A 135,571-nucleotide genomic window follows, 5' to 3' on the forward strand; every position below is an offset into this window, starting at 1 on the left:
AAAAGCATGGATAGGACACTCATGTTCCATAAGGTTTGAGGAGGACTAAGATTCCTTAAAGTAAAATAAAATCCTTTTTCTTCATGCAGAGATGCTGTATTGCAATGACACCGAGGACTTATTCTGAATAGAGATTTGCTTACACGAACACATTCTGTCGCCCTAGAAGCTCCTTTCATCTTCTTGACTGAGAAATTTGGTTGCGCTTCTGTGATTACAGAGTTTTCTGTGTCTGGTAGAGTCCCACTGTAATTGTGGAGGGCATTTTGTCCTCACTGTGGGATGAGGGCCTGGCAAGGACCTGAGGTGTGTCTGTCGGGTATCACACACTGGGCAGTTGCTTGTCCTGGTTGCCTGCTGCCTCAGGCTAATAGTCCATAGAGCCTGATGTCCTCCTATGGCACATGTCCTGGGGATGGCCCTGACTCCTGCTTCTGTCCCAGCTGCCCTTGGTGTCACTCCCAGACCTCATTTGCTTCTGGTTGGATGTATGCACAGCCTGTGTGTTTGTCACTGTGTGCTGTGTCAGGATGTAGGGGCAAAAAAGGATCCAAGGCATGGGGACATGCCTTGTTAAGTTCTTGTTAAGGTTTGCTTTCTTTAAGATAGCAGTAGAATCCAGCTATTGCTGACCTTGGAAGAGCGACATCCTTCTTTTCTGATGCATGGGCTGGTGTTTGGGGATCAATGGGCAATGCTGAAGGAGGTAAAAAGGCAAAGCAGACAGGCTAACTTGACAGAGTGCAGTGACATGTCACATAGGGAGTTTGTAACACCTGACAGCACATTCTCCCTGCTGTAAAAATGATGCCTAGGAAAGCTTAGAAGTCCTTTGGGGGAGTTGAGAGCAATAGGATCAGCCAGTTCTGCTCTTTAATCGTATGTTTATAATGAAAAAAACCAACCCAAACAACACAAACACATTCAGAACAACAAAGCATAAAGGCAAACCTCAGGAGGGTAAAATGCTGATGTCACCTGAAAACATGGCAACATTCTGACTTGAAAAACAATGGCCTGATTTTAACATAATTACCAGTGGAAATACAGGCCTATAATATCGGACCGGGAAAGGAAACTGCATGAGGGAATGTAATGAAAATGGAAATAAAAAAGGAAGCGTCGCAAGGAAAATAAACAACCAAAACATTTACATAATTGGGAAGCTAGGCATAAAATATAACCTTGTTGGTAAACATATTACGAGTGCAAATAGTGCCTCACTGCCTGGGGCAGTCCAGACCTGTATAAAAGCCAGTCCAGGATCAGGCTCCTTCATCCACTTCTCTTGCCTTCTCCTCCTTGGTGAACAAGGTGAGCTGCAGTGATCTTTGCCTTACTCTCTTCTTTCTCTGCTTCTCCTCTTGCTCTCCTGGCTTCCACTGTTTGTTGTCTCTGTGCAGACTTTGGTGTGAGCCTTGCTCCTGGATGCTGCTCCCACCTGCTCTGTTCTGCTTGCCAATGTGGGGGGAGGTGGGAGAAGGCGATGGGCTATCTCTGCTGAGGATCTGGGGGATCAAAACCCTTTCTGTACCCACGCTGCCTGTCCCTGCACCACAGCCTGTGCCTCCTCTCTGGGCAAGTCCACCCAGCTGCAGCTCACCTGTGTTTTGCTGCCCTCTCTCCAGGTCCACCTCCATCCCACAGCCATGTCCTGCTACGATCTGTGCCGTCCCTGTGGCCCGACCCCCCTGGCCAACAGCTGCAACGAGCCCTGTGTGCGCCAGTGCCAGGACTCCCGCGTGGTGATCCAGCCCTCTCCCGTGGTGGTGACCCTGCCAGGACCAATCCTCAGCTCCTTCCCCCAGAACACCGCTGTGGGCTCCAGCACCTCCGCTGCTGTTGGCAGCATCCTGAGTGAGGAGGGAGTGCCCATCTCCTCTGGTGGCTTTGGCATCTCCAGCCTGGGCAGCCGCTTCTCTAGCAGGAGATACCTGCCCTGCTAAGGATGAGGTGGAATCCCTTGAGCCCATTGCCCAGGATGCCCAAAGTCAGGCACTGAACTGAGGACAGAGCTGCTGACCAGCATTTCCAGATGGGCTGAGCACCTTTCCCAGCTATTACAGTCAGGGAATATGACCAGCAGATGTCTTCTTCTTCTGCTTTCTTCTCAACATCACAAGATCATCTTGTATCCTGCTGTCCTATGCCTTGGGTTCATCCTGAAGCAAGTGGAGATGGCCCTGCTTCTTCTCCCTCTCACAGTGTGAGGGAGGAAGACCTGCATCCCATTCTGGTGGAAATGTGTCTGAGTACCAGCTGCTCCCATAGCAGCCTGGACCAGATCCCTTCCATCACGCATTGCTTCTTTTCTACCTTTAGGCTCAATAAAGTTTATGCTGCATTGTAATCTCAGTCTTTTTGTGTTCCTTCCTTGTTGGGGCACCCAACCATCATCTTCAATGGGAAATGGGATGTCTTGGTGTATAAATGGAGATCAGTTCATGGAATCACAGAAACAAAACAATGGGGTTGTATGAGACCTCAGGGGACCATCTAGTCCAACTCCCCTGCTAAAGCATGTTCCCTGGAATAGTCAGCACAGAACACATCCCAGTGGGTCTGGAATATGTTCAGTAAAGCACAGACCATCAGCTGTATGTGCAGCTCTTCACAGTGCTCTGCCAGTCCCACTTCAGTGGTTGTTCTGCTCCCACATCTTCCCTCTATGCCTACAGCTCGATGCCTGAAATACTGAGGAATATGAGAGCTCTGCAGAGCCACTGCTTGTATGTGCACAGATCCAACTTGCTGCAGACATGGAGGTTCCTGACTTCCATTCTCTTCATCTTCCTAAGTGAGACATTTGGTTGTGACTCCATGATTAGAGAGTTGCCTGTGCCTGGTGGAGTCCCAGCATAATAGTGGAGGGCATTTTGTCACTGCTGTGGGATGTGGCCTGGCTGGAGCCTGAGGTGTGTCTGTCAGGTATTGCCTGCTGGGCAGTCATTGCCCCTGGGTGCCTGCTGCCTCAGGCCAACGCTGCATAGAGCTTGATGTCCTCCTTTGACACATGGGTTTGGAACAACCTTGATTGCTGCTGCTGTTCCAGCTGCCCATGCTGACATGTCCAGATCTCACTCGTTTATAGTTGGGTGTGTTTGCAGCCTGGAAATGTTGTTATGTGTTTGTTGGTGTGTGCTGTTGTGTCAGGATGTAAGGGCAAAGCAGGATGCAACACATGGACATGGGGGTGGTGGAGAGCTGCTAAGTTTTTGCACCGTTTTTGTGTTGGATTGTGGCATGCACTGGAATTCATGATGAGCTGTCAAGTAATGCTTGGTTATGAGAGAGCAACTTCCTTTCCTCTTAAACATGTCTTTTCTGATATCAGGGGTCCTCTCGCAGCTGCAGACAAAGGAGAGAGGAACAGCAATGAGCCTTAGGTCTCCTGAGAGCAGTGCTTGAAGTTGTAGAACTGCTAGAGCCAGAATGCAGAGCAGCCATCTGTGGATTGCTCACAACTGAAGCAGCCTGAGCACGTAGATGGGTGAAGTGAAGGGCATGATGGTCTTTGCATATGAGCCTTGCCATGAGTTTGGCATTTAAGGCCATGTTTGTAAGGAAGTAATACCTAAAGCATTAGGGCAAAGCATTAAAGCAAGTGGCAGGGAAATGAGAGACTGTCACCAGCTGAGAGCGTTGGCCATTTCCACCCCCTTGCCTTCATCTTCTCCCTGTGCTATTGAGTTCCTTCCTCAGAAATATTTAGGCCTCTAATTCTGTCACTTGAAAAGAGTTTGTGTGGCAAATTGGGCATGTCATGAACGGGGAAATGGAGACAGAGCGTTGTAGGGAAGAGAAAAAAGGCATCAATTTCTATAATTGTGTTGTTTTGTTTACAAATGGGCTTGCCTAATACATATGCATGGGTTGCCTCTGGGCTTGGGGCGGTCCAGATCAGTATAAAAGCCAGTCCAGCACCAGGCTCCTTCATTCACTTCCCTTGCCTTCTCCTCCTTGGTGAACAAGGTGAGCTGCAGTGGATTTCTCCTCTCTCTTCTCTTTCTCTCTTTGTCCTCTTCCTCTTTGTGCCTCCATCGAGGTTTTGCCTCTTTGCAGACCTTGGTGTGGGCTTTGCTCCTGGATGCTGCTCCCACCAGCTCTATTCTGCTTGCCAGTGTGGGAGGTGGTGGAAGAAGGTTTTGGGCTGACTCTGCCGGTGATCTTGGGGATCTGGGCTGCTAAGATTCTCTTTGTCCCTGCACTGCCTGTCCCTTCTCCACAGCCTGTGCCTCTTCTCTAGGCAAGCAGTCTACCATGTCACTGCTCACGCTGCCTGTGTTTTGCTGTCCTCTCTCCAGGTCCACCTCCATCCCACAGCCATGTCCTGCTACGATCTGTGCCGTCCCTGTGGCCCGACCCCTCTGGCCAACAGCTGCAACGAGCCCTGTGTGCGCCAGTGCCAGGACTCCCGCGTGGTGATCCAGCCCTCTCCCGTGGTGGTGACCCTGCCAGGACCCATCCTCAGCTCCTTCCCCCAGAACACCGCTGTGGGCTCCAGCACCTCCGCTGCTGTTGGCAGCATCCTGAGTGAGGAGGGAGTGCCCATCTCCTCTGGTGGCTTTGGCATCTCTAGCCTGGGCAGCCGCTTCTCTAGCAGGAGGTGCCTGCCCTACTAAGGATGAGATGTTCATCCCATGAACGCATCCTTTAGGAAACCCAAAGCTTGGTGCTGGACTGTGGACAGAGTTGCTGGCCAGGATGCACTGAGCACCCTGCTGCTCTCCTTCAAAGTAAATAGGGAAATCAAGGTGCCAGCCTGTGCTGTTTGTCAACGGACCCAGCAGATGTTTTCTTCTTTTCCTGCTTTCTTCTCATCATCAGTGGTCCTTGTTGCCTCCTGCTGTCCTGTGCCATGGGTTCATCCTGAAGGAAGTGGAGATGGCCCCGCTTCTTCTTCCACTTGCCTTGTGATGGGGAAGGCATGCATCCCATCTTCCTCTAGTTTTCCTCCTTGTGGCCAATATGTTTGTCAGCTGTATTTGTAGCAGCCTTTAACTTTTCACTGTTTTGATTCCTTCTTTTAGCGCAATAAAATGTATGCTGCATTGTAATCTCAGTCTCCTCATGTTTCTTCCCTTGCTTTCATTCTATGTTTGGATACTCAGCTCATCTGCCCAGGGTGAGAAGCTTTAAACTGGAATGGAGATTTGTGTAATATCCTCCTAGTGTGAGCTTTCTTGATCCCCTAAAGTGTTGAATTCCCTCAAAACCCCTTATAATTGGAAGAGATATTTGTAGCTGGATGGGTGTATAGTAGGAGTGTAGCTTTACACTAGTGTTTATAAGCACCCTCAAGTGACATATCAGCAATGAGCAAAGTCGAATGTTTTCCAACTTCCAGATGCTAAGACAAGACATTGGATTGCCAGAAGGCATTTCTGTACCTGCCAGTGCTCAGCTGATTGAATCTGTGTTTGGATTTTACCGCTCTACATTTGTCTTTTCATCCATTCTTCAAGCACATTTGCCAAACCTAAATTGGAGAGGGTTCCAAAGGAGTCAAAGTTAACTGGTGGCAGCTGGGACAACAGTGTGAATTGAGATCTGAGCCCTCCCTAGTGGAATAGTTAATCTGAGAGATAATGTCTAAAACCCAAGAGCAGAGGTGCCCTGCCTAGTAAGGCAATGCTTAACAAAGCTGGAATGGCTTGGTGTTCATGGATGACACTAAGTTTAGGGAATACACCAAGCTGTGATGTATTTGATACTCTGGTGGATAGGGATTCCATTAAGAGAGACTCAGACAGATGTGATGACTGGGTCTATGTGAACCTCATGAAGTTCAACAAAGACAAGTGCAAGGTCCTGCCTCTGTGCTGGAGAAAATCCCAGCTTCAGTTCAGGCTGGGAAATGAATTTAGACAACTGAGATCAGCCTTCCAGAGGAGGGGTTGGGCATAGTGGTTGATTAATAACCATATCTGAGTTGACATTGTGTGCTTGGTGTCCAGAACCCAATCATATCTTGGGTTGCATGAGAAGTGTGGCCAGAAGGTCAAGGAAAGTGATTCTCCCCATCTACTCTGCTTACGTAAGACTCTCCCTGGTGGTGCTGCATTCATCTCTGAGTCCCCAATACAAGGAAGATATGGAGCTGTTAGAGCAGGTCCAGACGAGGCCACAAAGACAATCAGAGGTCTGGAGCAGCACTCCAGTGAAGAAAGGCTGATAGAGTTGGTGTTGTTGAGCCTGAAGAAGAGAAGACTCCATGGAAATGTTAGTGCAGCCTTTCAGTATATAAAGGTGGCATATAGGAAAGATGGAGAGAATATATACCAGGTACAGCAGTGACAAGACAAGGGGAACCAGTTTTAATGTGAAAGAGGGTAGAGTTAGATGGGTTTATTAGACACTAGTACAGGTTGTACAGAGAAGTTGTGAATGCCCCAGCACTGGGAACATTCAAAGTAAGGTTAGATGGATTATGAATAACCAGATCTACTGGAATATGTCCCAGCTCATGGAAGGAGTTTGGAATAGATGATATTTAAAGGCGCTTTCCAAACTATGTCATTTTAAAATACAAGTTTTAACATAGCATCAGGGAGAGCAGTTGATGATGCTGGACTTCCCATGTGGAAGTTCAGGTGAAGCTTCAGGGTTAGGAGGAAACCTGCTCCAGGATGAGTGTGTTGAAGCAAAGCCCAAGGGGTAGGAGGCTGTTCTTCCCTCCTGAGGTTACCCACTGCTCATCACTGTCTTGCATCACCAGCTTGTGCTGACGTGTCACGTCTCCAAGAAGTATTTTGGCCTCTAATTCTGCCACTTGAAAGGAGAATTAGTGGTGGAAGGGGCATGTCACAAACAGGGAAATGAAAAGGGAGCATTGCAAGGAACAGGAAAAAAAAAGACGCTGTTTTCATTAATTGTCGTGTTTTGCATGCAAGATGAGGTTGTTGATACACACAGTGTAGGTACAAAGGGTGCCTCTGGACCAGTGGGAGGTCCTGACCAGTATAAAAGCCGGTCCAGCACCAGGCTCCCTCATCCACTTCTCTTGCCTTCTGCTCCTTGGTGAACAAGGTAAGCTGCAGCAGCCTTCCCCATGCTGCTCCCACCATCTCTCTTCTGCTTGCCAATGTGGGGGGAGGTGGGAGAAGACTTTGGGCTGACTCTGCTGGGGCTCTTGGGTATCTGGATTGCTATGAGCCTCTCTGTCCCTGCACTGCCTGTCCCTTCTCCACAGCCTGTGCTTCCTCCCTTGGTGAGGAGGCTGCCAGGCTGCAGCTCACACTGCCTGTGTTTTGCTGCCCTCTCTCCAGGTCCACCTCCATCCCACAGCCATGTCCTGCTACGATCTGTGCCGTCCCTGTGGCCCGACCCCTCTGGCCAACAGCTGCAACGAGCCCTGTGTGCGCCAGTGCCAGGACTCCCGCGTGGTGATCCAGCCCTCTCCTGTGGTGGTGACCCTGCCAGGACCCATCCTCAGCTCCTTCCCCCAGAACACCGCTGTGGGCTCCAGCACCTCCGCTGCTGTTGGCAGCATCCTGAGCCAGGAGGGAGTTCCTATCTCCTCTGGTGGCTTTGGCATCTCTAGCCTGGGCAGCCGCTTCTCTAGCAGGAGGTGCCTGCCCTGCTAAGGATAATGTGAATGTCCCATGAGCCCATTGCCCAGGAAGCCTGAAGCTGGATGCTAGAATGAGGACAAAGCTGCTGGCCCACATTTCCAGATGGGCTGAGCATCTTTGTGACCTTCTGCAAAGCAGAGAGGAATGCCAGGTTGCCAGCCTCCACTGTCTGGAAACATGGCCAGCAGATGTCTTCTTCTCCTGCTTTCTTCTCATCATCACAAGTCCTTGTTGTCTCCTGCTGTCCTGTGCTGCGGGTTTATCCTGAAGCAAGTTGAGATGGCCTTGCTTCTTTCCCCTCTTGCCTTGTGAGGGCGGAAGATGTGCATCTCATTTTGATCAAGTTCGCCAGCAAATCGCCAGTCTGGTGTTCAACTGCCCTTGTAGCAGCTTTAAACTATGCACTGCTTTGTTTCTGTCTTTAGACTCAATAAAATTCATGATGCATTGTAATCTCAGTCTCGTCATTTTTCTTTCCACTTGGTATTCATAGGAAAGCAATTAAAGGGGGAAATATTTTGTCTTGGAGCCTGAGTGTTGCATAACATGCTGATATTTACCTTCTTCTTGCTCATGAGATTTGAGCAGTCTCAAGGGAGATGGTATGTGTGAGAGGGACAGGGATGTGTGGGGTAGGCAGTATTGGTCAGCTCATTCATACATGAGGGTCCAGAACCTCCCTCAAATGGGAAAAAGCACAATGAAATACATTAGAAATAGCTTTTAATTTGATGAGACAGGATAATTTGGACAGCTAGATACAGGAGTTAGACTTATCTATCTTTATGGACCCCTTCCAACTCAGGATACTTAATATTCTATGACAAAGGAAGAGATTGGATTGCCAGAAGGCATTACTATGTTCATTGCTTCAAAGGCATTCTTCTGCCCATCCCTCCTCCAAGAACATCTGCCAAACCCTCAAAGTGGAGAGAATCCCAAAGAAGTCAAAGTGAGGCCAACACTGCTGAGTTCTGAGCCCTACTTTGACCTGTTACTACATGTATGTGTTGAGCATGCCTGGGTATAATGGTTATGAGTGGAAACTGGAAACACAGAGCCAATATCCTCTCATCTGAGGAGCTGGGCAGCATCTGTGATTTCTCCTGAAGACATTGAAGAGTGCAGGAATGGAGGAGGAAGGGAATGGTCTCCCCTCATGGAGCAATCCTGTGGTTAAAAGCATGATGTATTGTGGAGTCCTTACATGCACATCACTGTGTCCTAAAGGGAAGTGGGTCTGGAGCATCCCCACAGGGCTCCTCCAAAGTCTAGCTGCTGAGTAGACTGTGCCTGGGGAGGTGCCAAACCAGGGTTCATTTTGTCCCTCCACACTGGCCCCAAGCTGGACAGACTGAAGGAGTGATTCACCATCAACTTTGATCTTAGTCCTTCTTCCCACTCTCTTGTCCTCCACAGCCCCTGCTTTGCTCCTGCCACTCTGATCCTGCCTCCAGTGGTACCGGGGGAACCTCAGGTGCCATTGATCATCCATCTGTCTTTGCAAACACTTGCAGAGCTCCTGAATGGGATAGGGTGACTGATGAAAATCCTACCAAGTATTTGGTTGAACCCACTGGGCTGTCAGTCTGGATGGCCAAAGCACCAGTTGTGTCAAAGACATGGGCAGGTGGAGGGACGTGTAGCAATTGCCTTCATTTGCTTTTGTCATTGGGATTCCTCCTCGTTTACCAAATGTCACCAGCAAGGAGTCATTGGAGAGTAATGGCCTTTATTGCTTATATTGCGATACTTAAGGGAGGGAGGCATGAAGTAGAGAAACAAGATTGCAAAAGAAGAGCCAGGCCCATTTCTTCCAAGAACAATCATTAATTTGAGAGAGATTCTAAAATCCAGAAGTGCCCTGTCTGGAAAGGTGATTTTTAACAGAATATGAGTAAGCACAGTGTTATGGATGTTTACTGATGTGGCCTCTCCTTGCCTATAGATGTCCAGCCTGAAGCTTCAAGGTTAGGAGAAGAAAAGCCCCAATCATCAGGACAAATATTAGTGCAGTGCCCCAGAGAGTAAATGGCAGACATCCCCAGGAGTGCTAGGACATAATTCATCCCTGGCTGCATCATTCTTGTGATGACGTGTCCTTACCTCTGGTAATACTTTGGCCTCTAATGCCGGCACTTGAAAGCAGTCTGCACAGTCGAATAGTATGTGCAGAACAGGAAAATAAAAGGAAGCATTACGAGGAAAATAAGCAAGACAGTAGTTTTTGTAATTGTGCTGATTTGCATGCAAGATGAGCTTTTGGTAAACACATTACTTTTGCAAAGGGTGCTGCTCTAAGCCTGGGGCAGACTAGACCAGTATAAAAGCTCATCCAGCACCAGGCTCCCTCATCCACTCCTCTTGCCTTCTCCTCCTTGGTGAACAAGGTGAGTTGCAGTGATCTTTTCACTATTCTCTTTCTATGATTCTTCTCTTGCTTTTCTGGCATCCACCGAGCCTTTGCCTCTTTGCAGACCTTGATGTGAGCTTTGCTCCTTGATGGTGCTCCCACCTGCTCTGTTCTGCTTGCCAATGTGTGGGGGAGGTGGGAGAAGGCAATGGGCTGACTCTGCAGGGGCACTTGCGGATCTGGATTGCTATGAGTCTCTCTATCCCTTCACTGCCTGTCCCTTCTCCACAGCCTGTGCTTCCTCCTTTGGTGAGGAGGCTGCCAGGCTGCAGCTCACCTGTGTTTTGCTGTCCTCTCTCCAGGTCCACCTCCATCCCACAGCCATGTCCTGCTACGATCTGTGCCGTCCCTGTGGCCCGACCCCTCTGGCCAACAGCTGCAACGAGCCCTGTGTGCGCCAGTGCCAGGACTCCCGCGTGGTGATCCAGCCCTCTCCCGTGGTGGTGACCCTGCCAGGACCCATCCTCAGCTCCTTCCCCCAGAACACCGCTGTGGGCTCCAGCACCTCCGCTGCTGTTGGCAGCATCCTGAGTGAGGAGGGAGTTCCTATCTCCTCTGGTGGCTTTGGCATCTCCAGCCTGGGCAGCCGCTTCTCTAGCAGGAGGTGCCTGCCCTATTAAGGATGAGGTGGGCATCCCACAAATGCATCCCCCAGGAAGCCCAAAGCTTGGAGCTGGAATGAAGTTGGAGCTGCTGGCCTGCGTTTCCAGATGGGCTGAGCACTCTTATGCCCTCCTGCAAAGCAGAGGGGAATGCCAGGTTGCCAGCCTCCACTATCTGGAAACACAGCCAACAGATCTCTTCTTCTTCACCTAATTTCTTGTCATCATCACACATCCTTGTTGTTTCCTGCTGTCCTGTGCCTTGGGTTCATCCTGAAAGAAGTGGAGATGGCTCTGCTTCTTCTCCCTCTCACATTGTGAGGGAGGAAGACCTGCATCCCATTACGTTGAAGGTCTATCAGAGTTCCAGCTGCCCTAGTAGCAACTTGGACCGGATCCCTTCTGCCATGCAATTCTTTGTTTCTATCTTCAAACTCAATAAATTTTACGTTGCATTGAAATCTCAGTCTCTTTTTGTTCCTTACTTGTTGAGATGCCCCATGACATTCCTCAAACAAATATCTTGGGATGTGAAGATTAGTTTGACTCCCAGAACCTCATTTGTTTTTGTCGGACCCTTGGCCAACATCTCTGAATTAAAGGCATTTCACACCTCATTGACTGACCCATGTGAACACAAGGAAGAAACAAATTCTCCTGGTGGCAGGCATTGAGACATATGACCTATAGGCCCAGATATGCAAGAACACCAGCATCAGAGAGGGACACAAGGTGGCTTGTGTGTGGAATGGCCTGTGCTATTTTGCCCTACTCCACCACATGTGATGATTGTTCTTGTCACAAGGAGTGCAGGAGAAAGGAAGGTACAGAGCTCTACTTCCCATATGCTCTACATCACCTTACATGAGGCTTTTGTGTGTGCCTCTTAGTGCAATGCCTTAACCTATTGTGAAACCACTGTGAGCTGAGAGTAGGATTAAAATGCACATAAAACTGGGAGGGAAGACAACCAGTGCAGCACATGGACAGAGGGGGCCAGGATGCTGTAGGACACCAGAGATATTTGGGCAGACCCTGAGAAACAAGGACGTATTTTTTCACTCTGGAAATTAATGAAAGTTTCCTTTGAGGACAAAGGAAATCCACCCTTCCTTTTCTGTGTCAGACAAAGATGGAGTCCAGCATCCCAGGTGCACAGATGTCTTCTTAAGGAAAATCAGTGCTCTGAGAGCTGCCAGAAGCCCATGGGTGCTCCTCACACACACCTGGGGTCTCCCAGCACACCCACTGACTCAGGCCCATTAACTTAAAGACAGCAGTCTGGTTCTGTTATTCTGGGGCAGGTTGGTTTATGCACCACCATGGTCCCCTTGGTCTGGATGCACAGTGCTTTCCCAGCTCAGCCTTGGGTCTGAGTGTATTATTCTAGCTCTGATGGTTGAGCTGGTCTCTGGTGGACCTGCCTGGCATTTCTGAATCACCCTTGCTCAGGTAACATGCAATGAGGCCCTTTGGTGGTGTGGCTCCTGCCTTCCTTTCTCTTCATCTTCCTAAATGAGACATTTAGTTGTCTCCGTGATTAGAGAGTTGCCTGTGCCTGGTGGAGTCCCAGCATATTTGTGGAGGGCATTTTGTCACTGCTGTGGGATGTGGCCAGGCTGGAGCCTGGGATGTGTCTGTTGGGTATTGCCTGCTGGGCAGGCATTGCCCCTGGGTGCCTGCTGCATCAAGCCAACGCTGCATAGAGTTTGATGTCCTCCTTTGGCACATGTCCTCAGAAGGCCCTGATTGCTAATGTTGTCCCAGTTGCTCTTGCTGGCACTCCCAGATCTCGCTTGTTTCTGGGCAAGTGTGTTTGCAGCCTGGAAATGTTGTTGTGTGTTTGTTGGTGTGTGCTGTTGTGTCAGGATGTAAAGGCAAAGCATGAAGCAAGGCATGGACATAGAGGTGGTGGAGAGCTGCTCAATTTTTGCCCAGTCTTTGTGTTTGATTGTAGCAGGCATAGCAGTTTAGGATGAGTGGTCCAGTAATGCTTGGTTGCAAGAGGGCAAAGACTTTTCCTGTGAAACATGCCATTTCTGGTGTCAGGACTTCCATCAGCTGTTGACAGAGGGGAGAACAACAACATTGAGGCTTAGGTCCACTGAGAGCAGCCCTTGATGTTGTAGAACTGCTAGAGCCAGAAAGCAGAGCAGCCATCAGTGGAGTGTTCACAGCTGAGGCAGCCTGAGCACGTAGCAAAGGGTGTGCTGGTCTTTGCATATGAGTCTTCTTGTAAGTTTGATCTTTAAAGCCATGTTTGTAAGGAAATGAGGCCCTGCACTTTAAAGCAAATCATTAAAGGATGTTTCAGGGGAATGAGAGACTGTCACCAGCTGAGAGCTTTGGCCATCTTCATCCCCTTGCCTTCATCTTCTCCCTGTGCTTTTGAGTCCTTTCTAGAGAAATGCTTAGGCCTCTAATTCTGTCACTTGAAAGGAGCTTGTGTGGCAAAATGGGCATGTCATGAACGGGGAAATGAAAAGGGAGCGTTGCAGGGAAGAGAAATAAGGCATCAATTTCTATAATTGTGTTGTTTTGTTTACAAATGGGCTTGCCTTAATACAGCTACATACGCATGGGTTGCCTCTGGGCCTGGGGCAGTCCAGATCAGTATAAAAGCCAGTCCAACACCAGGCTCCTTCATCCACTTCTCTTGCCTTCTCTTCCTTGGTGAACAAGGTGAGCTGCAGCAGTGCTTGTTTCACTTCTCTCTTTCTCAGCTTCTCCTCTTGTTTCTCTCACCTCCATCAAGTCTTTGCCTCTTTGCAGACCATGGTGTGGGCTTTGCTCCTTAATGGTGCTCCTACAAGATCTGTTCTGCTTGCCAGTGTGGGGTTGGTGGCCTTAGGCTGACTCTGCTGAGGCTCCTGGGTATTTGGATTGCTATGAGTCTCTTCGTCCCTGCACTGCCTGTCCCTGCTCCACAGCCTGTGCTTCCTCCTTTGGTGAGGAGGCTGCCAGGCTGTAGCTCACGCTGCCTGTGTTTTGCTGCCCTCTCTCCAGGTCCACCTCCATCCCACAGCCATGTCCTGCTACGATCTGTGCCGTCCCTGTGGCCCAACCCCTCTGGCCAACAGCTGCAATGAGCCCTGTGTGCGCCAGTGCCAGGACTCCCGCGTGGTGATCCAGCCCTCTCCCGTGGTGGTGACCCTGCCAGGACCCATCCTCAGCTCCTTCCCCCAGAACACCGCTGTGGGATCTTCAGCATCTGCAGCTGTTGGCAGCATCCTGAGTGAGGAGGGAGTGCCCATCTCCTCTGGCGGTTTTGGCATCTCTGGGCTGGGCAGCCGCTTCTCTAGCAGAAGATGCCTGCCCTATTAAAGGCAACACCGATTTCTGGTGAGCTTATCCCTGAGGAAGCCTAAAGTCAGGCTCCAGATTGAGGATGGAGCTGCTGGCCAATGTTTCCTGCTGGGCTGAGCACCCTTATGCCCTCCTGCAAAGCAGAGATGGAAGATGCCATCCTGTTCTGATTGGAATAATGATGGATATCTCATTTTCCAAATTTTTCTCGTGATTAATTTTTTCGTGCATTTTAATGTTGGTTTCTGATTGGATTTATTTAATGCTCTGCTTATAAATTATCAGCTTAGGGTTCTTAGTTCATGTGTTAGGAAATCAATCTCGCTTTCTGTTCTTCATTTTGAATGACTTAAATGGTTTCCTTCCTTTGTGTAAACATACATTTTGCTTTTTATTGTAGAGCACTTCGTAACTTTTTCATTAAACTGATGTTGCATCTTAATTTGTTTCATGTTTGTTTTTTTTCTTAGTCCTTTTCCCCATTCTTTAAGGTGGAATAGACCATTATGTGAAAAGAAATCATCTCTGCATTAATCAAGCTGTAAATTCTTGCTTGTATTGGGGAATTGACTGATCAGGAACAATCACACTGAGTAGGATGGATACTTGAATCTATGGAGCAGTTCCTTATCGTATGCCTTTAAGTCTATTTATTAACGCTAGTTGATTTTAAATAAATATATCTCCTGGAACGAATCCACCTTTGGATATTATGGCCCTAAGGAGTGCTTATACAAAACGTTAAAGCCTTTATTAAACATTTCATTAGAGACGTCCTGAAGAATGTGAATGTCAGCTTGAAATCCACGTCCCCTTTGCACGTTAAGACTGGAGAAATGGATGCAATAAGTAAGATTATAGACTTTTATAAACTTCTCAGCCTATTTGGGACTAGTGAGGCATCCTCAATTGCTTGATCCAATTAGTTCTCATGTCTGTTTTTGCAAACTGAATCTTTTCTTGATCATGACATTATTCTGCTTTTAGTTTTCCAGTCTACGTTTCTCCTGGCATTGCGTGAGAAACACACTCTACCCATTTAAAACCCTTTCATCTTCACAGGTTTTGGGTTCTTTTTATTTCTGATACTTCCATTAGTGTCAGTATGAAATGAGTCAAAGCCCAGTCTAATGAAGCGTTCTTTCCTGCTTCTCAGCAATTTGTTAGCTTGCAGGTGCCTTGGAAGTACAATCTAAGACTGGATCCAAGACATTTATTAAAGCTCTTTATGTGAGGTTCTCTGTCTGACCTAGTTAAGTACAATTGCCATCTAATTTGTTCACCATTCTTTAAAATATATATATATATAATTTCAAGACAGGCTCCAATCCTCTTGGATGATTTCTTAGAGCCAACCAGACCAGTCTGGAGTCAGTTCACCACCAGAAGACAATTCAAGAGTCTTTTTGAAAGCACTGCTGTGATCTTTTGAGTTGAGTTTTGAAATGAGGTAGCACACAAACCAAAAGCTCTCGTATGAATAAAATGAAGCTGAACAGAAGGGTTGAAAACAACATCTGTGGACATCGTTGCATGTTTTACAGGAAAATTGACTATCCAGGTTGCCAATAAATCTCGACTGCTGCAAATGGAGGATGAGAGTGTTCAGACTGCAATGAACTTGCACCAGTCTGGAGTATAATCACTGCTACACTGAAGTCTGCCACAAGGGGAATAAATGTGAGGGCAAACAGGTAATTGTTGTGTTGCTTTCCCCACAATGACTCCACAGTAAAAACTGGTGTGAGGTTAATACTACAAAATCGTTTAAAATTCATACGTGTTCTCAAGATGATTTGGGAAATGCTATTCATAGTTGTGGTCTGAGATGATATGCAAGGGAGTTATAGGCTCTCTTTGTGAAAGACCTGAGAGATCAGGTTCAAAACTGGTCTGCATGTGTCTCAGGGTGATAGCAGCTGCGCCTCAAACTGAGATACTGAAGTGGAAGAGTGTGATAATAGCTCGATTAGATGACACCACTCCTAACTTTTGTGCTTCATCCATGATGAAGAAGCAAAACTCATGTACAGATTGGAATCTGTACTAAAGAATGTGAATTACCCCCAGTTCACACTGGGAATGCTTTCTGCCGGCATACTTCATCATACTGCTTCACATGACAATACTTTCCTCTGAATTTCACAATATCAGAGTCATCGGTATTGGAAGGGACATCTGGAGATGCAGTCCAGCCCCAACTGCCAATGCAGATTCCCCAGTGTAGGTTCACACAGGGATCTGATTCTTTCTCATTGGATTCAGTGGGATTTCGTTACTGTTGTGCCTTTTTGGGTAGCCTTGAGAAGACACATAAGTTCAATCTTGATTGTTTTTATGCATAGCTGGAGTTGGAGCTTTGTAAACATTGGTGGAGACCAGAATTTAAGGACCTGGTACGTTGAGTTGGTTCATGAAGTCCTTTTATGTGTACAAGTCTTTCCTGCAGGCACCACAGACTGCAGATGCGAAGCGAATCACATAATGGTTAATAAAATAGAGAACTGAATTATTAGGTGCAACTTCTACCGACGCTGTAGTTCAGCTCAGGCAGAACATTGCGTGTAAGAACTGATAATTCAAAGCAAGCTTATTAGCCGCATTTGTATCTAAGCTGGTGTGAAGATTGCTGCGACTTAGCAGGGTTTCATGTAGTAATAATGCTGATTCTTCAGATGAAACACTGCGCAGATATCACACTGAAAATGAGAGGCAGTTTGTAAACATCCCTAAATAATAAGGTCAAGTCACAGCCTTTTTTACATTAGGTTGTTGTTGTTAGAGTCAGCTGCGTCCATACAGACTGAAAGTAAAATGCAGGTCAGAAATTGTTTTATTATCTCTGGTCAGCAATTCTCGCTGGTCTTAATTATCTTCACCTCTTGTAGTACTTATGGAAATCTGGTGCTTCTCAGCTGTCTGGGATTGAAATAGCGCAGAAATGCAAAATTTGGGAATATTTATTATGCATCTCGTCTTGTGGTCAGACTGAGCCCTTGATATGGAAATACTGAATATGAACTGAATGCAGGCTCCCACCTCAGAGCTTAATGATTATTCACCTAAAGGAGTGAAGTCCTGAATAAGGACTATGCATCCCATACGTTTCCCTTAAGCAGCGTTTTGATGACTACAGTGAAACATAAAATGCACACTGGCCCTAGGAAACAATATAATTATTGCTGAAATTGAAATGAATCACCACAGTCTTCCAAGGATGGGTGCACATTGGTGAAGATGAAAGCTTTGCCTGTACTGGAATGTGAACATAATAAGGGGAGGGGAAAAGTAGAGAAATACCAGAAGAGATTTTTTTTGGGGGGAAAAATAAAGAGTTAATCTATCTGGAGGATTTTGCATGCCAAAGTATGGATCATTAAACAATTTCATGCATAGCATAGGTCTTAGGTCTGCAGGCAATCTGGAACGCAGTATAAAAGCCAATAGAACACAAGGCTCTTCCATCCACTTCTCTTGCCCTATTCGCCAGGTGAACAGGTAAGTCTGAATCTACCCAAAGTCTTTTTAAATGCTAAATGTTACTTTGATGCCTACTTTTTGTTGTTCTTAGTTCTTTGTAAATATTGCTTGGCTCTTTTTTTCTCTTCTTTCCTTTTGGAGAGGAAAATTAGAAAGGCATACTTAGGTCAAATAGAAAGGTTTTCTTTATTTGTGAAGCAGGGTGTAACAAGGCAAGACTTGGATACTGGAAATACCCTCAGAACATGCATTTCCATGCTCCATTTTAGAGGCTGGTACTAAGGGAGTAGCACCAAAGTAGTAGTACTAAAGGACCTGGCTGGGAATATGCAGTCTTGTCTTAAGATACTGAAACCAGTAGCTCTGCCAACCTTGAGAAGAAGAGAATTCTCTATGTCATGTTCAGACTTCTCACTGTGGGTTTTGATCTAAGAAATAATGTCCCATTTAGCCTCTTTGTCTCATTGCTTTCACATCTGTCAACCCCATGTCTGAGGTTTATACATTCAACACAGTGCTTCTATTGCATGTGCTTTCTGGTCCTGCATTTCAGACTACTCCCCATCCTGCAGACATGTCCTCGAACGACCTGTGCACTCCCAACCCCTGCGGCCCGACCCCATTGGCCAACAGCTGCAACGAGCCCTGTGCCCAGCAGTGCCAGGAGTCCACCTACACCATCCAACCACCTGCTGTGATGGTGATCCTGCCAGGACCCATCCTCAGCTCCTTCCCCCAGAACACCGCTGTGGGATCCTCCACCTCCGCTGCTGTGGGCAGCACCCTCAGCTCCGAGGGAGTCCCCATCTCCTCCGGCAGCTCCTTGGGATTTGGGAGCTTTGCTTATCCCAGCTTGGGCAGCAGGTACAGCCAGCCCTACCGCCGCTACAACACCTACCGCAGCAGCTTCAATGGGCCATGCTAAAGCACAAGGAGCAGGCATGATGAGATGACCAGAAATACTGAAGCATGACCCAATGTGGGAGAGAGCTCCTGGCCATGGTTACATGATGTTGGACTCTGCCTCAAGTTAATGGAGCTGTGAGAGCTTGGCATCACCTAAAATCAGGCCTTTGTTTGTCTTATATTTTGCATTCTTCATATTTCTAATGAACCTTTTTTCCCCCCTATATCTGAGACTTTACTGTTTCAGTACATGGTAGCACTAAGAAATGAAACCTAAGATGAAAAGACACATCAGCTGTTGTCTTCCTGAATCCTTGACGTGCTTTGTACTTTTTTATTCCACTTCTTGCTCATTAAAGTCGTGTTGCATCACACAAGTCTCCTGGTGCTTGTTGGCTGTTTTATGCCCATGAATTACAATATTATATATATATATATATATATAATTAGAATTACACTATTAGAATGAAAACCTCAAACTTTTGTCATTTTAACATTCTTTATAGCAATATCTGAATAACATTAACAAGGAAAACATCCATCTATGAAATAGGTATGAACTCTTGAGGACCGTATATATCTACTTATATCTGAACGCCTCTGCCTTCGGGGGCAGCACAAGTTGAAATGGTGAAGCTCCCATTGCAGGCTCTGCCTATACCCAATGACAGCCCAAATTAAACACACAGTGCATATTATTCATCCACCTGCTTCAAACAACACATGGCCTCATTGGGAAGCAATAGATGCAGCAATGCATTGCAGAGGTACCCAGTCTGACTGAACAAACGGACCTTAACATATAAATACATCTTATGTTGTAAGCACTAAGACAGCAATTGCTGGCACCGTGAGGGTATTAGCAGAATTCACTGCCAATGGCCTGGAACCAGGTGCCCTAAATTGCTGTGTGAGCTTCAAGTGCTGGTGCAGACTGTTGATCGTGCTGTCAATCAACATTAGTATTAGCACAGCTGGCTAAGATTGAGGTTAAAAGAGAGAGCAATCAAACCCATTGTGGATAGTGGGATAAGGTGGTGGGTTTTGTGCTATAAGGAGTGCTGCAGATCTGTTCAGCTGCTTGGAGTCTCTGAGGCAATCCCTTTCTTTTGAACAAGGTAATTAATTACAACTTGAATGTTATTGCAACTCTTCCCATCAGGGAACCTGCTTTGTTTGCCATGTGTCTGTGTCTCTGTGTGCAGATTTCGGGTCACTTTTGTGTCTGGAGCCATTCCATAAGGATTACTGTGAGTAAGATTCCAGTTCCCTTTTGATGAAGGGCTTCTCCTCAGCCATTTAGTCTCTCATGGGTGTCTCAGGAAGATGTTCTCACATTATGCAAAAACTGGTAATTATAATATGAATATACAGACCTGTCCTTGAATCACATAAAAACAGCTGTGAACTTCTGATTCACTCACTTTAATTCAGCCCAAAGATCAGGAGATGAAGTCATTCTGACTGTGCAGTACATCGGTTGGTCTCAGAGCACCAATTACTGTAATCACTCTCAAGGAAGGTCACAGACATCTCTATAAACATCTCTAGGTCCTTTTCTAAACTTTGATATTGAAAGAATTCTTTGTTTCCAAGCAGAAGTTGGAAGAAGGAATAAAATAACTTCTCAATCATCTGAGGATGCTGTTATGTAAATCCATTCCCCAAATGAGTGCTAGATACCAGAGGAATCTCTTTAAAAAACATTGCTGTTCCTTTAGGATACAGAGAAGTCCTGAGGATTGGCCATAGCTGGTGAAGCCAAGAAAGGTGAGAGTCATTTCTTTGGGGATCTCTTTGGAATATGAGATGGTTTGACACCAACCTTGAGCTATTTTTAATTAAAAGCCATCAATCCTGCCACCAGGACCATACATTTTAGAGGCCCATGACTGATCTATACTTCCAAATCTTGATAATAGATGATTATAGGAGAGATATGAAAATTCATACACGGGTCACATATCTTAAGCTTCACATAACGTGATGCTTTGCATTGCATGACTGGAGTTTTAATAAAAGTTTCTGATAAACTTTGAAGTTCTCAGGAAAGTCTGACCAAGCCAAACAAGTTTCTGTTCCCAGGGGATCCTCCAAAGACACTTATAATTTAGAGATGATTTACATGTCTCAGTAACTGAAGTGCTAGGAGAGCAAAGACCTGAGTGCTGATTTCTGTGCCAAGGATTGTTTATGTATTTTTACCCCTTTACTATTTATCCTGCAAGTTTTTCCTATAGAAGAAGCTCAATTTCTTTGCAAAGTCCAGAAAAACTGACAAGTGTAGAAGTTTGCTGAGGTTTCATGTATTTCTGACACCTCTCCAGTTGGCTGCCACTGGTCTAACACCACACACCAGGCTCTGCAGGGGCAGCAGAAATCAGTGCGGTGTTATGGAAGGAAAAAGCATTATGTGTGACTGTTTCTGCAACCTGAGTTTTGCGAAGCCTTACCTTTTGCAGGGCTCTTCCTTGAGAACAAATGGCAACATGTTCACCCATATGGAAGTTAATCTAAAAGCAGTTGGGGACGTGATGAGGTCTGAGATAAGAATTGAGGTGTATCTATGGACTCTTTGGATATAAAGCTCTTAAGAGCCCGGAACTGGAGACAGACAAGGAAGATCCTGTATAAGATTTTTTCCTTCTGAGCCTTCCATAGAAACTCAATAGCTTGATAATATCTCATAGGACAGGAGTTTTTGTATTCTTCTTGTGCACTTCTTCCATGTCAAAGAACCAGCAACTTAAATGCTTATCTGTCCATTTGGCCTTTGTAGAAAGTTAAAACTCTTTTTAATCCCTCCCAGCTCTCACTGAGCTTTTCACAGCCCTTCCCTTTGCACTATTCATGGTTCCTTCTCTCATTTGGGGGCCTGAGTTGTGTTCACTTTCCTTGCTGCTTTCTCTAAGACTCTCTTATTTTCTCCCTTAGAGCATCTGGAATCTCCCAACTACAGCTGCTCATGGACCGGCTTCCCACTCACAAATGCTGAGATCCATCATGATTTGCAACAGCATTTACCTTGCAGAGGAGGGCTTGTCCACGGTGCTACGTTATGCAAATTCAGCTTAATGTACTTTAATGACACCAGGCAGATCCCATAGGCTTTTCAAGGCCGGATAAATTCTGAATTAATTATTCTAATGTTACCAGAAATTAACTCGGCCCAGAATATTTTAAGATGAAAGGAACCTGTGGTCAGATATACATGCCACAAGATAAGGAAGCAAAGCAGTAATAAGCACAAATACTGAGGCAAAAAACCATGTAATCAGTACCAGCTCATAAATAATTTCATGCACAAAGAACGTCCCAAGTTGTTGGGCAACTTGGGATGAGGTATAAAAACCTGAGCAACCCATGGTCCTTCCAACCATTTCTCTTCCCTTCTTTGCCTTGGTCAGTAGGGTAAGTCTGAACTCATTTACTCTCTTTCTGTGCATTGAACTCTTGCCTGGATGATGTTGTACCATTGGCATACATTCAGCTTATTCTTTTCTCTGAGAGAGGAAGCTGAGAGGGGCTTTCATAGGAAAGAGGGAGTTTTCTGTTGGTGATCTGTTATAAAAATCATGGAATGGGGGAATCAGGCCCAAATTAGTGGGAAATTTGTGGTCAAGATGTTAAGAGCAACAAACAGGGGCCCAATACTGCATTTTATCCTTTGCAGTCCTGGGTTGCCAGCTTTTCACGTAGGAAGCCTCATATATGTCTTTGAAACTCACCTCATAGCAATTCTGCAGGCTAAGAGTGCCCATGAACCAGCTCCTCCCCATGCACCAAACACCTGCAAAGAGATTTCCACGGTAACTTCTAGGATCTGCTGCTGATTTTTTACATTAATAGCAAGGCATAAAGTAGAAAGGTTCCTGAACTCAGCAGCCCGCCCTGCCAGTTCCTGTCAAGCAATTTCAAGCAGTCAGCTTGTATTCTCCAGTTTGTTCATACTGGGAGAAGGAACCTTGGAGATGGGACTTGCATGAAAGGAAGGGATATGAAGGAAAAATCATCTGCTGTTTGAGCGCTGGGTAGGATGCTTGTCATCCCTGGCTGTTTAGCAAATATATAAGCTTTGAATCATCAGTGACAGACCAGGTCTCACCTGGTCCAGTTGAGAACCTTCATCTGGAGGCTCTATTTCTCTAGGACACGCATACCTTTCCTATGTGCAACCACAGCTGCATAGGAGGGAGGTGTTGAAAGTTCCCTTTTTCCAGGGTAGCATTATGGCCATGTGGTTAGGGCATTCTCTGCAAAGGGAACGTCGAGGTTTTCAGCAGCACCACATGCCCCGGTTCCTGGGTGAGTTTACTAACCACGGAGGCTTCAGGGTAAGTGACAGAGCAAGATGCATTAGTGCTACCTCCCCTAGCAGTCTCCTTAAAGGAAACCCAAACTCAACCCTGTTTTCAAAGTACTCTGGAGCAAAAATATCATCTTGCTCCCCATGCAATCTCTTTCTAGTTTGCTCTTATTCGAGAAAGGTTTAATCCACTTCTTGTATTGCATTTGTTTCTGTCCCTGTGTTTCAGATTTACCTCCGCCCCAGAGAAATGTCCTGCTATGACCTGTGTGCTCCCACCCCCTGCGGCCCGACCCCACTGGCCAACAGCTGCAACGAGCCCTGCGTGCGCCAGTGCCAGGACTCCACAGTGGTGATCCAGCCCTCTCCTGTGGTGGTGACCCTGCCAGGACCCATCCTCAGCTCCTTCCCCCAGAACACCACTGTGGGATCCTCAGCATCTGCAGCTGTTGGGAGCGCTCTCAGTGCAGGGGGAGTCCCCATCTCCTCCGGCAGCTCCTTGGGATTTGGGAGCTTTGCTTATCCCAGCTTGGGCAGCGGGTACAGCCGGCCCTACCGCCGCTACAACACCTACCGCAGCAGCTTCAATGGGCCGTGCTAAAGCACGAGGAGCAGGCGTGATGAGATGACCAGAGATGCTGAAGCATGACCCAATGTGGGAGAGAGCTCCTGGCCATGGTTACGTGATGTTGGACACCCATGACTCTGCCAGAAGTTAGTGGAGCTGTGGGAGCTTGGCATCCCCTAAAATCAAGCCTTTGCTTGTCTTTTGTTATGCTTTACTTTACAGTTCTGATCATATCTTGTTCTCTTTTTATTTGGCAATGATTAGGTGAAATATGTAATTATTAGGAGTTGTTCTGCATGGCTGAAGTAGTGCACTCCATTTAAATCATAAAGAAGGAAGATCTCATTGTGCTGAATATATCATTGCAAGAGGGATGAGTGGGTGCTGTCCTTACCGGACTCTGGAAATATATTCCTTACATTTTACATTGCTTCCTTCTATGCCTCAGCCTCATTAAATTGGTGCTGCATTATACTGCGAGTCTGCCTGAATTTCTTTCTAATCCCAGCCCATTTTCCAACCTGTCTGTGGTGAAACAGGTCTGTTTGCGACTCCTCTGTGCCAGAAACCACTGCGTAAATAACTCCAAGTCAGTTGCTTAAGGAGGATGATTCGCATTTCAGTTGTGGATGGAGTTTTGCTTTTGTACTTATACAGTAAGTCTAGCCCAAGAAAATATTTTCAGAGGCTAGAAATAAAGAGTTCCCTTGCAATGTGTATGCCTTCTAGTGTAGCAGAAGCAGGAAGTGTTGTAAGTGAGCTGAGAGTAATGAGGGGCCCTTTAAAAGAAAGGAGTGCTTATGCCGTCCTTGGGAGCATCTGGGCTTGCTAAGGGGGGAGGTGGGATGGTGTTCCCCTCTGAGCAACCCAGAGCCTCCTGCAGAGGACAGGAAGTGTTGGAGGTGAGGGTGGGGAGGTGATGTGGTGTTCCTGCAAAGGAATTGGCCACTGATGTTTGCTGGCCTGGGAAACACGTCTGGAAGAAGCCAATGAAAGGATTACAAGCTCCAGCTCTTTCTGATTGTACCTTTAGGTATCGCTGTTTGTTGTGCCTTGTAGATCCGAAACGTGTCTGGCTTTGCTTTGTTCCAGCAAGGTTGTCTGAGTTGTAATAAATGTGGTCTTTGGACATCTGGAGCTTTGTTCCCAGAGGGAATATGAGCCTGAAAAGCTCTACCTGAGGGTTCTGGATGATTCAGTGTCCTGTTTCCCCACACAGTCTGTCTGTGAGGTCTGATGCTGAACTCTAATTAAGGCCAGAGAAAGATGTTGACAAAGTTATATTGACTACAGTCATTACTGGAGCTAAATTAAAGGAGGTACATCAGTCCCATGAAAGAATCTATAATTCCAAGGAGCAGGTTTTCTTAATAATTAAACAACAGAGGAGAATGGAAATTGAGCAGTTTGATATTATAATACAGCAGAAGTTTGGTGGGAATTAAATGTGCAATATGATTTCAGTTTTTTGCTTAACCAAAATGGATGCATCCCAAAGAAGTTACCCTTCATCTGTAGCTGCAGCAAAGCAACTTAACTTACAGAGGTCAATCTGCCTATCCAAACCCATGGATAGGTTATGGTTGCACTGTATCCAAGTGGTTGGGAAGGATCCTGATTGAGGTGCTATGAAGTATCTCTGCCCTATCCAACTGGTCAAGCAATATCATTTCTTCACCCCAAAATACATTCTCCTACAGCTATAATCCCCTTCTGCAGCTCTCTGTTATACTTTCATCTCACTGACTCCCAGAAAATGTCATCCCACTTTAGACTGGGATCTGTGTAATCAAGCAGCATGTGTGCAGTGACACACAGTACCAAGCAATACAGTAGCAGCTTGAAAACCAGTGCATGGCCAAACAAAACACAACTGTTCCTCCTAGATTTAGAAACCCGTGTCTATTCATGTGCCATAGAACAACTGGAAGGATTTCTTCCCATAGAAGGAAACAGGACGCTGTCTTTGCTATCGCTGTCAGGGAAGTTGTATTTTGATGCAGGGTGAAATTAAAGGCAAATCTGCAGTATCTCTGTGCCTACAGGGATAAGATGTAGAAACGTTCATAAAGGCAGAGTTTCCATTGGTTTCTCAGGCTCCCTGGAGGACCCGGGATGTTTTTGCATCTTTATTAACCAGTCCTGCCTTGACTTTAAATTAATTTATTCTTCTTCCTTTTTGCATATGGCTGCATTCCCACCAGTGAAATTGTCCTGTTTATTGTTTATATTTATTGCTCGCCGTAGATGAAAACCACCATCTGTGGTGTCTCATCTTTATGGTTTGCATCCTTTGAATACGCCTGGCTCCATTACACCCAACCCCACCTTCTTGAGGTGTGGATGAGTCAAAAATTCAGTTTGGCTTGGAATTTCGTCTGCTCTTCACGTGGCTTCATGGCAAGTGCAGTCACAGCAAGAAATATTAATTGGAGACCACGGTGTGCAATTTCATCCCTGATCAGCGACAGCGAGGTTTAGGTTTGCTTTGTAATATTCCAATTAGCAATATCCCAAAGCTTTCAGCTCCTTGGGATGAGTAGATTGAACCAGAGAGGCCTATTTGATACATGATCGCCATCAGGAGAGAAGCCGTGACTCTTTCATCATCCCTATACCTGTTTTTCAGAAATACTTGCTTCTTTTATGGTCAATAGGTAGTTGTTGTTACAGAGGAGTGTGTATTTTAACGTTGCATTGGGCAAAAACCCGATGAGCCTCAAGAGACAGAGGAGCTGCAGGCAGTAGTGTCACTAATGGGGCCAGTATGGGTAGCATCATCTCACACTGATGGACATCCAGTGGCTGATGGGTTGGAATGAGGTTTTGAAGCCTGTGGTTTTTTGAGGCAAAGACTTCTTCAAAGGTTAAGGAAGAGATGGGCTGACTTCAGCTTCAGAAGCCACAGAATGTGATGCAGTTTGGGAGAACCATCAGCCACACTGGCCATAGATTTCAAACACTGCTGATGTTCAAACGATGTCGTGCACCTTCAAATGTCCTGCTAATGTTCCATTTGAGTGTCTGAGCCATTGATGGAAATCTGTTGCGAGCTCTGAAGACCTTTGTTCTTCAAAACTGTGCAATCAGCATTTATTTCCCAGGAGATTTTCATGGAGATACAGTTTAGACACAATTTACATGTCTCTGGAGCGGAGAGATTGCAGTAATTGCATTGCGTGCAATTAGTTTTTAATCCAGAAATTGTCTTTGAAAAAGAAATTGAAATGTTGCACGTCGCGATGCTCTCCAAGACCGTGCAAAATGAAGACAAAGTTATTTGCTTTCAAGGGAGGAAGAAAGAATATTACACACTTCTGTAGGTAGCGACCATTCATTTGGACTATAATTCTGTGTAATACTGCAAGACACAATAAGGGCAGAGAATACTATATCAGCAAATGTAAAACTGGTGATTTAATGACTGCAGAGTTAAGTTGTGCAGAACTTTTAGCACCAAAAACCCACATACACCCTCAATTTGACCTGAGTCTGACACAGGAATAAAGCTAAAATTGCCGACTCCTGAGATGAAGGACTTTTGACAGTCTCCAAATTGAAGACCAGCGTCTCAAATCCCTTAATGGAAATGCAGTAGTTTAATATGAAACGAACAGGTCAAACTGCTGATGCTCTTTCATCCTGAGTCAAGGAAGTAAAGCAACATTTTCCCTTGGATCAGCTGTTTCCCAGGAAGCACCTTTGAGTCTGGCTAAGCACAGTCTGCTCTGCCAAATGCTTTCTGTAGAAACAGTATCTACTGGATAATGGACGTTACCTTCTTTGTGCAGCTGCTGGAGTGGAAATTGGTTTGTTTCAGAGTCATAGCTGTAGATGGCCCAGTAACTTATGGACTTCATGAAGTGGAAGGAAGGGATTCATAGGGTGGTTATCACATGCATCTCTCCTGATATATGTATTCATCAGTGTCAAAAGATGTACGCTGCACAGATTGTGTTTAGGATGCAAAATTTTTTCCTTAGTAGCTGAGATGAATCAGTTCGTCTGGCCAGGAATTAACAGAGCTCGTAAGGTTTTAAGATAAAAGAAACTTCTATAGTGGAACACATAATTTATGAATTTAAAACAAGGCAACAGTGAGGAAGAAGTACATCATCAGCTGGGAATGGTTTGCATACAAGACATCTTCAGCAATTGGCTGCTAAGTGGCTTCATGCACAAAGTACATCTCAGGTCCTCAGACGCTTGGGATGCAGTATAAAAACAGCGCTGTGCAAGTCACTGCCATCCACTTTTTCTCTTTTATTCTCCTCGGTGAAAAGGTAAGTCTGAATCCACTGCCTTTCTCTGTCCTGAATTGTTGCATTTGTGTTATTTTCTTTTTCTTCATTGGCTTGTACATAGCTGTCTAACATTTATCCTCTTCATCCCTTCCAGTAACTAAGGGGAGGCTACAAACAGGAGGGGAGTCAGCTCTTGATAAGGGTAGATAACAGAAAGACAAGGGGAAATGGTTTGAAGTTGAAGGAAGGAAGATTTAGGTCGGATATCAGGAGAAGTTCTTTACTAAGGGAGCGCTGAGGTGCTGGAACAGCAGCCCAGGGAGTCTGTGGATATCCCAACCCCAGAGGTGTTCAAGGCCAGGTTGGATGGGGCCCTGGGCAACCTGGTCTGGCATTAGGTACAGAGGTTGGTGGTCCAGCCTGTGGCAGGAGGGTTGGAGCTTGATGATCCTTGAGGTTCCTTCCAACCCAAACCACTTTATGATTCTATGATCCCTGAATGGAGGGGAGCTGAGGGCAACTTTCTATAGAAGAGATCAGGTTTGAGGGGTTGCATTTGCTGGGCACATTTTTCAACGGGTCAGTGGTACATTCTGGTCCAAGACATTAAAATCTGTGTATGTAAATAACTCAGAAAATAGAAGTGGTTGTGGAGAATCTCCAGGCTTTCCAGGACAGGAGGGTCGTAAAGGTGGTCCCTTCTTCCTACCTCCTACAGGCATCCTGAAGGGTGCTGAGAGAAACGAGATCCTAGACTGCTCTGGATAGGTGGAGGTGCCCCTCATGCTCCCTTTTGTAGGGCAGAGGAATTTGGGCCTCACTGTGGTCTTCTTTTAACCTAAGAATGCATCACTTTGTTCCCCAGAGTCTCTAGTGAGATTCTGGTATTCTCCGCCATCTCAGCAGCTCAGTTGTGTGATTGTAATTACAGCTTTTTTTATTAATGCCTTCTCTGTATTTCAGATTTCCCTCCGCCCCAGAGAAATGTCCTGCTATGACCCGTGTGCCCCCACAACCTGTGGACCAACTCCACTGGCCAACAGCTGCACCGAGCCCTGCGTGCGCCAGTGCCAGGACTCCACCTACATCATCCAGCCCTCTCCCGTGGTAGTGACCCTGCCAGGATCCATCCTCAGCTCCTTCCCCCAGAACACCACTGTGGGATCCTCAGCCTCTGCAGCTGTTGGGGATGTCCTGAGTGCAGCGGGGGTCCCCATCTCCTCTGGCAGCTCCCCAGGGCTTGGGAGCCTTGGCTATTTGGGTCTGGGGGGGTTTTATGGGAGGTCCTACCGCCGCTATAACCGCCGTGGGAGCTGCGGGCCATATTAAAGCCCCATGCACAAAGCACAGATGGAATAACAACAAGAAGTTTGAAAGCTTGATCCAGACTCAGGGCTGAATTCATGACCACAGCCCTCTGCTTGCTGACCACCCTCAGCTTTGCCCTGAGCTCATGGGACTGCAGGAGCTTGGCATTTCTGATCCAATGCCTTTCTCTGAGATGAAAAACGTAACCTATAGTTGCACTAGGAGTTGGGTATCCGGATGTAAAGCATCACCTTGAATTAGGAGATTTACTTTAATCCACACGGAAAACTATTGCTTTCTTATGCTGTTCAGTTGTTTTTAGCTGTTGTTCTACTTCTTGCTTATTAAACTCATGGTGCATCATAAACAACACATTCCTATGATGTTTTTTTTCTCCCTCCTTCATTCTCTATCTTTCTCTGGAAGAAATTTATCAGTGTTTCAAGTTGTCAGTGCCAAGTAGATCTTCATATGGATCAGGCCATACCAGTTAGCAAGGATACTGAAGACAGAAGTAATGAGTAACCCCCCACCCCTTTTTTGATGGGGTGTTTTCCCTGCCCACATTTCTTTCAGTATGATATTACATATTCATTCCTGGCTAACAGACAGTAGGGAAAAAACCAATCCTGTCTTGCAAGCAGCATCACCTTTCATCTCCTGCTCTTTTGTGGAGTGCATAAAACACCAGCAATCCCCGCTGTTATTGTTCTGACTCATCTCTCACACTGTGACAGACAATTTGCAGTGAAGAAACATCCGTAAATAAAAAAATAAAACCATTAGATAAAGGAAGATGAGAGGGAGAATAGTACGATTCTGCCTTTGTTTGCTCAGGAATGCTGTAATTAGGGGGCGGTGGGTTTCTAAATCAAGTGGTGATTAGGGGGGCCTTTGAGGTGACAGGAAATCCCCAGAGCAATAACAATTACGCTTCCCATTCTAAACCTTGGGGAAGATAATGACTTCTAAATTGCTAAGCAAATATTCATTAGCATTGTGGCTGCCTAAAGGATCCCAATTAAACTCTCATTCCACAGACTGAAGGGCCATGGAGGAGGGCAGATGCTGTGATCACTTAACCCTGCACGCTAGAGAGTGCTGCTCACACAGGATGCAGAGGGAGGAAGGGAAAAAAAGAGAGGCTGATATGCAACACCAAAGGGCTTTATTGGGACACAAGAACATAGCAGGCAATTACAGAAACTCCAGGTGATCCGAGGGAAGATGGACAAAGCAGGGACTGCTCTGGGGGTACAGTGCTCCATTTAGGACCCAGGAGACAGTGGAGGTGGCAGGAAGATGCAGGGGACACCAAAGCTGCAGCCAGAGCACATGGTAGCACAGGCAAGTGGGCCACTGGGCACACAGCATCCTCCTGTCCCCATGCTGGGGCAGCTGATGGGTGCCGCCGGTCCCCTCAGCTCCTGCTCCATGTCCACCTGCTGCAGTCCTTGCTTCAGGGCTGTCGCTGGCTCTGGCCATGATGGCAGTGGCTTTAGAAAGCTCCGCAGCTCCCGCGGCGGGATCTGCTCCAACGCTGGGCACCAGGGAAGGAGAAGCCAGAGCCGCAGGAGGAGAGGCCAGAGCTGTAGGACCTGCCACAACTGCCAAAGCCACTGGAGCCATACTGGCCCCCATAGCCCAGGGCACCCCCGTAGCTCATGTCATCTCCATAACCCAGGCAGCTCCCATAGCCCTGGGAGCCTCCATAGCCCCCCGAGCCAAAGGAGCCCCCATAGCCCCGGGATCCCCCATAGCCCCCCAAACCAAAGGAGCTCCTGTAGCCCCGGGATCCTCCATAGCCCCCCAAGCCAAAGGAGCCCCCATAGCCCAGGGAGCTTCCATAGCCCCGGGAACCCCCAAAGCCAAAGGAGCTCCCATAACCTCGAGACCCTCCCAGACCAAAGGAGCCCCCAGAGCTTTGGGAGCTGAAGGAGCCCCCCAGCCCAGCTGGGCCTGATGATCCCACAATGCTCTCCTGAGGAAAAGAGGTGAGCACGGGGCCGGGGACTGTCACCACCACCGGTGGGGGCAAGATGACTGCTCTGGAGTCAGGGCACTGCTGCACACATGGCTCGTTGTAGCTCTCGGCAATGGGCTGAGGGCAGCTCACCCCGTAGGGTCTGCAGGACTCCATGCAGCCAGACATCCTTCTTGGGGTGGTCGTTGAGTCTGCAATGCAGAGCATGAAGTGGTTTTAAGGTGAATTGAGAAGTATTAAAACTGCTCTGGGATAAGAATAATCAAGGTTTTAAGTCTGCAGTTACCCATGCAGGAATCACCTCCATGATAAAAGCTTTGCTCAAACAAACGCTAATTGCAGTAGAAACACAAGAGTGAAGCCACACTTACCTTGTTCACTGCAGGGAATGAGGCGAGAGAAGTGGATAGAAGGGCTGCAGATGGCTGGAGCTTTTATATGCTTCCCCAGATGTTGTCTTTAAGCCACCCTTTGTGCCTCTGGTCCTGATTTGTTACAAAACAAACACGATGGTGGGAGTTTTCATAGTGCCATGTCAGCACAGTCCCTCCCAAGAAGTTACCCTGGGTGTGTGATACCACGCTGATGACAACTATTTATCAGTGATTTTAATGTTAGAGGACTTAGGGAACTCACAGCCCAAAGGGTGAGATGCAGTCACCCACTGGAAATCAGAGCACAAACTATGTGTCACGTTAGTCCCACGGTCACGTTCAGGATACATACACAGCAGGAGGCCCTTGTGGTGCCACGTGCAAGAAGCAGCTGAAGGTCACCCATCATCAGTTCCAATCCTCTGCTGTGTTCAGGGTCACCAACCAGCAGCCCAGAGCCACATCCAGCCTGACCTTGAATGCCTGCAGGAATGGGGCATACACAGCCTTCTTGGGCAACCTGTTCCAGTGCATCACCACCCTATAGGGGAAAAAGCCCTGATCAAAACTGTGAATGGGGTTCTCAACCTCAAGCCCATATCTTTAACATTCCACTTGGATTCTTGAGTCCTAGAAGTTATTTTAGGAATATGTTTTAAAGCAAACCTCACTTTCTTATTCATTCCCCCTCCTAGAAGTGCTGATGGCTTGAGAAAAAGTCAGGAGTCCTAACGTATCTCTTTCAATACTATTTTATTAATTGAAGCATTATGTGGCATCATGCAATTACTCGCAAGTCTGTTGTTTTCTAATTTAATGATGTTTCAAAAGATGGGCTATTAATTACCCCTAAATTGTTAAATAGTTGTGCCTTTGAAGTGTCATCAGGATTCACTGATAATAATACCTGGAAGATAATGACTTTAAGCTGCTCCACAAGCACTCATTAATACTTAATGCTTGCAATTTCTGCTATTATCATACGAAATGAAGAAGGGCAGGATTTAGAAGTTCCCTTGTTATGAAACAGCCTGTTTCTAAAATATGCCAAGTGATGTCAATTGGTTTCTTCCCCAGTAAGGCCATGATATTTAAGTTGGACAAGGATTTGGTTTGTATTTACGAAGTCGAGTACTTTATTTATTAAACGTTAATATATTGGGTTGGATTTTAGGAGAAGGTTTTCACCCAGAGGGTGGTGATGCACTGGAACAGGTTGCCCAAGGAGGATGTGGATACCCCATCCCTGCAGGCAATCAAGGCCAGGCTGGATGTGGCTCTGGGCAGCCTGGGCAGGAGGTTGGAGCTGATGAGCATTGGGGTCCTTTTCAACCCAGGCCAATCTGTGATTCCATGATCACATCATCCCAACGTCTCTGAATTATTGCTCTTGCACAACATTTTGACCACACGGTAGTTAATTTACATTACAGAAACCCTGAAGTACAATTTAAATAGCAGATGCCCCAGTGCTGGTGCTGGGCACTAGGTGACTGAAAGATGCCATCATTCATCAATCTAATGCCCACTGACATTGTCTCACACCTGTTTCTAAAGCTGGGGAGTGGCAGTGCAAAGCAAGCAAAATTAAATCCCTCTGTATCAAGGGTTGTTTCGTGACTGTGTAAGACCTGGAGCACGGAGGGTGTTTCATATCCTGTGAGCAGCTGGAGAGATGTATAAAAGCTCACTCTGCTCCTGACCTCTCCATCAGCTTCTCCTGTCTCGTTCCCCTTGGTGAACAGGGTAAGTTCTATTCAATTCAGCTTCTCTCCTTGTCGAGCTTTCTTTTTTCAGTTAATGCTAAACTATATGTGATGCTCTAGAATGGCAAGTTGGAGATCTGCTAGAGTTGCAAGGTCTTTGAACAAAACTGGGAGGTTTTGATGCCGTATTGACTATCAGTTGCCCAAGCATGTTAGTTACAAACTGGTAGCTACATGCAGTATGAAATGTAGAAATGGCAGGTGGAGCATCGTATCTACCTCCTTGTTGCAGAGGTAATATTCCCATTTGGAAGTTGGGTGCTACTATGGGAATGACTGGATCTATTCAATAGTTCTTGTCATAACTTGATGTAAATAGACTACCAAAATACAGTCTGTTTAAGTTGGTCGTATAAGTTAGATTAGTTATGACTGAAGCAAGAGCAGTGATATTGTGTGTAGGATTTACTACATGCGATGTTCAATCTAAACAAGGCACTAAGGATTTCCTGACAGTAAATAGAGTCTGGGATGAGGTTGACATGACTACATGTAGGCTTGCTTTAGAAGAAGAACAATTCTAGGGAGTGATGACATCCATTAACCATAAAGCAAGCACAGCCATCTAGAATTAAATCCACTTTGTGCTCTACATTGCAGACTCAACGACCACCCAAAGAAGGATGTCTGGCTGCATGGAGTCCTGCAGACCCTACGGGGTGAGCTGCCCTCAGCCCATTGCCGAGAGCTACAACGAGCCATGTGTGCAGCAGTGCCCTGACTCCAGAGCAGTCATCTTGCCCCCACCGGTGGTGGTGACAGTCCCCGGCCCCGTGCTCACCTCTTTTCCTCAGGAGAGCATTGTGGGATCATCAGGACCAGCTGGGCTGGGGGGCTCCTTCAGCTCCCAAAGCTCTGGGGGCTCCTTTGGTCTGGGAGGGTCTCGAGGTTATGGGAGCTCCTTTGGCTTTGGGGGTTCCCGGGGCTATGGAAGCTCCCTGGGCTTTGGGGGCTCCTTTGGCTTGGGGGGCTATGGAGGATACCGGGGCTACAGAAGCTCCTTTGGTTTGGGGGGCTATGGGGGATCCCGGGGCTATGGGGGCTCCTTTGGCTCAGGGGGCTATGGAGGCTCCCAGGGCTATGGGAGCTGCCTGGGTTATGGAGATGACATGAGCTACGGGGGTGCCCTGGGCTATGGGGGCCAGTATGGCTCCAGTGGCTTTGGCAGTTGTGGCAGGTCCTACAGCTCTGGCCTCTCCTCCTGCGGCTCTGGCTTCTCCTTCCCTGGTGCCCAGCGTTGGAGCAGATCCCGCCGTGGGAGCTGCGGAGCTTTCTAAAGCCACTGCCATCATGGCCAGAGCCAGCGACAGCCCTGAAGCAAGGACTGCAGCAGGTGGACATGGAGCAGGAGCTGAGGGGACCGGCGGCACCCATCAGCTGCCCCAGCATGGGGACAGGAGGATGCTGTGTGCCCAGTGGCCCACTTGCCTGTGCTACCATGTGCTCTGGCTGCAGCTTTGGTGTCCCCGGCATCTTCCTGCCACCTCCACTGTCTCCTGGGTCCTAAATGGAGCATTGTACCCCCAGCTCAGTCCCTGCTTTGTCCATCTCCCCTCGGATCACCTGGAGTTTCTGTAATTGCCTGCTATGTACTCGTGTCCCAATAAAGCCCTTTGGTGTTGCATTTGAGCCTCACTGCTTTTCCTTTGTCCCTTGCCCTCCTGTGGTTCTCCAGGCACAGGAGGTGAATTATTGTGATCTGTAGTTCATCCAGTGTCTAAATCTGACTTCCTTGCCTAAGTTAACCACTATATCTACTATCAGAACACGTTGTCTGTCATGACTCTTTGTCTAATCAACAAACTCTCAGCCACATGTAAGATCTCCACTTCCTCTCTCCACTTGATATCTCTACCTGAGCTTAATAACACAGTCATTTAAATGCTCTTGTAATTTTAAAATGCCTTTTGGGGCTTCCCGTGGGAACAAACAATTACTGCAGCTTTTCTCAAGCTCGTCAGTTCCAAAGGATATCAAAGCAGTTTAGAAACACTGACTAATGGTTTATGCAAGTGAGCTGTTTTGTTATAATGCAATGCACATGCTTAAGCTGTGTGCAATAGCATTAGGCTGAACAGGGAGGCTTATCACTCCTCTAATCAGAGGCAGGTTCGTAGCCTCAGGGCTGGTCAGCCCTATCCATGTCCTGCATTCCCTTTTGTCTCAGCCAGGTAGTCTACCCCATTCCCAATAAGTCTACTGATGTCTTCATTTAACACAGAAGAGATTTAATAATAATAATGAAATAAAGCAGAATACAAGAAAAGAAGAGAGTGACAAGAAGAATTATGAGAGAAGGGTATCATTTCTATGGTAGCATAAAACTCAAGTGTAGATATATACAGATTGAAACACAAAGCTGAAGTAAAAAACGTAGACTACCTAAAAGATTAATAGATCTACAACATGTAATAAAGGCCAATTACAGGAACAAGGTGATGAAAGAGGAATTAAATACAAATACGCAGAAAGGAAGACAAAACATATCAGAAAATAAATTCAAGGGAAGCATTGAATTTGAACACTCCGAATAAGCATGGATTGTGTCAGGTACAAGAGCAATGGGGATGGGTTTAGCAAGGCCCGCAGGTGTTCCAGAGCTTCCTGCTGTAGCGGGGCAAGGGGCAGGGGCTGCAGGCAGAAGTGTAGGGTCTGCCAAAGGTGCAGAGGCCCCCCGAGCCCTGAGTGGCCCCGGCGCCGTAGAGGCCCCCCAGCCCCAGGGAGCCCCCAAAGGCGGGTGCTCCGGAGGAGCCCACCACGGCTTGCTGGGGGAAGGAGCTGAGGATGGGGCCGGGGAAGGTGACGACGACGGGCGGTGGCTGGATGAAGGCCGTCGAGTCGGGGCACTGGCGCGCGCACAGCTCGTTGCAGCTCTCAGCGATGGGCTGGGGCACGGCCACGCTGGTTTTGGGTGGGCACAGGTCGTAGCAAGACATCTTGGGCTGAGAGAGATGAGCCTGCAGTGCAAAGACAGAAAGCGTAGAGCTGGGAGTGAGGAGATGCCCAGGCAGAGGTAAGCCCGTGACCAGACACTACAATGCATACAGCACGACTGGAGCCTCTGTCACTTCTGTAAGGCCCAAGCTACTCCCAGTATCCGGCTCTCCTGTCTGGGAGCCCCACAGCAGCTCCTGCCAGAGGAGACCCAGCCACTCACCTTTTTCCCAAGCGGAGCCAGGAAGCAGTGCTGGATGCTGGTGCTCACCCAGGGCACTGCTTTTATGGGGACTGGAGAGCATGGGGAGGAGCTGGCCGTGATGGGGGCACGTGGCTCTCAGCAGCCAAACCCCAATCTGCCCTGTGCATACCATGGGGCTGTTCTGCTGATGCTGTTTCCTTGGCAGCCCCCACCCGCTGTCTCAGCCCCAGCAATTACCCTGCTCAGATGCTGGCCAGCCCACTGATAATGGGCAAATTAGGCTTGCTGCCCTCTCATTGTAAGCCTGTGTAAGAGGGAAGAGAGCATGAGAAATGCTTAGTTGCTGTTCCTTGCATGACACAGTGTTCCCCCACCAGCTTGGTTTTGCTGTGTCCTCATGCCAGCTATGCCAAGCACCAGGGAGTAGCAGGTGACAGCACTGGGCAAGTGGAAGGTTTGTCCCAGGCATCCTGCACAGCAGCGTCTGAGTGACAAACACACTGCAGTTGTTATCTGTAGATCGGTGAGATGATGTAATGCCAAATCAAAGAAGCTCCACTCCATCATTGCTTACTCAGCACCACTCATTTGGACTATGGAGCAGAAATAAGAGCGAAGGTGGAATAGTGGCCACTGCTGGTCCAACCATGGGCTGCTGACTCAGGGAGGGCAGGGGCAGACCAGCCTGAGCTCAGCATCTGGGAGTGCAGCCTCTGCCCATTGGCCCAGCGGGTGATGAGCTGTGGGACAGCCTGCATAAAAGCTGGGTCTGCACTGAGCTCTGCCAAGCACTGCTCTGGCCTCCTCCTCCTTGGGAACAGGGTAAGTCTGAGAGCACTTCTCCTGCTGCTCCTGACCCAGGCCAGCTTCAGGCTCCTGTGCCTGGGCTGCTGCCATCGGCTGCTCTCTTACACTCCCTGCCCTGTTGCAGAGCTCCATCCCATCAGCCCAAGATGTCTTGCTACGACCTGTGCCCACCCAAAACCAGCGTGGCCGTGCCCCAGCCCATCGCTGAGAGCTGCAACGAGCTGTGCGCGCGCCAGTGCCCCGACTCGACGGCCTTCATCCAGCCACCGCCCGTCGTCGTCACCTTCCCCGGCCCCATCCTCAGCTCCTTCCCCCAGCAAGCCGTGGTGGGCTCCTCCGGAGCACCCGCCTTTGGGGGCTCCCTGGGGCTGGGGGGCCTCTACGGCGCTGGGGCCACTCAGGGCTCAGGGGGCCTCTGCACCTTTGGCAGACCCTACACTTCTGCCTGCAGCCCCTGCCCCTTGCCCCGCTACAGCAGGAAGCTCTGGGACACCTGCGGGCCCTGCTAAACTCAGGCTCAGTCCACAGTCAGCACCACCAGCATCACCTCATGCCTGAACTACTGGGCACGGGGTGCTGAGGAGTGCTGAGCATCTCCTGCTGTATCCGAGGCCTGAGCAGCTGGCAGTGCTGGCACCTTTGCATGCTTTGCCTGGTTCTTCTGCCCATTCCTCTTCGTCCATGGACTACAACCTGAACCTGGCCTGACTTCTTCGCTTTACCCCATTCTCCCGATGATCTTTGAACAATAAAGTTTTCCTGCATTCACTAATGCCTTCTCCCTCTCTTCGTTGGTGTTGTTTCAAAACAGTAAGAGGTGGTTTTGTGACAGCTGGGGTTGGGCAAATCCTGCTGATGAGAGTCCAAGGTTCCCCTTAGAATGCTGGGTGTGTTTGGAGTCGACATGGCAGAGAGGGTCTTTTGGAGGGGCCGTGGAAGGGACGGAGAGCAGGATGGTGCTGACCTCACTCCCTTGCCCATCCTCCTCAGCTCTGTAGTGGGACCAGCTCTGCCAAGTCTTGCTCTGCCATGATGTAGAAGCACCACAAGAGCTCTGGAGCAAAGCAGAGGGGAGGCTGGAGAGTGGCTGGTGGAAAATACTGCCTTTGATTAATGCACTGCCAGCTCCTGGCTGGAAAACAGCCTTACAGAAACAGAAATGGGCAGGGGCCATAAAAATGGAGCATGAGCCTCAAACACGCACTGAGGTTGTGATCACTGGGAATGTGGATGGCATCAGCCATAACCTGGAAGTGAGATGGACATGGGTCACTTGTCTCCCTCTATCTGCTATCAGGTTGTGCTGACACCCGTTCATAAGTCAGTCTGAAGGTCACATGTGGATTAAACTCATCAGTGGTGTCCCAGTAGAGATGCTGGGACTGCAGGATAGATGGTGTACACTTGTGCATGAATGGGGTGAATCACTGCCTCCAAAGCTTATCAGCACTGAGGCCTTTGGGGGCTGAGTGGCACGAAGCTCTGACACCAGTGAGGTCAGTGATGTCTCTGGGTCATCTTTTTTCCTCAGAGGACTGAGTGAGTCACTTGTTCAGGAAGTGTATGCACCTGTAGTGTCAAGTGCTGAAGCCTGTATCTCCAGAATGGATTTCATTCTAATACACGGCACCCAATGATTGTCTGTATGGGCTGTTGGCAGCACAACTTGAACATACATTGGGAGACGATGATTTCTACTAGTTCTCTCACAGCTCAGCCTGATCCTTCATATGGGGCATGGAAGTGATACTGGTTAGGCCATGGGAGAAGGGAAAGATCCTCAGCAGAGAGGATGGCGGTTCTCAGATGCCCTGTGGCTGCAGTTTGTGCTGATCAGAGAGAAGCATACATTCAGACAGGGCACAATAACTCATCATGATGAGCAGCAGCACAGTGTGAGCCAGAGCTGCCATGGCCAGAAGCTTTGACCCATGGAAACACTGCCTGGATCAGCAAAGGGCTGAGATCCTTTTCTGGGCCAGGTGAGGGGACCATGTGTGGGAGAAGGGAGTCCTGGTGCAGCCAGGGTGCCCAGGAAGAAAAGAGCAAAATTCAAACATTGGATGCAGATTCATTTTATTGTAAAGACTGGAATGGACACAATGTCAAAGATGTACTTCAATCCAAGGCAGGATGGAGGTGCCTGCAGCTGCAGCTGAAGTATTTCTTGAGGCATCTTCAAGGCAGTGGGCCAGCATAATGCACAGCTCAGGGCCAAGACAAAGCAGGAATGACAGATCAGCACACAGGGTGAGGAAGGAAGAGGAGAGGAGCCTTGTGCCTGAGTTTAGCAGGGCCCGCAGGTGTCCCAGAGCTTCCTGCTGTAGCGGGGCAAGGGGCAGGGGCTGCAGGCAGAAGTGTAGGGTCTGCCAAAGGTGCAGAGGCCCCCTGAGCCCTGAGTGGCCCCGGCGCCGTAGAGGCCCCCCAGCCCCAGGGAGCCCCCAAAGGCGGGTGCTCCAGAGGAGCCCACCACGGCTTGCTGGGGGAAGGAGCTGAGGATGGGGCCGGGGAAGGTGACGACGACGGGCGGTGGCTGGATGAAGGCCGTCGAGTCGGGGCACTGGCGCGCGCACAGCTCGTTGCAGCTCTCAGCGATGGGCTGGGGCACGGCCACGCTGGTTTTGGGTGGGCACAGGTCGTAGCAAGACATCTTGGGCTGATGGGATGGAGCTCTGCAACAGGGCAGGGAGTGTAAGAGAGCAGCCGATGGCAGCAGCCCAGGCACAGGAGCCTGAAGCTGGCCTGGGTCAGGAGCAGCAGGAAAAGTGCTCTCAGACTTACCCTGTTCCCAAGGAGGAGGAGGCCAGAGCAGTGCTTGGCAGAGCTCAGTGCAGACCCAGCTTTTATGCAGGCTGTCCCACAGCTCATCACCCGCTGGGCCAATGGGCAGAGGCTGCAGTCCCAGATGCTGAGGTCAGGCTGGTCTGCCCCTGCCCTCCCTGAGTCAGCAGCCCCTGGCTGGACAGGCACAGGCCCCTTCACTGCCTTCCATTCTCTTCCTGCTTCATGGACATAATGTGTGGTGCTGAGCAGGCAGTGACTGAGAGATTTGCCTTTGATTTGGTGTTTCATCACCTCGTTCCTTTGCAGATAACAACTGCAGTGTGTTTGTCACTCAGACGCTGGCGTGGAAGAGACATGGGACAAACCTTCCACCTGCCCAGTGCTGTCACCTGCTCCTCCCTGGTGTTGTGCACAGCTGGCATGAGGACACAGCAAAACCAGGCCCTTGGGGAAGTGCTGTGGTATGCAAGGAACTGCTACCAAGCATGTGTCATGTTCTCTTCCCTCTTACACAGGCTGAGGATGAGAGGGCAGCAGTCCTAATTTGCCCATTATCAGAGGGCTGGACAGTGTCCAAGAAGGGTAATTGCTGGGGCTGAGGCAGCAGGTGGGGGCTGCCAAGGAAACAGCATCAGCAGAACAGCCCCATGGTATGCACAGGGCAGATTGGGGTTTGGCTGCTGAGAGCCAGGCGCCCCCATCACAGCAAGCTCCTCCCTTTCCTCTTCAGTCCCCATAAAAGCAGTGCCCTGGGTGAGCACCAGCATCCAGCACTGCTTCCTGGCTCAGCTTGGGAGAAAGGTGAGTGGCTGGGCCTCCTCTGGCAGGAGCTGCTGTGGGGCTCCCAGGCAGGAGAGCAGGATACTGGGGGTAGCTTGGGCCTTACAGAAGTGACAGAGGCTCCAGTCGTGCTGTATGCATGGTAGCGCCTGTTCATGGGCTTAGCTCTGCCTGGGCATCTCCTCACTCCCAGCTCTACGCTTTCTGTCTTTGCACTGCAGGCTCATCTCTCTCAGCCCAAGATGTCTTGCTACGACCTGTGCCCACCCAGAACCAGCGTGGCCGTGCCCCAGCCCATCGCTGAGAGCTGCAACGAGCTGTGCGCGCGCCAGTGCCCCGACTCGACGGCCTTCATCCAGCCACCGCCCGTCATCGTCACCTTCCCCGGCCCCATCCTCAGCTCCTTCCCCCAGCAAGCCGTGGTGGGCTCCTCTGGAGCACCCGCCTTTGGGGGCTCCCTGGGGCTGGGGGGCCTCTACGGCGCCGGGGCCACTCAGGGCTCGGGGGGCCTCTGCACCTTTGGCAGACCCTACACTTCTGCCTGCAGCCCCTGCCCCTTGCCCCGCTACAGCAGGAAGCTCTGGAACACTTGCGGGCCCTGCTAAACTCAGGCCCTGCACATAGCCTGCTCCATCATTATCCCCTGTAATCTTTGCTTCACAGGACACTGAGCATCTCCAGCTCCAGCTGTGACCTGTGTTGCAATGCTGTCTGCTTCACGTCTCCACTTCTCTTCTTTCACACGCTGCCCCTCCACAGCCAGAGCCTGTTGCCTGGCCTTTCCTTGTTCTCTTTCCTTGCTGTGCACAATAAAGATTTTCTGAATGCAGTTCTGTCTATTCCATCTCTGTTGTGCTTCAGGAAACCCCACCTGCGTTGTTCAGTCACTGGGGAAGTAGAAATCCTTGTCATGGGATGCACTACTATGCTTGGCTGATATGAGGAGCAGGCAGTGCAGAGGTGCCGTTTAATGGGGCTGGGGGGGTTAAAAAGCGACACAGAGCAAGAGGGTGCTTCTTGTTGCTATTCCACCAGCAGAACAGTCGTAGTTAAAACTGAATGTTCTGATTCTATGTTACCATTTTGGGCACGTTGTGTTCCTAGAGGGGAGGGGCAGTGGGAGGGTTCGACACGTACTTTGTGTGCTCTCGTCTCGCTCGTTTTGTTTCATTTGGTTACATTTAGTCAATTCCCGTTCCTCCTCGGATCGCTGCCGTTGTGTTTGCTCTTAGTTAAGACGATCTGCTCGCTCTCTGCCCTCTCCCCTGAGCACCAGCTTTATTCCTGGGGCCAGTGCAGCCCTGACATGGACTGATATCCAGGGATAATCCCGTGACAAGTAATTAAAATGAATCTACGCTTTCAGAGGTCACCTCCCAACCCAGACAGTCCCTTCAGATGGGCACAGAGGGGGTTTCATTAATGGCTCTTGGGAGACAGCCTTCCCAGAATAGAACCTCCACGCCTGCAGATGTGATGGGGCTGCAGGTCCTGGCAGCTGTGAGCCCCCCCCTGCATCCTGACAGGACCCCTCCAGACTGAATATAGCACTGTGTGAACCAGAGCTGGCACGGCTGGGGGTCTTTGCCCCAAGATATAGCATAGCTTGGCTCAGCATGGGGCTGAGAGCCTGTCCTGGCCAAGTGATGAAGCTGTGTGCACAAAAAGGCAGCCCTGCAGCTCCAAAAAGAAAAGCCCGAGATTCAAACACTGGATGCAAGCTTAGTTTATTGTAAAGACAGCAAAGGACAAACAGATGTGTACGAGGTCCAAGCAGGCAGCAGAAGCCTGGAGCATCAGAAGTGCTTCTTCAGGCTTCTCCAAGACAACAGCCAGCAAAAGGCCCAGAAAGGACAATGAAGGACAATGTAGACATCATGGGGAGGGGGTGCTGGGGGGTCCCTTCCAACCCAACTTGTGCTAAGAAGAAAAGCTTGTGTGCATCAAAGGGAGACCTGAGGTGGGACCTGCTTATGCAGCTGCCCTCAGTGACATCACAGCTAGTGGGCTTCAGTGTGGCAGAGCCCCATTGGGCTCAGAGCTTTTGGGATTGCAGTGCTGAGAGGACGTGCTGCTTCCAGGGCTCACCTAGTGCTGAGATGGCGAGGAGAAAGGCTCCGAGAAGAAGGCGCCTGAATATATCTGTCTCCTCGGGGAGCCAGGCTGTTGGCGAGGGCCGTCAGGTCCCCGCAGAGGAGATGGCAGCAGTGGGTCAAAGGTATGAGATGGGGGGAACCTGCTGGGGACATCGGGCTCCTGCCTCCCTTTGGCTCACACAACCAGGCTCTTTCCTCCCACAGAAGCCTCCGAATGCCAGCAGGATTGAAGAGGCTTTTAACTGGACCGGCTCTTGCCTCTGTGGGCCAACTCTTCTTGACGTGGCTTAAAACAGCCACAGGGTTGGCAAGAACTCTGCCCACTGCTGCTGCAGGGCACAAGAGGACAGTCTTAAAACTGTCCTTCCTAGTTCTCCTGTTCACTCTTGGTAAGTGCAGATGAGCAAACGTGCTGCAACCACCATAGGGTTGTGCTGGCTGCTGTCAGTGTGAGCAGAGGCCCCCAGTATGGCTCCTTCTGCCTTCCTATCCCAACCTCTTGGTCGCTGCAGAGCTGCTCACCACCAATGGGTCCCACTGTACTTATACCCTTCTCTCTGCCATGTGATTTGCAGCCATGGTGAATTCCTACTTCTTTATTACTTGGTGGACGCTCAGGAGGACACATAAGGACAGCATGGTGCAGGTCAGTGACTGTGGGCTCAGACATCCTTCCTCCATCCTGGCCTCTTGTACCCACCAGCACGGAGCTCACAGCCCTCTGGACGTGGCTTGCCTTGCATGTCAGAGCTCTGGGTGCTGGCAGGTCGTATCCTGACATCGATGCTTGTCTTTCCCAGGAGATTGAGAGACTCCAGCAGGCTGTGTCCGAGCAGAGAGAGCAGCTGGACTGCTATCAGACTCCAGACTGGGCACTGAAAAGCTTTGGTGAGGACATAGGCAGGCGAGCCCTGCTCCCCCTGTGCTGCTCCACGTCTGTGGCCTCTTGCACTCATCTCCTCCCTCCTCATTACAGGCGCCTCCATCGACCTGCAGAGAACATCTCCCACCTACACATTCAAGTGTTGGGTTTGCAGGCTCCGCTGGTTCTGGCGCACCATGAACCCTCCCGATACCATATTGCAGGTATCTTAGCAGTGCTGGTTGCACCCCTCACTCCCCCTCGCCCCTCAGCCACCACCTTCCCCTTTTCATTGCCATTGAGAGCCCATTTGTAGGGCAGGGAATTAAGGCCCTGTGTTTCTGCCTGGCTCCTCACACGTAAGCCACTCTCAAGCACAAGTATGAGCCCCAGACGGTCACTCACTTTGCCTTTAGCTGAAGCAGGAGTGCTGTGACCCCCAGTGCTCTCTCCTACTTCTCTGCCCTCCCATTCTGTTTGCAGCCGGGTGTTTCACTGGGAGAATGCTGGCCCATGGAAGGACAGCGGGGCCAGGTCGTCATCCGGTTGCGAGCCGAAATCCTGCCTACTTGTGTCACTCTGGAGCACATCATGCCTGAAATGACTCCAACCGGCACAGCCGTCAGCGCTCCCAGAGACGTCGCTGTCTTTTTAAGTCCCTACTGGGCTCTACTGTAGATGTGGCCATAGCACAGTGTTGGAGCAGGGACTTGCTTTTGGGCATCCTCTTGAGTCCCAGGCTGAGCACTGCAGTGCCCCACGGGGATGTTTCCTATGTTGGAGAGGTGGAATCCCTCTTAAGCCTTGCTTTGCCAAGTGTCTTGGGGTCCTTGAGCTCCACCAGAAGCAATGCTGGGCTACTGGGCAGCCACGTGAAGCCTGAATGACCCTCCTTGTGCTTTGCTTGCAAGGGACTGGATGTGGGCAGTGAGGAGGAGGTTCCCCTTGGATCATTCACCTTCCACATGGGGAAAGAGCCTACACAGACCTTCCTGCTTAAGGTACATGCGCCGTGCATGGAGGCCTCCCTGCATCCCCAATGGTTGCACAGCCACACTCTGCTGCTTTCTGGAGCTCCTTAGCAACACGTGGGGAGCTTGCTGAGTTTACCATGGGAATTTACACCCCCGTTTGGTTTTTTCCTCCCCATTTTCTTTACAGAATCATCATTCCAGAGCATTTCACCATATCAAGGTTCTGGTAAAGAGCAACTGGGGACATCCAGATTACACCTGCATTTACCGAGCGCAGGTGCATGGAAAGGGGGTGAAAAGCAAAGATCTGTAATTGGGTTTGTTGTAAAAATAATCATCGTAATAAAGAAACGACCAACTTGCTGAACTGTGTCTGGGTTGAGATGGGGCAGCTCAGCATTCATCTCCTCCTGTGAGAGGCAATCAGCCTCAGACAGGATATGTCTGGCAGTCAGAGGGAGTGACTGACACAGGCATAGCAACAGTCTCTCCCGTTCCGGTACCGCTTCCCTCTCTCCGGCCCGGTTCCGGGTTCTGGACCCGGCTCCAACATGTCCGCCTCGGAGGAGACACGTGAAGCAGCTGCCGCACCACGTGACCAACTAAACATGGCCGCCGTGCGAGCGCTTCCCGCCTTCGAGCGTGGGGGCGTGGTTTGGTCGGAAGCCTTCCTGCTATTGGCTGGAGGTTGCGGGTTTATATGAAACCGTACTGCTATTGGTCGGGAGGTGTGACCGTCTTTCTATTCCTTTGCTCGATTGGCTGAGTGGACCGGATGTGTCTGCGTGCACACAGGGTCATTGGGGGTGTGTGCCATGGACGGGGTCTCCTCTATGAAGCATCTCGGCCTGGCTCAGCTTGCTGCTGAGAGCCATAATAGAGCCAGTTGGGCGGCTAATTGCAGGGAAGGGAGCTCTAGAGATCCCATGTGTGCTATGAAATGAAAGCCTGAGAGTCAAGAATGGGATGCAAGCTGATTTTATTGTGAAGGGAGGAAAGGAAACAACAACAGAGACATGGACCAGGTGAAGGCAGATAGGAGGCAAATGGGGCTTCAGGAGAGGAGTTCTGTCAGGTAGGGCCATCACAGGGCCCAGAAAGGATCCTGCAGAACAATGTTGGCGTCATATAATGATCCACAGGATGAGGACAGAGGAAGAGAGATCAGGGCCTGAGTTTAGCAAGGCCCGCAGGTGTCCCAGAGCTTCCTGCTGTAGCGGGGCAAGGGGCAGGGGCTGCAGGCAGAAGTGTAGGGTCTGCCAAAGGTGCAGAGGCCCCCCGAGCCCTGAGTGGCCCCGGCGCCGTAGAGGCCCCCCAGCCCCAGGGAGCCCCCAAAGGCGGGTGCTCCGGAGGAGCCCACCACGGCTTGCTGGGGGAAGGAGCTGAGGATGGGGCCGGGGAAGGTGACGACGACGGGCGGTGGCTGGATGAAGGCCGTCGAGTCGGGGCACTGGCGCGCGCACAGCTCGTTGCAGCTCTCAGCGATGGGCTGGGGCACGGCCACGCTGGTTCTGGGTGGGCACAGGTCGTAGCAAGACATCTTGGGCTGAGAGAGATGAGCCTGCAGTGCAAAGACAGAAAGCGTAGAGCTGAGAGTGAGGAGATGCCCAGGCAGAGCTTAGCCCATGACCAGGGGTTACCATGCATACAGCACAGCTGCAGCCGCTGTCACTGCTGTAAGGCCAAAGCCACCCCCTGTATCCTGCTCTCCTGCCTGGGAGCCCCACAGCAGCTCCTGCCAGAGGAGACCCAGCCACTCACCTTTTTCCCAAGCTGAGCCAGGAAGCAGTGCTGGATGCTGGTGCTCACCCAGGGCACTGCTTTTATGGGGACTGGAGAGCATGGGGAGGAGCTTACTATGATGGGGGCACGTGGATCTCAGCAGCCAAACCCGAATCTGCCCTGTGCATACCATGGGGCTGTTCTGCTGATGCTGTTTCCTTGACAGCTCCCACCTGCTGTCTCAGCCCCTGCAATTACCCTGCTCGGACACTGGCCAGCCCTCTGATAATGGGCAAATTAGGCCTGCTGCCCTCTCATTGTAAGCCTGTGTAAGAGGGAAGAGTACATGACACATGCTTGGTAGCAGTTCCTTGCATACCACAGCACTTCCCCAAGGGCCTGGTTTTGCTGTGTCCTCATGCCAGCTGTGCACAACACCAGGGAGGAGCAGGTGACAGCACTGGGCAAGTGGAAGGTTAGTCCCAAGTCTCTTCCACGCCAGCGTCTGAGTGACAAACACACTGCAGTTGTTATCTGCAAAGGAACGAGGTGATGAAACACCAAATCAAAGGCAAATCTCTCAGTCACTGCCTGCTCAGCACCACACATTATGTCCATGAAGCAGGAAGAGAATGGAAGGCAGTGAAGGGGCCTGTGCCTGTCCAGCCATGGGCTGCTGACTCAGGGAGGGCAGGGGCAGACCAGCCTGACCTCAGCATCTGGGAGTGCAGCCTCTGCCCATTGGCCCAGCGGGTGATGAGCTGTGGGACAGCCTGCATAAAAGCTGGGTCTGCACTGAGCTCTGCCAAGCACTGCTCTGGCCTCCTCCTCCTTGGGAACAGGGTAAGTCTGAGAGCACTTCTCCTGCTGCTCCTGACCCAGGCCAGCTTCAGGCTCCTGTGCCTGGGCTGCTGCCATCGGCTGCTCTCTTACACTCCCTGCCCTGTTGCAGAGCTCCATCCCATCAGCCCAAGATGTCTTGCTACGACCTGTGCCCACCCAGAACCAGCGTGGCCGTGCCCCAGCCCATCGCTGAGAGCTGCAACGAGCTGTGCGCGCGCCAGTGCCCCGACTCGACGGCCTTCATCCAGCCACCGCCCGTCGTCGTCACCTTCCCCGGCCCCATCCTCAGCTCCTTCCCCCAGCAAGCCGTGGTGGGCTCCTCCGGAGCACCCGCCTTTGGGGGCTCCCTGGGGCTGGGGGGCCTCTATGGCGCCGGGGCCACTCAGGGCTCGGGGGGCCTCTGCACCTTTGGCAGACCCTACACTTCTGCCTGCAGCCCCTGCCCCTTGCCCCGCTACAGCAGGAAGCTCTGGGACACCTGCGGGCCCTGCTAAACTCAGGCACAAGACTCCTCTCCTCTTCCTTCCTCACCCTGTGTGCTGATCTGTCATTCCTGCTTTGTCTTGGCCCTGAGCTGTGCATTATGCTGGCCCACTGCCTTGAAGATGCCTGAAGAAATACTTCAGCTGCAGCTGCAGGCACCTCCATCCTGCCTTGGAGTGAAGTACATCTTTGACATTGTGTCCATTCCAGTCTTTACAATAAAATGAATCTGCATCCAATGTTTGAATTTTGCTCTTTTCTTCCTTGGCACCCTGGCTGCACCAGGACTCCCTTCTCCCACACATGGTCCCCACACCTGGCCCAGAAAAGGCTCTCAGCCCTATGCTGATTCAGGCAGTGTTTCCATGGGTCAAAGCTTCTGGCCATGGCAGCCCAGGCTCACACTGTGCTGCTGCCCATCTGATGAGCCCTGTCTGAATGTAGGCTGCTCCCTGATCAGCACAAACTGCAGCCACAGGTCATCTGAGAACCGCCATCCTCTCTGCTGAGGATCTTTCCCTTCTCCCATGGCCTAACCAGTATCACTTCCATGCCCCATATGAAGGATCAGCCTGAGCTGTGAGAGAACTAGTAGAAATCATCGTCTCCCAATGTATGTTCAAGTTGTGCTGCCAACAGCCCATACAGACAATCATTGGGTGCCTTGAATTAGAATGAACTCCATCCTGGAGATACAGGCTTCAGCACTTGACACTACAGGTGCATACACTTCCTGAACAAGTGACTCACTCATTCCTCTGAGGAGAAAAGATGACCCAAAGAAATCACTGACCTCACTGGTGTCAGAGCTTCGTGCCACTCAGCCCCCAAAGGCCTCACTGCTGATAAGTTTTGGAGGCAGTGATTCACCCCATTCAGGAACAAGTGTTCACCATCTATCCTGCAGTCCCAGCACTTCCACTTGGACACCACTGATGAGTTTAATCCACATGTGACCGTCAGACTGACTTATGAACGGGTGTCAGCACAACCTGATAGCAGATAGAGGGAGACATGTGACCCATGCCCATCTCACATCCAGGTTATGGCTGATGCCATCCACTTTCCCAGTGATCACAACCTCAGGGCATGTTTGAGGCTCATGCTCCATTTTTATGGCCCCTGCCCATTTCTGTTTCTGTAAGGCTGTTTTCCAGCCAGGAGCTGGCAGTGCATTAATCAAAGGCAGTATTTTCCACCAACCACACTCCAGCCTCCCCTCTGCTTTGCTCCAGAGCTCTTGTGGTGCTTCTACATCATGGCAGAGCAAGACTTGGCAGAGCTGGTCCCACTACAGAGCTGAGGAGGATGGGCAAGGGAGTGAGGTCAGCACCATCCTGCTCTCCGTCCCTTCCACGGCCCCTCCAAAAGACCCTCTCTGCCATGTCGACTCCAAACACACCCAGCATTCTAAGGGGAACCTTGGACTCTCATCAGCAGGATTTGCCCAACCCCAGCTGTCACAAAACCATCTCTTACTGTTTTGAAACAACACCAACAAAGAGAGGGAGAAGGCATTAGTGAATGCAGGAAAACTTTATTGTTCAAAGATCATCGGGAGAATGGGGTAAAGCGAAGAAGTCAGGCCAGGTTCAGGTTGTAGTCCATGGACGAAGAGGAATGGGCAGAAGAACCAGGCAAAGCATGCAAAGGTGCCAGCACTGCCAGGTGCTCAGGCCTCGGATACAGCAGGAGATGCTCAGCACTCCTCAGCACCCCGTGCCCAGTAGTTCAGGCATGCGGTGATGCTGGTGGTGCTGACTGTGGACAGAGCCTGGGCTTAGCAAGGCCCGCAGGTGTCCCAGAGCTTCCTGCTGTAGCGGGGCAAGGGGCAGGGGCTGCAGGCAGAAGTGTAGGGTCTGCCAAAGGTGCAGAGGCCCCCCGAGCCCTGAGTGGCCCCGGCGCCGTAGAGGCCCCCCAGCCCCAGGGAGCCCCCAAAGGCGGGTGCTCCGGAGGAGCCCACCACGGCTTGCTGGGGGAAGGAGCTGAGGATGGGGCCGGGGAAGGTGACGACGACGGGCGGTGGCTGGATGAAGGCCGTCGAGTCGGGGCACTGGCGCGCGCACAGCTCGTTGCAGCTCTCAGCGATGGGCTGGGGCACGGCCACGCTGGTTTTGGGTGGACACAGGTCGTAGCAAGACATCTTGGGCTGATGGGATGGAGCTCTGCAACAGAGCAGGGAGTGTAAGAGAGCAGCCGATGGCAGCAACCCAGGCACAGGAGCCTGAAGCTGGCCTGGGTCAGGAGCAGCAGGAGAAGTGCTCTCAGACTTACCCTGTTCCCAAGGAGGAGGAGGCCAGAGCAGTGCTTGGCAGAGCTCAGTGCAGACCCAGCTTTTATGCAGGCTGTCCCACAGCTCATCACCCGCTGGGCCAATGGGCAGAGGCTGCACTCCCAGATGCTGAGGTCAGGCTGGTCTGCCCCTGCCCTCCCTGAGTCAGCAGCCCATGGCTGGACCAGTATGGGCCCCTCTGCTGCCTTCCTTCTTCTTTCTGCTTCATGGAAAAAAAGAGATGCTGAGCAGGCAGTGCCAAAGAGAAGAGCTTTGATTTGGCATTACATCATCTCACCCATCTACAGATAACAACTGCTGTGGGTTTGTAATTCAAATGTTGGAATTCAGAACGCCTGAGACAAACTTCCACTTGCCCAGTGCTGCCATCCTGCTCCTCCCTGATGCTCTGCACAGCTGGCATGAGGATAGAGCAAAACCAAGCCCTTGGGGAAGTGCTGTGGCATGCAGTGCAATACCACTCAGCAACTGTCATGCACCCTGAACTCTTACAAAGCAAAAGCTGAATTGGCATAGGAGCTAATTTGCCCATTATCAGTGGGCTAGCCAGCGTCCAAGCAGGGTAATTGCTGGGGCTGAGACATTGGGTGGGAGCTGTCAAGGAAACAGCATCAGCAGAACAGCCCCATGGTATGCACAGGGCAGATTGGGGTTTGGCTGCTGAGAGCCACGTGCCCCCATCACGGCCAGCTCCTCCCCATCCTCTCCAGTCCCCATAAAAGCAGTGCCCTGGGTGAGCACCAGCATCCAGCACTGCTTCCTGGCTCAGCTTGGGAGAAAGGTGAGTGACTGGGCCTCCTCTGGCTGGTCCTTGTGTGGATCACCCTGGCAGGAGAGCAGGGTGCTGTGGGGTGACTATGGCCATGCATCAGTGGCAGAGGCTATGGTCCTGCTGTGTGTAGATAAGTCCCTGTTCATGGGCTTAGCTCTGCCTGGGCATCTCCTCACTCCCAGCTCTACGCTTTCTGTCTTTGCACTGCAGGCTCATCTCTCTCAGCCCAAGATGTCTTGCTACGACCTGTGCCCACCCAGAACCAGCGTGGCCGTGCCCCAGCCCATCGCTGAGAGCTGCAACGAGCTGTGCGCGCGCCAGTGCCCCGACTCGACGGCCTTCATCCAGCCACCGCCCGTCGTCGTCACCTTCCCCGGCCCCATCCTCAGCTCCTTCCCCCAGCAAGCCGTGGTGGGCTCCTCCGGAGCACCCGCCTTTGGGGGCTCCCTGGGGCTGGGGGGCCTCTACGGCGCCGGGGCCACTCAGGGCTCGGGGGGCCTCTGCACCTTTGGCAGACCCTACACTTCTGTCTGCAGCCCCTGCCCCTTGCCCCGCTACAGCAGGAAGCTCTGGAACACCTGCGGGCCTTGCTAAGCCAGGCCTTGATCTCCTCTCCTCCTCCTTCTTCCTTCTGTGCATTGATGTGTGATGCCGACATTGTCCTGCAGGATCCTTTCTGGGCCCTGTGATGGCCGCTGCCTGGAGCCTGCCTGACAAAACTCGTCTCCTGAAGGCCCAGGCACCTCCTATCTGCCTTCACCTGGTACATGTCTCTGTTTTGTCCTTTTCTCCATTTACAATAAAATCAACTTGCATCCGATTCTTGACTCTCAGGCTTTACTTCCTCGCCAAACACAGGAGTTCTAGAGCTCCCTTCCCCTGCACATGCAAACCCAGCTGGATTTGGGCAGGCTACCAGCATCATACTGAGCCAGGTTATGCTGCATCATAGGAATGACCCTGGCCATGGCAGCTCTGTTTCACATGTCTCCAGGTACCCTGTCTGATCGCAGGCTGCTCCCAGCCTTCATGACATGCAACTGCAAGGCAGGTTCAGTCCTCCAGCTCCCATCACCAATTTCTTCCCAAGGCTCAACCAAAATCTCATTGCAGCCCTATCTGAAACGTCTGGCTTATACTTGTGAGGCAACATCTAGAAGTTATCTCCTCCTGCCCCCATCTTCAGCTGGGCCACCTACAGTCACTTCATCGGAGCATTGGATAACCTGAATCAGATATAACATGGTAGCTTGAGGACTGGAGATGCAGATACAGATTCTAGTGTAGATCCCAGCATTAATCTTTATCTCTGTCCAAAGCACATCCAGTCTGTTCTGTGTCTGAGTAGTTTCTCAGTGCTTTTCCCAAAGAGCCAAACTAAACATTTCCCATTAGGCAGCAGGGATTCAGGAGCCATTCCCTCACACCCCAGCACTTTACACAGCTCACTGTTATATTCCATTTCTAACAATCAGGAATACTCACAGTCCACAGAAATCTCTCCTAATTAGTGCTGCATTCCCAATATCCAGATTTCTTGTTGTACCAAGAAAATTGATTCAAATGGACACCTTGCATGTTACATCACATTCTCATTAACCAGCACTGCATGCAAAAATAATTACCTAGACTCATTACAGAGAAGATCACAAGTGACGTGCTCAGGACATGGAAGAAATCAACACTGAACCAGGCATGTTTTACCAAGGACAAATCAGGATTCCCAGACCTGGTGCTGAGATAATGAGGAGCAGCACGACTTGGCACAGCTGGTCCCACTCACAGTGTGAGATGGACAGGCAAAGGACTGCAGGCAGTGACCTCCCACTCTGCCCCTTTTCCAGCTTGCCATACCCCAGTAGAAAACCCCTCTGTCATATCCACCTCCATCATCCACCTGGCCGAGGGAGACACCTGAGCATCTCAGCACCAGCATTTGCCCTTCCCCAGCTATCTTGAAACCACCCAGGAGAACAGCTGAATCACAACAAACAGGGGAGAAGACAGGAATGGATGCAGAAAAAATTTATTGTTCCCAATGGGGCAGAAGGGGAAAAGAGAGCAAATATCAGGCTGGGCAGGGAATCCTGGCCATGGACTATGAGAAGCAACTAAGAATGCAGAGACTGTGAAGGTGCCAACAGTGCCAGCTCCACAGGTCCCAGCCGCAGCCACAAATGCTCAGCACTCTGCAGCACACCATGCCCAGAAATTCAGGCATGGGGATACTGGTGGTGCTGGCTGTGGACAGAGCCTGAGTTTAGCAGGGCCCGCAGGTGTCCCAGAGCTTCCTGCTGTAGCGGGGCAAGGGGCAGGGGCTGCAGGCAGGAGAAGTGTAGGGTCTGCCAAAGGTGCAGAGGCCCCCCGAGCCCTGAGTGGCCCCGGCGCCGTAGAGGCCCCCCAGCCCCAGGGAGCCCCCAAAGGCGGGTGCTCCGGAGGAGCCCACCACGGCTTGCTGGGGGAAGGAGCTGAGGATGGGGCCGGGGAAGGTGACGACGACGGGCGGTGGCTGGATGAAGGCCGTCGAGTCGGGGCACTGGCGCGCGCACAGCTCGTTGCAGCTCTCAGCGATGGGCTGGGGCACGGCCACGCTGGTTTTGGGTGGGCACAGGTCGTAGCAAGACATCTTGGGCTGAGAGAGATGAGCCTGCAGTGCAAAGACAGAAAGCGTAGAGCTGGGAGTGAGGAGATGCCCAGGCAGAGCTAAGCCCGTGAACACGGACTTCTCTACACACAGCAGGACCACAGCCTCTGCCACTGCTGCATGGCCATAGTCACCCCACAGCACCCTGCTCTCCTGCCAGGGAGATCCATACAAGGACCAGCCAGAGGAGGCCCAGCCACTCACCTTTCTCCCAAGCTGAGCCAGGAAGGAGTGCTGGATGCTGGTGCTCACCCAGGGCACTGCTTTTATGGGGACTGGAGAGGATGGGGAGGAGCTGGCCATGATGGGGGCACGTGGCTCTCAGCAGCCAAACCCCAATCTGCCATGTACATACCATGGGGCTGTTCTGCTGATACCATTTCTCTGGCAGCCCCTACCCGCTGTCTCAGCCCCTGCAATTACCCTGCTCGGATACTGTCCAGCCCTCTGATAATTGGCAAATTAGGTCTGCTGCCCTCTCATTGTCAGTCTGTGTAAGAGGGAAGAGAGCATGACAAATGCTGAGTGGTGTTTGCATGCATGCCACAGCACTTCCCCAAGGGCTTGGTTTTGCTGTGGCATCTTGCCAGTTGTATGGAGTACCAGGAACTTGGCTGTGGCACTGGGCAGGGAGGAGGACTTTCCCAGGCTTCCTGAACGCCACTGTCTGAATGATGAACACACTGCAGTTGTTATCTCTAGTCAGTCATGGTGATGAAACGCCAAATCAAAGGTTCTTCTCTTGGACGCTGCCTGCTCAGCACCATGCATTTGACCAACAAAGCATTAATTTGATGCAAGGTGGAATAGGGGCCACTGCTGGACCAGCCATGGGCTGCTGACTCAGGGAGGGCAGGGGCAGACCAGCCTGACCTCAGCATCTGGGAGTGCAGCCTCTGCCCATTGGCCCAGCGGGTGATGAGCTGTGGGACAGCCTGCATAAAAGCTGGGTCTGCACTGAGCTCTGCCAAGCACTGCTCTGGCCTCCTCCTCCTTGGGAACAGGGTAAGTCTGAGAGCACTTCTCCTGTTGCTCCTGACCCAGGCCAGCTTCAGGCCTCTGTGCCTGGGCTGCTGCCATCGGCTGCTCTCTTACACTCCCTGCCCTGTTGCAGAGCTCCATCCCATCAGCCCAAGATGTCTTGCTACGACCTGTGCCCACCCAAAACCAGCGTGGCCGTGCCCCAGCCCATCGCTGAGAGCTGCAACGAGCTGTGCGCGCGCCAGTGCCCCGACTCGACGGCCTTCATCCAGCCACCGCCCGTCGTCGTCACCTTCCCCGGCCCCATCCTCAGCTCCTTCCCCCAGCAAGCCGTGGTGGGCTCCTCCGGAGCACCCGCCTTTGGGGGCTCCCTGGGGCTGGGGGGCCTCTACGGCGCCGGGGCCACTCAGGGCTCGGGGGGCCTCTGCACCTTTGGCAGACCCTACACTTCTGTCTGCAGCCCCTGCCCCTTGCCCCGCTACAGCAGGAAGCTCTGGGACACCTGCGGGCCCTGCTAAACTCAGGCACAAGGCTCCTCTCCTCTTCCTTCCTCATCCTGTGTGCTGATCTGTAATTCCTACTTTGTCTTTCTTGGTCCTGAGCTTGACCCTGTGCTGGCTACTGCCTTGAAGATGCCTCAAGAAACACTTATGCTGGAGCCCCAGGCATCTCCAATCCTGCCTAGGACTGTAGTACATTTTGCTGTTGTGTTCTTTCCTGTCTTTACAATAAAATGAATCTGCATCCAAAGTTTGACTCTTGGACTTTTCTTCCTGGGCACAGTCTGTGCTCCAGGACTCCCTTCTCTCACACAGGGTCCCCATACTCAGCCCACAACAGGCTTTCAACCCCCAGCTGAACCTGGCAGTGTTTTCATGGGTCAAAGTCACAGGCCATGGCAGTTCTGGCTTTCATTATGTTGCTGCCCATCTTGATGAGCCCTATTTGAATGTAGGCTGCTCTGTGACCAGCAGGAAATGTACCAGCAGGGCATCTGCAATCCAACATCCCACCTCCTCAGGGTCTTCCCCAACTCCCATGCCCTCAGAAATATCCCCTCCGTGCCCAGTCTGTAGGCACAGATTGAGTTGAGAGGGAACTTCCAGAACACCATCCACTCCATTTGTGTCCTCAAGCTGTGCCACTCCAGCCCCTACAGACAATCAGTGGGTATCATGAATTAGAAGGGAATCCATCGTGAAGATAAAGTCTCCAACACGTGGCACCACTTTCATCCCGAATGCTCACCTGGAGAGCATCTGTGCTTGTCCACCCTCTCATTGGAGAGATTTTTCTTAAGTACACAGATAGTTAAAAATCCCCTCATGAAGCATTAAGCCATTCCAACATCCCACATCCCACCACCTGGCACAGCAAAACATTGAACTCAGTCTCTAACAAATAGGAGAAGATACAGTCAGAAACGCTTCTAGTCAATATTTCTCATCTCATCTTCTAACTTTGTGTTTAAGCTTCTATCACCTGGATCTTCTGCTTTTCAGGCCATATTCCTCCTAAACTGCATTCGATGCACTAATCATAGCCTTGATCCAGACTTTCTCACAAAGATCACAAGTGACTCAGTCAGTTCTTAGAGGAAAAAAGATGACCCAGAAACATCACTGAACACAGAGGGATCAGACCTTCATGCCACCCAGCCAGAGCTCGCTGCTGCTGTTTTAGATCTAGTGATTTACCCCAGTCTAGAACAAGTGGTCAGCTATCCCACCGACACAGCACCCCTGCTTTGATACTGCTTATCAATTTAATCTTCGTGCCACAAGCAAACTGAGTTGTGAATCAATGTCAGCACACATTAACTGCCATATTAACTACCCACACCCTGCTGTTCTAAGGGGAACCTGGGATTTCTCATCAGCAGCCTTTCTACCTCCCCGACTGCAACACAAATACTGTCTTTTTTCTGATAAAACAACAAGAGGGAAAATCCAAAGTTTGATGAAGGAAAACTTTATTGATGACAGAAGGCCTAAAGAATGGAATGGATTCTTAAAGGCAAGCTATGGAAGAAGATGAAGGCCAAGAAGGAAAGAAAATGGGCAGGAAGACAGGGGAAGGTGCCGTCATTGCCAGCAGCCCAGACCTCAGCTGGAGCTGGAGATGCTCAGCACTCCTCAGCACCTGAGTTTAGCAAGGCCCGCAGGTGTCCCAGAGCTTCCTGCTGTAGCGGGGCAAGGGGCAGGGGCTGCAGGCAGAAGTGTAGGGTCTGCCAAAGGTGCAGAGGCCCCCCGAGCCCTGAGTGGCCCCGGCGCCGTAGAGGCCCCCCAGCCCCAGGGAGCCCCCAAAGGCGGGTGCTCCGGAGGAGCCCACCACGGCTTGCTGGGGGAAGGAGCTGAGGATGGGGCCGGGGAAGGTGACGACGACGGGCGGTGGCTGGATGAAGGCCGTCGAGTCGGGGCACTGGCGCGCGCACAGCTCGTTGCAGCTCTCAGCGATGGGCTGGGGCACGGCCACGCTGGTTCTGGGTGGGCACAGGTCGTAGCAAGACATCTTGGGCTGATGGGATGGAGCTCTGCAACAGGGCAGGGAGTGTAAGAGAGCAGCCGATGGCAGCAGCCCAGGCACAGGGGCCTGAAGCTGGCCTGGGTCAGGAGCAGCAGGAGGTGCTCTCAGACTTACCCTGTTCCCAAGGAGGAGGAGGCCAGAGCAGTGCTTGGCAGAGCTCAGTGCAGACCCAGCTTTTATGCAGGCTGTCCCACAGCTCATCACCCGCTGGGCCAATGGGCAGAGGCTGCACTCCCAGATGCTGAGCTCAGGCTGGTCTGCCCCTGTCCTCCCTGAGTCAGCAGCCCATGGCTGGACCATCAGTGGCCCCTTTTCCACCTTGCATCAAATTAATGCTTCGTTGGTCAAATGCATGGTGCTGAGCAGGCAGTGTCCAAGAGAAGAACCTTTGATTTGGTGTTTCATCACCATGACTGACTAGAGATAACAACTGCAGTGTGTTCATCATTCAGACAGTGGCGTTCAGGAAGCCTGGGAAAGTCCTCCTCCCTGCCCAGTGTCACAGCCAAGTTCCTGGTACTCCATACAACTGGCGTGAAGCCACAGCAAAACCAAGCCCTTGGGGAATTGCTATGGCATGCATGGACGCTGGCATTCAGGCTCTGTTACACTTCTTACACAGGCTGAGGATGAGAAGCCTAATTTGCCCATTATCAGAGGGCTGACCAGTGTCTGAGCAGGGTAATTGCAGGGGCTGAGACAGCAGGTAGGGGCTGCCAGAGAAATGGTATCAGCAAAACAGCCCGATGTAATGCAGGAAGAGATTGTGGTTTGGCTGCTGAGAGCCACGTGCCCCCATCACGGCCAGCTCCTCCCCATCCTCTCCAGTCCCCATAAAAGCAGTGCCCTGGGTGAGCACCAGCATCCAGCACTGCTTCCTGGCTCCGCTTGGGAGAAAGGTGAGTGGCTGGGCCTCCTCTGGCAGGAGCTGCTGTGGGGCTCCCAGACAGGAGAGCAGGATACTGGGGGTAGCTTGGGCCTTACAGCAGTGATAGAGGCTGCAGCCGTGCTGTATGCATGGTAACCCCTGGTCACAGGTTTGGATCTGCCTGGGCATCTCCTCACTCACAGCTCTTTCCTTTCTGTCTTTGCACTGCAGGCTCATCTCTCTCAGCCCAAGATGTCTTGCTACGACCTGTGCCCACCCAAAACCAGCGTGGCCGTGCCCCAGCCCATCGCTGAGAGCTGCAACGAGCTGTGCGCGCGCCAGTGCCCCGACTCGACGGCCTTCATCCAGCCACCGCCCGTCGTCGTCACCTTCCCCGGCCCCATCCTCAGCTCCTTCCCCCAGCAAGCCGTGGTGGGCTCCTCCGGAGCACCCGCCTTTGGGGGCTCCCTGGGGCTGGGGGGCCTCTACGGCGCCGGGGCCACTCAGGGCTCAGGGGGCCTCTGCACCTTTGGCAGACCCTACACTTCTGTCTGCAGCCCCTGCCCCTTGCCCCGCTACAGCAGGAAGCTCTGGAACACCTGCGGGCCTTGCTAAACCCACACACAGACCCTCCTCTCTTCCTCCTTCTTCCTCCTCGTCCTGTTCACAAATGCGTAATGCCAGCTCGGTCCTGCAAGGTCCTTTCTGGGCCCTTTGTTGGTCATTGCTTTGAAGAAGCCTGAAGAAACACCTCCTGAAGCCCAAGGCATGTGCTGCCTACCTGGATCTTGTACACATCCCTTCTGTTTGTTGTGTCCTTTCCTGCCTTTATGATTAAACAAGGTTGCATCCAACACTCCAGTATTTGTCTTTTCTTTTCGGGAAGCAATGTGGGTTGTAGATCTTCATTCACTTGCACATGGCCAGCCCGTTTGGACAGGATAGTCTCTCAGCTTTCTTCTGAGCTAGTCTGTGTTTGCTTGGATCAGAGCCCCTGACTATGACTGCTCTGGCTCACACAGCCTTCTGCAGATCTCCAGTCTCCCTGTTTCGAGCACTGCATTGAGTTCCTCTCTTCCTTTCTTTTTGCCTGTATTACTCCAGAATCTTTTCTCCCCAGTCAGCAGCTGCATTGGCTTTTTGCTTTGTTAGTGAACAGAAATCATCCCTTCGCTGTCACTCCCATCTGTTAAACTATCTCGCTTTTCCAGTCCCAAAGTTTGATTCCCTCCCCTTTAATGCCAATCAGCTTTGTTCTAACTGTGTGTTAATTGGAATGCTTCCATATGACGGACCAGTGCCATTAATGCATACACATAAGGGGAGTTTTTCCAAGCCTAAGCCTTAAGTAATAAACCAGTAACCACCATCCATTCTTTTAATTCTCAAATGATATTAAACACAGACTGAAAGAGTATTGTTACATACTGTTTTGCAACCAGACATGACCTCACCGTGAACAAGCAAGCAGCTCAAATCAAGCTACGCAATCGTGTTAGCTGGGTGCTAATAGCTCTCACCAATCTTGTTATCTTGGGCTAGGCACTTGCTGTCTAACACATTATGCATCTGCTTTTAGCTAGCTTGCAGCCTGCCTGGCACTCTCAGCAAATCCACTGAACGTTTGGTAGGAGAAGCTCACGTGTTCAGTACCTAAGTACCTTTTAGAGATGGGCATGAGAATGGGGATCCCAGTGTTGAAGGGAAGAGAAACAAAAGGAACAGGGAAGGAATCAGGGCTTTGCTCAATTCAAAAGGTACCTGAGCCAAAGAGATGCAGGTTGGTGTGGCATAAAGTAGGATGCTAGTTGTTTAGCTCCAGGGAAACCAGCACAGCAGTGTCCTTACCTCAAGATGTGTGAGGCTGCAGGGCAGCAGTAGGAATGGAAAGCTCGCACCCAGAAGGCAGAAGGTCTTCTCCTCTCTGGCTGCTTGGGTTGCTTGCCCATTTGTGTGTCCCCTGGTGGAGATCCACGTTTTCATCTGAGTCCTACAGACTTCAGCACAGTCCCAGCTTCCTACAGACCCTCAACAAAATACGCTGTATTACCATCTTAAAATAAAACCAAGATGTGCTATGCAATAGTCAGGCTACTTTTGATTTCAACTCATTCCTACTTTCAGCATAGGGCCACCTGACATACCCACATACTTGGGGAATAGTGAAATGACCAGTTAAACTCACACATTCACTTTTGCATTGAAAGCGCCTGTGAAGTAATCCCTAAAGCATCTGTAAAGCAGCACTTTCCTTCTTCACTCAGCTGATGGGCTTGGCCTAAACTTCCTTGAGGCAACAATTGGCTTAGCAGTGAAGAGGCAACGAACACTGCTCATCAGCTCTCTATCTTAGAAGTCATCTCCCATTTATCTTCCTCCTATTGTTCTTTGTCTGAGTGTAATTTGAGAGAACTCCAGCCAGGTTTATGGCTTTATATGTGAACACGGTGACATTTTCTAGTTAACTTACACCAAGATTTAAAAACAAAAAGAACACCAACAATAAACTCGAACCAAACATTGGAAGCTCAATAGTTGGAATAATTAGAGATCCAAGATAATTCCATCTCAGTAGCAAAGGTAAATAGCTTCCTTCACTGCAGTATTATATGAGAGCTACCAAGGGCTCAACCACAAGGCAGCTCAGCCAGGAATATCAGTGGGCTGAGAACCTGCCCTGGACTGAGTGGAAGGCAGGGGAAGGGACACGCACACCCCTATTGGGACTGCAAAGGAAAACTAGAGAGTCAAGCAGTAGATACAGGCTTGTTTTATTGTATAGGCAGTAAAAGACACAACAGCAGGAATGCAACAGGCTCTGGTGGGAAGGAGTCCCATAGGGCTTCAGGAAAGGTGTTTCTTCAGGTTTTTCCCCAGCAGTGGCCAAAACAAGGCCAAGAAATGACCTCTGGGAGCATGGATGGAGTTGAACGTGCCTGGCCACTGACAAGGCACAGAAGAGATGAAAGAAGAAATTAGAAATGGGATTTAAGGGGCTATTCTGACTCCACTGCATTAAGAGGAAATCATTGATGCTCTGCCCCTTATTCAGGAACTCAGCTGAGGATCAGGATAGTACTGCCCATTTGCTGGTTTGCTCCCATGTAGGGAATATTCCTGCATGGCTTAGCAGGGCCCACAGCTGCCACGGCGGTACCTGCTGTACCTGTAGGAGTAAGGGCTGCAATAGCCAGAACCATAGGATCTACCATAGCCATACAGGCCCCCATAGCCCAGGGAGGAGCCTCCATAGCCATACAGGTCCCCATAGCCCAAGGAGGAGCCTCCATAGCCATACAGACCCCCATAGCCCAGGGAGGAGCCTCCATAGCCATACAGACCCCCATAGCCCAGGGAGGAGCCTCCTTGGCCATACAGACCCCTGTAGCCCAGGGAGGAGCCCCCAAAGCCCCCAAAGACGGGTGCTCCCGAGGATCCCACAACTGAATCCTGGGGGAAGGAGCTGAGGATGGGTCCAGGGAAGGTGACAACAACAGGAGGTGGCTGGATCACAGTTGTGGAGTCAGGGCACTGCCGGACGCATGGCTCATTCCCGCTGTCAGCGATGGGCTGGGGGCGGCTGATGCCACCAATGTTGGTGGGGCACAGGTCATAGCAGGACATCTTGTAGGAATGGAGGTCAATCTGTGTAATACCAAGTTGACTGTATTAAGCACAGTGCATTATTTGCATAACTCTAATCACTACAAAGCCCTCTACCTTTCTTTCAACAAAATAGTCCTTTGAAGCACACTAATTCCTCCATATGCATTAAAATTGAAAATTTAAAGCGGCAAAACTATTTCGTGAGATGCTTTGGTGAGTCATTGGATCAGCACAGGGCTTGGATTCCCCAAGAACCCAGTGTGGTGTTACATATGATTTCATGACTCGAGCTCATCTTTGCTACTGATCTTCTCTGTGCCTAATCTCTGGTAGCATTCATGAACTCATATCTTGAGTTCATTTTAAAGCAACTTGAGTGATCTGGAATAGAACAAATTAGACATAATGGAAGGTCCACTTCTAAGTGGAAACCTTTCCCATAAACCATGTAGATTTAAGCTCTTCCAAAATTATCCTCTTTATCTCAGTTACTGAAAGTGAAAAAGAGCAACAAGTATTGAACTTGTCACATAGTTTGCTCAACTGTTGGAAGTAAACTGATAATCAACTCTTTATGCCCTATCAAGAAACTTCTGGTTGGCTTAGAAATTAAATGCCAGCCCTGAACATGGTTGTGTGCCCATGGTTGAACCATTCCCATAGAATTTTCACCTAAAATTTTACTCATTAGTACTAATTAGAGACCATCTGACATTAAATCGCATAGAAAAGAGATACTACAGTAGCCGCAAAAAGCAGATTCAAACTTACCCAGTTCACCAAGAAGAGCAAGTGAAGAGATGAGGTTGGAAGAGCCCTGAGTGGAGAGTACTTTTATACAGCACAGACTGCCTGAGGGGTGAGAGGCTGGTTTTGTGAACATTAAGTTAATTAGCTGACACGACGCATATTTTTGGTATTGATACCTCCATAAAGTGATGAAATTCTCTTGCTTTCTGTTTTTGCTTATTGCTCGATTCCGGTTTTCATGCAACAGAACACGTTACATCACGCAAGGGTCTTTGATCTAAAACAGCGATGGGTGAAATGAGCACATCTTTCATCCTAAAACATGATTCATGAATCTAATATCAGTTTTCTATCCTCTTTGGAGTTGCACCATGTAGTAAGCTGCTTATATGTAGTTAATGCTTCTTTTGCTGTGTCATACAATGATGATATTTTATCACAAATAACCTGCTGAGAGTTCTAAGTACCTTACGTAAGGCTGCCTTGAACAGACGACTTTTGGGTGTTAAAACTTAAATCAAAGACCGCTCACAGCTGTTAAAGGGTTCCTGCCACTCTTTCACTTGTATTGCCAATAGGTAAAAACATCATCTTTAAGATATCAGTGTCTGAAGTGCCATTGAGGTGACACTAAACAGACAGATTCCCAGTGAACATCAGAAATACACATTCAGATACTCAAAACACTCAGCTTAGTTTATTCTACGAGTGTGAAAAGTTACATTTTCCAGAGATTCAGTTAATTCCAAGCTTGCTTGATCTTGCATCAAAAATAATGATTGACAGCATCTCTCAGCAGAAAGCAATTATGAGCTGGGAAACCACGGGGAAAAGAAAATAGTGGCTTTTGCTGAGGTTTCTTTCTTTACCACATTATTTTAATACCATATCATTATGATGGTTATTGTAATCATCATAATTATCAACCTAGTAATCTTCATATCACATATTGTTCCTAAATTATGAGCTTTGCCAGCTCTGGAGATTTCCTGTACTATAATACTGAGAACTTCCCCCAAGTTTTATGAGGGCATTCCAATGGACTTTTTAATACCTCGCAAGCAATCATTACCACTTTGTGTGCGCTGCGTCAGTATTACACGGAAAACCCAGATGCAAACACTTCCCTGTTATGTGAGATGATCACATTAAAATACAGAGGTTAAGGTCACTTGGGTCTTCAAAGTAATCAGTTTGTGGCTTATAACATTTCTTGGAACTTTGACTTTCTATTTGAAATCTCATTTCCATTTTACTGAGGCATGTATTTGTCCATGAGGAGTAATCTGGATGTGTTCACATTTAGCAACGAGATGACAAACAATGGTATGATGGTCACTGCCTTCATATCATGTCACAGTAATATAAAGGAAAGTCAAGTTTGATGGAAAAAAGCCTCAAAACTCCATTTCCAGAGAGGTTTGTGATGACCAGCTGAAGTATTCCTCTGTTCCCAATAGGGAAAGACAACTGGTAGAGAACTCTCCAAAAGGCAATCCTTATTTCCTGATCATTGCACTTGCCCTGTGATGCATGTTTGGAGTTAGAAGCATTAAGCTTGCAACAGACCTCCAGCCTTCATTGGAGCTCCTAAGTGAATTTAATCTTCTCTACAGGTAAGACACCTGCTCAACTGATTACACTAAAAGATGCTGTGAATGGATAAAAAGAAATTACTGCCCTTCCATCATCTTAATCATGTACGACTCTGAAATAAGTTGAGTCAGCTTGCTTGATCCCCTGAAGACCAATGAAACAAGAAAAAACTCCTGGAGATGATGGAGAGGTCTGTGATGGAGCGTGCCTGTCACGCTATGTGTGGGTTTGAAGTGCCTGCAATATGCAAACAAATAAAGCAAAAACAATTTCAACACTTAAAGGAACTGCGTGTCCCACAGTTTGGGGTTGGTACCTAATTAAGAACTCAAACACGGGATGCCTAACACCCCACAGGCAATGGAAGGAGTTGTATAAAAGCTCTCTCCTTGAGGTCCTTCTATCCACTTCTCTCGCCTTACTCGCCTTCGTGAATAGGGTAAGTCAGATTTCTTTCAAGCTGCAGAGATTAACTTGTCACAAAGCCTTGGTTTGAACTTCGAATCAAGTGCTCTTCACGTCTGTCAGACTGGGGGTGTTCTGTGATTGACTGTTTATGAAAATAATGCTTATTTTATTCCATTTGCATGTGAACCCTCATGAAGCCAGGCTCCAGAAAACAACTTTGAGGGTATTTCAAGCAGTTTTGTTTTCCCAGGCTTCTAACATCTTAATGCTGAAAGGGATTTCCTTGACTACCTACGACTCTACATACTGCTTTAAGATAAAGAATAGTTCATATACATAGGCAGAATGATGGCAATGTTCAACAGAGTTCTATACTACTGAGTTTGTAGCAAACAAGTAGATCTCAACTGGTACTATAAGACTGAAATTAACAGCAAATAACAAAAAATCACTTTTGAAAAGCACAGGAATTTGACATATTAAGGATAAGACCGTTCTTAAACTACAGTGCAAAGAAAGGATAGTAATAGGATGCATACTTCCCAGGTTTGTTACTGCTGGACTGTTTCATTGCAATCTAGTTTCTCCATATTTCTTTAATGCTAACATAAAGTTCTGTGGTTTGCAGATAGACCTCCGTTCCTACAAGATGTCCTGCTATGACCTGTGCCCCACCAACATTGGTGGCATCAGCCGCCCCCAGCCCATCGCTAACAGCGGGAACGAGCCATGCGTCCGGCAGTGCCCTGACTCCACAACTGTGATCCAGCCACCTCCTGTTGTTGTCACCTTCCCTGGACCCATGCTCAGCTCCTTCCCCCAGGATTCAGTTGTGGGATCCTCGGGAGCACCCGTCTTTGGGGGCTTTGGGGGCTCCTCCCTGGGTTACAGGGGTCTGTATGGCCAAGGAGGCTCCTCCCTGGGCTATGGGGGCCTGTATGGCTATGGAGGCTCCTCCCTGGGCTATGGGGGCCTGTATGGCTATGGAGGCTCCTCCCTGGGTTATGGGGGTCTGTATGGCTATGGAGGCTCCTCCCTGGGCTACGGGGGCCTGTATGGCTATGGTAGATCCTATGGTTCTGGCTACTGCAGCCCTTACTCCTACAGGTACAACAGGTACCGCCGTGGCAGCTGTGGGCCCTGCTAAGCCATGCAGGAATATTCCCCTCATGGAAGAGAATCAACAGATGAAATGCAATCGGTTCCCAACTGAAGAGCTCCATGTTGCTCTGATTCACGACCATTGAGGTGTTTCCCTTCAGCCCCTATCAAGTTTCTCCTCCAAATTCTGCTTTCTGTTTCTAAGATAATGCTTCTCCCTTCATGTTTCCATCATACCTTGGGTAAATGTAACAAAACTGCAGGAATTATTCCAGATTGTTTAGATAAACTAAAGCATGGGAAGGAAAATGAATCATGCAAATGTATCCCTTGCTGACGACCGGTGCCTTATTGTCTTGGAGACTCTGAACATGTATTAATTTCTCAGTACGATTAAAAGTTTACTGCATCAAACTTGCAAATTTCTGGTGTTCTTCTCTCATATTGTTATCCTAATTATTTATTAAGAAGCCTGCAACATATGAACATCTACACCATGTAGATGAAAACCCGAGAAGTAAATCATAAAAGAAAGACATGAGTCTACAAAAGCAGAGTTCAAGCCCTGAGAACAAAAGGAACGATCGCTCTGCTCTCCCCATATTCCAGATACACATATAAACATCTTAAATGGAAACGACATCCCAGAGAGGTTAGGGAGGCTTACCCACCAATTACAGATTAATAGCACTAAAGAAATACAACTAGAGATTCGTGGCTTTAAATGCTTTCCCAACCATTTAGAATCCACTGTTGTTTCACAGAATACCCCAAGTTGGAAGGGACCCATAGAGATCACTGAGTCCAGCCTATGGTAGTTGGGCTGATTTCATCTAGTTAAGTCATTGAGTTTTCTCCTTGAGTTTCAGGTATCCATTCCACTATTCAAACACCATCCTTGGGACAGACCTTACTGAAAACTGACTTAATTTCCTGTCAAACCCTTCAAGAACGAATATTCTCCAGTCAGCTTAATGCAAATTTTATACTCAGGGTGTAATTAACAGTCTGTATAATTAGGAAATACAACATGTTGAAAGAGACAAGAAAAACACAAAAGAACTCCGCAGTTTTGATTCATTACTGTTACCAAAAACAATATAAACAACCAGACCTCCATAAACACATCCTCAACACAGAGCTTCTCAGTTCCTCCTACATAGGAACATAAAGCCCATGCTTCTATCCCCTTTATATTACAGACCAACCTTTCAGATCCTCCTGGCTTTCTGGCTTCTCCCATCCACAAAAGAGCCACATTCCTCTGCAGATCCCTTCTTGTGGCAGCTCTTCCCATTCAGCAACCCCCCAGCCCCACTCTCAACCTTCTTAAATGCCTTCCTTCCCACCTGAGGGCCTCAGCTGTGGCTCGTTTCCCCATAATCTGCTCATCTGAGCCATTGGCTCTTCTATTGTGATCAAGGAAGATCACCAAGTGGCTCATTAGGAATGGGACGTTTAGTCTGGTTATTTTCTAAACGTTCTGTTATTCTTCCATCACCAGACCAGCTGGGAAGGGAAAATTCCTGCTCACAAATGTGAGCTTAGGGCAGCAAAGAGTGTCAGTGTTCACTGATGGATTGCTTTAAGCCTTTCTAATGTTTATCCTACATAAGGATTTATCTTTCTTCCTTCAGCCCTCTAACTAGAGAGTTTTTCTCCGCAGTAGTAGAAATTAAAACCAAAAGTTGATTTATCTGATTCAGAAGAAAATCACTTTAATAAGAAACATTCACAGAAAAGTATTACAGAATGCCAAGAGTAAACACTGGCGTGCAGACAGAACATTCCATAATTATTCTTTGGTTGAACAGAGGAATGCCATTAGATAAGAATCAAGAAAGGATGTAGTACCCACCAACTATACACATAGGAGGAGAAAGTAATCAGAGATCATGAGCAGAATGCAAGGAGATTAAAGATGCTCTGTGTGCTCTCAGCTCCACTGCAGTGGGATGGGATCAGTCAACTTCATATCATCTCCTTTGGGACTACTGCTATGGATCAAGGTTGTATCATGGAGTCACTGGATATTCTTCATGTCGGTTATTTCTGCATGGCTTAGCAGGGACCGCAGCTGCCACGACGGTATCTGTTGTACCGGTAGGAGTAAGGGCTGCAATAGCCGGAGCCATAGGATCTACCATAGCCATACAGGCCCCCATAACCAAGGGAGGAGCACCCATACAGACCCCCATAGCCCAGGGAAGAGCTTCCATAGCCCCCATAGCCCCCATAGCTCCCAAGGCCATACAGACCCCCATAGCCCAGAGAGGAACCTCCATAGCCATACAGACCCCCATAGCCCAGGGAGGAGCCCCCAAAGCCCCCAAGAACGGGAGCTCCAGAGGATCCCACCACAGATTGCTGGGGGAAGGAGCTGAGGATGGGTCCAGGGAAGGTGATGAGGACGGGAGGTGGCTGGATCACGGTTGTGGAGTCAGGGCACTGCCGGACACAGGGCTCATTGCAGCTGTCAGCAATGGGCTGGGTGCAGCTGATGCCACTGGTGGTGGAGCACAGATCGTAGCAGGACATCTTTTGGGGATGGATGGAAGCTGCAACACGCAGTGATGATGGGACTGAGTAGAAGACAAAGAAACACAAAGAAACGATTATATAAGTTTACACCAAGTTAATGAGTAGAATATAGGAGATTGAGCAAATAGCCAGTTTTGCTGAATTATATAGACACAGATTATGTGGCTTTCCCTGCCTGGATGGCTTACGAAGTCATTTGACACGACAGTAAAGGACAAATTGCTATGCTGTTATCCCAGTTCCCATCTAGGCAGCCACCGCCCCGAAATAAGCCATAAAATTTCACTATTAAATAAACATATGTACAAACTTTCTGGGCCAGGATGTCCTCCAAAAAGCTCTTTTGAAATGACCAGTCCCAAGATTCTATAAACTCCAGAATATGCAAAGGTTGCCATAGGTTAAATGCAAAGCAGTCGGGATAGCACAATGCAAGTCCCATATTCAACTAATACTGAGGCAATACCTCTGCAATGCTCCCCATATGCATTTGTCAGCCCAGAGCTGATGCTCAGTTGTCTGTCCCAATACAATACAGATGTACTCAACAACCTGGATCAGCTAAGGTTAAATCCAACATTCAAGAGGTAGCAATAGAGAAGAAGCAGCAATAGAGAAGAAGCAGACTTACCTGAGCCACCAAGAAGTCAAGGGAAAGGTCTGGAAGAGCTATGAGAGAGAGGAGCTTTTATAGCTGATCAGAGCAACCGGAGGTACAAGATAAACATTTGTTGCCCGCCCCAATTTCAAACCTAAGTAAGCCATCAAGATGATGACACTGCTTTGTTCATTATTGGAGTTTACAAGTCCTTTCAAAATTCTCTTGTAAAAGAACCTGAACATCACATTAGATGACGGGGAATTCTTTCATCTTGTGACCTGTTGGGGAGAATGAATACCTGGCATTAATCCATGAATTTCTTTGAAATTACGAAAGAAGGAATTGCGCTTGCTCCCCTTGTATTAAACGCCCGGAGAGCTACTCATGGGTTTATCAGTATAATAAACTGCTGTCATGGACATGATTTTTGTTTCAGAACATATAATTCACATTGCAGCCTGCCCAAACAGCAGATGAAGACTGACGGTGCAATGTGTAGGAAGGTTGGGGGTGGTTTCTGCATGCTTAGCTTCCCCACCCACAGGTGGAGGACCCGGCATCTCTGGCTGTTGGTACCTTTTGGTTGTGAAGGGGACAATTCAACCCCTCCAGGCACCTGCAAGATTTGCTTTAGTTCTGCTTTTTACATAGGGTAGGATTCCCACAATAGGAAATGGAAATTCGAGCAGAAAAATAGCACAGTCCTTAGGTATTGAAGTTCTGGGGTTTCACTTTGTGCACACATCAGCTGAGGGGGTTTCTCCTCCCAGCACTCACTTAAACTTTGCTTTCAGATGCAAGAATAGAAATTGGGGCAGAAGTGCTTTGAGTTGCTGACATTGATTCTCAGGAATTTGTGACCTGTTATGTTCAAGTCCAGGACAGCGCTGAGCTGGCAGTTTCAACAAGTAGAGAACAATTATGCACTTGGAATGCATTGTGAAAAATAAAGGCTGGCTCTTCCCTTGTTTACAGATGTGTTATTTTAATACTGCAGACTCTATGCCATAGATTTGCATAAATTATCAGGTGGGTCTCTCGGCCTTTGAAGTGGTTGGAAGTTTTTCTGGGTAATTTTTTCAAGCTTCCAGGGAGCAAGTCTTTTCAACTGCCACAAATCATCCACAATGGCTTGAGAATGCATTCTTACAATTAGACTAAATGCGTGTACCTGGATTTAGGAGCCTAGCAATTATGAAATGATATCACATTATATAAGTCAAGGTCGTTTGTGTTCTTGCTATAATCAGTTCATGACTGTTTTACTCCGTGGAGAAATATGAAATGAAACACAGACTTTTCAATGACAGAGAGCTTATTAAATGGGTGTAGCTTTGTCACCCCCAGTTGCGCATCAGACCACGAAAACAAAGATAATGGAAAAGCTGAAGAAAAGCATTAGCATTGCTCCTCCTCTACCACTAAAGACACGAACAGGGCGATAACAGGAATGAGTTTGATGTCGAAGCATTTGAGATGAAAGAGACCTCTGTGACGAAATGCAGCTCTGGTATTTCATGAGAGTTTGAATCAATGGTTGGCCAAACCTTGATGACCTCCATATCACATTAATTTGGGGTTTGCCCCAATTAGGCACATGTACGAATTGTATCTCAGGTGATCCCCGTGATCTGGGGAACTGTATAAAAACTCTCTGAACCAAGAGCTCTTCATTCCACCCTGCTTGCTTTATTCTCCCCGTGAAGAGGGTAAGTATCATTCTATCATGATCTAAAATCCAAATCTCTCTTTTTTGATTGTTTTAATACGTATAGAATCATCTCTAAATACTCTAAGATTCTTAATAATGATGGATTCTCTCTCAGTAAGCTTATTTTTTCTTGCATAGTATTGGACATCACTGTATTCTTCAAAAAATGGTCATTTCCTCTTAATACGAACTTGAGCTACCAAAGCAGCATTCAAAACTTTAGCAGAAACCTATTCATGTCACTGGGAAACTTTTAAGGAAGATATCCATGATGTTCTTAATTCATCTTTTTATATGTGTCGTATTATGAGGGGAACAGCTGGGCCAGAAAAATGCAGAAATATTGTCAAAAGAGACAGTGGAATATAGAGATGAAACTAGAAAACCTCAACCTTCACGTTGTCCTTCATCTGAGCAAGGAGTTGGGCCAAATGACCTTCAGAAATCTTTTCTAATCTACTATTTTCCATGATTCAATGATTCAGAATGGTTCTAGTGAAAAAAATAATTGCTCACAGGAGATGCTGAGCCTTTTCCATGGGTTTTCCTGGAAACTGGCTCAGATCCTATGGTGACAATCTTTCTGAAGAGCTCAGCACCCAATGAATGTATCTGCAGTAGAATCCAATCTACAGTTGACTGAATGTACCAGTTTCACCCCGGAGAAACCAAACAAATAATTTTCTCATCCACCCTGTGACTCTCAATCTACTTTGCAAACACTTCAGGGCAGGGAATGCCTTATTTAATCTGTTTTTCTAGCAGGCTCAGGATGCCGGCAGCTTGATTTTAGCTATTGCTTTTGGAAACAAGTTAGGAGTCAATATGTCAGAGTTGTTATTGTAGCTACCCATTAATTTACTGCAAGAGCTTCACTGGTATTCAGGTTACTCTGCTTTGTTTTTGCCTGTATAAAACAAAATGTGAAACAACCTCTTAGATGCAGATACTGTGAGAGTGACTGCAAAATATAGTGGAAGCAATTGGCAAAGAATGTGGTCGGTTCTTGTAGTGATTGAGAGCTGGGTAGAACAAAGAGCTTCTTCTAATAGGAAAGCAAGCATGGGAAATTAGGAAGGAGGCTATAAAAGGAGTGACTTTTCAAAATGGAACCTGAGCAATGCTTGTTTTTACAAGGGAGAGAGAGAGACTGATTAATTGTATTGAAGAGGAAGAAGTACAGCCAAGATCTGAGATATAAAGCCATTATTCTTGTCCATGCATCCAACTTTTAAACTCTTTTCTTCAGTAGAGCTTGTGCCTTCCATTTACTCATCATCACTGTGTGTTGCAGCTTCCATCCATTCCCAAAAGATGTCCTGCTACGATCTGTGCTCCACCACCAGTGGCATCAGCTGCACCCAGCCCATCGCTGACAGCTGCAATGAGCCCTGTGTCCGGCAGTGCCCTGACTCCACAACCGTGATCCAGCCACCTCCTGTCGTCGTCACCTTCCCTGGACCCATCCTCAGCTCCTTCCCCCAGCAATCTGTGGTGGGATCCTCTGGAGCTCCCGTTCTTGGGGGCTTTGGGGGCTCCTCCCTGGGCTATGGGGGTCTGTATGGCTATGGAGGCTCCTCTCTGGGCTATGGGGGTCTGTATGGCCTTGGGAGCTATGGGGGCTATGGGGGCTATGGAAGCTCCTCCCTGGGCTATGGGGGTCTGTATGGGTGCTCCTCCCTTGGTTATGGGGGCCTGTATGGCTATGGTAGATCCTATGGCTCCGGCTATTGCAGCCCTTACTCCTACCGGTACAACAGATACCGTCGTGGCAGCTGCGGTCCCTGCTAAACACAACAGGAAAATCCACTGAATGAAGTACCAGTGAAGAACAAAATGCATTTTGCCTTTGAATTTTTCTCTGGTACCTTCGTGGGTTCAATCTCTTGTTTCTGTTTTATCATACTTGTTTGTGAGTGCAGTGAGATGTGTCACATCCTGCATATACATACTTGATTCTGTGATACTTGTTTATTCTTTCCATTCTCATTAAAATTCCAACTGCATCATTTAAAAGAAAGAAAAGTCTATTGTGGTTCATTGGTTCCACCCATTCGGAGTTTGCCAACTGTTGAACATAGAGCTACAATACCACTGTGCAAACATTGCCCACATGGTGGGAATCTCCATTAGAAGCCCTTACTAGATTTGTTTCACCACTGATCTGCACCAACATGATCACAATGTACCTGAACGGATGAGCTTTCTTGACACATTACTCCATTAGATTTCCCCCTCTGTGAGATAAAACTTTGAACAACTACACACTGAACCCTTGTTTCTTCCACTGTAGACTTATAATCTAATGTGTCATAATGTATTCTAAACACAGCCCTTAATGGAAGATAGGTAGCTGATACCAAATTAATGTTGGAATTGGTGTTTCTCTAGCACAGATCTGCCCAGGTTCAACCAGTTGAATTATCTTTCTCTGGTAAATCCTGGCTGTGTGTAGGTGACACTTCTGCCAATCCATTTGCATGCATTCACCCATTTGCATGAGTACCCATTTGCATGGGTAGCCTCAAACCAAGTAAAAGTACTGCACCACATATGGTCTATCTGTTTTTGCTATCAGAAAAGCATGTAACTGTCTCCTGATGAAGCAGATACTTATCATATAAGATGGTTCCTTCCCATGGTTCAGCTGCCAAAAGATCCTGGGCTACATATTTACCTACAGCTTAACAGCACAACTCACTGCTTTGCCTTTAAATGGTGTGGGAAAGACCAGCATAACCAAAGCTCTTGTTAAAAGAAAGAGCCCCAAAGTGTGTGTGCTGCCAAGGATCCCACTGTGTTGTGCTGAAGGAAGGCACCAAGCATAGGGCTGGGGAGGAGATGCCAATGAGTGGTGGTTGAGTCATTGCCTTCAACTCAGGGCAACTGCTGGCACTGGATCCAGATACAGACTGAACAGCAGGAAACGTGGCAAAGTGTAATTGAACAGATTCCCTGGAATAGGAGAAGCTCAGATCTCACAGTGATGGGAAAGGCACAGCAGCCTGGATCCTCAGCAGTGTGTAATTCCAGACTACCCGACCCAACTGCAACCAAGCAGCCAAGATCTACCTGGTCAGGTCCATGGAGTTCCTCAGAAGTATATGAGCCCTCTAAGAAAGTATATTTTTAGGTGGTAGTTAAATCACTGTGTGATGAAAGCATAGCAATGTGGAAGGTCGAATGCTTCACCAGGCAAATGGCTGCTGTTGTCCTGTGCCTTGTCTCTGATAAACATCACTTTTACATGGCCTGAAGCTAAGTGTAAAAATCCAGATGTATTATTGAATGAGAAGGCTCATCCAACTCCTAGCACCTGGGGGGCCCTTTTTGCACCAAGGAAGCTTTCCTTGTGTTCCTTTGAAGCTTTGCTTTCTTCCACATGAACTAAGTTGAAATGGCAGCTAGCAGACCGAATGGACAACGTATCTATTAAATGAGGTCCCAACTGATGTCTTGGGAGGGTAAGAGTGCAGTTTGTAGGGCTGCAGTCAGGGGTTTGGGTTTCTGTTCAGCAAAATGTAACCCCAAGGTCTGGTCTTAAGGAGAGCTGACAGCTCCTGAGAATACATGGTGAAAAACACCATCCGGGCCCTAAAAATCAGAATATAACATTGTCACCTCGTAAGTGACAGAAGAGTATCTCAAAAATGACACAGAAATCAACAGCTTGACAGATAGAAAATGGTTGGCTACAAGAAGAAGAAGACAAGAGAAACAAATACGAGGCTCCAAGAAGAAGACAAGAGAAACAAATACGAGGCAGTTCTGAGGAGGGCTTTATATACCTTGAACTGCCTGGAGGACCTGAGGCTCCCATTAACTCCAGCCCACATCTATCATAAGTGGTTCACCTCAAAATGATGAAACAGTTTTGGTTTTTTTTTGCTCACTATTCATGTTTATTAGTCGATTCAATTTCTCACTCCACATGAAATGCAAATTACCAAACAAACATTTCTTTCATCTTAGCACTTAATTGGCAAGATTCATTCCTGGTAACGTTCCATTAACTACATTAGAATGACAGGAGGAATTGCACTGGCTTCACTTATTTACCTCTTCTTTATTAGCTGACATAATGATGGTGGCTCAGGAGTCCACTGTAATTGCCATCTGCTTTCATATGCAGGTTTTCTTTCCATCCTTTCTTACTCACACTAGATAACGTATAATTGAGACAAAGCAGGGCGTCTTTCTTGCGAAACCAACGATCTACATGAGGTTGGAACAAGACCACCTTGCACTTTTTTTGGGGTGAAAAATGAAGAGAAACATCACAAAGCATTTTTTGGGTGGCAAACTACCCAATTCTTTAGATTAATTTGCCATAATAAAAGACAGATGGGTTGTGGAATATGTATTTTAAAGGAAGCCAGGTGTGTGTTTCAGTCACACAGCCAAGGCTGTTTGCTCACAGGTAGGCTTGGAAGGCACCAGGTAAAGCTTCCAAGCATGAGGCTGGAGATTAATGTGCCACAACCAGATGAATGAAGAACTCCTATAGAACAGGAAATCAGCTGAAAGCCTTGATGCTGGAAATCATGAGCCGGTGAAAAGGGCAGGAAGAATGCAAGCTGACCAATGCAATTCCAAAATTACATCTCAAAGCTCAAATCTGACCACATACCCGTATGGCAATACCAACACACCAGTTCATACCTAAGCCATTAGAGATGCTTTATGAAGCACTTAAAAACCACACACGAAAACCAATTTAACATCCCTTATGAGTGCTATTGTGCCATGATCCCCCAGGGCTGCTCCAAAACACCCTCATAAATTAAGGATAATTTCTGGCACAAATATTGTGGTGATTGCTATTTAATATCAGCTGACCCATGAGCAAATGGGGAAACATAAGGGTGGATTGGCCACTGTTCATTGCCTAGGATTTCGGAATATGGGTGGGATGCATCTCAATGCACCTCCCTTGCTTAGAAGCTGGGTGTTTTGTTAATCACATTGTGTGTCAACAAGAGCAAAATCAGTGCGTTTCGAGGATGATACAAACATCAATAAGGGAAGCATGAGGCAGCATGAGTGTCTCGTAGTATTCTTGGCCCTCCCTACTGAGCACAGGGAAAGCCTGAATCAGCGCTTTACACATCACTTGGAATCTGGCAGGAGATGTTTTGCTGATCAGGAAAGAAATAGAAGGAAAATAATGCTACTCCTTTAATATTCCATCTTCCTGCCACCCGCCAGCATGGAAGAAAGCATTTAAAGTTGTTTCTTTGGGACCATCGAGTGAAACACAAATTCAATTCCTCTATAAGGCAGAGGGGTAGATGGGGGCAAACTGTGAAATACACTGATATCCCTTCAGATTTCATTTTAATCACTGTTTCAGGTACTAAAATGTCTATTGGTGCTCCCAGGCAACAAGGAAAACTTGGCATTTAAGCCCATAGACTTTCCATACTGTGGTTTTCCATAGGGATGGGTTCACCCCCACATTTTGGGGCCGTGGTTGAGAGCGGGACAAGAAATTAGCTTCCATCTCACCAGACATTTCATTGCAAAACGCGTGAGTAGATCAGATTATAGCCCAGATCTGCAGAGCTCAAATGCAAACATGCACAGCAAGCCACAGCTCTGATTAAAATCATTACAGAAAGTTAATGAAGGAAGTGCTAAATAAATAGAAGCAGTTTAATACCTCCTGTGATGCCAGTGAGGAGGGTGGAATGATACCAGCACTGCAGCCGGTCAATTAAACATTGAGATGAAAGAGAGCTGGGAGCTGGAATGTGCCTACCACGCTACTCAGAGATTTAGGGTGATTTTGCAAACAGCAAAGCAAAAACAGTTTCGTCATTTTGGGAAGTTCAATGCGCTTCAGATTTGGGCTGCTTTATGATTATGACCTCATGTGTGCGGTGCCTCAGACCCCCCCAAGGCATTGGGGAGAGCTGTATAAAAGGAGCGCTGTGCAGCCCGGTTCCAACTCCTCCTGCAGAGTCTCCTCCGCATCAGGTGAGATTTTGTCTTTCTCTTTCCTCCTCTCTCTGGGTTACTGGCAAGTTTTAGGGTCAAGACCGTGGCTTGGGGCATTGATTCCTGTTATTCTTATTTTGCTATACCCATCCTGTGAGCAGATTGAATATATCAGATGGCAGAAGCTTCAAAATGCAGAATTCTCCTGTAGCACTTCAGTTAACTCCTAAACCATGGCTGTATCCAAAGCTGATTGAGGAGCCAGCTGAGTAAAGAGCATTATATGCACTGAGATCTTATTGCAAAGTAATCCTAGCTTGTACTTATCTGACAAAGGAAATCAGCTCTTTACATTTTCCAACTTACTCCACACTCTGTAGTAAATTGTTATGCCAAGAAATATTTGGACAGAAATATTTCATAGGGTATCTATATCTAACATTGCAAGTATGTGAATCATGGGTTCAAATTCATCTCGGGCTCTAATTCGTTAGGGTTTCACCAGGGGGATTACAGAGGTTAGGGGAATGTCGAGTTGAAAGATAACATTGGAAGTGAATTATCCCAAAGAGCTTAAAACAAAACAAAACCTGCCATTACAGCAGCACTGTGTGCGTGTCTCCTTTGCATACTTCCCAAGCCCAAACCTGCTTCTGTCCCGTTCTGTGCAATGAAGAAGTCAGGTCTGATGCTTTTGTGGTGCATTTCCCCAGGGAGGAGAACACTTGTGTTTGAGCACAAAAAGCTCTCCTGGTAATCTGCTCCACCTGGAGGGAGCTTACAAAAAAGCAAACAACCAGCAGCAGTGATTTCTGAAGGCAGAGGTGGATGTGACAATTGCAGGGATTGCTGGATAGGGAAGATCAAAGTGGTGCTGATTGACAAGCAACTCTATAAGCAATGTCACCAACTTTGCATCAGTGCATCAGCCCATCGTTGGGTTGCTCCCTAACAGCCTAAACGCTGTGCTCCGGCACAACCTCGTGCTCTATGTTCACTCAGTCCTCTCTTTCAGGATCACCTCTCTGCTGAACCATGTCCTGCTACGACCTGTGCCCCACCACCAGCAGCATCGGCTGCCCGCAGCCCATCGCCAACAGCTGCAATGAGCCCTGTGTCCGCCAGTGCCCCGACTCAACAGCCCTCATCCAGCCACCACCCGTCGTCGTCACCTTCCCCGGCCCCATCCTCAGCTCCTTCCCCCAGCAAGCCGTGGTGGGCTCCTCTGGAGCACCCGCCTTTGGGGGCTCCCTGGGGCTGGGGGGCCTCTACGGCTCCAGAAGCTCTTATGGCATTGGAAGCTCGTTGGGATATGGAGCACAGTACGGCTATGGGAGCTCAGCTCTCTCCACGCTTGGCAGTGGGTTCTGCAGCCCTTTCTCATCTCGTCGCTACAGCCGGATCCTGCGGGGCAGCTGTGGGCCCTGCTAAGGGCAGAAGGGCAGTGGAATCTCACATGAAGGCCCAAGCAGAGCAATGAGGATGGGGCTCAACGCGCCAGCAGCCCAGTTTCCACTTAGCATTTCTGGTCTTTCACCTGCTATTGGTTTTCCCTTCAGTTTCTGGGTCAGTGTTCACTGTTGTCACCTGCTCCAGCTGTCCCAGTTTTGTGGAGCAACAACACATGACATGTAAGCATCGCTCCAAATGGCATCTTCACCAGGAGCCTCACAGCTGCTGAGAACAAAACCAGCTGAGGACAGCAGTCTTTCATCTCCATGCAGGACATTTGTTGAACCTTCTCTGGAACTGTCTGGAAAAAGTGGTTGTTGTTTGTTTGTTTGTTTGTTTTTTCCCACATTCTGTGATATCTTGCTTTGCAAACAAAGGCATTTCTTTCTCATTAAAGTTTTGTTGCATCACACAGCAGCCTCCTGGTTTCCCTTTCCCCATCATCCTCCCACAGGCAAACCCAAGCTGGTAACAGAGAGCTGCTCCTATAAACACTACAGCACAGAGTGAAGTTACACGGTGTCACAACTGTTTCTATAATTACATCCCTGAGGAAGATCTTTCCATCCTCTGGAGGCACAAAAGGTTTAACTTAAGGTATCTTAACTCGGGTTACACAAACGTGATTGCAGTTGGGCCTTTATGTGAGCATTCAAAGGGATAATTATAGGTTTCCATGTTGAGCTCAGCTTGTGCATAAATGCCTCTGGGTTGTTCCCCAGCAGGGGTCTTTCCAAATGTAAATGTGCACCAAAAGAAATGCATCCATCTGATGCTCAGAATACAGCACTGCCATTGCTCAGAGATCCCCAGCAGCTGATGTCCCTCCTTGTGGCCTTTCTGCCCTGATGAGAAAGGGAATAATCCCTTTTCCCCTGGAAGAAATAACAGTCGTTCAATATCAGGAGCAGCGATCACAGAGCTTTAAGCTGCTCGTAATGCACCGGGTCGAATTGTAATGAAGTTGCAAATGAGGCACGCTTGGTGCTATGCGAGCAAAGAACAAAGCCAATCCCTGCCCTCAGGTGCTTTCAGAGCAAGCAGACACGACAAGCAGAGCATGAGCAGCATTGCTCCTCCCCAGCCCCCTTCCCCCCTCCCCCATCCCCTTTTCTTTTAGATAACTTTTTATTTCCCCCAGGAAACATAGAAATCGCTTGGCAATGTGCATCCAGCTCTCTGCAGTCTCCCCATCTGACAGTGGGTTTATGGTCTCTAGTTCCAGTTTTCTATACTACAGGTTTACCCTTCATTGCTGTTCTCCTCTCAGAGGAGAACAACATCCCCATCTCTCAGAGGGCCACAACATCCAGATTTGCTACTAACCCAGGTTGCCCAAGGCTCCATCCAGCCCGGTCTTGAATACCTCCAGGGATGGATCACTTCATTTAAAACATCCGAATCTTTTGAGTTCAGATCCTCCGATTGCAAAAGTAGCAAAAGAATGACTGCAAGGAGGCCACTGCTAATTGCTCTGGGATTAAAGACCTGGAGGAAGCCAGCACCCAGCAGGGTACATTTCTATCCTGGTGCTCTAAGCCATTGTACCTATGGGACATCAACCAGCAGTGAGAGTCTGAACGTGTGAAAAACCATTAGGCTTGAGTAGGGAGTAGATGCAGAGCGAATCCATCTATTTAAATCAGACACGAGAGGCTTAGCTCCCACGGGTATCTGCTTTGAAGTGTGATGTAGTGCGGGGGAGTATTTATGGGCTGTGTTTACAACATCTTCATGAATCAACTTCTAATTGCAACGCCTTTGCTGATCGTGTTGCTTGTTCTAGGGTGGGAACACATGTAGATGAGAGTGCAGTGACCTCTATAGTTCAAAGTGAAAGCTGCTGCAGGTTCAACGTAGAGCTGCAGCGAGATGGGCTTAGAAAAGAGACTGTAGAATGGAAAATAGCATCATTTGTAGAGATCAATGGTATAGGGATATGACTTGAAAATATCTGAGCTGGTTGCCATAGTTCTCTGCTTACCTATGTAAATGAATGGTGGCATTTTTGGGGGGGACACCATCCTTATGATGGAATAATCATCCAGAGCACAAGAACAAGACAAAGACCTCAGACACATCCTAACAAGAGAGAGCTGCTGCCTGGCCATCAATCTGCAGCTGCTTCTAACTCCAGCCTGTTTTACAACTGAAGTCACACCTCCAGTCTCTTTGAAGTTATTGCCACATGCTTCATTCTGCCCAAATTTCTCCAGCATGACTCCAGGCTTTACCTGGAATTAGTCTGATGGAGCAAGATGTGATTTGCCACCACAGTTCATTTCAAACAGGGAACAGAATTGCTGAGCAACGTCTGACCTCTGGTCTGTTGGAGCGCAGTTTGGAACTGCAACCACAGGAACTGCTGGGAGGATGTGAATGCCTCCCAATGGTCTCCTCCTCTCTGCTCTCTGCAAGCAGGATGCCACCAGATGATGGCAGCTCTGCAAAACTCAGCTAGAAAATGCAACAGCCTGGAACCCTGCTGCTGTTCAACAAGGCTGAATGTGCCTGGAATTCACATCCATCTATGAGTAGGCTGTAGTTAACATGCAAGCCTGATATGGGAAATGTTAGTTGAATTACAAGCATAGGGAAGACTTAAGAATTATTTTCCTATTCGCCTTAACTGGGGCTGCCAAGAATTTAGAGGCACTAATGGGCAGATCCAAGAATTCATTGAATTTTGGCAAAGATTTGCCATTCAGTTTAAAGCTCCTGTTGGCAATTCCAACCGTTCTACCCACAGAGCATTACAAACTATTTTTAAACAATGGAAAACGTCATAAAACCAACATAAGGTGTATAATTAAGTCAGAGCCTTGAGCAAGCAACGAGACAGGAAAGACCTTCGAAATCACTTGCGTATGTAACTTTCTTTTGCTGGTGCGTAGCAAATACACACAGTAACCACACCTTTCCTGGAGGAAATTTCATACTCTGTTTTATGAGTTACATAACATGTTTATTCAGCATGGAATACTGTAGTGAAGAAGGCACTCCATGTGGTATCTCTTGTTAAAGGACCTGCTCACCTTCCAGCTTGAGGTGATGAGGGAATACAGACATATGGCTGCCTACAGTGACTGATGCTCAACCAGCGTGGCATATAAATATAGAATAGGGACCAAAAGAAGACAAATACGCTCAGAGATTTGATGCAGAAAATTTAATGAGAGAATAAGAAGGTGGACAAAGAACAACAAAAATACAGGTGATACATTGTCAGGTTCTTAATAAAGTGTGAAGGCAAAGAATTGCTCCAGGGCTCTGCATTCCACACACATTACTTTTTAATAGCAGGGGAAGACTGACACAATCTTGCCCAGCTTTCAACAAGTAAAGATCTTTGCTATAACTAGGATGTTATTTTATGGAGTCACCAGAGAAAACAATCAGAGAACTAAATTAAATCATTAGCCTGACAATCGCATGCAAGTGAGGTATTGAGAGATGTACAGTTCATGCCCCAGGAAAGCCTCACCACCAACAGAGTCTGCAGAGATGCATCTTCCTCCGTGTTGGCTGATGGCTTCTTTATTCCCTGTGCACTTAACATGGTCTGCAGCTCCCGGCACCATAACCACCGTACCCATAGGAAGAAAAGGACCTCCCATATTTGTTCAGGCTCCTAGAGCCATAGGAGCCCATGGAACCCTGAGAGCTCCCGTACCCAAATGAGCTCCCATATCCAAATGAGCTCCCGATGCCAGCTGGTGCTGAGCTGCCCACGATGCTCTCCTGAGGGCAGGAGCTGAGGATGGGGCCTGGGAAGGTGATGACCACAGGTGGGGGGTAGACAACAGCACGGGAGTCCCCACAGGAGGTGACACAGGGCTGGCTGCAGGCATCAGCATAGGGCTGTGGGCAGGTCACCTCGCAGGGCGGCAGGCAGCGGGAGCTGATCATCTCTCTGTAGCAAGACATCGTCTGGGAATGGAGATGGATCTGAAACACAATGCCAGGGCAAGAAAAGGATGGAAGATCAGGATGTAGGAACGTCCTTGGCAGGTTCTGCATAGCCTGTGATTGTGGCAGCAACTGCATAAGCCAAGTCATTGGTTTTCCAACTTTAAGGAAGAGGGAGTTGAGGCTGAGAGATGAATGCATTGCCCAGAGCCATTTGGTGAGGTAACAGGAGGGACAGGGGTTAAATGTGGGTAAGCTTATTGTCAGTGACAGCATTACTCCCAAATCCTGTAGGCACTCCTTGCAGTTCCCCTCAAATTCTACTCTGTATTATGAGAACAAATAAAACGAGCTGACGAATAGCAGCAAAGCCCCTGACTGTAACAACTACTTAACGTGATGCCTTAACCTGTTAACACAGGTTTCCAGTTAACTCAGAAATAATTGCAAAGAATGAGGCAAAACACAATGGCTGGAAGCAAATTCCTTGCTCAATTTTAGAGCCAGAGCTCAGTTTTTATAGTAGTCAATTTGTACAAACGAAGGCAGATTCCTAAAGGAGGAATGGTCAGGCTGCAGGACACAGGAATTCACTACATTTCACTATGCCTAAATTCACTTACTCTAAGCCTTAAACTGCTCTGAATACCCTTTTCTCACCCATTTACAGCCTGCTACTACCTGGAAGCCAGTCCTTGCCAAAAGAAAGCTTTGAACATTTAAATCATTTCTAATATAATCACAGTTCTGTGCCAGTTCAAGTCAAGCACTGCTACAGCAACATCATAAGAACAGAAGGAGAAAGGCTCAGACTTACCTCTCTTCAGCACAGAGCAGCAATGAGAGTCGGTTGGAGCAACCCAGCACTGTGTGTGCTTTTATGTTCTTTCTTGGGCAATCGGGAGGATGTGAGACATTCCTCACATGTGACGTCCTAATGCATTATCAAACAGAAATTCACTCCACCTGTAACTGCCCCAGATAATGCAATTATTTTGCTCAGTGACAGTGATTGCTATTGTGCTCTTGTCATCCTTACCCTGTCAGAAAAAAGCCTTGTGAATGCTTTCCTCATGAAGCTTCAAGCTCTAAATTCCTTACAGGTATAAATACATCTTTTATCTCTCATTCTGGAAAATGAATGTGGGTTTTTTTCTCCCCTATTTCTCTGAACTCCTCGTGGAGCAAAGTATGCTCAGAAATTTACCCATAAACACAATACCTGGGATGCCACTTTTCCAAATTATCACTCAGTAAGGGGCCATTGTGCAACTCATCACATCATACCCACGTGTATGATTTCCTAGGAATTATATGAGACACATTAAGCTCTATAGTCACCTTCCGCGACAGCTTAATGGGTTTAGAGGTGGGAAACATTTGTTCCAGTCCTCCTGGCCAAGGAACAAAACACAAAGCATCCATCCCACTTCAAGCTCTGACAGCACAAAGTGATGAGTAGATGTTATCCATGGATAATAAGGACTCTGGACAACGGGAAGTTTTTGTCCAGCCTTCATCATCAAGGACCCCATGGGGTCATTACTGAAGATCTCAGAGCTAAACCATGCATCAGCCCATGGAAATCTGGGGCTGAAATCTCTAAGTGTGGTTGCAGCTGATGGAGAAAGGTTGGCTGCTTATTTCGGCAGCTCTATTCTGCTGATCTAGTGCCCTGCCTTCAGTTCCCCTATTATTGACTAATCAAATTGTTTTCAGTACCATCTATGCACTTTGTGTATTCACATTGATGTAAGGCTACTAAAGCTTATTTTTCTCCTCAAGACAGTGTGTTCTCAACCTCTAAAATCTATCTCTTTCACGGCACTTTGAGGTTGAATCCCTGATTCTGAGTAACCATGTAACTCCTCTTCCAAAACACAGTTTTTGTTCCAGTTCACCCCCCTTATATTTGGTAACTGTTATCGGTATAAACGATGCTGTGCAGGTGACCCTTGCAAAAAGGCTGGGGAGCCTCTCCCAGGGCTTCCTTGGGGCTTCCCTGTCAATTCCCAGCAATGCCTACAGACACCTTTGAAGCTACCGGTAGTGAAAGACTCACACGAACAAGAGACACGAATAGAAACAAAGGGAGGAAGGAGGAAGGAGTGTGTTTTGGGGAAATGACCCACCCGGGTTCTTCTTGCTACCTCAACCACACCTGGTTTCACTTGGTTTGGAGATGGGCGATGACAGCCATGGTGCTACTTTAAATGAATCATGTCATTCTTGGAGATGCAGCCCTCTCCGAAGCATCGTGCCCTCCAGAAAAGGCAGAGGAAACTGCATTAGGAGAATCTATCGATACTGCTGACACCTCAAAGCTGTTCTTCTGACTCACAGTGTTTACAGTGACAACCCCAAGCAGGGTCCAGGTGCCCATCTTAATGCTTTTTCCTTACATATATTTTGCTGGTCTGAACCACTCAGCCATTACTGTCAGTGCAAATACATTACAGACCAATATTCAAAGACAAGCAGTTCACTGAGAAGCAAATTTAGCATGGAATAGCATTGCATATATTCCTTGTATGTCAATTGACAGTACCACAAATGTGGATCTTTTGTGCTGTGAACTATCAAAGACTAGTAAACTAAACTAGTGCAAGAAAAACCTTTCTATGTCGAACAAAACTTCGTTTAACACCATCCAAAAAGACATTCAGATGCACCTGCAAACCTTTCATGAACTGATTTCAGTTTGTTCCTTTAAGAGAATGGCAGACGATTCTTCCCAGCTGGCACAGGGGACCACCACAACCAACAACACCATTGGACACTCCTCATTCCAGCTTCTAAATGAAATCCCAACCCAGGCCATGACACCAAAATATTTCTGCATGATTCTTTCAAGCCCGTGGAATCATCCATCTGTGAGTGCATCTCATACAGAGTGGGTGGAATTTGTCTTTGCTTGGTGACAGCACACCCAAGTTGCAATGGCATGTCTACTACACCCTAGGAGGAGTCAACTAACAGCACCCATCAACTAACAGCACCCAAGTGGTTGAGACACCTCAAAGAGAAGAGAATGCAATGGAAAAGGAGTCGTTGCCAAGGAGGAGGGTTGAGCAGCACTTGAGAACAAGTACTTTCAGAGTCAGGGCTTTAAAAATCACACATATGCCTTACCATCATTACAGTTTAAGCCAAATAGTGCAGGTGCTGTTGTTGTGGCCAAGTTAAAGTGTGGCTGGGATGGCCACAAAACCTGCCTGCCTGCAGGATAAATATCCATAGGGTTAAGGCAGGACTCAGCACTGCACTCTTGTGGCTTCACTGAGAGAGATTCAAGTACAGAGAACTCGTGTCTAAGCTGACAAACCTGGAACACACACGTTGCACATCACTCCTCACTCTCTTAATGGCTTCCACACTATTACTCAGCTGAGTGTTTCCTTGCCATTCTTCCTTCCAAGAAGCCATCCAATGGGCTTTCCTCCATTTATCTGTTTGTGGTTTGGTTTCGTTTCTCCTTTGAATCACTAAAGATGCTCGATCGGAAAGCATTTGTTTATCCTCCCATTGTATTCATGACTGTATTTTAGCTCCGGATACCTTATTACCTTATTGGGGACCATTATTACATTTTCACTGGCAATGTCAAGAGATACAGAAGGCTTACCACCTTGCTTTTCCTAATGCAGACCAGCAGTCATGCATTGGATCTCTGAGAACACTGCAAGCATCCACTGACCTCCCACCCGTATTCTAAGCCCTGCAATGCTTCACCTCAACGCCAGCAGGAATTAAAGAGAAAGAAATCAGCCCACGGAGCATTGCATTATCTATGATTCTGAAGCGTGCTTGGCACACATTGGCTAAAGTGGAGTATTTGCATAAATAGTTTTCCAACATCAGAAAGGAAAAATAACCATGATAATAATTGGTGTTTCAGGAAGTGAAGTGGCTTCAAAAATTTAAGGGACAAGCAAGAGGGTGTTGGGAGAAACTGATAATTGTTCAGACAAAGAGTGAATAAAGCAATCACAGGAGCCTGGGGAGTGACACGCACTGTTGTGTTTTGCAACAAAATGAACTTGAAGTGATGTCTCATTTCCCGCAGGCAAGACAGGATGGTATATAAGGGCTCTGGGCTCAGAAGTCCTCAAACAGCACTTCACTTCTCCTCCTCATTTGAGACAGGTAAGTTTGATCCCTTCACCTTCTTTGCCTTCTTCAGGGTTAAGGTTTGTGCTATCTAAGCCCATAGCATTGCATGAAAGCTGTGCAGAACCTGGGGGAGGGGATGGAGGAGGAGCTGCATGGGGGCTGAGCAGGGTGGACCCTATGGCGGATTGTGGGTGCTAAGGGAACTCAGCTCCCCCACTGTGTTGCAGGTTTGCCTCCCCACCTTAAGGATGTCCTTCTGGAATCAGCAACTCAGCTCCCGCTGCCTGCCACCCTGCGAGGTGACCTGCCCACAGCCCTATGCCAATGCCTGCAGCCAGCCCTGTGTCACCTCCTGTGGGGACTCAAGAGCCGTTGTCTACCCCCCACCTGTGGTCATCACCTTCCCAGGCCCCATCCTCAGCTCCTGCCCTCAGGAGAGCATCGTGGGCAGCTCAACCCCACTGGGGCTGGACCAGCCCATGGGCCTGCAGGGCTCCACCATCTATGGGGGTTTGATGTCCTCTTTCCAGCAGGGCAGGAGCCAACTCTACAGGGACTGCAGACCCTGCTAAGCACTGCTAAAGGTGTGCAGGGGTAGAGAAACAGCGAGGAACCAACAACAGGAGCTGGAGCTCCTTTGGGTCACCCCAAAGCCCTGCTTGCTCCCAGCTGTTCTCTTGGGCCCTGTGGGATCCACCAGTCTATGGAACCGCTCTTCTGCCTGCTTTCTTCTTAATGATCTTTTTGGCTTTAAAGTAATACTATTCAAAAAACAAACAAACAAACAAAAGCATCTTTTCCACTCTTAGAAATTCCAGTCTTCATTATGCAAAGCATTCTTCAATGTTAAAGCAATAAAAACTAGCATTATCAAAACAAATCCACGTGTTTATGTTCTTTGGGGTCCATGCATTATTTTTCCATAGTATTTTTATTGCCATATGTCTAATATCCTGTTGTCTAATGGGAAAGATCCACAGATGGGAACCTGCACTGTCACTCATCCAACCCTTAAACTCCAAGGAATAAGAACATTGCTTCCTTTGCTTTGCTGAAGATGAAAGGTTCTTTACTCCCAACAAAGACTCATGAATGCCTTACAAATACCATTCATGTTCGCTGTCTCTGTTTTGGATTAATACAGCCTCAGAGAACCAACTGAACCCAACCACCTTCTTATCTCAGAGATTAAGGAGATGAGTGCTGTGCTCTCATCAGCAGTGTTTACGTAGTGCCCATGGATCCATTCATCATGTAACTCTCCTTACAACATGCCAGGCTTGACTGCGTGCATGATTTAATCTTTACAAGGAACCACGTGTGAGAAAACTGCCCAGCCCTTGGTTAAAGGTATCAAGACCATTGTGGGATATTAAATATCCACTCCAAAGCTATTCCAATAGCTCATCCTTACTTCCCCTGCCTTTGCAATCAGAGCCATCCCAATTCCACATAGCAGAGAAACAGAAAGCAAATATTAGCTTATGTCAAGTCTAGGTGGCATAAAGAAAGAGGAAATATTACCACATGCACAGCAACAGAGAGCTTCCCAGTGACAGAATATCATCCATAGTTGAAACCCAAGAAGAGTATCTTAATGTGAAAGAGGCATAGAAAACTCCCAATGAATAGGGAGGGATCCAGCATTGCTAAGGGACCATCTGGAAACAATAAACAGTTGTTGAAGTGTAAATTGAGTGCAATTAGCTAAGTAACCTCACAGCTGTTACATTATAACAGTGTTATTACTATTATATTAGATCTGTTTAGAAGAGCATTTCATCCTAACTTGCTTATTCAAGATCTGGACTGTTCAATTTTACTGCCTTAAGGATAAGTACTGTGAAATTAAATGTGCAATTTAAAGTATTATCTGAATGCAAACTATGCTCCATGTGGTAATGAGGGTCCTTAATGAGCTGCTGCTTAATCAGCTGTTGAGCTGAATTGAGAGAAAAGAAGGCTGTTCTCCCACCAAGCAAAGTTGAAATGGAAAGCTTTAGAATTAGCACTCATTGATTCCTTTTGCTAGACTAAGATATTGGTCCTGGAACTAATACATTTCTCCCTATGGCTAAGCAAATCAGTATATATCAGTAGCATGGGAAAACTCGCTGTGCTGAAAAGCAACGTAATGCTTTTAATCATTTAAGGTCTTTCCCCCCCTCTCATATGGAGCTTAACTAGGATGGAAGCACTAACACTTTGAATGGGAGGTTGTCTCTACCAAGTTGACTTGAAAAACAGATAGAAAAGAAGACCAGAATGCAAATACCATAATGCAAAGTGGCTTTTTAATAGGAGATAGTGCAGGGAAGTTTACAGTAGAAAAACATGTTTGTACAGAAAACAGAAATTGAGGCTATAACTAGCAAGGCTTCTTCAGGAGTCTTCATTTCAAGCACAGTGTTCTCTTCTTCTGCAGCTTTAAGATTGATGAGGCAGTCCAGTTTTCATCCCTTAACATAGCTCTTGATGGACACCAGGCATCACAACTCTTCCATTATGCTTGTATAATATACGATCGAGCATTGAAGAAATATTAATACATTTGAAAATCTGGACCATGAGAAGAATGGAAGAGCACAATTCTAATGAAGGAAGAAGTATATAAGCAGATATGGGCACAAATATAATGTAAAGCTTTAACGAGGATCATACTTTTTAAGCCAGCATCTTAGAAACTCATGTTGCTTATCTTACTCTTGAGTTTGGATCTTGCATTCGGTCTCCTGACTGCTCTTGCTGCAAGTATATTCTTGCTGGGTTTGGCAGGGCTCATGCTTTCTAGAGCGATAGCCACTGAACCTCTGGGAGCAATAAGGGTATGAGAACTTGCTTCCCTGTGATCCCCCATGAACCAGAGAGCTTCTGTAGCCATAGGACTCCCCATAGCCAAGTGAGCCCCAAACTGGTGCTGAGGACCCCACTATGCTTTCCTGAGGGCAGGAGCTGAGAATTGGCCCAGGAAAAGTGATGACGACAGGAGGTGGGTAGACCACTGCCCTGGAGTCACCGCAGGATGTGATGCATGGCTCGTTCCAAGCATTGGCAATGGGTGGTGGGCAGGCCACCTCACAAGGAGAAAAGCACTGGTAGTTGCACAGCTGTCTGTAGGAAGACATCGTTCTGCAGTGGAAGTGGATCTGAAACAGAGGAAGACAGAGGAATACACGTGGATGAAATGGTAGGACAGGGATCTGTTTGCACATCCAGGTGTATTTGCTGTGGATGATTCTGTAGTAGCTTTAGGAACCAGAAGTCTCAAAACCCTTGAAGCACAGAACTTAGCAAGGTCCCTCAGGGAACTGAATACCACCAGCCCCACATTCTCTGCAGGATCAGCAAACTGCCTTTAAGGAAAGGCTGCCCAGTCTGTGCACAAGCAAATATCCACATAGGACTCAGAATTATCATTAAAAGAGCATATTGAAAAGGGAAAGAGAATGAACAACTTACTTGAGTTGCAGAGGAGAAGTCAGGAGGAGCTGCTGGAGGAGAGGTGAGCAGAGCGTGCTTTTATGCTGCTTCTCAGGTAGCCAGGAGGATCTGAGGCACCTTTTGTGTATGAGGTTTGATCAGATTCAAAACAGAAGCGATTACACCTCATAGTGTGTAACCATTTTACTCACTGTTGGCATCTATTAAGCAATTCCCAGCTTCGCCTTACGCCTCTCTACGTCATCCTACTACAAATGTCTTGATCCCATTCAGATTCCCATTCAGATATCGGCCTCTCTGAATTAAGTCCCAGGTTTTAGCCCTCCATAGCATTGCAAAGTGCCTCAGTTGGGGTGAAACTGGCTGACAACTTCACGATATCTTATAATATCTTTAAATTTGTTGCAAAATCCATTTGGAGCTGAGGCACGGACTGTATTATCCTTGTAGCTCCAAGGTGCAAGAGACTTCTAATACCTGCAACCAGACACTAAGGAAATAATGAATTATAGTGATAATATCCACTATCATGGCATTGTGGACCACGCATCCAGGTACCTGATACTGCTTAGGACAGAGAAATAAGCAAAAAATCAGGGAATCATAGGAAGATCCTGATTCATTCCCACTCAAAACCAACCAAGGGAGTGGACTGATACCGGGAAGGATCTGGTCATTGAAGTCTTGAAAGGAGCTGAAACATGAGGTGCATCGTTGTGTAACAACATGATGAAGGGAACATCATAGCAATTACGATAAGTCATCATCCAGGTGAGTTGCACATGCAACAGATATTGGTTGGTAAAGCAGCGTGACCTCATGGACAACGTTGTTTCTTATTCATGAGTTTCTTTGGAGAGTGGAAAAATAGTGCTGACCTGTCAGACCTCTTCTGGGCGCTCCTTATGATATATATTATATGTCAGCACGGTTGAGGTGATAGAAAATGTACTATCGAAGGCTGATGTCTTCAAATGAGGCTGCAGCTTGTGATCTTGTTGTGGCCAGTAAGCATAGCTGTGATATGATTAGCTAAGCCCAGCTCTGCCAGATCATGCACTACAGTTTGAATAAAGCATAAAATATCCATAGCAAGTACTAGGATCTCCTTTAAAGTACTTTAAAGGTACTATTCATCAAGGATTACTTCAGCAACAGTGAGCTTCAGATTTAGAAACCAAATTAATAGAAGGAAACTCGATATCGTGCAGCAGGGAGGATTTTATTGAGAATGACAAATGGGATTTGTCAGAGCACTGCAACACTGCAGGGAACAACAGAGAGAGGTTGAGTTGAATTTACACGATAGCAAAGGAAAAAGGGATTAAATAGAGAGCAAGGAAAACTTGTGGAGCGATCTCATGTAAAGGGGAGCTGGCATCTAAGCTTGCTGAGTGTACAGCCAGCTCCTGGCGATGCCCTCTGATAGCTACACCTCTGTGCTTGCTCAGAGGCCACGGATTTGCTCCTGTTCCTGCCAGGTCTTGGTGGGTGGTGGAGGTGGTGGAGTGATGGAGGGCTTCAGAGGGCGGAATGATGCCCGGCATGAGTAGCGGCCGGCTCTAGCAGGACACATAATGCTCTGGGCCTCCAGGAAGCTCCCATGGCCGAATGAGCCGCCCAGCTCCAGTGGGGCTGAGGTGCCCACGATGCTCTCCTGAGGGCAGGAGCTGAGGATGGGGCCTGGGAAGGTGATGACCACAGGCGGAGGGTAGACGATAGCACGGGAGTCCCCGCAGGAGGTGATGCAGGGTTGGCTGCAGGCATCAGCATAGGGCTGTGGGCAAGTCACCTCGCAGGGCAGCAAGGGGCGGCTGTAGTCACAGGGCTGCCTATAGAAAGCCATCGTAGGGATGGAAGTGAGCCTGGAAGACAGAAAGCGGCAGGTCCTGATCAAGGGTTACAGTGCAATGCAGCCCTCATTTAGTCAAAGCCATCACACTGAAGGAACACACGCCAAGAGCGAATGCCACACGGAGAGTGTTTATAAGGAAAGGTCAGAAAGATGAAATACATTTTACTGTATTTCCCATTACTCTTACAGCACTCTCTAGCTGAATGGAAATGGAAATGACATTTTTAATGTCACCCTCCCCCCGTCCCACAAAGAGTATTACTTACTTGGTCCAACAGCAGATGCAAAACCAGGAGAACCGAAGTGGTTTGAGGGCTCTGGGCTGCAGGGACTTTTATATGGTCTCTACTTTGCCTTCATGTCATCATTTGTCTTTGTCCCTCCAGTTACCAAATACACTGTTTGCACACGTCAATCAAGGTAAACCGCTTTGTGCATTGTTTCTCTTAACTGAGCAACTCCACCCTCGATGGAATTATATCTACGTTATTGTCTACGTGTGTCTTACATGTCAAAATGGTGGGGTCCATCTTTGTCTTTACTATAACTCTATTGAATTTGGAGGAAACAAAGGGAAATCAGATTTGCTTTGTTATGAAGAATCAAAGTAACTTTTTACAGTATGTTGCTGCATTTACCCAATACCTGTATATGCATTGGCCATATGCTGGTGCTTGCACGTGTTTTGCTGTATTACAAATACTAAGTCAAAGTCTGAAGCCACAGTAGTCTGTCTGACCTTCTAATTACTATTTCCTATTTCCATTCCAGCATAGGAAATCTGCACTTTGGAGCCATTAGCATTGGACTGTTGGCTCGAAATTGCTGTAAAGGGATATACTTTTGCACTACCCAGAACAGAGCACTGCAAAACAGAATGCAAAGCTGCAGCTTATTTACTATCGTTGGTCTGAAATTGTCTATGAAACATGGAAGCTCATGCCCAGCTCTCAGCTGATGTAACTGAGCTTGGAATTAAGGCAAAAGTATTGTCATATTGTCATGTGGAATATCTTTTAATAATCTTAAAGATTCCATACATCAACATGCATTGCTTAATATATTTTGAAGCTGAAAGGCAGAAATAAGACTTAATGTCAGCAGGCTGTGTTAGCCACCACATCCCAGCCCCAGAAGTTCTGCCAGTGTTATGTTCGACAATATCAATTGTACAGCCTTAAGTTCCTCTAAAGGAGTTTTTTCTTCTGGGTTGTGTAGACAGTAATTGTTCTTCCTGTTGCCTTGGAGATGCGTATTTAGGCTGTCAGTGCCTCGTAGCTGGACTATCTCCTCTTTTGTGTCTTGTAGCTCTTCAAACAATGATCAGATCAGTGAGTTGCACTCAGGTTCTCCTCCCAGCTCTCTGAACCACAAAGCGTGTCTGAGCACATTGCTTAGCCTGTCTTTTAATAATTCTATCCCCTTCCCAATAAAAACAAAATCAATAAAAACAGCCCAATTCACTCAACTGGTTTTGTATATGCTCTTCATTTTGAAAGGAGATAGATAAGTCACTACCAGCTCAGGCTTCTGCCTAAAACACAACTACCCTCCTAGAGATGTCCAGCCTGTAAGGCAAGGCTAGAACCAGAAAATGCAGGCTTGGTGTTTCCTATTCCCTGCTGCTGTGCTCACTCTGGCAGCAAGAACTGCAGCTTTGCCTCCCAACTCCTCAGCCCAGCACCTCCTCAGTGTTGCAGCAGCAAGCTATGTATATATGTGTATACAGCATGCACCTCTGGAGCAGATACAGCTGTTCCTGTAGGGAAGTATCCACGCTGTACATAAAGAAACTGTAGGCATCCTTCACCACTCTTCACTATTCTACCATCCCTTTGAGAATGCAGCGATCATTGCTGGTGTTGTATTGGCAAATGTGACCACGAGCCATCTGACTTACTGAGCATTTCATTCCAGAGGACCAAGGAATTCACTCACAGGACCAAGGAGGTGATACAAGACTTGGAGAGTCCAGCATGAGGTCCATAAAACTCATTAAAAACTGTTTTCACATTGGCATACTCTAAATATACACCACAACCTTTTTTTTCTTGTTTGATTTCTCCTGCCTTCAAGTCAGTCTTTCCCTTTTGCAGTTTTGTACTATATTAAACATTTTGCCCAGCAGGTATAATAGTGCTCTGGGCAAACCTGTGTAACAGCCTACATGAAATGGGAAATTACTGATGATGATTTCTAGAGGGGACGATTAAGACAGAGGCCAAATAATTTACCAAACAGATCTTGGCAATTAAGTGAGACTTTGGGAGGAGATGTCAGGCACGTCTTTGCACTTGTTAGCATTATTATTTATAATTACCATTCCATTATCTGACGGTTTATGTAAATGAGGTTGGCAGCCAGACAGAGTTGAGACAGTCAGTGCTGTCAGGAAGCAGTAACAAAGCCAACTAGTTCTGGGTATGAGAGGAAGGATTCCTATTGCCTCACTGCACTGGAAAGGCTCACATGGAGGGTGGGCAGCAAAGCTGAGTGCTTTGCTATGGCATGGGGATAGGTTGATTTCTGTAAACAGCCGGCCTGAAAACAAGCAGAAAAAGCAAGTTTCATCCTCATTCCAAGCTAGACCTGAAGCCCAGACTTATTTGATGCACCATAGAGGGAAAGCTGGAAGAAACAAGTAAACAGCTTTCAGCTGCAAGTGCTTTCATACCTCCTCCAGCTGCTTGCCGTCTATGAGACCTATTTGTTGGTGATTATCTCATTTACTTGCAAATCAGATGTTGTTGCGAGGATCGTTCCTTCAACTGTGGTAATTATTTTGCTTATGGTTAACTGTTAAACAGTTCTGAACCCTACGTAGCCTGAGATCCAACTGAGAAATGACTGAGGTTTCTTTATGATCACTAGTTATAAGCTGAAAGGTTTCTATTCAAAGGATGTGTGCACAATTCCTCGTTAGACTGGCTTGAAACCCAAATCCTCCAGCTGGAAGCAGAGCTGTATAGACACTGAATAAACCTATGGCTTCTCCACCTCCATGGAGAGTTATAACTTCCTTACACAGGAAATAATAAAGCTACCACTTTATTATAAAATATATAATATAATAATATATAATATATAAAATATATAATATAATAATATATTCCCTATAGAAATAGGGATTTTGTCATTTGTATTACATATGTTTAATTAGGAGAAATGCAAGGACAGTTTTCTATCTTCTTTTTAATATACAAGACTGGATTCTGTGTAGGGTAATCCCCCTTTCTTTCTTTTCATTTTGCATCATATAAACACCAGAAGTCTCCAAAAAGTATCTACTCAACTTCAGCATAACATGACCAAAATCTGTCTTTCGTGGCAAAGAAAATAACTCAGACCTACAGAGATATGAAGGGTCTGCTTAGGGAGATGAGATCTTGTTTTAAAGTGAAACTATTACTCATTACCCATACTTAAAAGTGCAGCAACATGCCATTAATTTTATCATCACAGAGCACTGTATCTACACCGTGTTAATCATGCAGAAGTGCTTTGAAGTCCTTTATTCTGTGGAAAAATTAGAACAACCCAGATAAACATTGCCTAGAGCTTCCTCATAACCATCCCACATACTGTAACCGTAATCTATGCTGTAAAGAACAAGGCTTAAATTGTCAAGGGTGTAAACAAGCACAAGAGAGAAGTGAATTGAAGAGAGGCATGTTTATGCTGCTCATCCTACATGGGAGGCACCCTCCCTTTTATCTTGCTGAACTGAATGGCAAGATGCCTACTCAGAAGGCTGCAGTTTGCCACTCATCAGCCTTGTCCATAAGTCCGCTTTATACTTACACAGTACAGAACTTTGTCCAATGGAATTTCTCTCCCAAGACCTTGATAATCACAGTTATCGCAATCAAAGCCTCTACAAGCCTCTGTCTAATTTTGCAGGCTGGGAGTTTGCTATCACCTTCCATCCCTGTCCTTTGGTATCTCAAAGGGATACCACCTTCAGCCAAACCCAAAGCAGATGAGGATGGGGAGCCACCACGCACCATACCAGGGATGTTACCATCAACACTACAACAACCACCTGCAGCAGGGAACCATAGTGATAAATCAGCAAAAATAATGCACAAGCATGGCTGAATTCCTGGGGGAAGATGCTGGACTGGCTTTTGACACAGCTGACACCCTCCATGCAAGCACAGGCTCCCTGCCATAGCCATGCAGTATACAGGAGAAAGACTCAAAAGTAAAGTGAATAAGCTTGAATTTAACCAGCGTACTGAAATAACACCAGTACTATGTTTTAGACAGCAACAATTACTCAACACTGGGGCATCTCACTCCAGCAATTACTGGGATACTAATAAACCCGTGCAGCACTGAGGTCAGAGAGCTGAATTCAATGGCTCCTGAAACACCTGTTCCGAACAAGCCCAAGACTTTCCCAGGCTGTTGCTCCAAGGATCTCCACAGTGATTCAACATAATCTAGAGACCATTTCGAAACACGGGCAACAAGCTTGTCAACAAAGAAAAGCATGAGCAGATAAAGCACAGAAACACAGATATGGTGAGGAGTGATAAGTAAACCCTGGGCACAGAGCTGTGTTCTGACCTATTCCAATCATCATTAAGAACTATGACCACAGTCTGGGTTTGAAGCATTAAATACACCGTGGTTTTTTTTTCTCTGAATGCAAAGATGTGGTCAGCTATTGCTTTGGATGGTACTCAGCTCCAGATACGCATAGCTGAGATATTGTGAAAGCAGGTCTCTCTTTCTCATTTGGCATAAATCTATTCATTATGCCCCTTAGAACCTGGTGATTTATTACTGCAGGCTGCCATGGAGTTATAGGGAGGGAAAAAGGAACTTGCTCGGGAGGATCTACCTCTTACACACTACCTTTGCAAAATAATATCTTTTGGTTCATTTGCATGTTTTACTGACTCAAGTTTTGGAAACTAAATATTGCCTTGAAGACTTTCAGGGCTGACTCATGCGCAAAGATGAAATCTTGATGAAGGATATGGCACCGTGAGCACAACGCGTGATGAAACATTCCTTACTGTTCTGAAAATGCTGCTTGCTCATAGCGCAATAATTGCTGATACTCGTCGATCTCGTATTACCTTTTGTATTGCGCTTTATCAAAGCAGTTCTAAAGAATAACTAGAAACACAGGTAGCCAAGGGCATTAGATAGGGGCAGGTAACTCTGAAGAGTGGCAACACAAAGGTGAAAGCTTCTGAACTCTCCCTATGAGGCTTTGTGATGCACACCAGGGGGCCCAGACTTTTCAGGGTTAGGGTTAGGGTTAAATAAGCTGTTGTGAAAGCTTACCACATTCTGAACAGTTCTTCCTCACTTGTAAATGTGAACCAATGCATCTCCCCAAGCATCTTTCTTTTCTTCCCTGTTTAGCTGCTTTTCCTTGCCAGCATGGCCAAATCTCTCTGCTATTTCATTTATATCAGCAAGCAAACACCAGAACTCAGCTGTTGTGTTTGGGAAATTTATCTCTGTTAGATGTGTCAAAAGAGAGCAACAGCTGAGTCTAAACTAAGCTTCTCCATAGAAGCATCATTGAGCTTTAAGGCAGCAATTACATTCTGTGTGTGTGTGAAAAGTATGATGGCATATCCTGCTCCAAGCACGGCCCCACCTGGCAGGGAATGGCAGTGCAGAGGAAGATGTTCCTGCTTGTGCCCAGAGCCTTTGCTTTAATACTTGTGATGTTTTGTCATGGCAACTGCTTTATTATTAAAGAGCAGCTTCTTTTAATATGTGGTCACCTGGAAGATAATCTTATACACCTGGAACTGCTCTGCTAAGGGGGTCCCAGTGTGCTTCTCTCTTGAAATCAAGATGATTGGAAGCAGCCGTCTGTCTTGATTGTTAAAAAGCGACCATTATCATACAAAAGAAAAGCAACTCGATCTTGAAAATCATCTGTTTACTAAAATAAAATACCCTGAGTAAATATGGAGGTAAATGTATGTGAAATCATGACCTTTTTTCTTTTTTCCCTATCCAGATCAGGGTTATTACAGAGTCTTGGGGAATGTAACCCAAGTAATATACTATTAACACTGTATTAACATACCACGTTACATGTGTAATACCTGGGAAGGTGCTGGTGAGGCACCCCAGCTGCCTTTTGTTCTGCGGAAATCTTGGGATGTTTCTGGGTGGGTATAATTGCCAGAATGACGTAGTATTTCCTAGGCACAAAGAGACTGTGCTTTAAATAAGCCAGCACACGTATGTAACCATTAGAGAAGAAGGAAATCAAAACAATCTTTAGAATAAATAACAGCACACGAAGTTGCTTGTTGATGAGCAGGATACAGTTGACTTCCCAAGTAGCGTCTGCCTGGAGGGACTCACTGCTGGCACCAGCTGGACAAACACAGAAGTAAGGAGCTGGTGCTTCAGGTCTCCAGATGACTGCTAATATTCATGAACGAAGGTTGGTTGTTTGCTTGTTTGTTTTCCAAAAGCAGGCTGGGATAGTTTTAATGCAGACATATGAAGAACTGCAACCTGTCAGAAGACTTCCATATAGTAGGGCTATATGGGCCATATAGCTGGATATATAGGGCCATATAGCTCCATATAGGGCTGGATACACACTAAAACATAGTGTTCTATAATCTTGAGGCATATACCTAATTTCCCCTGGACATCAAGTTGTGACTGATCTGGGAAGAGGGTCTTGGACAGCTTCTGTTCCTCTGTATGGCAGAGTACCTCCAGGAGAGCATTGCAAATGAGTAGCAGAGGAAAAAGGAGATTCAGAAGGCCAATGGTTTGATGCAGCAGCCTTTTAATGTGAATGCAGAGTGAACATTTGCAGAAAGAATAATGCGGTCTAGAAAAGCGTATATTTCTAGAAACAAGGAAAGCTAGAACCAGTTACCCATTCCAGTGTGGTGCATTTCATTAAGATGTTCTTTTTTTTTTCCTCATTTTTTTTGCTGACATTCAAAATCCTTAGGTATGCTTGGTTTTGTTTGTTTAAATCACAAAGTCAAACCGTGTAGAGGAAGTTAAAAGCACAGATGTAAGATGCAAAGCCACAAGAATAAAGAAAGCATTAATCTAAGCTAAAGCACTATACAGGAATTAGAAGCAAGGTCCTGATTTTGGGGCGCTTCCCTCTGCAGTAGGAAGAACCTTGAAAGCTATGCTTGTAAATGATGATCCGTATCCGTTCACTCCTTTGCTTGCTGTTTTCCTGTGATTGTTCTCTGCTTTAGGCTGATTAGAGCTTCTTGCAGAAGCCTCTCTGGCAAGGATGCTTCCACTGGGTGGAATAAGTGTAAGAGCGCTCTGGCACACACTGAGGCACGCACTGGGGCTCACACTGGGGCACACATGGAGGTGGGCACGGGGGTGGGCACGGGGCCGGGCATGGGGGTGGGCACGGGGCCTCACACTTTGTCACAAGCTTTGTGGCACAGGGCTCAGCACAGGGCACAGCACAAGGCACAGCACAGGGCAGTGCACACTCAGCCCCCTTCTGTGTTGATCCGATGGCTACACCCGATTCCAGGGCACCGGCCAGCTCGGCTGACTCCGTAGAGCCCACGATGGTCTCTTGTGGGTAGGTGGTGAGGATGGGCCCTGGGATGGTGACGACCACAGGTGGTGGGAAGATGATGACACGGGAGTCAGGGCAGGCAACGACGCAGGGCTCACTGCAGGCAGCAGCGCAGGGCTCAGGGCATTTCCCGTTGCCTACAGCAGCACAAGGCTCCGTGCACAGGGTTTTCTCACAAGACATCGTTTAGCCGTGCTATAGACCTGCAAGAAAGGAGCAAATATTACCCCAAAGAAACAACAGGGCAGAGTCAGTGCTTGAGCTAAGCAAATGTTAACCCTGAAGAGACACCGTGGATTCTACGTCTTCTTGCTTTTAAAATAAAGGGCGGAGAAGTCATTTGGAAAACATAAAACTGTATTCTGAGCTGTCATTTCAAGCTCATGCAAATGGCAAGTAAAGGAGCTGGGCAATCTGTTGTTTTAGACTGAATGGAGTACTCTGCTTTTAGCCAAAGCGATTACCTATATTTTTTTTTGTCTAGCTGAGCAGCATATAAGAAAAGCCAAGGTGGGGTTCAATTTGACTCAAGCTATTTTTCTTGGATTTTGTTTGTTTGTTTTCGTTTTAGACACAATGCCAAAATAGACATTATTCACCTAAGCTTCTCCTGGCCCTTAAACCCTAATCCAGACATCTTCAGGCTCCCACCCTTTCAAGCTGTTTCCTTTTATCCATGCAGTGCTCTTCAACTGACCTGCAACTCCCTCAGCAGAAATCAAAACCATGAGAAATGAATGCCTAAGAAATCAAACCCAAATGCATAACAGTATGAAACACATATACAGGTTAATATATGCTTTCACAGCCCGTTTAATGCTTTGCATAAGAGCAGTTTTTTTTGGTTTTTTTTTTGCATAAATGGTACAAAAATACCCAAAGCAACTCCTGGAGAAATACACACCTTATAGACATTCATTGTATTCCCATTTCTTCTGCAGAGCTGCATTTAGCAATGCCAAAATAGTGTCCTGGGCTATTCAGGACAAGTGCCCAAGAGGGTCTTAGGTTCAGCATTCCCAAATCCAGATCAGGAGATTTGCAGGGCCCCATCCATAAACATGCAGTGTCCTGAGGGCTGCCTCCGCTCTAAAGGGTGACTGCAGCCATCTCACTGCTTGTATTGCCTATCTCAATATTCACCCATCCTGTCTCTGCCCGAAGTTAGATACAAATCAGCAGCCATGAGGTCTGAGCAATGCTGCCAGATGCGTCCTGCTTGCTAAAATAAACCAAGGTTCCCTAAAGGCCTTATGCATTACATCTCCGTATAACAACAGAAGTAGATGTCTTTAATTTTATCCACATTTCAAATGCACTTTAAACCCTCGGTCCGCCACTGCCTTCAAATGAATAACAAGTAAATAAATTCCCGACAGTTGCACAAAATAGCAGAATATTAATGCGAAATCCAAGCCCCAAATAAACCCAGATATCTCAATAAAGGCTGATCTTTTGTTTGTTTGTTTTTGCTTTTTGTTTTCTTTTTAGAAAGAAGAAATTAGATCAGAATCCAACTTACTCTGTTCACCGAAGAGAAGTCACGAGAACCTGCTGGAAGGTGTCTGAATCATGGATGGTTTTATATACCGTCCTGGACCACCAGGCTGATGCAAGAAAATAACGTCATATTTGTGCATTAGGTTCCATTACTCCCCAAACAAAATTTGACGTGTAATTACAGTAATTGTTTTGCTTGCTGTTTGTGTTGATTACCCTATTCTAACCAGCATGTGACTTCAGCAGTCCCATCCCCGGATTCCTTTCATTTCAGGGTTTTAAGCATCAAACCCATTCTTGAAGCTCTGAGAACATGAAGGCAGCCTATAGCAGATAATCCTGGCTTGCACACAACCCCGGCCATGCTGCAACAACTCAGAGCCTCTGTGGGACTCCATTGCTTTGAAAACAGGGATTTGTTTTCCTTCCCTAAGCATCTTGACCTCCAAGAATGCATAAGAGCCTAACCTAATATTAGCAGTAAATGTGCTTGCTAGTTTGAAGCTAGTTAGGGCATGTTTACAGAAACTCTAGTCACTGTATGACTGTAGTGTCCAGGATTGCCTTGGAGAGACACTCCTGGGGCCAAGCATTGCCTGTGGTCGCTCCTCACTTCATGCTGGAGTCTCTTCCAAGCAGGGATGCTTTACAGTGCAAAGGCTTGGTGTGGCAGCAGCCTCAGCCAAACCCAGGAAGAAACACAAGGGGAGAAAGCTCCCTTTGGTGACAGCAGGATCTAGGAACTGCTCAGTCAGGTTTGGATTAAATCACCGTCTCTCCGATCCCTTCTCCAGTGGTTATGGTCACAGTTGCATCAGAAAAATTCCTAAATGTGGAGACCTGAGCGTGCCTGACCTGGTTAAGGGAGCAGAGTGCTGGCAAAGCAAGCAAGGCTGCAACATCCCCACTTACCACGTAGGCTGGCCAAGGACAAGAGCACCACTGCTTTATTTAAGGTTGCTCAGGAAGGCTTTGGTGATTCAGAGTCTGTGCCCAACTTGACCTGCTGTGCTGAACGGCATCTCTCTGTGTTTGAGGCACAGTCCCAGCCCCCTCAGATGACATAATCCTATTTAATTTTGTAACTATGGCCTGTTTTGGAAAGGTGAATATTTGGCCAACGTATTTTAAATAGTATGATTAGGCTAACAAATGCAGAGCTGGCTTTTAATCAAAACAAAACAAAACAAAACAAAGAGATCCCAATTCCCAAGGTGCTTATCATTGCTTGAATCAGAGAATCACATGGGTGGCCCTGACATATATATTTTAAAGTGACGCTATGATTCAATACTGTGGAGTTTAATACTGGCAGCCTGTTATTACCTCCTAACGCCACAGTACTTTGCATGTATAAACCATTAGTGGGTGTTTGCAAAGCTGTCTGAAAGCATTTCCTCAGAACATTTCCAATAAGTGCTCTTGCCTAGAGGATCCTCTGAAATCCCTTTGCTTCCAAGAGATAATTGATAGCACAGAAGTTGCAACATCACTAATAAAGGAAAATATATACATATGGGTATTGGAGGGGGGTGAGGGGAGGGGAAAATTAGGAACCCAGAACCATTAAGTGTGTTCAGGCACCCTTTGCTTGGATGGACCCAAGAGCATGGTGGCAATCAGAATTATTCTTACCTGGGCAGAGCAGCAGCTGCACCTTTTACCCACTGTTCTGAAGCTGTTTGAGGGATATGAGATGTGATGCTGAGAGGGGATATCAATGCATTCTACCCAGGCACAGCCTGACATGTCAGCCTCTGCACCTTCAGAGAGCAGAGCCCGGCATCATCCCATCTCCTTATAGTTCTGAGCCAACCTCCTGCTCTCTGCTGGTGCACAGCCCACCTGGCAGCCTCTTCCTGGTGCTTTCACCTGTGCCCATGGCTTCAGGATCCCTCCAGCCCTCAGCCTCAATCTCTTGCCCTCAGCCTCCTGCCCACAGCCTCAGGTCCCCTTCAGCCTCAGCCTCTTGTCCCCCAGGACCCCTCCAGCTTCAGCCTCCCTTCCTGCAGAGCCCACAGCAGGAGCAGTGCTGCAGTAGCCTCCTTCGACTACCCAATCTCTGGGAGTAGCTCTAGAGGGAGCACCTGAGCCCAGCTCTTGCATCCCTACATGCATTTATTCTCCTGGTGATCATCTGTTTATGTTTTTACAGGCAGCAATGACAAAGTTGTTGCACAGTCACCGTTGGGAGAGGATTTTTTGGATAACTCAGAAGCTAGAGAAGTAACAAGTGTGGTTGTGAACAGGTAAACTACATGGATGTGAGTTGCTCGAGGAGGAGAGCATCCTTCAGAAACTGCTGAGCACTCCAAAGGGCGTGAATATGTATGTCTGCACCTCACTGCTCCTGCAGCTGGGAGGGAGTTCTTTCCCCCTCAAACTAGTTTTGCTCTTCTTTGTTGCACTGCAAGCCAATGACTTCATCTCCTATTATCCCATTGGACATAAAGGGGTTTTTACTGCCTTTCTCCTTGAAGAAATGTTGTACAATTCCATATCCCTTTGTGTGAGCCTCTCTAAAATAAGCGAATCAAAGGTGATGGATAGTTTATGTGAAATAAGATCAAGAATAGTTGCAAATAACGGTGGGCAAAGGGGAGATCTCTCCAAGTAGGCTGTGATTAGAGAAGGAAGAGCATGCAAAAAAAAAATGCATTATAACTACAATTAGCAATTGAAATAAATTGGCAGGGCTGAATGATTTGCTGGTTTGAACTGTCCAGAAGTTCTTTCTGGGACAAAAGCAGAGTGAGTGGATTGGTATGAACAGATTCATAAGGATGAGTCATGTTATTATGGGAAAGTATCCACATAGGAATTAAGCGGAGCACTTAGTTAAGCCAGAACCCAAGAGCATATATATGCACACAAATCCCAATATCCAGAAATTCTTTAAAGAAATCAAAAAACAAAGCCCTTCGCATCAAGCCATTATTACATTATAATTGATTTAAACAGGTATTGTGGGTTCCTATTCTGAAGAGGAGCATGGCTGTCACTAGGCTGTATTTCTAAGAAGGCATTGGTTGATTTACCTCTTTGATTCTATGCTGCATGACTTTACCACAACTACCAAAGGATCTGGTGTAAGATTTATCAATCTCACCCATCAACCACAACACTTTGGTGTAATAAAGGGGTTTGAGTCTCATTTAGAACACTCACAATTTTGCTGAATTACTCAAAAGGTGACTTGAAAACGCGGATTAAAAGGAGAGGAAAAAAAAACAGAGAGTTGAGTTTGAATGCAAAATAGTTTTAATGACAGGAAAGTACAGTGCACATATGGTGAAGGCAGTCACAGAGCACACAGGACATTCCCCTGTGAGCTCAGTGCAGCCCAGAAATGGGAGACATTGGCTTTTCAGAAGTAACCACAGTTTCCCCCACTAGACCTGCGGAACCTGGAGGAGCTTCTGCCTCCATAGCAGCTCCCTATGCCAGAGGAGCGTCCACCCCCAAAGGAGCCCCCGCCGTAGGAGCTGCCTCCTCCGAAGCCACCTCCGTAGCAGCTCCTGGAGCTGATGGATCTTCTGCCTCCGAATGAGCCCCCGGAGCCAAAGGACCTGCCCCCTCCATAAGAGCCCCCAAAACCACCTCCATAGGAGCCCCCGAAACCCCCTCCGTAGGAGCCCCCTATTCCACCTCCGTAAGAGCTGCCTCCTCCATAGGAACCCCCAATGCCCATGGTGCTGCTCCCTCCATAGGAGCTGCCTCCTCCATAGGAGCCACCAGAACCAAAAGAGCCCCCTGATTCACTGGGGCCCAGTGACCCTGAGATACCCCCGATGGGTATTGGGAACGAGGTGCCCACGATGCTCTCCTGAGGGAAGGAGGTGAGAGTGGGGCCTGGGAAGGTGATGACCACAGGTGGGGGGTAGACAACAGCACGGGAGTCCCCACAGGAGGTGACACAGGGCTGGCTGCAGACGTTGGCATAGGGCTCTGGGCAGGTCACCTCGCAGGGTGCGGAGCATCTGCTGCTCAACATCTGTCCTCCTGAAGACATCTTTTTGTGATGCAGATATACCTGCAGTAGCGATTAAGGAGTTAAAATAGAAAATATCTGCATCTCTATGCTCTTGTAATGACACAAAACCTTGTGCTTCCTATAGAATAAATTCTTTTCTTACAACATGAGACTATTTTCTTACTCTGTTCTCTTATATTATTACTTATCTTCTATCCAGTCTGAAATATTATTGTTCAGTATGGCTAAGTCTAAACAACACAGATCCAAACACAACTTCTCTTGCAGTCTGGTGTAGCAGCCAGTGAGGAATAAATCTTTCCAAAGTACCTTCCTCCTGTTTTGGTTCTGAACCAGTGTTGGTTCTGATCAGTGTTTCACCGCTGGTTCTGTTGGAGTCCAATTTCTGCCTCACTGCTGTCAACTAATGGGTTCCCTTGGAAACGGATTTGTCAGACTTGTGTAGTTATAAGCAGAAATCAACTGAGGTTATTGCTTCTGCATTTGTGTATACACATCTCTAATTGCTGCCAAGTTGCAAGTTGTAACCTCCTTATCAAATTAAGGGGATTTAACTGTCCCCTTCACTTTGTAGTTTGGATGAACACAGCCTCACATTTGAAGCCTATTTATCTAACATTGACTACAGCTGAATGGCTACAAATATCCTAATATTTAACAAAACCAACATTTCTGAGCATCACAGAGTGCTGCCATAGAGTCCATTCCCCAGTTAAACAGCAATAGAAGCATCTCAGTAACTGTAAAAGAACTTAAGGAGAAATACTTACCCGGCTCACGGAGAAAACCTGATGAAGTGAAGTCGCTGGTGAACCTGGAAGAAATGCAGTGCTTTTATACAGCCCTTCCAACTGCTAGCAGGATATGCAACACGCTCCCGCACATGGGGCATAGTAGTTAACCAGCAAAGCATTTTGCTGTATAAGCTACTTCTAATTGTAATAATTGTTTTGATAACTGATAATGGCTAATAAATCAGCCTCCAATCATTCTATTCTCAACACGCCCTTTGTCTTACTGTAATCCTTAAATAGTTTTTTTTTTTTCTATTCGTTTTTATGACTAGTGCCATCTCCTGACCTCATTTGAATTGCAGCCGCAATGCATTGATCTCTGTTTGCTGACCAAGGTGAAGACATCCGTCTTTAGGAAGACAAAGACAGGAGTTTTCCTTTGTCAGGGGGAAACGTTTTCTGTTCTGCAGAAGGTTCTGTTGAAATCCAGAATTGCAAATAGTTGGGAGAGTCGTGAATTTCATCCCTGCAGCTCCTCAGATGGGGCAGGTCAGTTCTCCTGTCTAACATCCACCCAAATAACTGCTTACAGAGGAGCTTCATCAAACCTACAGTGTCATCCAATTAACTACAAAGGAAGCACTGCGTGAGAACGTTTAATGTTTTTATTGCTCTCCTTCTTTTGTCACCTTCCAGGAGAGCTGTGATGGTTTAGCAAGACGGATGTTCTCCAGGAGGCATCACTAGGGAACAAATAAAGACTTTTTTGGGGCATGGAATGGATGCGTGTGGAGTGTGTGTGAAGGTGGTTTTAAGGTAAAACAACTGTAATGGTCTTGAGAATGGGAAAAGACTCTTATTATACTTTATTTGATGAAGAATACCCCAGCTGTATTTCTGGAATAGTGCTTGGAAGTCTCAGCAGACAAAGCTTAGAGTCCATAAATAGGAAGAGTTCTCTCCATGCAAAATCTCCTTTACCAATAACCACGGGGAGATGATCAGATGTGATCGACCTTTTTGTGGGGTTGTAACAAGCATCAGGTAGATACAAGCCAATGGTATCAAACATCCAACTTCAAGTGCTTTGCCTGAGTCCAAATCACCTGGAGTAATTGTCAGCTTTGGTTTGGGAAGAGAGCAACCACAGACGGTCTGAAACGAATTGGTTTGGTTTCCATCCTGTTCCACTTGTCACGCTGCACTTAATGTTTCCATCACAGGTTTCCTGTGTTTTCAAACACCATTAGAAAATAGAGCACGAAGAGCTTATACAGTGAAAACCTTGCATCAGAATGCAAACGAGTTCTGTCAGGCATCAGTGGGCAGCTCCTGATGTGACAGTTTTTGCTAGTCAGCAGTTCTTGGTTAGCTGCTCAGTTAATGTCAATTGTCTACGGTTGAGAAATACCAATTTACATGGACGACCCTGGGCACTGCCTTCTGCTTCTTCCCATCACTGGTGAGTGGCAGCATTCTGTTTGCCACCCAACTGTTGCCATCCCAATTTTGATGAAGAGAAATGGAATATTACATGTGAATGCGGTTTATCAGCTGGATGGAGTCCTTACATAGAATAGTAGAACCATTCCCATTTCAGTTTCAGTGAGGGCCGGGGACAATATCAACTGCTATGTGAACCTGTCATGGTCAGAGAATAAACTCAAACTCATTACGCTTGTAAAATGCTTGTAACGTGACTTGGAGTTGAGAATAAAGTTGTGATCACATCACTTAAGAGAACAATTAGAACAATTAACGAAACAATCCATACAGCAAAACACAGTTTGGCAATAGCTGGGAAGCTCTTGCACAAAGCGTGGCTCACATCCTACTGGTGGTCTGAGAAGGGATATAAATACGAGTGCTCTGAGCGCTGCAGTCTCATCCACATCCACTCTTCATCTACACTTCTCCAGACCTGGTGAGTTGGATCTCCTTCATTCTCTATAGGAAGCTTTAGGAAACTATTTTCTGTACTTAGTTCTTATATGGGAAGTGTGCTGCTAAGCTATGTTGCTCCCTTCTAGTTTCTATTGTCATTTTAAGGCATGTCTTTGTAGATACAGCTGCTTAACAGTAAGACTGAATTCTTGCAGACGCTCTGATCAGTTCAGTGTTATCAGATCACTCCAGAGCTATGCACTGTAAACCAACAAAATCTACAAGTTCTTCTAAAGACTCATAGATTTTTGGCTGTGCTTTCCATGTTCATCTCCACATATTTCTAGAGCAGCAGGGAGTAAATTGCAATAGGTGCAAGGGAGATAAATCTGAACCTTTCTCAAATCATCTTTCACCTTTTTTCCCATGCTGATGCAAAACTTCAGTGCTGCAAGCTTTTTTCACTCCAGCTTCTGAGCCCCGTCCTCCTGTTTTATGTCTTGCTGCAGGTGTATCCGCGTCACAAAAAGATGTTTTCAGGAGGACAGATGATGAGCAGCAGATGTTCTTCACCCTGCGAGGTGACCTGCCCACAGCCCTTTGCCAACGTCTGCAGCCAGCCCTGCGTCACCTCCTGTGCGGACTCCCGTGCTGTCATCTATCCCCCACCCGTGCTCATCAACTTCCCAGGCCCCATCCTCAACTCCTGCCCGCAGGAGAGCATCGTGGGCACCTCAGTCCCATCGTCCATTGGGGGCTTCGGTGAATCAGGGGGCTCCTTTGGTTCTGGTGGCTCCTACGGAGGAGGCAGCTCCTATGGAGGAGGCATTGGGGGTTCCTATGGAGGAGGCAGCTCCTATGGAGGAGGAATAGGGGGTTCCTATGGAGGAGGCAGCTCCTATGGAGGTGGTATGGGGGGCTCCTATGGAGGGGGTATGGGGGGTTCCTATGGAGGAGGCAGGTCCTTTGGCTCCGGGGGCTCATTCGGAGGCAGAAGATCCATCAGCTCCAGGAGCTGCTACGGAGGTGGCTTCGGAGGAGGCAGCTCCTACGGCGGGGGCTCCTTTGGGGGTGGGCGCTCCTCTGGCATAGGGAGCTGCTATGGAGGCAGCAGCTCCTCCAGGTTCCGCAGGTCTAGTGGGGGAAACTGTGGTTACTTCTGAAAAGCCAATGTCTCCCATTCCTGGGCTGCACTGAGCTCACAGGGGAATGTCCTGTGTGCTCTGTGACTGCCTTCACCATATGTGCACTGTACTTCCTTTTCATTAAACTTATCTTGCATCCGTATGTTCGCCTCATGGTTTTCTTTGTCACCTTTTCACCTTGAAATCTCTTTGATTATGAAAGATGTATTCATGCAGCTGGCTGACAGCCGAGCACTGGTTGCTTAAATCTTTAAGAGAAAATAACTTTTTTCTCTGCCATCTCCAATAAAGCTTCAATTATTTATTGATTTGACTGCTATTTTCACCTTAACTTTGACAGAGATATAGAGGCTACATTTTCAAAGTGGGAATGGGGACTGAAGACAGTCATACTCTGTGATCTGTCTCTGCTGACAGATTCCATGTTTCAGCTCATCCTTCACAATTGCCCAAACATGAATTATTCTATAGTTCAACAAGAAATATATATATATAAAAGCAAGAAAATCTTTGCTTGGTTCAACCATATATTTTCCAAGCAACGTCGACCAAAAATAGGACAGCCTGGCTTAAATGTGCCTTTAGCATTCAATAGACCTGTCTTGAAAATTCACCCATCAATCTCTTTGCATTTCTACTGCCAGCAGTAACTACAGAAAACAAAAAACAGGGCATCATTTCTCAGTCTCTTGTTACTCATCACTTATGAAACTCTCCTTCTCACGCCACTGTGAACTGAAAGCAATTATGCTGTCATATAAATGTGGCCCACTGATAATACCACGGTGAAAGAAAATTCCTAAGTTGCTTCTCCAATTTATCCTGCAAATACAAAGTGGTCAATCTCAGACGTCGAATCAGGCATATAACAGAACTGTGTGGGTTAGAAAGGACCTGCAGAGGTCACTGAATCCAACCCCCCTGCAAAGCAAGCTCCCTACAGCATGCTGCACAGGTAGGTATCCAGGTATTGAGTCATCAGCTTCAGACACCTCTGCGCCCTACAGAAATGCAATCCCAAACTGCTTTGCATATTTAATTTTGAGTGCCTCATTCAACTATCCATTTTCACAACACCTGTATTACTTAAGCAATTACTATCATATTACCATAAAAACGCATAATTGCCACTCATAGGTGACATTAAAAGCTCTAGGAAGCTTTTAATGAACTAGTGGAAAAGATAGGACCAAAACTGTCCGTGGGAGAAAGAAAAACTGAACACAATCTGATTGTAATTCTTCTTGGAATGAGATGGCAACACAGCATGAAGCAGAAGCCTTCTCACTTCCAGGGACATCTACAGCCATCACTGCCTGTGAGGAGCTGGCTTTCCACCTGGTGTTCTTATTCTGTTATGGTTTTATTGACAATCTCTGCGTCAGGCTTTTCCAATGACCTTTTATTTTTTTAACACTGGCATAATAAAAACAGGTATCTATTATCATAAGATGATTAACAGGAGCTGTCATTAATAAAACCAAGCCAAAAAGAGGTGTTGGCCCACATTTCAGAGGTATCGAGCAAGGGAGGCTCCCCCACTGACACAAAGGGTTTTCCCCATCTCCAAAGGAAGTCCCATCTGCAGGCTCATCTCCCAGGTCAATGCCTGGTCTATGCTCACAGTAATCCAAGAGGCCTGATTCTGCCACAGTGCTGGATCAACCCCTCAGTCAACAGAGTACAAGTTGGGGTGCAGAGAATGCTGACTCCCCCATCAGAAGTGATGCAATCTGGGAGGTATTATACCTAAACTCAAGGCTTGCAAATAATTTGTGGGGCTGACACATTGGTTAGGTGCCTTCCTGAAAGCCATTGTGGATAAACACACAGAGAGATCAACTCTTGTTTCAATCAGAATCATTAAGTTTGGACAAAAGAAAACTGCTGGGTGATGTAATTCACTAATTACAAACTGAAAGGAGAACAATTAGGAAGATTAGAATAATATGTTTTTGTGATAAATGACAAGAATTCAATGGACAATGGATGACCTCATATCCATCCTATTGTCTAAGAACATATATAACAGGGTATGGAACTAAGCAGTCTTCCATCCTTCCATCTCCACTGACATCTTCCTCAGAGACAACAGGGTAAGTCTGATCTCACTGCATGTCTTTGTACCTATAGATCACTTAGAATTTATGTATGTTTTCTTATCCTATAAGATGCCAGTAATTTTAGTAGTGTTGGAGAAAGAGAAGAGTAAAGGTCAATAGAAGAAATCTAAGATAAAGGGAAGAACAGAGTAGGGGAGATCCTCACTTTCTCCTTTCCACTGGAGATTTTCTTAGCTGTAAACCTTCTTGCAGTTTGACTTGGAAAAGGGAATGGATGGGACTTGTTAAAGCAAGTAATTGTATGAGCATCAGATAACTCAGTCTTAGAAAGCAATGCTTTCTGAGAGATTCTGTAGAATAAAAGACGTGGTTGGCACAAAAAGGAAGAAGTGAGAAGCCTTAAAAAGGGGTCGGTCAAGAAGAAAACCGTGGGGAAATGGAGACTAGAAGAGAGGCTTGAGCTAGAACATGGTGGGCAGCTGTTGGGAAGGATGAGATGCATGCAATGGAAACCTGTGCGTGATGGTTTCTTGACCTCACACTGTCTTTTGTAGCTACACCTCCAATCCTCAAGAAAAATGATGAACATCAGCTCTGAGTGCTTGCCCGCCTGCGAGGTGGCATGCACACAGCCATACGCCTGCAGCAGAAGCCTTGAGCCCTGTGTTACATCCTGTGGGGACTCGAGAGCTGTGGTTTATGCCCCACCAGTTGTCCTCACCTTCCCAGGCCCGACCCTCGCCAGTTGCTCCCAGGAGAGCATCGTGGGAACTTCGATTCCCCAGCCATACGGTCCTGCAATCCAATATGGCTCTGAGGAATCCTATGGGATGGGGAGCTCCATTGGCATGTCAGGAAAGGGGGTCTCCTTTGGGGCTGGGAGAGTGTCAGGGATGGGAGGTTACTTTGGATCTCAGGGTTCTGTTGGGTATGGAGGCATGTCGGGGATGGGGGGCTCCGCTTGGTGCGGAGGTGTGTCAGGGATGGGGGACTCCTTTGGGAATGGGGGCTCCTTTGGGTTTGGGAGCTCCTCTAGGATAGGGAGCTGTTACAGCAAGAAGTCCTACAGAAACCACCGTGGATCCCGCTTTGGAAACTGTGGCTCCTTTTAAGCAGCCTAAATGAATGCCTACAGACCACACGTCGACCTGGGAGATGAAAACACAAGATCTGAGTCTGCAGCTGGGCCTGGCTTCCAGAGATGCAAAAACCCTTTGTGTCAGTGAGAACCTCCCTTGCTTGAAACCTCCAAAAATGGGCCTACGCCTCATTTCCGTGCCATGCCTCATCTTCTATCAATAGCAGTTTCATGTAATCCCTTCTCTCTTCGCTTGTACACATGTATCATGTCTTTCCTGGTGGAGTGGAAGTGTTTTGAGACTTTGAAAGTGGGACTTTTCTGCCAAGATTTCAGCCTTACCTTACAGAGTACAGTGCCTTTCTTTTTTATCAATGCAGACCTTCCGTCTGCCTTTGGACTGTGTAGGAGACCATTATCAGACTGCACTCTTCCATTCTGTAATGCTTACTTCATGTCATATTAAAAGTCTTGTTGAATTATAGCCTTGGGTTTCCAGTTTTCCTTTTTCTCTCCTTCTGCTTTACCAACTAGGCTGAGAGAAATCAAACTCAAAAGGAGTCAATATAACTCCATGTACACGAATAGGAGTGGAATTCAATGTCCTAAAGCTGCATGTGAGCACCAATCTCACTGTTTTTCACCTGCCCAGTAAGACATGCAAGATGAAATAAGACTATCGGATCTAGAGGATTGGAGGTGGAGCCAGGAATGTCTATATAAACTATTTTACATGTGGCATCAGTGAAGGCTGTGCCTCACACTTTTCTAATAGGAGTTACACCCCTCATGCAATTCTTACTCAATAATCTGAGGAACGAAACTCTGAGTAACAGGAGTGAAAACTGCTGGGGCACTGCTGCCTCAGGGTGGAATATTCCTGTGCTAAAGCTGAAGGCAGAGCACCAGGTCCAAAACTCCATCAGTACTTTTGGACCCTGGTTCTCACACACATACAACAAACACATGCACCCCTGTACGTGCCCTCAGCCTGCAGCTCAGAACAACACTCTTGCACTAAGAGAAGGAACGTCTATCCAAACAAAAGCAATCTTGCTTTCCATGCAATCAAAATATGTATTATTGCCTAATTCTGTGTGCACTGGTCTGACCAGCAGAACATCATGGTTTACCTCAATAGACTTCTAATAAACAAATGCTAGGAATCATAATTCCACCAAAGCTCTGTTAACAGTACAGTACATTGCATGCATAAACCCACAGTATAAGTATAGGAATCAGAATATTTCACCAGACACTTCAGGATCCTTAATTCTGAGAGAACATGGGGACATCCTTGTAGCTGTTGCCTGAGGGATCCAACCGCGATGTTCTTGACAAGATCCGATCATTTCCTGAATTAACACTCCAATTAAATCAACAAACCACAAGGATTAAGACAATCAAAGTGAGGAAGTGAATGTTATGCTTGGCACAGCAGCCCATTCTCAGCCTACGCATGAGCCCATTCTTGTGAGCAGCAGCACAATCAAAACAGCTCCGAATGACTGACATTGCCATCCAGGTGAATTTCTAAGCTTCAAACTTATCTTGGCTTTGAGGAGGAGCTGCAGCAGACCCCCTCCAGAGGTCCTTACAACACAAACTAGTCTATGATTCAGTTCTATTTATTAGGATGTATACAATGGAAAGGGGAAAGTTACTCTAAGGAAGAGTAAGTGACAACGATATCAACTGTAATTATGTCCCTAATGATAGTCACTGATGCACAAAATTAAGTTATTTCAGACTGGTTTGTAGCTAAGGAACCGCAGCAAAATGAAAGCCAGAAGACCATGCTATGATGCAACAGGGTTTTAATAGAAACAAGATGTGGAATACATTCTTGTAGAATGAGGCAACACAGAGAAAAAGGATGTAATTTCCATTTCAACAAGGACTGCAATCGATCAGGTGTTCAGAAGAACACAGGGTTCACAAGGTGTTCTCGCAGTCAGAAGCATCCACAGTCAAGTCCCATTGTTTTACCCTCTTCAGGTTCAGAAAGATCAAAACATAACATGAGCAAACGACAAAGTGAGGCAACATTGGGATTTTAAGCCTTAGACAAAACATAGCACAAAGAGATGCCAAGCAACCCCAGCTCCTACTGACTTCAGCTGGAGAGGAGGCTGCTTGACACATCTGATTTCTAGCCCTATATGTTAACCATTGGTTTATATCTTATCATTTCTTCAGTCATTACTCTGTCTTAAAGACTTAAAATGGCCCACAGTTTCCATAGCGGTACCTATAGTACCTAGAATAAAATGGGAAATAATTTCTACCAAATCCTGAATAAAATGAGCTTCGGTAATAGCCTCCCAAACGAGAGAATCCACCACCACATGAGCCCTCCCCACCATATGAACCACCTCCTATTCCACCATAAGAGCCCCCAGAGCTATGGGAGCCAATCCCACAGGATCCACCTCCACCATAGGAGCTGCCTCCACCATATGAGCCACCTGAGCCCATGCCTCCACCTCCAGAGCCCATGCTTCCACCTCCGGAGCCCATTCCTCCACCTCCAGAGCCCATTCCTCCACCTCCGGATCCCATGCCTCCACCTCCAGAGCCCATGCCTCCACCTCCAGAGCCCATTCCTCCACCCTCAATTTCAGGTATGGCAGTTCCCACGATGCTTTCCTGGGGACACGAGCTGATAATGGGTCCTGGGAAAGTCACAACAACGGGTGGTGCGTACACAATTGCTCTTGAATCTCCACACGTGGCAATGCATGGCTCGTTCCGAGAGTCGGTATACGGTTGTGGACACGTCACCTCACACGGCTGAGCACAGCGGAAGCTTATCATCTGTCCATAGGACATCTTTCCGGTAGGCAAGTCAACCTGAAAGGCACAGAGTGCACTAGCCTGGTGGTTACAACTAGAGAAGTGAAAGAACAAATAGTGTAACAGCAACGTGGGTCGTGTATGTGTTGAATGACAAACATCTGAACAGATGCTAATATACAAACAGTGAGCAATTAAAATAAAACAAACCACCATTTCTAAGGAAGAGTCCGTTCCATCCTAAAGAAGACTTGTGCACTGCACATCTCTCCAACCAAGTGAGAGGAAGCACTGGGTAGAGACTTCTAGTCAACCTCCATTACTCTCTACGGCTCTATTGCCCCATAGTGTATTCCTGAATAAGACTCTATCCTTTATTTCACATCACTGGCTTTTGTAGGGTTGTTTGCTTTTTTTTATCCTAGGAGTCAGAGCTATCCTGATACTGTTGGAGTCTTCTCTCTCCTTAGAAATCCTCTTTAAAAGATCCACTACTTTAGACTTTGATGCTTAACACCAGTTCCCTTAACAGCCAAAAGGCACGAAAGGCCAAAACTACAACAATACTTAATTTGGAGTCTAGATGTAGAAATAATGGTAGAAAACTGCAATAAGAAGTAGTCAGAGAGATGATGTTGAAGAAGAAAAAGCTACACACATATGTGGGATGAGTTGGCTCAAAGTAGCAATATCATTCAGATTCAGAACTGGGAACCCTCTTCCTAATTCTACTGTAAAGCTCTTGTAAACTGCAGTATTCATCTTAACAACTGACACGGTCTCCTAATCTCATACTGTATATGAACAAGTGGATAGGTTATATAACCACAGATTAATGCTACCTATAAAACCACATCTATAATTCCAAACAGACGCAGTTATATTGGACTTACCCAGTCACCAAGAGGAATAAGTCAGCAGAGGCAGCTAAAGACACCGGAGTTACGAGCACTTTTATATGCTGTCATAGAGAAGAGAAATTAGGAGACACCTTTACGCAATCATTCCCTACATCTTGTGAAACAGAATGTTTTCCCCAGCGATGCCATCCTTTGTTGCAACTGTTTTGATATCAGCTTATGATTACTAGATCAATTTCAATCCCACACAGCATGTTATACACATCCTCCCCCCCCCCCCCCCTCCCCAACCTTTGCTGCTGGAAAATCTCATGGTAAAATTAGGTTGGTTATCCTTCAAACTGCTGCCATTGTAAGGGTTGCTCAGCTGGATACTCAATGAAACTCAGGATTGTTTGATGCGTTGGATAATAAACATCTTATGGAATTTTCTCCTTTAAAGGAAATATATTCACGTTCAGTATTTCATGCTAAAAAGACATTGGTGTCTGCGAATAGAGGTCCCAGAGAAAACATTACTTCAAATACAGGTCTATAACCTCAACCCAAATAAATTTACAAGGCCTGACAAACACGGATGCGATCCATTTGATCGCATTTACATCATTCACCTCTGAGTTATCTTTGCGTGGCAGATTATTAATGCCAAAACTAAAGTAAAGTCTTCCATATTTTGTGTGTTGTTTCTTTTCAATGTTTCGTGACCCCTAAATCAGAACAATAATCAAAGGAATGCATGCAGCCAATAGAGATGTGACAGCAATCTGCATGGTACAATGAGTCACATAATTTGTGGGAATGAAAAGTAACCAATAATTACAGTAATCGATAACAGAAGCAATTAAAGGAGTTACTAAACCAAATATTTTATAGAGAAAGATAAGGAGCTCAATACCTTTGAGTTCCTTGTTTTTAAGTACATACGTATATATGCACATACACAAACACACAACTCATTCAACTCATAGCTTCTAATTTACCTCCAGTGCTATAAGCAGAATATGGTGTTGGTTTGATTATCTATATGGTTATGACCAGTGCTTTTCCCTGGCAGTGTTAAGTGAGATGAATTCACGGTTTATATAAGGTTAAAAAAAATAAATACCCTTAAAAAAATAGACATCTGATAAGGCCTTTCAAGCCAAACTGTAGTCAACATTCTTACAAAAATATATAGAAAAGAAATGAGGGGTAGGGGGGAATGAAAATGCTATGGAGTAATTGGCAGTATTGCAGCATCCCTTTTACATTACCTGAATCTGTTATCTTACACCAAATAACTGTTTCATAGATGAAAAATATAAGCATCCTCCTCCACCAGATGAAAGCTAAATGTTTCTAAAATAGGAAGAAGAAAAATAAACACACAAAAAAAAAAAAAACCAAGCTAGGAACCTTATATTTCACCCTAAAGAATTTCTTGCTTTGCTTATAGAGCTGCAAACCAAACCACATAACCCAGCCATCTGTCTGGTAGAGGAAGCAAATAGCTGGTGCTCGTAATGTTAAGTTTAAACTCAACTCATGAAAAAGAAAACTCAAAATGCGGATGAAAAACATTGCTGTTTTTTGATGCTGTTGGTCTTTGCTGATTTTCTGGTTTCAGAAATCCCAGGGCAATACTCTGATGCTCACACATCTGCTTTGCATAGGAAGATTAAATCTTAAAGAGGAAGCCGCCTTAATTGCTATTGCCTTCACCTGTGCCATGCTATAATTTTCTAAATTGGTCTTAAGGTTCTTTTGTCTGAAAGGAAATGGCCTATCTTCTTATTGCAGATTGTAACAAAGCATTATCCTTAGCCTTCGTGTGTTTTTTTTCTACAGATTTTACCATAGCAATTCCTTGGTTGTGAAACAATGGGGTTGGCACAGGAGAAAGGAGGACACAGGGGTGAGAATCAGTCCCAGGTGGGCTTAGGTATCTGAAAATACATATTTCAGCTTTCTCCCATCCCATGCCTTGGCCTGCCTGACCTCCATCATAAATCTGGCTAATATGCAATATTAGAATTATAATGACAGGTTATAAGTATTAAGACTAATGATAATTAGGTGTGTCTAAATCCTAGATCCACCCTTCTGTATAGAGTGCCCTTAGACAGGTTAAGTAGCTTTTAGGTAGCAGTTAGCTCATAAAGTGATAATTGTCTGTGCCATGCAGGTGTCAAGAGAATGAGGGCTTGCAAGAAACAGTGGTGATGTGGGATGTTCAAGTGAAAATGAAAGGCGGCATCCTTGGTAGTAATTGGAAGAGCAGGGTGAGGCAGAGGTGCCCACATGCAGGGCAAAATGGATGGAAAGCACTGAAATATGCAGGTTCAGGCAGGAGAAGCGTGTTTGTGGCAGAGCATTGGAGTTGGGTTAAGGAGGAAAGAGGAAGAGTGAAGGTTAAATAAGCAGGAAGCTGCCATATTATCAGAAATACCGGGGTTTTTGCTAGGCTGTTTATCAAAATCTCTCAAGGTACAGCTTGGATATTACACAAACTTCTCCAGAAGGGATTGAGCTCCAAGTCCCTATGCTGAGAGGCTCAAGGCTTGTGCAAGGTGATTTGTTCCCAAAACCAAAGCTGTTTTCAGGCTTTGTACCTTTTTAATTTGTGCATCATCTTCAGCAGGTGAAAATGGGTCCTTGAACCCCATTGTGCAACTGGATTATCCCCAAACTCCTTGAACCCCTGGACTGGATGGGGTGGAGGTAGTGAATCAGATTGGGTCTTTGGGATTGGAAGCTCCTGGGAACCCCACCCTGTCGACGACCTCGTTACCAGCATTTTCACAACACTTTTTGCATGAGCCAAGCAAACAACATGGGCTTGTATGCCTACACTGCCTTCCATCTTATCAAGGGTGGGGAACCGAGGCCCAGTTCACAAGCTTATCCTTTGATGCAGCGATTGATCCATATCGGATCAATAAAGTAGGGCACATGCTAACATCAGCGACAAACAAGCAGATTTGGAAGAGTTACCATCTTGTCTAAGGAGCAATTCAGACTGCTTCAAATTCTGCCTTTTAGGATTCACTGGGTGAGCAGAACTGCCTTATATTGGAAGAGAGGGGTGGGTTCATGTGAGAATATACAGGTTTGAGGGGTTGGGTTGTATGCATGGGTTACTTGTCTTCGAGGTGGACATTCAGGTGAGCAGAGTGGTGTGAGGATGACAGCAGTGGATGGATGGATGGATGGATGGATGGATGGATGGATGGATGGATGGATGGATGGATGGATGGATGGATGGATGGATGGATGGATGGGTGGATGGGTGGATGGATGGAGGGATGGATGGATGGATGGATGGATGGATGGATGGATGGGTGGATGGATGGATGGGTGGATGGATGGGTGGATGGATGGATGGATGGATGGATGGATGGATGGATGGACGGACGGACGGATGGATGGACGGACGGACGGATGGACGGACGGACGGATGGATGGATGGATGGATGGATGGATGGATGGATGGATGGATGGATGGATGGATGGATGGATGGAGGGATGGATGGATGGACAAGTCAAAAGACAGTATCCGAGAGCCTGTCAGCTTCCCAGCAGGCAGGGCAGGGCAAGCCAGCATCCTGGCAGGAATCCCATCTGCTTTCACCTTGCTGTAAAGTTTCCTGCAATTCCTTTTTCCTTTGAAGTCTCTGGCAAAGCAGCTGTGTCTGTTTGCAGCACGAGGAACACACCCCGGTGTTCCCGGCATCTGCTCACAGCTCAGCAGCAATGGGGAATTAGCATTCAGCCAGCTGTCCCATTTCACTGTTGTTAAATAACTCTATACTTAAGCTGAGAGCATGTTTGCCTTCACATTTTTCTTTGCCTTGGGTTAGAAGGGGCTGTTAGCTTGCAAAAGATGTGGGCTGTACCTATGTGTTCCTGGGACTGAACAAGCAATGCATGTGCTTAAAACATGCACAGATCCTCAGTGGAATCGGGACATAGAATTGAGGGGGGAGCAGGTTATTTTTCTGAGCAAAAATAAGTCATAAGGGGTATTTCTCAGCACGTTGTCCCTTTTTTATCTTATCGCTTGCAGCTGCAGATTGAGCCAGGAGCTCTCAAAACCACAAAGTGTACAGAACAGGATGAGGGCTGAGTGAAAGCTGTGAGATGAAAGTAAAAATGAAGGCTCTTCCTGCATGGGGTTGGGGACACGCAGTGGGCTGATCATTTTCTCCCTCTGTGGGTGAGCAGTTTTCATGCTGGCCATGTGAATTGCACCCGAAGTCACGTGAGAATTTGGAGCTGAAGAGAAAGAAAATGAGGCAACCACAGTGATGATGCAGAATAACTTTAATGGGGAGGGAGAGGACAGGATGAGGCTGATAGAATAAATAACAGAGCAAAGGACACCATTCGAGATGCTGATACAGACATCCTCATGCTGCATTCAGCCTTCTGTATACCAGTGACATATTTCACCAAACAGTGCTTTTATTTTCTTAAATAAAGCTATAAATACAGTATTTCTCTCCTGCTAGACTTCTTCCCTGCAGTGAAGCTGAAAGGCAGAAGCAAACGGCATGTGTATATGTAACATATATTTGTTTATCAAAGGAAAAAGTGAAGTTCCTGATGACTAATGCCCCAAAGTGCAAGGACCGGTCTAACAAGCTTCAGCAAGGAAAGGGTTTGCAATCTCTTGTCTGACTCCATTTGTGTTGATTTTGAAACTACTGCTGCCTGCCTTTTGCTGGCAAAGCAGTGTAAAAAGAGCAAATTGTTCCTGAGAACGAGATGCTGGATGTTTCAATGCAATGGATGTTAATGCAAACTGGAACTTGGGGGGGCGTTTTTTTCTTGGCTGGATTGCCTACTGGCCTGAGAATGTGCTTGAGGAAAATACTATGAAACTAATGTAAAGCATAACTTCAAGAAGACATAGGTGAGTCTGCTTGGGATAGGCAGAAGGAATATATGATGCTTCTGGACATGCTGGTTGGGACCTGTACTGCTGTGCTATGCTTCTGAGGTCTCTACGTCTTCATTTGCTGCATCTATGTTTTCTGTTTCTGGTTTCTCCTTCTCTGCAGTGTGCTCTTGCTTCTCGTCCTCAGATGGTTGGTAGCATCTGTAGCTAGCTCTATTGCAAGGGTGCACCCAGTGGGAAGCAAACAAAGAAGAGCACCGTGGGGTGCACTGGGACATGGGTCTGGGGATGGATCTTTCTGCAGATGGCTCCGAGTGCAGGACTTCAGCTCCTACAGATGCCAGGGAGGCTGATGCACATCCATCTGGGACTGCAGAACTTCCCACCACTGTCTCCTGTGGGCACGTGGTGAGGATCGGCCCCGGGAACGTCACAACGACGGGAGGGGGGAATATGATGACTCTGGAGGCAGGGCAGGATACAACACAGGGTTCATTGGAACTGGTAGCAAGAGGCTGCGGGCATTGCACGGTGCAGGGATTGGAGCAGGGTCCTGCGTACAACCCGGCTCCAAAGGACATCTGGGAGCAATGGTGGCGAAGTTGTAGCACAGAGAGGGGATTTATGAAGCTCTGACACCTCGCCCAGCACCCTAAAACACAAACAGTGCAAGTGGTAAGAACCCTGCTCAGGTATTTCAACCATAGGGGCTGTGCATATAACCCCAGCCCAGGGTTCCCAACTTATTTCCAGTCCTCTTGTTCCACTCATCCTATCCTCAACACCATTTTCATCCTGTGATGGTTAAATCCTCCAGGTTTAACCCTTCTCTACCCCATTCAATTCCTCCCATTTGTCCACTGTCTGCTTCCAGCTGCTCCCCTTCTCCCAGCTACAGATCCTGGCTGGCAACTTCAATGCACTGCTGGTGCCACAAAGCTGCTCGTCATGCAGGACTGGGTGCTTGATATCCTTGCTCTGCCAAATGGAGGAATGCTCTGGGATCATTGTGGTGTCTGTGATAGAGCACACCCAACCCTCATTCATTGTAATAGGATTCTGCACCTCTGCTGAGATCGCACCAGGCACCGCATCAGTACAAAACTATTTAGGGGATCCCCTCACCCATCTCCTATGGCATTTCTTATCTGTCACTGCTCAGCATCAGATATTCCACATACAAGCATGGCTGTCATTGCACACCCCGCCTGAACATCTCAGTTCTTTTCCAGTCTTTAATGGAAAAAGTTATCCAAACTCTACCCGAATCAGGCTTAGAATATCATTCTTATCAGGTAACACGCAGATATATACAATTATTTAATAAGAAAATTACATTTCATTTTTAATAAGGATTCAAGTCTCCTCTGATGCATTTTTGAGGCTGAAAACAGCCCAGGTTTACAACCAGGTAATTTCTAGCAGACTTCTCTAGACAGAATCCCCCTTCTACTTTTAGAAACCAAAATGCTTTGCTGTTAAATCCCAGCTGATATTAAAGCAACGTCTTGCTCGATATAATTAAATAGAGGTGAATGGGACTTACCAGCTGTCCAGGAGGAAGTCAAGAGAAATGGCCAGAGGAGCTCTGAATCCTTTGAGTTTTATATTCCTTCTTCAACTTCCAGGAAGATGAGACATGTGCATGAGGTCTTAATTACTTTCCAAACAATTTTTCCCGCATGTGTAACACTTCTAATTACTATAATTATTTTAACATTGTTTACCAACATTATTCAATTCTCAGCAGGACATACTGTTACACGCTGCAGGGTTTCCCCCCTTGTGTATCTTTATGGTCTGAGTTTGTTGCTGATGTGATTCTCCCACTTCCGCCTGTGTTAGCGTGGGAATGCACTGAGCTCCAGTTTGTCTGGATTTGGATTCAGTGCTGACTCTGCAAGCCGTGTTTTGCAGATGGCAAATGAAGCATTGCAGATGTGCAATATGATGTGCTCCAAGGTACGGGGTTTTTAATTCAGTCCCCTATATCCACCATAGCTTTTGCATGGGGGCACCGTGGTGTTCATCCCTGTAAGCACTGCAGAGGATGGGAGAGCAAAGTTTTGCTGACTTCACATCCCCAGTTTCGGTGACCGTGGAACAAATCTGGTTGTTTGGTTCCTGCTCCTTGTTTTCAGGGCTATTGTCACAGCTTTATTGATGGAAGCTGACATTCTGCTTGGGTATCCCCACTCCTGCTCTAGGTATCGACCAGCTGGTGAGCATCTGGCACCAGTCACTGAGATCAGAAGCTTAAAAAAGCCTAATCCTGAAGGATGCCCAATTATAGAAGAGAAGACTGGGGGGAGATAAGGTAAGAACGCCTGCAGATTAGAGGCAGATACCAAAATGGAAGCATTCAGTTGCAGTTTGTATTTGCTGAAAGCAAGAGAAGCAGTCGTGGGCTAAAAGTCCATCATGGAGAAGTAAGCAGGGGGGCCATCTCCATCCATGGCTGCTCTGAGCAGTGGGTGTGATCAACACTATCAGGAGGGGTTCAGCTGAACAGGCTGGACCATGGGGAGATGCAACTGTTGGTGTGTGGGGATATGAGCGGGAGCCCTTCTAACCCATTTGATACGGTTGCTTTTGATTGCAAACAGAAATGCAGCGCTTAACGAAAAGGCAAAACTCCGTGAGTTATCGGGGCTCAAAACAACATCCTGTTTGTGGGAACAGCGTAGGCACTTCAATCAAAAAATGCATATTCTTAAGTTGCTATTACTCAGCCCTGAGGTGTTTATCTCAGCAAACGTGCTATTAATAGTATAATGATAAAACTCCTTGCATGCATAAAGCGATAATGAATATTGTGGATATGCTTTGACATTCCTTGCTGTGTGGCAATCTCACCTTACCAGTCTCAATTGTCGGGGTTATTTTCCCCATTCTTTCACAGATTACAATGAAAAGTTCACACAAAGTTATCTGAAAAACCAGAGCCAGGATTCTGAGTTCCCCATAGAGAACAGCCCTGTCACTATGGAGCTTGTCTGGACAGGGCATCCAGTGCTTGGGTTTGGAAAGCTGTGCCAAGTGGAATTAAACACAGAGAAAGCTGTTTAGTAGCCCACTCTATCAGTGCATCAGAGAAGAGCCCATCCTCTCTCAAGCCTTATGTATTGGGTGAAGGCAGAAATAAGATGAACCCACCAAGCTCTCCCCTCACTCCCACCACCCTGCCTTGTTGCCACTGCCCGGCTGAGCACCCAGAGACAGATGCTGAGGTATGGATGTGGCTTCCTGAATGCCAGCAGAAAGCAAATCATCACTTTCCTCCTCCCCACACTGTGGCTCAGGCAGCCTGTGGTTGGCTTTCACTGCCACAAGGATGCAGCACTGCCTCATGTCACCTCCAGGGCCATCATAGCCACCTCACCTTCAGGGCCACCAGCTCTTTGCAGAGCTTCTGAGCTCTCTGTTTCCTTGTGGGGCTGCAGTCCCCATACCTCTGTGATGTGTGCTACAGTGGAGAGGAGCCACGTTGTGCATGGAGATGGGAGAGGAAAGGGACTGAGCCAAAGGAGGCCACCAGGAGCTCACTCAGGTTCTTCTGTTTGCATTTAATTCCCCAGGGTTAAAGTTAATATCATAGAATTGCTCAGGTTGGAAAGACCTTCCCAGCCACAACTTAACCACCATACTACCCTAACAACCCACTGTTAAGTATACCCTAAATGAATGCTCTCTCCCTGCAGGGAGCAACAATTCCAGTGTGGGAGGACTGCAATCAGAATTGGTCTCTTTGCATGACCATCTCTGTCACTTTATTAATAAAAGGAGGCTATGGAAATCATGCTTGTTGGGGTTTTATGGTACTGTAGAGCAAGAGAAGGGCCAGGAGGACTTTAGCAGCCAGGACACAGCTCAGCAGTGAGGCAGGTCCTGTGCTGAGCCTTTAGGTGGTGGCAGAGGGCCACTGCCTGCACTGTTCTGCTGAGTGAATGTGCTTTGGGACCTTATGTGTATATACCAGCAAAGCAAAAGATCGATCAAGCAAGGTCACTAATGCCTGCTCTCTAGGAAGATGCCCACGTGTGGCAACAGCTGGAGCTGCAAGTTGTTTGTCCCTGTTGATGCAGTTTCATCACCGCAGACGGTTGATGCTGATCATATTGAAAGCAGACAGAGGCAGCCCGGAGTCACAGCATCACAAGGACCTTTGGCATCACCCTCCTACCTCTGCTATCCCAGGGGCTGTGCCACAGAACCCAATTCATAATTTACACAGCAGAGGTGAAATTACAGCAGAGAGCTGCTAATGAGTCTCATTTCACTAATGAAACCTTCCTCTGAATCTCAGCCTGTGCTGCTGCTTTTGCTGTATCTCTGCCCAACAGCATCGGGATCAATTCCCTCTACTGTCAGCCTTTCTAGCCCTAACAGCACGACTGCTTTGCAAAGAGGAGAAACACAACAACAGGGAGCCGTTTTGTCAGGTGGTGTTGGAAACATTAAAATAAAGAGACAGAAACACAAGGAAAATGACTGAGACAACAGACAGCAGGGATCTGGTTGCAACCTGAGATTTAATACAGCGGGCACAACCAGTTAAAATCACTGATGAAGTTAACAGTAACGACCTCTTGGAGTACAAATGCCATGGCGGAATTGTATCAGCACAAAGCTCAAGTCTGAGCACCTGCTCAGAGCTACTTAGCATCTTGTTAACATAAATTCTGTTGCAGGAATAACTACAGGGGAACCACAGGAGGAAGGCAAGGTACCATACAAGGTTAGCATTGATTGCAATAAGGGAAAGACTGGGCAAAGCACTTCCAGGGGTTAGGAACAGGGGAAAACACAACCTCAGGCCCCAGCTATGTGGCTTGCTGTTGTCACAGAACCTTCAGCTCCTTCACCAGAGCCATTTGGAAGCACAGCGGCTCTTCTTGGAGTGGCTCGAACGCTTCACATCCCCTGCATGGTGCCGTGGTGAGCGCTGGGTGGCACATGGGTGGAGGCACTTGGACTTGCTGATGTGCTGAGCTGATGAGCTCTTATGCTTGGCTCCCTCCTGCAGCTGTGAGCACTTGGCAAGGCGCTGCTGGGATGAGCTTCCCTTGGCCCCGCTTCCTGGGGGGCACTTGGGCACCTGCTGTGGGGTGCAGGTGGTGATGCACTCCTGCGTTGGGTATCCCTTGGAGCACTTCTGGTGTGGGAAAGGGCTGATATACTCCTCCAGGAAGCACTGTGTCATGCACTGCTGCGGGGGGCACTCGGTGACCCCTCGAAGTGGCAGGGAATAACCACTGGTCATCCCTTGCAGGCAGCGGTTCTCTGCACCATACCGCTGCGATGAGCACCTGGAGACCTTCTTTGACCTGCACTCATCCTTGCAAGAGGATGAATACCTGATCCCACATGGTGGGAACTTGAGTTTCCCTGGCTCTGGGCACCGTGGAGCGCAGGGTGGGAGGCTCTTGGCTACACGTTTCTTTTCCAAGTGGCCGTTCTCACATGATTGCAGAACTTGGGTTGGGTTGAGCCGCACGCTGGGCTTCCTGCAGGGCAGCAGACGTGTGGTCTCACAGGGCTCTGGGCACAGCACAAGGCACTGCTGCACACAGGGCTGGCAGGGCAGCAGCGTGCTGTGGGTCACGTTGGGCTGCGAGCACACGTAGGTGAAAGGCTGCACATAGCTCTGCCATCTGGGCATAGGGCTCTTGATGATGCTCAGCGGGTGGCAGGTGGTACTGCATGCATCAGGTTGGGATGTGCAGTGCTGGTGGCTTTCGGTGACGTAGCTGGAGCCCGGCAGGTACAGCTGTTTGTACCTCTCCCCATAATAGTGCATGGTCCTGGGAGGTGGTTATGCCTGGAAGAAGCAGGAAGAAGAGGGACAGTTCACACCCACTGTTTCCTGGTGATGCCCGCACCCAGTCCTACTGGAGGTCACTGGCTGTGGGTGACTCAGGACCCAGCTGGTTTTACCCAGAGGAGCTGCTCTCAGCTCCCCTAAATCCTGATGAGCACCAAAACAATCAGAGCCAGGAAAACAAAGCAATTGTTTGCTGCCCTTCAAAACAGAGCTAAATATTAAACCTCCCTCATCCCCACTGGGACATTCTTTCAAGTTCCCATCCCGCACCTCCTAAGCACTGGGGATGAAAGACAAGCAGGAATTAAAGGTGTGTCTGTGCTGCAATCCTCAGGTGTGGCTGCAGCTCAACAGGGCAAAGCCAAACCGCGGTTAAAAGGGCTGAGGGTGAGGCCAGGTTGGTGGAGCACATCTGAGCTGAGCTGCCATTGGTGCCTGGCCCCTTATGCCACAGCAGAACCTCTACAGTCCCTGCTTAGTGCTGTCCTGTGGGCAAGCAACAAGAAAAGAAAGAAGAGCAGCTGGAGCATTCTCTTTGGTGAAACCATAGCAGGAAGGAAGGAGGAACATCAAGGCAGAATCTCAGGCAGGTTTCACCTCAGTCCTACCCAGGTACTGAAAGCAATAGCAAATGAGAAGTGCTCTGAAAATGTTCCTGCTTTTATTTTTCTTTGTTTCCATCCTGATGTTATTTAGGAATTCAAGTCTATAATTAAGTTATCATAAAGAAACTGCGTTTTCTGAGCACCCCTCTTTATGTCTATAATTACAGTACGGTGCCCAAAAGCCTATCGCTGGGTGGTTATTAATAATAACATCGCTGTATGTTGCTATCATTATCACTATGATTACAATAATCACCGACTAATATAAACAGCCATTGGAAAACAACAATAGCAGTGCTACTACCGCGCATGCAGTGCCAAAGCATCTGGTGATGCTCAGCAAGATAAAAAGCTTCTGGAATAGGGGGGGGTGTTATTCATATCCAGGGAGATGTTTGCATTCCTGGCTGTTAGCCTATGGAGAAATGTAAACACATTCAGGTTTGGCTGGAGAATCTCTGTTGATTTCACGTTGCTTCTCTGATGTTGATAGGCTTTTTGTTGTCTTCCAAAGAGCTGCTTTGTCCAAATTCCATGGAATGGCAGAAAAAATTCCACCAGATCCTTTAGATCAGCCACCTTTCCACATGTGGGCTCATGCCTGACACCCAGCAGCACCAAGCCCCTCTCGCAGCCAATAGCTTCCTTTGGATCAGACCTAGCAGCAAGCGTAGAGAAGCCCACCAATCCCATTCCCAACTCCGCAGTCCTTCAGGAGCTTCTTCCCCAACATCCTTCCCTTCAGCACAGAGCTGCTCCCGCTGTCAGAGCCGCACACATCCCCATAGGATGCATCTCCATGAGCGCAGGAACCTCCACCTGCTGCAGCCACCCAGGGGAACAAAGCAGCATTTCAGCAGCTCCGGGAGAAGCCAGACTTACCCACTTCATCAGTGAGATCAACCGGAGAGAAGTGCCTAGGAGAGCCCCGTGATGCCTGAGCTTTTATATAGTGAATAAGTGCCCTGGGGGGTGAGGTGGTTTGGCCAGCGATGCTCTAATTGCTGCCAGTCCCAGCCTGGCCACGTGCAGCTTCATGCTGGAGGGAATGGCCGTGCTGTTGTCACTGGGGCACTGTGGGGACATTGCTGAGCTGGAGGACCCCATGAGAATATCCTGCTGCTCCCCATGCTAAGCAGAGCACCTGGATGGCCAAGGGCATCCCCTCCATGTGCTGCTAGTGGCTCTGATGCTGGGAGTCCCCATGCATGGTACTACAGCTCCTCTGCTTCACTGTGGCAAATCCAGGGCAGTAAAATTGTATCTTTCTACAGAGAAAAAAGATATTGGCTGAGATAAACAGAGGAAAGGGTCTGGGCCGCCCAAGGGACTGCTCATTTCCATAGGAGCTGCATGCATAAGGCCCTATGGTGCCTTTGAAAACACCATCCAGGAAGGACTCTTGGCAACTTCTTGCAGCCCATTATTACTGTGGCATGCAGACTTCCTCCACCTGCACAGGAGCTGAGGGTGACTGGGGCTAAGGAGGTCTTGGGTGAAGGGCATGGCCACACCAAACAAGAGCTTGTGTTGAGAGGGGATGCCTTACCAGTACAAGAAAGGGCAGAAAAAATGGGCAGCATTGGGGCAGCTTGGGAAGAACAGCTGAATCCTTGCAGTTCTAAACACACAGATCCCCTTTCCTGCTCTTTGTTCCCTGTTCATGCCAGGTTTAAACCCAAGGGGAAATTAACAGTGGCATGCAGTGGGTTTTAACCCAGTCACGTCTACATAAGCAAAGGCCCCAGCTTTTTAGTTTTCTTTTTTAATGCCAATTAGACACCTTGCAACTGTGCTTCAGCATGCTGGGAATCTGAGAGAGACCCTCCCTGCTGGAGCACAAAGAAGTGGAAAGTTTCTCACCCATTAGAAGGAGAATATCTCCTGCTGATGAACCACTGAGTGCCAGGAAACCCAACTCCAAGAGCAACATTAACCAAAGGGACACGTGCTCTCTCTCCAGGCTTACTTTGTTTTCCACAAGTGAAGGCAAAAGCACTTGTTCCTACCCATGCTTCCCTTAGCTGCGCTTCACTCCCCTGAATTACAACACCCTCCTTACCATTAATGGACCCTTAATATTAAACGAACTGACCCAAGGTATTAGGAACCAAGAGCAGGAATGAAAGAGCAGCTAAAGAGATTAAGAGCATTTTTATAAGCTCTATAAATCCAATTCGTACTGTAGAACAGGGTCCGGTAGCCTTCAAGTAATCCTAATGTATATTTTAGTGTCTCCAAAAAATACTAACCTGATGATAACATCGTGCTCTGTCATCCAAACGTTCTTAATTAGCATCTGGGAAGTCCTCTGAAATCCTTTCATCTCAGGGAGACGCATGGCGTAGAGCAGGGCAGAGTTGTGGGGGCTGTTATTATTCCCAATTAAGCACAGGGGAAATCGAGGCACTGCAGTCACCCAATGAGTCAGGGCCAGTGCCAGGCTCCAATCTGAGCTCTGTGCTCTCATGGCCACTCCACCCCATGGGATGAGTTCCACAACTCATTTTTGTGGCTATCCCAACTCTTGCAGGGAAGGCACAGTGGTGTGAAGTCTCTCCAAAGCCTGCAGTGATGGTCTTCCCATAAAGGAATGGGTTGCAAGAGCATCCCTGGCTCTGCACAGTAGAGGAGGGCCATGGTCACTGCCACTCGTGCTCCATCCCCAGTTATCCTCTATATGTGCTTTGAGGAGGTGGGGTCTCAGCTTCCATCACACCCTGCACCCCACAGAACACAGCTGCCCATCCTTGACCACAGCCATCCCTCACCCCCCAGCACAGCCCACAGTGGCACCCCAAGGTCACCAAGTGGGTCAGAACTGGGTAGGATTCAGGACAGCGTCCCAGCCCGGGTTACACCCAGCTCCTCTTGCATCACTTGTTTTGGCTCTCCCAAAAGGCATCATCCACTCGGCGTGAACAGCCTCCGATTCATTCTCTTAATGATAGGGCATGCCATAGGATTTCTGTTTTATTTGCACAAGACATTGTTTGTAATAAAGAAGAACCACCAAAGGGCAAAAAGACGTTTACTCTGAGGTCAGACAACTATATTTATTTAGGTATATATATATATGTATATCATATGTACACATATATATATATAGTTTGTTTTCAATACAGTGCAGAGTACACATCTTCAGGCAGCATGAAGAACACAGTTAATCACTTCGGTATCTCAAACATTTATAAAGGAGTAGTGCTACAGCTTTCAGTCTCATTTCCAAGACTTTCTTTTGTTTCAGGCTTTAGTTTCCCCCCCCCATATTAACCAAAGCAACCAAGTGAATATATGTTAAAAAAATAAACACCTTTCACATATAAAATTTCAGCAGAACCAACTTCTCTGACCAGAGATCCTGCCTCGCTTGGGGACTCCACTGAAGTCAGCGCGGAGTCAGCAGGGATTGCTGGCCACCTCCTGCAATGAAGGCTGTTGGAACAAGACTCGGATACATTTTGCTTAGCAAATCGACATTTGGCTTCCAAATCCGTGAGCGAAAATGACTCTTTTGGAGAATGTGCAGCCTTGGGGAATCCAGGACAACCCTGGGTATCATCTCCTGAGGCCAGGACTGAACCCAGATCCCCCATTGGCCACTGCATTGGTCCTCTTGATGCTGTCATCAGAGGGACTCCTTTGGCAATCCTACTTCTTTTCCCCTATTAAAACTATTCCTTTCAATGAGGTGAGAATTTAGTAACATCCCACTAAACTACTTCTTGCAGCAGACTAAGGAACAAGCCACAGATATCTGGAATGCAGGAAATAATATTGCACCTTGGCCCAAAATAGAGCTGAGCTACAGGGAAAGGACTGGAAAACAGAGATAGAGCAGAATTAAGCGATAGCAACAAGTTGATACAAGGAGATAAATAACTCTGCCTCAAAGCCATACCTCACTAGTTTTCCATGGACCCTCCTTTCCCCCTCTCCTCTTTACCAGGGCCATTTGGATGCAGAGCAGTACTTCTTAGCATGGCTTGAAATTTTTACTCCACCTGACTGATACGGCTGCTGTGGGACACACTGGGTCACACTTTGCTGTTGTGGGACACACTTGGTGGCACACTGATGCTGTTGTGGGATCCCTTTGGTGGCACACTGCTGTGGGACACACTTGGTGACACACTGGTGCTGTTGTGGGATGCTCTTCGTGGCACACTGCTGTGGGACGCACTTGGTGACACAGTGGTGCTGCTGTGGGATGCTCTTCGTGGCACATTGCTGTGGGATGCACTTGGTGACACACTGGTGCTGCTGTGGGATGCTCTTCGTGGCACACTGCTGTGGGACGCACTTGGTGACACACTGATGCTGTTGTGGGATCCCTTTGGTGGCACACTGCTGTGGGACACACTTGGTGACACACTGATGCTGTTGTGGGATGCTCTTGGTGGCACATTGCTGTGGGACGCACTTGGTGGCACACTGGTGCTGTTGTGGGATCCCTTTGGTGGCACACTGATGCTGCTGTGGGACACTCTTGGTGACACACTGATGCTGTTGTGGGATCCCTTTGGTGGCACACTGCTGTGGGACGCACTTGGTGGCACACTGGTGCTGCTGTGGGACGCCCTTGGTGGCACATTGGTGCTGTTGCGGGACACAAATGCTTGCACTCTTGGTCTCACATGGCTGCGGCAGACACGTGGTCACACACCTGGTTGCACACTGCTGCTGTGGGATGCACTTGGTAGCACACTGCTGCGGGGCACAAGTGGTCACATAGCGCTGTGAGACACACCTGGTGGCACGCTGCTGTGGCACACATGTGGTCACACACCTGGTTGCACACTGTTGGTGTGGCGCGTATGTGGTCACGCATTGCTGTGGGATGCACACGGTCGCACTGTGCTGCTGGTGGATTCCCTTGGTCAGGAATGGCTGCTGTGGCACGCACGTTGTCACACACCTGGCTGCACACTGCTGCTGCTGCGGGATGCACTTGGTTGCACACTGCTGCTGTGGGATGCACTTGGTTGCACACTGCTGCTGTGGGATGCACTTGGTCACACATGGCTCTTGCGATGTGCCCTGCGTGGCGCATGATTGCTGTGGCACACAGGTTGTCACACACCTGGTGGGTGGGATGTACTGGGTCACATGCTGTGACTGCTGCACGCACTTGGTTGCATACTGCTGCTGTGGTATGCACTGGGTCACACACTGCTGTGGGGAGAAGCTGGAGGACAGAAACCGCTGCTGAGGAACGCAGGGGGTCACGTACTGCGGGGTGCACAGTGCTGACTGCCAGCTGTGCATCAGAGGGTGTGTTTGGGGGCACTTCATGGGGATGTGCTCTTGGTGGAGAGAAGGAAAGTGCTGTTGTTGGTAGCACAACATCTTATTGAGGTTTTGGCAGGACTGAAACGAGAGGTGAGAGAGCAGAGTTCTTAGGGAGGCATCCAACGGGTGCTGGAGGTGCATTTATCCATGCTGCAGTCCCAGAGCTTCACCCAACTTGTAACTTATAACTCAAAAACATGACAGTAAGTCCAACAATGGGGACATTCAGAGATACACAGCATGAAATATCCCCCTGGACCTCATCTCCTCCATCACCTAGACCTGCAAGGAGGGAGAACTGATCTTTGAGGTCAGAGGAGATAATTCCTCATTCACAGCTGCCTTCTAATCACAAAGCCCAGGTTTTCCCCTCTGGTTTGTTGGGGACCATCTGTGACTTCTTGCTGACATGCTCAGAAAAAGCCCCGACCCAGATGCATCTAAGATCCCTTGGCCATATCCGCCATAGCAGGAGACAAGCAACACCCAAGGCAACGCTGCCTGCTGACCCCATAGCACAGCAATACTACAGCTGAACACAGCTCTTCTAGCACGCCTTCCCTAATACACCAAAGCAGCTCTGCATGTTTTCAGACACCCCCAAAAGCAAGCTACAGCAGCAGCACCCCAATTACTGCTAACAGCTGTTCCTTAGATTGCTCACAAGTGGCCCTTGGGGTCAGATACCCAGCTGGAGACACAGTAAGAGCTCATTCCCACACCAAAGCAGCAATTCACGCTCAAGTAGTGTTAAAAACCTTGTCCACAAAGCATTTCATATGTAAAAAGGCAGCAAGAAATCTGCATTTCCACAGCCTCAGAGGCTCAGCACAAAGCAGACTTACCCAGCTCCCCGATGACAGCAGAGTTGTGATGTGACCAGTGAGCCCTAATGGAAGCTGACCTTTTATATAGCTGCTAAGTGTGCCCCGAAGGTATGAGGAACCCACACAGCCTAATAGCTCCCTGCACAAGCTGCCCTGTGTGCAATGCTCACAGTGAGTGACGAGCATCAACGCGCTCATCCTCATGGATGAGTAGTTGGATGTCTGCTCCCTGTACTAAGTGTAATTACCTCCTGTCTAAACCTCCCTGGCATGGTAAGACTGATTGGTATTCGGAGAGGCAGTGGTGGACCCACCTGCAAGGGAGGAGTGTACACACCATCAAGCAGTGGTGGCTTTCCAAAGCCCTTTTTCCAGCCCTGAAAACCTCCTGGTAGACCCCAGAGGTGGGACTGTCCCAACATATAGCCTCCTTCTGCACACAAACAGCTTTGGGAGCCTCACTGAGTTCTCTGCATCCTTCTCTACCCATAATCACTGGTTAGAACAGAGCCTCCCATCCCCATTATAACATTCAGCTGTGCCTGCAGCTGGACACAGATACTGGCTCTTCCAGGAGAAACCCAAAGCTCCTATTGAAATCCACATCGTCCCCTTTGGGTGGGTGATCCAGAGCTACCTGCATCCTCAGCTCACGTAGCCCTGACACCAACCCCAATAATCCCATGATCTCAATGCAGTCAGCATCACCAGAACAGTGGGAACACACCATCCAGTGACTCTCAGATGAGCGGAAAAGATGATCTACAGTCACATCTGATTGCAGCCATTGCGTAACTCAGCTGTCACCAGCAGCACCAGGAGCAGATAAACTTCCTCTGGTCTTGTGGTGCCTCTCAGTGAGTCAACATCTTATCACACACCTCGCCCAGATCAGAAAATGGGGATATTAATTTTCCCAAGTCACTGAAGATCCAATCAATGCTTTCATGTGCATTTTGACCCATTAAGCATCCCATAAAGAGACGCTTTTCCCCCACTGGTTCCATGTAGAGATGTGTGGGGATTGGATCAGAGCGGTGCTGAGCCACAGCAGCATTGAGCACTGGGGGAGATGGAGCCCACCCCAAGAGGAGCAGCTCCTGAGCACACTCATTAGAGCCTCAGTTTGTTGTGAGCTACAGAAATAACCCTCCTATATGATTATTGAGGCCAGGAAAGATGTACATAAAAGGTTTCATAATGAAACTGAATATGAAAGCTCAGCAACTCTTTTGTGCAGCACTGAAAGTGGTTCTCAAGGTTTATTCATGGGTGAAAAATTGGATTTCACTGGGCAAGAATCGCAGGGAATGAAATGCTCCCTTTACCATAGGCATCTCCAGCACTGAGTGTGCTCATCATTAGCTGAACCACAAGCAGTGTGGCTTTGTTGTGGCATCCCTCCCATGGAAACCCATTCTTTGATCCAAAGCCATAAGTCCTCACTGCTTTTCAGCTCCAAAGCTTGCAGGTCTGATCCTCCCTGTTGCTGAGGTGAGCGATTCACATTCTTATTAGTTTTATTCTAGTCTGGATGCAGGCACTGCCCTGGCCTTCAAACAAACCCTTATTTCATTCAATACTTGGATGCAACCAACCAGCACCTGCCTAACTCATTGAAAGCTGTGGCAAATTTAATTAGCAGATCCCAATAACAACTTGTTTTTTATGTCCACATCCCATAATATCTATAATATGCATCTAAATCCACTTTCTCAGCGCACTCTTGAAGCTGTAAACTCAAAGGAAGAAAAAGCAATGAGGCTCCATTTTAATTCTGGCAGCAGGGATACTCAAACTTTCACTGCACAGCATTGGAATGAGCATTTCACTCTCACACGATGATACCTGTCAAAAATGTGTGTTTCTGTTGTCACCTGCTCACACTGCAATAGGATCCACCTCCTCCCAGCAGTGGTTGTCACCTATGGGAACCTCCTGGGCTCTTCTTAATGTACCTGGTTCATTGGCAGCATGGGCAACAGCGTGAGATGAAGGTGGAAAATTAAGTTAGAATAGGGCCAAGGCATCTTCCCATGAAGAGAGAAGATGAAAAACCTCCTGGAGGAGCTGCCAGGGGAGACACTGGGAAACCACAACCATCCCTTTAATAAGCCAGGAATGCAAAGCAGCACCATCGCACAGCAGCTATTTGGGTGCATGAGGTAATGGCCCAGGAATGCACAGCTCCTGGCCTGCTCCAGATATAGAAACACTGGTTGGAAGAGCAAGCAGGCAAGAAAAGAAGATAGAAGAAATAAGGGAAACAGGCGACATGTGATTCGAGACGCCAGGCGGAAATCTCAGGCAGCATAAAATTAGCCTTGCTCCATTAAGTTTAACAAGAAAAGGGTGATTAATGAGAGTTGTAAAGCAGGATGGAGCTACAGCTGGGAGCTGCTCAGCAGTAAAACAGCACTTAGCAAAGGACACTGTGCATATGGGGCTACATAGAGATCCTTTCCTTGAAGAAAGGGTTTGTAGGATTACCACCATTGACAAGTTCTGCTCAACACCTAAAGAGCATAAGGAGAGCCCTCAGGTGCCAACCACTGGTTATAGTCAGCGTTGCACAGGGCTGGGATGGCCACGTCCTCAAAGCCCTACAAGCCACTAGAGCGCAGCATACACACACGCAAACACCTCCTGCAGCAGCTTTGCACAACCAAACAGCAGCTCGGAATGCATTTCCTGATGCCCTCTGCTCTCCAAGAAGAAAAGAATCTGCTTGACCTAGCAGCTTGTGAGCTCGGCCCAGATTGCTGCCTTTGCATCAGAGCACCGTCAAGTCTGAATGCTCCTCGTGGCACCAAAACAGTGCAGCTATTGAACCAAAGCCACTGATGCATCCTTAGGCCCACCTGAAGCCTCCTGTCCCCATTCCAGCTGCTTGCATGTATGTGTGAAAGCAACACAAAACAGATGCCAGGGCTTCACAGTGAGGGGAAGGTGAAGAACAGGGAAAAAGAAGAACACAAGCAGACGTGGCATACTTTTATTGTATCAGACTTGTAATTAGATAGCAGCATACAAGCTGCAGATAATAAGACTTAGCATATTATTAGCCCAGCAAGCTGTAAAATTGCAGTAGAGCTGTTTCAATGATTTAACAGTGCTGAAAGCAAAATACAAACCCCATCATGCATTAGGAAGAAACCTTCTTCTCTTAGACTCCTTTCTGTCTTTTAAAAGCTTCTTATTACTTAATGAACTCTTGCTGTTTTGCAATTAGCAGCCCCAGTGCACATCTTTGTTCTGGTTGCCACCAGGCTCCACGAGGTCAACCTCTGACAGCATGATTGCAATAGCTCTGGTGACTTGAAGCTCCAACACTGCCCCTAGTACTGCATCCATTAGCTATACCAGCTGGGCTTCCAGTGCAAGACAAGCTGGGATGCTGCTGCTACCAGCATCTTATAGCAGTCAGGAAGGCTCTAGCACAGGTGCTTCCTTTTGGCCTTTGGGAGTGAATGCTTCCCCTTTCTCCAGCATTCTGTATTTGAGCAGCTGAAGTGTTGGCTGCACCTGAAGCCTGGGAGCTCCTTTTTGTTCTGGCATATTTCAAATGCTCTCATCTAAAACCCTGTAGCTTCAGTCTTGCCAGAAATAACAACAAATGCAGTTCAGGCAGCAAAGGCAGTGGCTGAACATCAGGGACATTTCAATGTCTTTCCTGACTCTATTTGGAAGCATAAAGCAACCTTAATCCAAAGGCGAGCAATGCTCCCCAACGCAGCAAACACCTGCCTGTGTGCGGATGCCATTTCACCACCTCATCCCCTCCCCACAAGCACAGGAAACTGTGTTTGCACCCCAAGTGCTCTCCGTTCCCCACCAACAGAGCTGCAAAGCTGAGCACAAACTCAGGGTGACCCCTGGAGCTGTTCTGCTTTGCAGTTTGCAAATCCTCCTGCCTGGGCCAGAATGGGCTGGTAGCAGGCTTAGCTCCAACAAGTCCACTCCTGAGCACCGGTGCATGAATGAAGCAATTGAGAATTAGTCTCTTTGATGTGCTGACTGCCTGGAAAGTGTTTCTGTTGTGCCCAATGGGTTTTCAATGAGGCAATGCGTTGTACTTGAGAAGCAGAGCAGTTCTG

The 135,571-nt window shown here is 47.6% G+C and overlaps 26 protein-coding genes, 4 long non-coding RNA genes and 1 pseudogene across 35 annotated transcripts; 17 read left to right on the forward strand and 14 right to left on the reverse strand.

Moving 5' to 3' along the window:
• Positions 1–1,649: 1,649 nt before the first annotated feature.
• LOC140263446 (feather keratin 2-like) lies at positions 1,650–1,946 on the forward strand. Its single transcript, XM_072358332.1, has one exon. The coding sequence runs from the start codon at positions 1,650–1,652 to the stop codon at positions 1,944–1,946; it is 297 nt and encodes a 98-aa protein (XP_072214433.1).
• Positions 1,947–4,325: 2,379 nt separating this feature from the next.
• Positions 4,326–4,622, forward strand: LOC140263447 (feather keratin 4). The gene has a single exon (XM_072358333.1). It carries the CDS (start codon positions 4,326–4,328, stop codon positions 4,620–4,622), a length of 297 nt encoding a protein of 98 aa, XP_072214434.1.
• A 2,667-nt stretch (positions 4,623–7,289) lies between these two features.
• LOC140263448 (uncharacterized) lies at positions 7,290–10,607 on the forward strand (annotated as a pseudogene).
• A 1,295-nt stretch (positions 10,608–11,902) lies between these two features.
• Positions 11,903–13,620, forward strand: LOC140263508 (uncharacterized). The gene is made up of 3 exons (XR_011905914.1): positions 11,903–12,041; positions 13,158–13,271; positions 13,596–13,620. It is a non-coding gene; the product is annotated as an uncharacterized lncRNA (long non-coding RNA).
• A 4,329-nt stretch (positions 13,621–17,949) lies between these two features.
• LOC140263449 (feather keratin 1-like) lies at positions 17,950–18,300 on the forward strand. Its single transcript, XM_072358335.1, has one exon. It carries the CDS (start codon positions 17,950–17,952, stop codon positions 18,298–18,300), a length of 351 nt encoding a protein of 116 aa, XP_072214436.1.
• Positions 18,301–19,306: 1,006 nt separating this feature from the next.
• On the forward strand, positions 19,307–23,613 carry LOC140263493 (feather beta keratin-like). 3 transcript variants are annotated; one of them, XM_072358399.1, is made up of 6 exons: positions 19,313–19,399; positions 19,487–19,531; positions 20,003–20,051; positions 21,216–21,692; positions 22,502–22,615; positions 22,817–23,613. In XM_072358399.1, exons 4-6 carry the CDS (start codon positions 21,645–21,647, stop codon positions 23,186–23,188), a joined length of 534 nt encoding a protein of 177 aa, XP_072214500.1. In that variant the 5' UTR covers positions 19,313–19,399; positions 19,487–19,531; positions 20,003–20,051; positions 21,216–21,644; the 3' UTR covers positions 23,189–23,613. The 3 variants fall into 3 exon arrangements, with proteins under 3 accessions (XP_072214501.1, XP_072214500.1, XP_072214502.1); XM_072358400.1 differs by lacking the exon at positions 19,487–19,531 and having other exon boundaries at positions 19,307–19,399; XM_072358401.1 differs by lacking the exon at positions 22,502–22,615.
• Positions 23,614–30,205: 6,592 nt separating this feature from the next.
• Positions 30,206–30,859, reverse strand: LOC140263519 (uncharacterized). Its single transcript, XM_072358449.1, has one exon. The coding sequence runs from the start codon at positions 30,857–30,859 to the stop codon at positions 30,206–30,208; it is 654 nt and encodes a 217-aa protein (XP_072214550.1).
• Positions 30,860–33,454: 2,595 nt separating this feature from the next.
• On the forward strand, positions 33,455–34,108 carry LOC140263492 (uncharacterized). The gene has a single exon (XM_072358397.1). It carries the CDS (start codon positions 33,455–33,457, stop codon positions 34,106–34,108), a length of 654 nt encoding a protein of 217 aa, XP_072214498.1.
• A 1,296-nt stretch (positions 34,109–35,404) lies between these two features.
• On the reverse strand, positions 35,405–36,031 carry LOC140263491 (scale keratin-like). The gene is made up of 2 exons (XM_072358396.1): positions 35,989–36,031; positions 35,405–35,788 (listed from the first exon to the last, which is right to left on the reverse strand). Exon 2 carries the CDS (start codon positions 35,765–35,767, stop codon positions 35,405–35,407), a length of 363 nt encoding a protein of 120 aa, XP_072214497.1. The 5' UTR covers positions 35,768–35,788; positions 35,989–36,031.
• Positions 36,032–36,775: 744 nt separating this feature from the next.
• Positions 36,776–37,312, forward strand: LOC140263490 (scale keratin-like). Its single transcript, XM_072358395.1, has 2 exons — positions 36,776–36,792; positions 36,902–37,312. Exon 2 carries the CDS (start codon positions 36,924–36,926, stop codon positions 37,284–37,286), a length of 363 nt encoding a protein of 120 aa, XP_072214496.1. The 5' UTR covers positions 36,776–36,792; positions 36,902–36,923; the 3' UTR covers positions 37,287–37,312.
• A 1,752-nt stretch (positions 37,313–39,064) lies between these two features.
• On the reverse strand, positions 39,065–39,575 carry LOC140263513 (scale keratin-like). The gene is made up of 2 exons (XM_072358442.1): positions 39,559–39,575; positions 39,065–39,449 (listed from the first exon to the last, which is right to left on the reverse strand). Exon 2 carries the CDS (start codon positions 39,425–39,427, stop codon positions 39,065–39,067), a length of 363 nt encoding a protein of 120 aa, XP_072214543.1. The 5' UTR covers positions 39,428–39,449; positions 39,559–39,575.
• Positions 39,576–40,318: 743 nt separating this feature from the next.
• On the forward strand, positions 40,319–41,130 carry LOC140263515 (scale keratin-like). The gene is made up of 2 exons (XM_072358444.1): positions 40,319–40,362; positions 40,563–41,130. Exon 2 carries the CDS (start codon positions 40,584–40,586, stop codon positions 40,944–40,946), a length of 363 nt encoding a protein of 120 aa, XP_072214545.1. The 5' UTR covers positions 40,319–40,362; positions 40,563–40,583; the 3' UTR covers positions 40,947–41,130.
• Positions 41,131–45,362: 4,232 nt separating this feature from the next.
• Positions 45,363–45,813, reverse strand: LOC140263514 (scale keratin-like). Its single transcript, XM_072358443.1, has one exon. The coding sequence runs from the start codon at positions 45,811–45,813 to the stop codon at positions 45,451–45,453; it is 363 nt and encodes a 120-aa protein (XP_072214544.1). The 3' UTR covers positions 45,363–45,450.
• A 1,156-nt stretch (positions 45,814–46,969) lies between these two features.
• LOC140263517 (scale keratin-like) lies at positions 46,970–47,332 on the forward strand. The gene has a single exon (XM_072358446.1). It carries the CDS (start codon positions 46,970–46,972, stop codon positions 47,330–47,332), a length of 363 nt encoding a protein of 120 aa, XP_072214547.1.
• Positions 47,333–49,101: 1,769 nt separating this feature from the next.
• LOC140263516 (scale keratin-like) lies at positions 49,102–49,464 on the reverse strand. The gene has a single exon (XM_072358445.1). It carries the CDS (start codon positions 49,462–49,464, stop codon positions 49,102–49,104), a length of 363 nt encoding a protein of 120 aa, XP_072214546.1.
• A 1,153-nt stretch (positions 49,465–50,617) lies between these two features.
• LOC140263470 (scale keratin-like) lies at positions 50,618–50,980 on the forward strand. Its single transcript, XM_072358362.1, has one exon. It carries the CDS (start codon positions 50,618–50,620, stop codon positions 50,978–50,980), a length of 363 nt encoding a protein of 120 aa, XP_072214463.1.
• Positions 50,981–52,646: 1,666 nt separating this feature from the next.
• Positions 52,647–53,294, reverse strand: LOC140263471 (feather keratin 3-like). The gene is made up of 2 exons (XM_072358363.1): positions 53,235–53,294; positions 52,647–53,033 (listed from the first exon to the last, which is right to left on the reverse strand). The coding sequence occupies exon 2, from the start codon at positions 53,010–53,012 to the stop codon at positions 52,647–52,649; it is 366 nt and encodes a 121-aa protein (XP_072214464.1). The 5' UTR covers positions 53,013–53,033; positions 53,235–53,294.
• A 724-nt stretch (positions 53,295–54,018) lies between these two features.
• On the forward strand, positions 54,019–54,529 carry LOC140263467 (scale keratin-like). Its single transcript, XM_072358358.1, has 2 exons — positions 54,019–54,035; positions 54,145–54,529. The coding sequence occupies exon 2, from the start codon at positions 54,167–54,169 to the stop codon at positions 54,527–54,529; it is 363 nt and encodes a 120-aa protein (XP_072214459.1). The 5' UTR covers positions 54,019–54,035; positions 54,145–54,166.
• Positions 54,530–56,159: 1,630 nt separating this feature from the next.
• LOC140263469 (scale keratin-like) lies at positions 56,160–56,522 on the reverse strand. The gene has a single exon (XM_072358360.1). It carries the CDS (start codon positions 56,520–56,522, stop codon positions 56,160–56,162), a length of 363 nt encoding a protein of 120 aa, XP_072214461.1.
• A 1,120-nt stretch (positions 56,523–57,642) lies between these two features.
• Positions 57,643–58,020, forward strand: LOC140263468 (scale keratin-like). Its single transcript, XM_072358359.1, has one exon. It carries the CDS (start codon positions 57,658–57,660, stop codon positions 58,018–58,020), a length of 363 nt encoding a protein of 120 aa, XP_072214460.1. The 5' UTR covers positions 57,643–57,657.
• Positions 58,021–60,212: 2,192 nt separating this feature from the next.
• LOC140263465 (scale keratin-like) lies at positions 60,213–66,175 on the reverse strand. Its single transcript, XM_072358356.1, has 2 exons — positions 66,075–66,175; positions 60,213–61,050 (listed from the first exon to the last, which is right to left on the reverse strand). The coding sequence occupies exon 2, from the start codon at positions 61,027–61,029 to the stop codon at positions 60,532–60,534; it is 498 nt and encodes a 165-aa protein (XP_072214457.1). The 5' UTR covers positions 61,030–61,050; positions 66,075–66,175; the 3' UTR covers positions 60,213–60,531.
• Positions 64,415–64,912, forward strand: LOC140263466 (scale keratin-like). Its single transcript, XM_072358357.1, has one exon. The coding sequence runs from the start codon at positions 64,415–64,417 to the stop codon at positions 64,910–64,912; it is 498 nt and encodes a 165-aa protein (XP_072214458.1).
• A 752-nt stretch (positions 66,176–66,927) lies between the features above and the next one.
• On the reverse strand, positions 66,928–67,404 carry LOC140263494 (scale keratin-like). Its single transcript, XM_072358402.1, has one exon. The coding sequence runs from the start codon at positions 67,402–67,404 to the stop codon at positions 66,928–66,930; it is 477 nt and encodes a 158-aa protein (XP_072214503.1).
• Positions 67,405–71,033: 3,629 nt separating this feature from the next.
• Positions 71,034–71,510, forward strand: LOC140263472 (scale keratin-like). Its single transcript, XM_072358364.1, has one exon. It carries the CDS (start codon positions 71,034–71,036, stop codon positions 71,508–71,510), a length of 477 nt encoding a protein of 158 aa, XP_072214465.1.
• A 3,946-nt stretch (positions 71,511–75,456) lies between these two features.
• On the forward strand, positions 75,457–77,507 carry LOC140263473 (scale keratin-like). The gene is made up of 2 exons (XM_072358367.1): positions 75,457–75,698; positions 76,675–77,507. Exon 2 carries the CDS (start codon positions 76,695–76,697, stop codon positions 77,088–77,090), a length of 396 nt encoding a protein of 131 aa, XP_072214468.1. The 5' UTR covers positions 75,457–75,698; positions 76,675–76,694; the 3' UTR covers positions 77,091–77,507.
• A 2,764-nt stretch (positions 77,508–80,271) lies between these two features.
• On the reverse strand, positions 80,272–86,690 carry LOC140263525 (uncharacterized). Its single transcript, XR_011905918.1, has 3 exons — positions 86,658–86,690; positions 81,838–81,954; positions 80,272–81,059 (listed from the first exon to the last, which is right to left on the reverse strand). It is a non-coding gene; the product is annotated as an uncharacterized lncRNA (long non-coding RNA).
• A 9,995-nt stretch (positions 86,691–96,685) lies between these two features.
• On the forward strand, positions 96,686–99,605 carry LOC140263543 (uncharacterized). Its single transcript, XR_011905920.1, has 3 exons — positions 96,686–96,859; positions 97,650–97,711; positions 99,485–99,605. It is a non-coding gene; the product is annotated as an uncharacterized lncRNA (long non-coding RNA).
• Positions 97,399–101,255, reverse strand: LOC140263542 (uncharacterized). The gene is made up of 3 exons (XR_011905919.1): positions 101,129–101,255; positions 99,516–99,600; positions 97,399–98,196 (listed from the first exon to the last, which is right to left on the reverse strand). It is a non-coding gene; the product is annotated as an uncharacterized lncRNA (long non-coding RNA).
• An 11,356-nt stretch (positions 101,256–112,611) lies between these two features.
• Positions 112,612–115,595, reverse strand: LOC140263450 (uncharacterized). The gene is made up of 4 exons (XM_072358336.1): positions 115,570–115,595; positions 115,301–115,385; positions 114,081–114,148; positions 112,612–113,244 (listed from the first exon to the last, which is right to left on the reverse strand). The coding sequence occupies exon 4, from the start codon at positions 113,221–113,223 to the stop codon at positions 112,612–112,614; it is 612 nt and encodes a 203-aa protein (XP_072214437.1). The 5' UTR covers positions 113,224–113,244; positions 114,081–114,148; positions 115,301–115,385; positions 115,570–115,595.
• Positions 115,596–123,787: 8,192 nt separating this feature from the next.
• LOC140263458 (uncharacterized) lies at positions 123,788–124,726 on the reverse strand. Its single transcript, XM_072358344.1, has one exon. The coding sequence runs from the start codon at positions 124,724–124,726 to the stop codon at positions 123,788–123,790; it is 939 nt and encodes a 312-aa protein (XP_072214445.1).
• Positions 124,727–128,428: 3,702 nt separating this feature from the next.
• LOC140263527 (uncharacterized) lies at positions 128,429–134,440 on the reverse strand. Of its 4 annotated transcripts, none has more exons than XM_072358459.1 (2): positions 134,336–134,440; positions 128,429–130,725 (listed from the first exon to the last, which is right to left on the reverse strand). In XM_072358459.1, the coding sequence occupies exon 2, from the start codon at positions 130,702–130,704 to the stop codon at positions 129,298–129,300; it is 1,407 nt and encodes a 468-aa protein (XP_072214560.1). In that variant the 5' UTR covers positions 130,705–130,725; positions 134,336–134,440; the 3' UTR covers positions 128,429–129,297. The 4 variants fall into 4 exon arrangements, with proteins under 4 accessions (XP_072214560.1, XP_072214557.1, XP_072214558.1 ...); XM_072358456.1 differs by lacking the exon at positions 134,336–134,440 and adding an exon at positions 131,789–131,922; XM_072358457.1 differs by lacking the exon at positions 134,336–134,440 and adding an exon at positions 131,812–131,913.
• Positions 134,441–135,571: the final 1,131 nt, after the last annotated feature.

Source organism: Excalfactoria chinensis, chromosome 31, assembly GCF_039878825.1.
Source record: "Excalfactoria chinensis isolate bCotChi1 chromosome 31, bCotChi1.hap2, whole genome shotgun sequence".
Taxonomy (NCBI): Eukaryota; Metazoa; Chordata; class Aves; order Galliformes; family Phasianidae; genus Excalfactoria; species Excalfactoria chinensis.

Bases quoted from the DNA above. Each gene is read 5' to 3' on its own strand.
- LOC140263446 (XM_072358332.1), top strand. From the start codon at position 1,650: ATGTCCTGCTACGATCTGTGCCGTCCCTGTGGCCCGACCCCCCTGGCC.
- LOC140263447 (XM_072358333.1), top strand. From the start codon at position 4,326: ATGTCCTGCTACGATCTGTGCCGTCCCTGTGGCCCGACCCCTCTGGCC.
- LOC140263449 (XM_072358335.1), top strand. From the start codon at position 17,950: ATGTCCTCGAACGACCTGTGCACTCCCAACCCCTGCGGCCCGACCCCA.
- LOC140263493 (XM_072358400.1), top strand. From the start codon at position 21,645: ATGGTCCTTCCAACCATTTCTCTTCCCTTCTTTGCCTTGGTCAGTAGG. The intron at 21,693-22,501 runs GTAAGTCTGAAC...CCCTTTTTCCAG, and splicing joins TCTTTGCCTTGGTCAGTAGG to GGTAGCATTATGGCCATGTG. The intron at 22,616-22,816 runs GTAAGTGACAGA...CCTGTGTTTCAG, and splicing joins CTAACCACGGAGGCTTCAGG to ATTTACCTCCGCCCCAGAGA.
- LOC140263519 (XM_072358449.1), bottom strand. From the start codon at position 30,859: ATGTCTGGCTGCATGGAGTCCTGCAGACCCTACGGGGTGAGCTGCCCT.
- LOC140263492 (XM_072358397.1), top strand. From the start codon at position 33,455: ATGTCTGGCTGCATGGAGTCCTGCAGACCCTACGGGGTGAGCTGCCCT.
- LOC140263491 (XM_072358396.1), bottom strand. From the start codon at position 35,767: ATGTCTTGCTACGACCTGTGCCCACCCAAAACCAGCGTGGCCGTGCCC.
- LOC140263490 (XM_072358395.1), top strand. From the start codon at position 36,924: ATGTCTTGCTACGACCTGTGCCCACCCAAAACCAGCGTGGCCGTGCCC.
- LOC140263513 (XM_072358442.1), bottom strand. From the start codon at position 39,427: ATGTCTTGCTACGACCTGTGCCCACCCAAAACCAGCGTGGCCGTGCCC.
- LOC140263515 (XM_072358444.1), top strand. From the start codon at position 40,584: ATGTCTTGCTACGACCTGTGCCCACCCAGAACCAGCGTGGCCGTGCCC.
- LOC140263514 (XM_072358443.1), bottom strand. From the start codon at position 45,813: ATGTCTTGCTACGACCTGTGCCCACCCAGAACCAGCGTGGCCGTGCCC.
- LOC140263517 (XM_072358446.1), top strand. From the start codon at position 46,970: ATGTCTTGCTACGACCTGTGCCCACCCAGAACCAGCGTGGCCGTGCCC.
- LOC140263516 (XM_072358445.1), bottom strand. From the start codon at position 49,464: ATGTCTTGCTACGACCTGTGTCCACCCAAAACCAGCGTGGCCGTGCCC.
- LOC140263470 (XM_072358362.1), top strand. From the start codon at position 50,618: ATGTCTTGCTACGACCTGTGCCCACCCAGAACCAGCGTGGCCGTGCCC.
- LOC140263471 (XM_072358363.1), bottom strand. From the start codon at position 53,012: ATGTCTTGCTACGACCTGTGCCCACCCAAAACCAGCGTGGCCGTGCCC.
- LOC140263467 (XM_072358358.1), top strand. From the start codon at position 54,167: ATGTCTTGCTACGACCTGTGCCCACCCAAAACCAGCGTGGCCGTGCCC.
- LOC140263469 (XM_072358360.1), bottom strand. From the start codon at position 56,522: ATGTCTTGCTACGACCTGTGCCCACCCAGAACCAGCGTGGCCGTGCCC.
- LOC140263468 (XM_072358359.1), top strand. From the start codon at position 57,658: ATGTCTTGCTACGACCTGTGCCCACCCAAAACCAGCGTGGCCGTGCCC.
- LOC140263465 (XM_072358356.1), bottom strand. From the start codon at position 61,029: ATGTCCTGCTATGACCTGTGCCCCACCAACATTGGTGGCATCAGCCGC.
- LOC140263466 (XM_072358357.1), top strand. From the start codon at position 64,415: ATGTCCTGCTATGACCTGTGCCCCACCAACATTGGTGGCATCAGCCGC.
- LOC140263494 (XM_072358402.1), bottom strand. From the start codon at position 67,404: ATGTCCTGCTACGATCTGTGCTCCACCACCAGTGGCATCAGCTGCACC.
- LOC140263472 (XM_072358364.1), top strand. From the start codon at position 71,034: ATGTCCTGCTACGATCTGTGCTCCACCACCAGTGGCATCAGCTGCACC.
- LOC140263473 (XM_072358367.1), top strand. From the start codon at position 76,695: ATGTCCTGCTACGACCTGTGCCCCACCACCAGCAGCATCGGCTGCCCG.
- LOC140263450 (XM_072358336.1), bottom strand. From the start codon at position 113,223: ATGTCCTATGGACAGATGATAAGCTTCCGCTGTGCTCAGCCGTGTGAG.
- LOC140263458 (XM_072358344.1), bottom strand. From the start codon at position 124,726: ATGCACTATTATGGGGAGAGGTACAAACAGCTGTACCTGCCGGGCTCC.
- LOC140263527 (XM_072358456.1), bottom strand. From the start codon at position 131,896: ATGTTGGGACAGTCCCACCTCTGGGGTCTACCAGGAGGTTTTCAGGGC. The intron at 130,726-131,788 runs GTGGGTCCACCA...CTCTCGTTTCAG, and splicing joins TGTACACTCCTCCCTTGCAG to TCCTGCCAAAACCTCAATAA.